Source organism: Myotis daubentonii, chromosome 6 (assembly GCF_963259705.1).
Source record: "Myotis daubentonii chromosome 6, mMyoDau2.1, whole genome shotgun sequence".
In the NCBI taxonomy this organism is placed as follows: Eukaryota; Metazoa; Chordata; class Mammalia; order Chiroptera; family Vespertilionidae; genus Myotis; species Myotis daubentonii.
In genome coordinates this window covers 54,841,215-54,985,393 of record NC_081845.1, presented here as the reverse complement: position 1 = coordinate 54,985,393, position 144,179 = coordinate 54,841,215, and the positions used below count along the sequence as shown (strand labels likewise).

The 144,179-nt window shown below is 40.9% G+C and overlaps 1 protein-coding gene across 1 annotated transcript; it reads left to right on the top strand.

The window, feature by feature from the left end:
• The first annotated feature begins 26,773 nt into the window (after positions 1–26,773).
• HTR1E (5-hydroxytryptamine receptor 1E) lies at positions 26,774–92,960 on the top strand. Its single transcript, XM_059699622.1, has 2 exons — positions 26,774–27,216; positions 91,372–92,960. The coding sequence occupies exon 2, from the start codon at positions 91,557–91,559 to the stop codon at positions 92,652–92,654; it is 1,098 nt and encodes a 365-aa protein (XP_059555605.1). The 5' UTR covers positions 26,774–27,216; positions 91,372–91,556; the 3' UTR covers positions 92,655–92,960.
• Positions 92,961–144,179: the final 51,219 nt, after the last annotated feature.

The window sequence follows — 144,179 nt, the reverse complement described above, 5'->3', positions numbered from 1 at the left end:
CATTAAAGGTCATCCCTGCATTAATTTGTTCTGTTACAGTGTAAGGTGCTTCAAGAATGCTTGAGGTTGGACTAATCATAGAAATACATATCAGGATTTCACAGAATGTCCTCCAGCCCTAAAAAGAAATAATAAGTTATATAAGCCTTTAATGAAAGTCTCACCAGAAAAAAATGTAATCAAGCTAATAATACCACATTCAGAATAATACCAGATTCAGTCATTGTTTAACACTGTTCAAGACAGACACAAGCAATCCCACCACTAGAGAGAGAGTCTCCACAGAGGTCTGCTAACATGTTATCACACTTCCTCATAGCTTAGTGGAAACATCCCAACCAGCCATTCTGTTATGACTACCTCTAGCACACCAGAGTTACCTGAGCAACATGAGGAGAAGAGCATTAGTCTACTCCAGTGATGGCAAACCTTTTGAGCTCGGCGTGTCAACATTTTGAAAAACCCTAACTTAACTCTGGTGCCGTGTCACATATAGAAATGTTTTGATATTTGCAACCATAGTAAAACAAAGATTTATATTTTTGATATTTATTTTATATATTTAAATGCCATTTAACAGAGAAAAATCAACCAAAAAAATGAGTTCGTGTGTCACCTCTGACACACGTGTCATAGGTTCGCCATCACTGGTCTACTCTAACAAAGGACCTCAAGCAACCCCAAAATACAGTGGCCTGAATAAAACCGAGGTTTCTTATTCTCTTGCAGAGCAGTCTGGATGTGATCAGCCTAGGCCTGGTGGAGCCCCCTCAACCATCCCTTACATATGATAGTAAGCACTGTTCCAGTCCTCACCCTTACCTAGTCAGCATCAGGGGAAAAGGTGTCTAGGACCTCTGTATTTCCTCAATTGCATGACTACAACCCTCAGGCCATTCAAAACAGTAGATTGGGAGGGAAAGCAATGCCCTTAATCAGACCCTTGCTATGGAGTTTCTCCCTGGTTTGGATATGGTATCTTAACAGGTTTATGAGAAAAACTCTGAGTGACAGATTTATCTTCATAAATTTTCAATTCTGTGAATTCCATATTTAACCTGCAGGTCATAGGCAGAGGGACTTTCCTTTAGCAGGTCTATATTCCTTTCCAGCTCTGCTTCCAAAACTGGCTAAATTTGTCTGCTTTCATCTCTCTTTTGCAAAAATAAGCAAGAAGAAGCCAATAAACATCAAACATTTTTTCATGTAGTTACCTATAGCCGTGGTCGGCAAACTGCGGCTCGCGAGCCACATGTGGCTCTTTGGCCCCTTGAGTGTGGCTCTTCCTAAGCCTTAGGAGTACCCTAATTAAGTTAATAACAATGTACCTACCTATATAGTTTAAGTTTAAAAAATTTGGCTCTCAAAAGAAATTTCAGTCGTTGTACTGTTGATATTTGGCTCTGTTGACTAATGAGTTTGTCGACCACTGCCATAGACTAACAGACTTAGTAAGCAAGTCTTCCAAGTTATTATAGACTAAATTTCACCAATTATTTTTCAACAGTCTACACTCAGCATCTTGAGAACCTGCAGTATTTGTTGCTGAAAACCTACTGTTGGACTGCTAAGCATAGTTTTATTTATTGTTATGTAGGACCTCGGTTCCGGGTATCATTTCCTGTATTAACTAGCTGTTAAAATAGAAGGCCCCAAAACAGAGTGGCTTACACTAAGAATGAAACTCATCACTGTCCTACAAGGCAGTCTACAGCTTGCATGGTGGCTTTCTCATTGGTTTCACATGGCCTTCAAGGTTGTTCCAGTTGTCACCATTTCCCAGCCAGCAGACAAGGGGGAAGAGACAACACAATACAACCAAAAGTATTCTTTAAAGAGGTGACCTAGAAATGACACACACTTCTGCTCATATCCCATTGGCTTAAACTTATTTCCATGGCCACAGCTCAATTCAAATGTGTTCTCTGTCTGGGTCACCACCTGTTCCACTAACACTGGCAGGAGAGGGATTATATTAGTAGAAAGAAACGAGAAACTGGTTAGTGAAGAGCAATCAGTAGTTTCTGCCACCTGGGCATTTCAGAATCCCAGCCCACTGTTACTCCACCATTTTGGTTCCTTGTTTAAACCTGGGTGTCTAAGATTCTGCAAAGCAAAGTATGCAATGTAGTATCTCAAATAGAAACCCAAAGATTCACCATTGATGAGTTTTCATAAATTACAAACCCCATGCATTACATATTCCCTGGTCAGCCTCCCATTCCCCATAATATTTCATATCCCATAAAAAGGAAGAAAGAATGAAGCAACGTAGCATGTAAGTCTATTGCTTCCATTTTAGAATGTTTGTACTTGAAAATTGCCTTTATTATCTTTTCCTTATGTTGAAATTCTGTGTCACACAGCACATTTGCAAGAGCACAGTCTGCAGATGGATCTGGGTTTTGGCAACCTTTCAGCCCAGATATTATCCTCCCCAAGTTCCACAAACACCAAAATTATGACTCATGAGAATATTGCTACTCAGAACACAGTCTGACAATGTGCTAGACAACATTCTAAGGTAAAATAGAAAGCAAGTTCCCTACTGGTTATAGTTCATTGCCCCTTAAGCCAGGTTCCCAGCATACCATTTGACCCTTTTTAATGCTATTTCAACACATTCTACATCCAGGACTACAATTCCATTCTCTATTTCTGATCAGTAATAATTTTATTTCCTAGATACATTGATACTGGGAAGAGCCTATCTTGGATAAGGGAGTCATGGAAGGTCCGCCAACAGCATAAGTTGTATATATGTTATTATGCATGAGATGCATATGCATTTAATAAAAGTGAGTCTGTCATTGAGAGACAATAATATCTGGTTTAATCAAGCAACCCTTGTTCTAGACCTCCAAGGAATGGGACAAACAATAAAAAACGATGACTCTAACTATGACTGAATTGTCCCCCAAACAGCAACCTCATTGGCCTTCCCTCAAACTCCTATAAATGCATTTCTAGTTCTCTTCAGTGGACTTCTTGAGAGCTGTAAGTTTAGGGGAATGGTGAGGTGATCTTGCCAGTTATTCTAAAAAAACTCCTTAAGTGGCAGCCACTGCAACAAGTATATTAAAGGAATATACTTGCTCTTGATTTCCTATTTTCTTTAATGAATCCCTATTTAGAAGGAAGAAACACACACAGCACATGTACCAGAAGACCAAATACGGACAACATAATTCTTTTTATCATATGGGTTGATAAATATACAACATACCTCATCTATGCATATAGCAGGTATAGCAGGTATTCTAAACCAGTCACAGCACCCTTTCTCACAAATGCCTGTAGTATCCTTGGAATCATTCATTATTCAAAACTTCAGGAAATTTTCATCAGTTAAAATTAGTCCCCAGAGTGAAACCTATTTAACATTCTGACATTTAAGTGCGTACACACACACGCGCGCACTGAAGTTTATGATCAAACCACATGTTAGTGGTAGATCTAGAACCAGGGTCCAGGATTCCTATTTCCTGAGACTAGTATTCTTTCTTCCACAAGGCATCGTGATGACTTATTAGTACATTAATGATATTTGTAATAGCTGGAAACACCTTTATTTGTCAAGGGGAAAATTATTACAAGAAAATTCAATCCATAGTTCCCTAGATGGCATTTAAGAAGATTCGTCCCATAAAATATACTTCTAAAAGTCCTTCTAAATGTTAAGAAGGTAAGGAGGTTGCTTTTAATTAAGTGCTTAATTTATACTTATTATAGATATTATGTCATTGAGCTAGATTTATACCAGAGTAGAGCTTTTTGTACTTTATAGTATATTCGTGGTTTCTTGTAGAGTTAAAGTTTGTCAATGTCAATTGTATAGGCCTTTTATAAAGGGTATAATGGTCAGTGTTCTGAGAAATTAAGAGACATAGATGGAATGTGCCCTTATCTTAGAGGATGGGTGTGGCTCAGTTGGTTGAAGCATCATCCCATACACCAAAATGTTGCAGGTTCCACTCCCACTTGGGGCATGTATGACAAGCAACTAATCAATGTTTTTCTCTCACATTGATGTTTCTCTCTCTCTCTCTCTCTCCCTCCCTCCCCCCACTTCCTCTCTCTAAAATCAATAAACATGGTCTTGGGTGAGAATGAAGTAAATAAACAAATGAATAAATAAAAGAGATTTGCAGAAGATTTTTACTTTATCATATATGTGTTATATGTAAATGTAAACAATTTTTTCCCACATAAGAAGAAAAGGAGTGTATTTTTCAATTGATTAGAACAAATAGGATTTATTCACTCATTTATTACTAGGCTTAGAAGATAGTGCACGTGTTTTTTTAAAACAATTATTTTTTCTTTTTTTATAATATATTTTTATTGATTTCAGAGAGGAAGAGAGAGATAGAAGCATCAGTGATAAGAGAGAATCATTGATTGGCTGCCTCTTGCACACCCCCTACTGGGGATCGAGTCCACAACCCGGGCATGTGCCCTTGACCAGAATTGAACCTAGGGCCCTTCAGGCCACAGGCCGATGCTCCATCCACTAAGCCAAACCAGCTAGGGTGAGTACACATCCTTTATTTAAACAAGTGAATTAATTTTATTATGACTGGAAAATCAAGTACAAAAGAATAAGCAGTAGAGAGAAGCCTGGACTAATTAACTGAGACTATGTCATGAAGGACCTTGTAATCGATCTCTAGGACTAATTCCTAAAGCAATGGAAGCCATCCGAGTTTTAATCTTCTTACATGATCAGATTTAAATTGTAAAATGCTCCCTCTGGTGGCAGTGTAGGGAATAGGTAGATTAAAGGGCAGCAAAACCCGAAATGCACTAGGGAAGATTGAAGTATTGTAGGAGAAAGATAATGTTGAGACGAAATGATAGTATTTGTAGCGGAAATAAGGAGAAGTGAAAAAATTCGTGACTGTAATTGTTGGAATCTCCCAGACTTGGGAATTTGTTGGATCTAGACAGAGGTATGGACATCAGTCACTGAACTGGGGAAGGAAAAGGCGAACAGGCTTGGACTAAAAGGCAAAAAGTCCAGATTGGGACATACAGAGACTGAGGCAGTTAGACACAGGCGCCTACAGCTCAGAAGGGAGGCAAGGCCAGACTTCGAAATGGAGGGTCTTTGGCGTTGACATGAGAGTTGAAGCTGTGGGAGTGAGTGTAGTGGAAGTGGGAAGACTTGTAATGGGGCGCAGGAGCTAAGAAAGGAACACCAACATTACAGGGGTGGTTCAGAACAGGAGCTTGCAATAGAGACTGAGAGAGATCACCAGAGACAAGGAAAAACTAGAGTAGGGTAGGGTTCTGGAAAGTAAGTCCAAAAGAGAGTATTAAAGGTGAAAAATGTTGCCAAATGAAAGTAAAAGGAAGGAAGGAAGGAAGGAAGGAAGGAAGGAAGGAAGGAAGGAAGGAAGGAAGGAAGGAAGGAAGGAAGGAGAGAAAAGAAAAGGAAGAGAATGGGGAAAAAAAGGACTAAGGCATGGGGCTGAATTTGAGGCAAAGTGTCTGCTGGTGAGAGGTTTCTCCCAGCATTGGTTACATGACAGAATGCTATGGCTTGAGAAGTAATGGAAGGTGAAAAAGAGAAGAAATTTGAGCCTGAGCAGGTGAAGAGAAAGGCAGTAGCTGGAAGGCCACAGGGGCTGTTGTTTTGGAGAGGTTGTTTTCATTAAATGTACTGCGGTGACAGTGGTTAATAACACTATATAAGTTTCAAGTATACAATTTTATAATATATCACCTGTATCATTTTCATTTGCAATTGCAACAAAAAGAAAAGATACCCAGGAATAAACTTAACAAAGGAGGTAAAGGACCGCTTCACTGAAAACTACAAGACATTGCTGAAAGAAATTGAGGAAGGCACACACACAGAAAAGGAAAGATGTTCTGTGTTCATGGATTGGAAGGATCAACATAGTTCAAAATGGCAATAAACAGATTTAAAGCAATATACAGATTTGGTGTAATCTCCATCAAAATCCCACTGGAGTGTTCTTTTAACATAAGGAGGATTTGGACAGTTTTTAAATGATAGGGAAAGCCTGGGCACAAGAGCAATGCTTTAAGATGTAAGAGATATTTTGCTGCCTGTGGATTCTCCTAAGATTTTTTATGGCTTCCCATCTTAACATTTAAGTCTTTACCCATTTTGAGTTTATTTTTGTGTATGGTGTAAGTTGGTGGTCTAGTCTCATTTTTTTGCAAGTATCTGTCCAATTTTCCCAACACCATTTATTGAAGAAACTATCTTGACTCCATTGTATGCTCTTGCCTCATTTGTCAAATATTAATTGAACATAATGGCTTGGGTCGATTTCTGGGTTCTCTGTTCTGTTCTATTGGTCTATATGTCTGTTCTTGTGCCAGTACCAGGCAGTTTTGAGAACAGTGGCTTTGTAATATAGCTTGATATCCGACATATGTCGTAGCAATATCTTTACCAGTACAGCTCCTAGGGCAATGGACACTGAGAAGAAAATAAACAAATGGGACTACATCAAAATAAAAAGCTTCTGCACAGAATAGAAACCTTCAAGAAAACAACAAGAAAGCCCACTGCACAGGAGAACATATTTGCCAGTTATAGCTGATAAGGATCTAATATCCAAAATTTATAGGGAACTCAAACATATTAACAAAAGGAACATAAAGAATCCAATCAAAAAATAAGCAAAGGACCTAAATAGACACTTTTCAAAAGTGGACATACAGAAGGTCAAGAGACATATGAAAACATGCTCAAAGTCACTAATTATCTGAGAGATGCAAATCAAAATGACAATGTGGTACCATCTCACACTTGTCTGAATGGCTATCATCAACAAACAACAAATGACAAGTGCTGGCAAGGATGTGGAGAAAAAGGAACCCTCCTGTACTGCTGGTGGGAATGCAGACTGATGCAGCCACTATGGAAGACAGTATGGAGTTTCCTCAAAAAGTTAAAAATGGAACACCCATTTGACCCAGTGATCCCACTTCTAGGAATCTATGCCAAGAAATCAGAAACACCAATCAGAAAGGATATATGCACCCCTATGTTCAGAGCAGCATAATTTACAATAGCTAAGATTTGGAAACAGCCTAAATGCCCATCAGCAAATGAGTGGATTAAAAACATGTGGTACATCTACACAATGGAATACTATGCTGCTGTGAAAAAGAAGGAACTCTTATCATTTACAACAGCATGGATGGACCTGGAGAGCATTATGCTAAGTGAAATAAGCCAGTCGGAGAAAGATAAATATCACATGATCTCACTCATTTTTGGACTATAATAAACAACATAAAATTATGAACAAAAATAGATCCAGAGACAGAGAAACATTGAACAGACCATTAAACCTCAGAGAGAAGGCTGGGGGAGGGCGGGGGGGGGGGAATGAGGGGAGGGAATTGGAGAGGGTTGGGGCGGGGAGGGGGATCAACCAAAGGACTTGTATGCATTCATATAAGCATCACTAATGAACACAGACACTAGGGTGGTGAGAGCATGTGCTGGGAGGTGGGAGTGCCAGGGAGAGGTCAATGGGGCTGGGGGGGGGGGGGGGGACAGATGTAATACTTTAAATAACAAAGAATTAAAGAAAAAAAAAAGATGTAAGAGAGACACTGTATATCAGAGTTGAGGTGTAAAGTGAAAGAGGAAACTTCGCCAAGCAGAGGTAGATGGATAAGCTTTAGAGAGCAGGAGGGACATTGTCACAGAAGGGAAGGTGGAAAGAGGGTGTAAGAATGGAGCAATGAGTTTGTAGTAGATTTACTCACAACAAATCTCTGTATCTGCGCAGAGTATTGAGAAGAGAGTAGGAGGAGCACATAGGAAAATTTGAGAAAAGTAGAGAATGTGGGAAACACCCATGTGAAAAATGGAAGAGAGCTGACTATGGAAAGGAAATGGAGTTGTTCTAATTTACCATTTTATTTGACACATAGTTAAAATCTAATTGAATTAAGTAATCATTAAGAATAGATGCCGAAACCGGTTTGGCTCAATGGATAGAGCGTCCGCCTACGGACTGAAAGGTCCGAGGTTCGATTCCGGTCAAGGGCATGTACCTGGGTTGCGGGCACATCTCCAGTGGGGAGTGTGTAGGAGGCAGCTGATTGATGTTTCTCTCTCATCGATGTTTCTAACTCTCTATCTCTCTCCCTTCCTCTCTGTAAAAACTCAATAAAAAATATATATATATAAAAAAAGAATAGATGAGAAACTGCTTAAGTAAATTTAAAGTACCCTAAATTAATTTTAAGTAATGATTGTAAGTGGTTTTAAAACAGTTGATCAACAAGTACACAGTACTTTACAAATATAAATTAATGAAAGAACAAGTATAAATCAGCATTTTACTTGAACATAGTTATTTTCCTATTTTTGCTCATTCTCCTAGAATTAGGAGAATGACAAGCCCCATAATAAGACATACATGTAAGAAGTATGGGTTCATTCTCATTTCAAATTACACTTGTTAATGTAAAAACATTCAAACCTGTAAAGAATTTTGTGAGGTTACTTAAGCCAAACTGTCCACAATTGCTGGGAAGCAGGATCTCAGCATATTGGGATAATGCTCCAGAGAATGGCAGTTTTTCACCTTGTTTTTTTGTTTGTTTGTTTATATATTACAATCAAAGGAGACATAAGTGGTTACATGAAATCCATTGGTGATAAGTTAGGGAGGTGGGAGAAAGCAAATCGGGGGAAACCTCTGGGATTAGATAAAAAGTAAAATGATAGACACATACCTCTTTTACTTAGGTGGGTACAGGATAGTTAACAGTCAACAATTAACTCAATAACAATGAGGGGATTTGTGGTATCTATCCTGGCACCCAGGGCATTAGGTTGTGGGGTCCAAAAAAAGAAAAGGAAGTTACAAGTTACCCAGACATTTCACAGGTATGTTATCTTAGATGCAAAAAGACAATAGGCTTGTAAAGGTAAAGATTGACCTTTGTCAGGGAAGATACCAGCCCAGGAGGTGACTACCCATAGTTAAAGTTTTCATTTCAGATCATTCTTTGTGGTTACTTTAGGTCTTTGAGTTTGCAAGACTGCTAAGCAGGCCTTCCCGAGCTTGTCAGGTTAGCATGTAGCCCCTCTTTCGTCCACACAATTAAGAAAGGTGTGAAAACATAATAGAATTAGAAGACCAGATGTCTAGATTCCCAATGATGAGGTCTAGAGAAATAGCATTCCCAGCTTTCTCAGCCTTATGCCCTCCAATTACCCAACAGATATCTGCTGAGCATCGACCCTGTGTCAGATGCCAGGCTAGGTGGTGGCACAACCTAAAGGGGATATCACTTATGCTTGCAAAATGTTCAGTCTCATGGTAAGTTCATGGCTCTTTCATCTCCATGTAATGTGGACTAAGCATATTTTGAGACTTTACCACAGTTTCCTCATTGTGTTTACTTATCCTCCCCCTCCCTCATCCCTTGTACTAGTATATGTAAGCATTGAAGATTCTTCTCCGGGGAATCTTATCAGCTCAAGAAAGAAAACCTAAAGATACCATCTAAATTTCCTGATGAAATGTCCCATTCAGGTCTCCCAGCAGTGAAGTGAACTATCAACAGACCATGCCCTCAGGCATATAGCTTCAATCAGCTATACAATGCCCCTCATTTAAATATGAGGAAAGATCCAAAGATCACCAGACATCTAAGAAGTGTGAGTGTGTGTGTGTGTGTGTGTGTGTGTGTGTGTTTTAGAAGAGGGGCTTCAAGAGAGTCAGGGAGAATTTTACCATTACAACTGAGGGGTACTTATACTATTTTATAAAATTGTCAACATATTTCTATCTGAAGATCCAATGAATACAGGCTCTACAACAGGGGTCAGCAAACTATAGCCCATGGGCCAAATCCAGCCTACCCACCCACAATTTTTATAAATAAACTAGAGATCCGGTGCATGAATTCATGCACCAGTGGGGTCCCTCAGTCTGGCCTGAGGGATTGGGCTGAAACAGGCTCTCCAACATCCCCTGAGGGGTCCTGGATTGTGAGAGGGCATAGGCTGGCCAAGGGACCCCACCAGTGCACAATCGGGGCCGGGAAGGAACACAGGAGGTTGGCCAGCTCGGGGAGGGACAGCGGGAGGGCTGCAGGGCATATCTGGCCCATTCAGCTCAGTCCCAATTGGCCAGACCCCTGCAGCAAGCTAACCTACTGGTTGGAGCATCTGCCCCCTGGTGGTCAGTGCACATCATAGCAACTGGTCAACCAGTTGACTGTCTGTCCCTGGTGGTCAGTGCACGTCATAGTGAGCAGTTGAGCAGCCTTTGCATATCATTTGCATATTACACTTTGATTGGTTGAATGGCCGACCAGCCAACAGGACACTTAGCATATTAAGCTTTTATTATATAGGATTTTTTATAGAAACACCACCATGCTCATCTTTACACATTATCTATGGCTTCATTCACACTACAATGGTAAAGTTGAGTAGTTGAGACGGAGACCATATGACCCACAATGCCTACGTAGCTACTATGAGGCCCTTTATAGGCAAAGTTTGTAGACCTCTCTTCTGCGAAATAGGTCATTTGAATAGTTCTTCAATCAATCATTTCTTTATTTTTTTTTTTTTTGGTGCTCACTATATGAAGGGAGAAACAAAGGTGATTAAGACATGGATTCCATCCTCAAGCAACTTACAATTTTATAAGAAAAATTATTTTAACTATATAGCCATATTAGGGAGTAGATAGTGATAAGTGCTATGTGGGGTGTAGATAGCATGCTATGGTTGTCAGATAGCATAGGAACTCAGGGAAGACCCCTAAAGTAGATGATATTTAAGTTAAAACTTAAAGATTAGATGTGTCTTTGAAATCCTTATCCCCTTTGAAGTGCTTTAGACAGTTACTTGAAATTTTTCATCCAAATGTTTAAAAAATAATAATCCTGTGTTTTAAAAATATCATATTTTAGCCCAGCTGGAGTGGCTCAATTATTGAGCCTCAACCTATGAACCAGGATGCTGCAGCTCTATTCCTAATCAGGGCACATGCTTAGTTGGGGCACATGCTCAATCCCCAGTGTGGGGCATGCAGGAGGCAGCTAACCAATGATTCTCTCTCATCATTGATGATTCTATCTCTCTCTCCCTACCTCTCTGAAATCAATTTAAAAATATATAAAAATATACCATCTTTTATACAAGTTCTTTTTATGTTTATTTAATTTCATTTCTATTTAATTCTTATTGTCAAAGACCTTGAAAAATTTGTCTAAGGAATCTGACAGTGAATTAACATAACTTTCTCTACAATACTGTGATTTGGGTAGGAATCATTTATTATGAAATACTGTCTGGCAGGGGAGAAGAAATGGTTAGGTCAAAGTAATTACAGCCAGGCTGTCTTCTAATCACAAGGTACCTTGACTATTTGACATGAATCTAATTTCATAAAACATGTCATTCATTATTGCTAGTATGAAAGAATATTTTTAAAAGAGCACTGTAGTTCTATAGCAACAGAAAACTAAAATCTTATTTTCAATGGTTCAGGTTTTAAATTATATTAGAAGCAGAGATAAACATCTTTTCTGAGCTGTACATACATGAGTAAGCTAAGGTTGTTCACCCATGTCTTGAATGATGGCTTGCTCCTTTCTTTTAAAACATACCAGCCAATGACTGCAAGCTTGTTGAGAGGGGAGTCCCAGCTCTCATCTTGAGATCCCCCTTCGAACATTCCCGCCACCACCTTGCTGGCTTCAAGCATTGACCACCACTCATAACCAACAACACAAAAGAAAAAAAAACACCCTGAAAATTCACCAAGACTTTAAAAGACTCTAGGACAGTGGTTCTCAACCTTAGCTGCACATTAGAATCACCTGGGATTCTTTTTAAAATTCTGATTTCTGGGCCTCATCCTCCGGAAATTCTGTTTCTTTGTTACTAATGTTGTGGCCCCACCCCATAACAAAGAAACAGAATTTCCGGAGGATGAGGCCCAGAAATCAGGATTTTAAAAAGATTCCCAAATGATTCTAATGTGCAGCCAAGGTTGAGAACCACTGCTCTAGGACAATAAAGGAAGTAAACACAGAGTATTACATAAAACTAAATAAATAACAGCTCACCAGGACTCTGAGGCACCTTGTCATCCTCATGAACTCCTGGAGAGAAAATGGGGCCATCATTCCCCCATTAAATCCCTTCACACCCGCTCTTTTTCCCTCCCCACTTCTAAGAGATACAATCATTTCACCATGAGAGAATTTCCTCACTATTGTGTCCAAGATGGATACAAATCAATGATTTTAAATTAAAATACTATTTGAAGAGTTATTTTGATATAGATGTCAATATTTGCCATTATTGCTGTGGTGTGATTCTGGAAAAGACAGTATTAAACAAGCTCAAAAAGTAAGTTATAACCTCAGAAACAAGATAATAATTAGGTGTGGGGTATCTGTCAAGGAATTATCATTAAATCAGTCATATTCACAACCAATTGTATGTAATTAAGGTCTGGTGTTGATGCAAAGTGTTACCCGCTGCATTTTTTCTTCTAAGTTGTATGATTGAGCCTCTCAGGCCAGCCATCTCTTCCTCTAATGTTTACAAATGGAATTCCAGAGAAATAATACTAGAGTTTCCCAGAGATAAGGGGTGGATGTGTCCACCCTGACAATGCCTTCTATGTTCATGTTCAAGACCTGGTAACATATATGTGTCAGGCTATACCATTGTAAAATTTGGAATCTTTAAAGATTAATGAGAAGATTCATGGATACAAAATCTTTGTTCTAATTCCAGCTTATTTTTAACCCATTTTTTTTCTTTCTTTACTTTTACTCAATAGATCTTTATTTTGAGTAACCAGCAGTGCTGCTATCTCTAATTCAAATCCAACATCCCAAGGTTCTTCCTTAACTTCTCCCATTCCATATTTGTAGTCCCCTTCTCCCACAATGAAAATTCTTGTTCTATCACCCCCCCCCATCTACATATTTACTCATTTGCTGTGTCCTACTACTCAAGCAAAATAGTTTGAGACATCGATATCACTAGCAACAGCAAACCTAAGAAGAGCTCAAGAGTGTTTTGTAATTGTTTTTGTCCTTTGGAATATATTCCTCTAACTATCTATGATCAAAACACTGTTGAAAAGTTTCTTGAATTCCTTTTTCTGTGTATGATGATATCAAGTTTATACATAATAAGGATGGATTGTATTTATATTCAGTTTTAGTATTTGCTTTTTAAATACTACATGAATATATGAAGTATTACAAAAGTCAGAACTATGTAAAAATAAATTCATAGAATCCTAGTTCCCAGTCCTATCCCTTCCTCAATTCTCACCTGCCTGCTATGGAACCACTTTCATTAGTTCCTAATTTGTCATTGCTGTGTTTCCTTTTTGAAAAACTAAGCAACAGCCCAAGCCTGCATGGCTCAGTGTGAGCGTTGACCTATGAACCAGGAGGTCATGGTTCAATTCCTGATCAGGGCATATGCCCAGGTTGCAGGCTCGATCCCCAGTGTGGGGTGTGCAGGAGGCAGCCAATCAATGATTCTCTCTCATCATTGATGTTTCTATCTCTCTAGCCTTCTCCCCTCCTCTCTGAAATCAATAAAAATATATTTTTAAAAAAAAGAAAAACTAAGCAACATGTGTGTGGGGTGGGGTCTCATATTTATTTATTCTTTATTACAAAAAGGGTAGTTTGCTCTACATACCCTTTTTGCACCTTCCTTTCTTTATTTCACAATATATCCTGGAATTCATTCTATATAGCTTTATAAAGATCTTGTCATTATTATGGTGTAAAATTACTACATTTTGTGGCTGTTCAACTAATCTAACAATGGATATTTAGGTTGTTTTCAATATTTTACTAATTCAAGTCATTTTGCCATGAATAGTGTGGGGCATTTTTATTTTGTATTTGTAAGATGTATCTTCAGAGGCTAACAAATATTTTAGTATTTGGCATAATAGATGGTTAAATGCTAGAGAAATAATTAGGATAGTGGGATAGTTTTCTACACAATATCCAATTTCTTCTACCTACTAATAGAATTCTGGTTTAATTATAGACCTCAACATGCCAGCTGGAAGACTATACTCCCTATTCCTGCTTCGGGAAGCAGACTCAACAGGGAGGAGATCCTTTCTGCCCTTCTGCTCCCTGCATTCTTTCTGTATAAAATTCAGACAAGATGTCTCGAACCCCAGCTGCCACTTTGTACCATGAGGTTACCTTAAAAAAGGTGAAATCTCAGTAGAAAGGATGGCATAGTGGACAAATTATAGACTGAATTCTGGTCCCAAATTGCCTGCCTCCAGACTTCTTTTACTTCTATATTGCTTGCGCTATGTATTTTGGGTTTTTCTTATAAGCAGCCAAATAAAATCTTAGTGATGCAGAACCTGGTACCTGAAAGTGTGGTGCTACTAAGAACTTAAGCCAACATATGTCAAGGCTTAGTGGAGGCAAAGCATCTGGGAAGCTGGCGATCCTTAGAATGAGGTAGCAAAACGCTTAAATACTTGCCTCTGTACTTTGGAAGAATGCCCATGTGCTGATCAAGACTTCAGTGTTCAGGGAAATGGTTGGGATATTCATAACAATTCATGTGTTGGCTCTTTCTCATCACTTTTAGCAGAACCTACAAGGGAAGAATAAACTCAGACCACAGCTATCAAGTCTGCAACCTGAGACTAAAAGAAACATAGGCTTAGCAAGGAAAGCATTCTCTGTCCGAGGTCTGCAGTTTAAGGTGAATGAGAGGCCTCTGGTTCAGAGCCTCTGAGCTGGAAGAGCAACCACTGCTTCAGTGTGTTCAACCAGAGCATCAGTAACAAGCATCTGTACAACGACAGCCTGAAAGGGACTTCAGATGGAAAGTGCATCTGCCGGTCATGACAAGACTGAAGATGTGACTTCCTGATGGAGCCATTATTTCAAATGTCCTCAAAACTTCAGCCTTGAAGTTGAGAGTGTTGAAGAGCACACCAAAGCCTAAGCTAAAGGATAGAACTCTTCAGGCTTTAGAATTATGTATCTACAGGAGAACGGTTATAGTGCTGAAGCAGCCCGGGGCTGTGACCATGAAAACTGTCCCCGGCTCCTTGACTTCTATCTTCCAGAGGAAAACCAGCTGCGACTAATGATCAAGTGTCTACCCTACGTCAGTTATCTCAGAAATGCTGCGAAGGAGGAAATCTGTTATTGGCTTTCTTCCTCCTAAGACCAGGAGGAGGTCAGGATGTCTAGCTGCTTGAATGAACTAACAACAAGTTCACTAAACCAGAACATTCTTCTGGCTGGGCCCTCCGGACCAATACACTGCTGACCAATGCAACGTTACCTCATAATCCCTGATACTTTTGGAGCCAAAAGACTTGAGTGCTGGTCTTCAACTCTTTTCAAGGGAAGGAAAAGTATCTTCAAAAGAAAGCATCTATGCCAAGGTTAAAGTCTGGTTTGCCTTTTTCAAATAAATCCCCTAGAATCTGAGATGAGATCACTGCAAGGCTCAATTGAAGAGATATCGCTTACAGAGTTCATGAAGGAGATAACCTTGAAGGATGGGTAGAATTTAAATTAACTGTGATTTATTTCAAGTGGGATACACAGGATGCACAAAGGGTTGGTATAGAGGAAGCTCAGCACCTGTCCAAAGAACAAGGGGCTGGCTCGGCTGAAGCTTCAGGCACAGGTAAAGGGATACATTTGGGCAGGGCGTTGAGTGCAAAGCTAAGACATTTGGACTTTGTCCCGTAAAAAACAATGGGTGATGTTTGCAAATAATTGTTTTTTTTTTGTATGAGTTATATAACAATGCCCAAAGTTAAATCCTGGGTTTAGGCCCATATCAAGCAGCACAAGTTCAACTAAGGAGAGTGAATAAGCAAAGTGGAATAAATCAGTGGCTAAGCTAGCAAGCCACTTCAGTGCTCACCAGCACTGGCTGCGATGGCAGGATGAACAAGGTCAGCTTTGCTTTTTTGGAAAACTCTTCCATTTGTATCTCTACAGAATCAGACTAGCCCGACTACATGATCCTTGCCAATAGAGACTTTTTAAATATTGGTTTGTTTGTTTGTTTGGTTAGTAGTAGGTCAGCATTCAAGTGCTTCTAGGAACATCAAGAGTCAGATCTATGACTTGTCCACCTAGATCAAAATCTGTTCATATGCATGGCCCAGTGGCTATTTATGAATATATTGAAAATGACTAACAAAATACAAGGGCAAAAGCTCTTCTAAGCTTCCTAAGCAACCTTGAATTTTTAGTATCAATTTGTATAGTACTCTGTAAAGTCTTACTTGAGATAAGATACAGAATATTGTCTTTATCTGGTCTCATTTATGTCCATCAGATTGTGTCACCTCAATCTGGCAATGTACTATGACTTATCTGAATTTTAGACGTGACACTGAAGTGTGGCATAATCTCGGGTGACTTAGAACCACCATTATACCCACATCAGTACAGGCATCTCGGCCTCATAACTGTCAGCTCCAGGTTATAAATTTTATCTACCAGTTCATGAAGCTGGGTCACAGAGAGGTAACACCAATCCTGGCTTTAAAAAAGGGTTAGAAGCAAAGATGGATTCAAGTGTAAAGAGAGTATTAAAAATAATGAGACAACAAAAAAGTATTATCAGTGCCTCTCTAAGCAATGGAATAAGTTATCCGAACATGACTGCAATAGGAGTATTACTGTTTATTACTTTATACCCCCCCTCCCCCTTCTCTCTGTTTATCTTCTACCTCTATCCTATTTGGTACAGTACACCCTTTGAAGTTATGCTTTGCCAAGGGCAAAGATAGTTTGTGTTGGTGCTTTTCTACCTCTAGAGAGAAAGCAACGGCGAGTGTCATTTGAAGGTAGACAGCATCAGATTTGTTCTGTGAGAGCCCTTGCACACTGCAGAGATTTGATAAAAACTTTAAAAATAGAAGAAACCTACTATCAGTGGTACCATCGAGCTCTATGTCCATGGTTATACTGAGAACAAAAATTCTAACTCCATGATTCCAGAGTTTGTGTCCCATAGATACATGAAAATCCTTCTGAACACAGGCATTGGATCGGCTTGCCCTAAGCTCATAAAGAAGGTGAGCATTCCCATTACCTTTTTTCCACCACAAAATAATACTTTCTATTTCTAAAAGCCATCAAATATAAATTAACTAGACATTTTCTTTTTAGTTTAAAGATTTTTCAAAAATGAGTCATTTTTCAAAATGAGTTCTCTACATTACAGGGCAGTGTCCCCCGTGGGTTAGCATACTGTGTTCATGTGGAGACAAAGACGACTGTCTGGTGCAGAAATTCAGAAGCTCTTACTGGGTTACCAGATGTTATGGGTTGAATTGTGTCCCCAGAAAAATAAGTTGAAGTCCCAATAACTTGTACCTATAAATATGATCTCATTCAGAGACAGGATCCTTGCGGACATAATACAGTTAAGATGAGGTTATTAGAGAGGACAGGGGTGGCACAGGCAGAGACTGGAGTGATGCAGCTGTAAGCCATGGGATGTCAGGGACTGGATTGCCCTCCACCGCCCGAAGCTAGGAAGAGACAAGGAAGAATTCTACTCAAAGTCTCAGATCAAACATCACCCTGCTTACGCCTTGATTTTGAACTTTCAGCCTAAAAAACTGTGGGGGAATAAATTTCAATTGTTTTAAGTCATCTAGTTTGTGGTACTCTGTTATAATACTCTAGGAAACAAGATTATATTGTGTTATAACAATGGCGGGAAGTGGGAATCAGGCTGAACTGGGAAACAACATGAAATTTGTTTCAGAAACCCTTGATTTGGATCTTGGTTTTGCCACAACTCTGCTACATGTATGTTATGATTAATATCATATGCTAACTTAAAATATTTTTACCTGAATTACAAAATGATTACTTTAATCCCTAAATAAATTGTAAAAGTATATAATTCTGTGCAAGTGGTTCAAGAATCAAGACTTGGGACTACTCTACTATTCTAAACTACTAGTATTACTCTGATATGCCCTAATAATTGATTGTATCACTTCAACACTTTTTAAAGAAATATGTTTCTTGATGTCACTGATTTTTTTTTAATTTCTGCTTTGCAAATGTGTTAAAACAGTGTTAAGTAAAGACACAAGTTTTAATAATCATAATGAAGAGAAACTAGAAAACACTCTGCATGTGTGTGAGCTATTGTTGTTGAAAATCTCATTCTGACACTAAGCTTGGCTTTGTAGACCACTGCTGTGGACTGAACTGTCCCCCTAAAATTCACATGTTAAATGTCACCGTTAAGGAGGTGATTAAGGTTAAATGAAGTCCAGAATGTGGAGCCCTGACAAAAGAGAAGAGACATCCTTACAAAAGAGAAGAGACATCAGGTTATCAGGTCTCTCTCTCTCTCTCTCTCTCTCTCTCTCTCTCTTTCTCTGTCTCTCTCTCTGTCTCTCTCTCTCTCTTTCCCTCCCTCCCTCCCTCCCTCCCCTTGGTCTTGGACTTTTCAGCTTCCAAAACCATGAGAAAATAACTTCCTTTTGTTTAAGCCAGCGGTGGGCAAACTACGGCCCGTGGGCCGGATCTGGCCCGTTTGAAATGAATAAAACTAAAAACAAAAAAGACTGTACCCTTTTATGTAATGATGTTTACTTTGAATTTATATGAGTTCACACAAACACTCCATCCATGCTTTTGTTCCGGCCCTCCGGTCCAGTTTAAGAACCCAATGTGGCCCTCGAGTCAAAAAGTTTGCCCAGCCCTGGTTAAGCCACCCAGTCTATGCTGCTTTTTTTTTTTTTATGGCAGCCTGAGCAGACAGACAAACACTGGATGTCTGGCAGGATGAAAGGAAGGCTGCTTAGTACGAACAGTTTGAGAAAACCTATTCTAAGACAAAATTACTTTCTTGAAAATACATTGTGTCTGAGTCTTTTAGCAATATTTTGGTTTTATTTTTAACACATTAAGGAGTCATTTGGGGAAGACTTGGCAAAACACAGATTTCTGGGCTACGGGCTCAGAGATTTTGATTCAGGAGGTCTGGGGCAGGGTCTGGGTCTCGTTGTTGTTATTTTCACATTCTCCAGATGATTCTGATGCACAGCCAAGCCTGGGAGCCTTTGTGCCACCTCAGAAAATATAGAAGTAATGAATGAAATGTCCTCTTCTCTCTAAACCTGCCTATCCCCCACCCACCTTTTTTCTTACTAAGAAAATGGGCTTAAATTAACCAGAGTGCTGAATTAGAATCAGTCGTAGAAATGTTCTGATGAACAAGAAACTCGTCACTCTCTGGTCCAACAATGAGATGGTGTGCACCCGAGCAAGACAAAACCCTCAGGAAGCCCCAGAATTCATGCTGCCTGCCCGACAGATCTGCGACGGACCTCTCGATACTGGTACTCAAAGGGCCTTCTGGATTAGTCTGTTTACTTTCTTTTCACTTTTGCATTTTAAAACCGTAGTTTTTGTCTCCCAGCCTAGAAACAAGTGAAAATGCCAACATCCTTTTCCCCTCTTGTACCTCATCTCTAATTAGTCACCAAATCCTATTGATTTTGCCTTTTTAAGTTTCTTTCACATTCTTCCCTATATCTCTCCACAGTATCTACCCACAACCTCTGGCATGTTTCCAATTCCTATGACTTCACATGTAATTATTGCAGTTGCTCTGGTTTCCATTGCTTACAGTCATGACCTTCTATGATCTAATCCAGATTAAGGCCCTTTGTATTCTTTGCAGCTTCAGGCAGGGTTTTTCTTCTTTCTGGCTTAACTTCCACAGCATAAACCAAGCCAGAAATGCATATCCCAGGGCCAGTCATGCTGAACTATTTTATTCTCTGAACATCTTATCTCATGATACAAATGAATTTCACACATTTCCTATTGTAAATTGCCATTCTGCTTGGAATGTGATTTCCCTAAAACTTGTCCAATCATACTCATCATTCCTTCCAGACCACCCTAAATGCTGCCTCCTCTGTGAAATGCTACAAATCTTCCCCTGTAGGGATAGCACGGAAAAGGTAATTTCTGTGAGTAACTCAAGTCTCTGAATAGGCCTGTTCTTGGTATGAAAAGAGTGCGGGAGGTAAAAACCAAGCTTTGAACTTGTGCCTCGGAAGCCTGGGATGTAAGCAGAGTCTGATGAGGCCTCGATCAAGGGAGAGGCTGGTGCCTGGAGTGAGTCAGCTCTGCAGACTTTGTCTCCTGCAGTACGGCAAGCAGTGAGGGGCAGGCTTGAACCATCTCCCAAGGGAGGGACCCTTTAAGCTGTAACCCTAGGGGCCTTACCACAAGGAGAGGAGGAGGGAAGGAGTTGGAAATTCACGGAGAGAAAGGTAAAATATTGCATTACTCCACAGTCAGCACTGCATTCATAATATCTGATATTCCTGGAGCTGAACATTTGAGAGGGGCTCTTGTAGAAAACCAGGCCTGTTTTCCTTCCAGGGACTCACTTTGGAAGGTACTTGTTGACAATATTTTCTAGAGAATGATGTAGCTAAATTTTGAAACTTTTTAAAAATACTAACCCTTTCTGAAAAGACTGTGGCCAACTCCCTCTGTATAGACACAGGGCACCCTTGGAATTCTCAAGCCGAGTCACCACCTGTGAATTCAAGAAGCCACTGGAACTGAAGTCGGTTTGGGGGCTCTGTCAGACATGCACTCTTTGCGTCCCAAACTCGAAGAAAAGCAATTGTCTCCTACATGCTTTTCCATCCTGTCTCAGGGTCTTTCTCCTCGATACAATCTCACTCTTTCAGTCTCCCATCACATCAGGCTTTGTATCGATCTTTAAGAAGGAAGCCAATGACAAAAGTACCAACGCTGGAGTCAGGAGAACTGGGATCTAATCCAGCCCTGCCTCTGACCAGATGTGTGACTTTAGAAAAGGTCATGTCCATCTTCCTTTTCTCAGGTGGTATCCTCATCTCTACAGAAATAAAGTATACTATATGTGAATGTCCAAGGTGTCTAAAATTCTCTGGAATCTGATCAATAAATTTATACCAAATTTATTATTTATATTGAGAGTGGAGAAACACCTCCATTTACCAGCGTGGCCTTGGATAAGTCAAATCATCTCTTCACTTCCCTAGGCTTCAATACTAGTGCCACATTGCCTGGTTTTCAACCCCCGTTTTGCTAGCTACTGGCTGCAAAGATTGCAGAACTTAACCTCTTGGAACCAGTATACCAGTCTAAAAGATGAGACTATATCCCCATAAGGTTGTTGCAAAGATTAAATGAATTAACACACACACATGTGTAGAGCACAAATAGTAAGAGCTCGATAAATGTCAGCTACTCTTACCATTCTTACTATCCTGATAAAATGAGCATAACAACCTGCTTTGAACTCTTCCCATGAGTCATGATAATGTAAGTCAAAGTGATTTGCAAATGTAAAAGTGCTACTTTAAGTTAAGGATTTATAGAAATGTTCAGCAACCGGTGACTGGATTTTTTAAAAGGTGCCGAATCCATACAATGGAAAACAATTCAGCTATTGATAGGAAGTACTGCTACAAGCTATGTGTGGAGGAACCCAAAGCCAGACACAAAATATTGCCTACTTACCCCCACCAATCTGCACATTTAAAGAGACCAAACGCAGATCAGCAGTTGCCTAGGACAGGGGGTGGGAGCAGGGGAGGAGGGCACCTCTTAGGGCAATGGAAACGCTTTACCACTGGATTGTGGTGCTGCCCCATCACTCTATAATTTAATAAACCACTGAACTGCCCACTCACAATGGGTGATGTTATGTTATATAAATTATACCTCAATAAAGGCATTTAAATAAGTAAATATAAAGGTAAAGGGTCATTATCACCTAATATGTTAATTGCAAAGCGTGTTTTAAAGAAACGCACAAATTATTTGAAGTTGCTAGGTTTTGTGAAAACAGTGAAAGTGCTTTGGAAGTTATGTCTTTCAAAGTAATACACAAAGTAAATAATATGACTAATAAAAAATAATACTGTGCGCATGTTAAGGATTCTGTGATTGGCCCACCACTACCCCTAACACATACACACCTTCACTACCAGACACTCCCACAGAAATCCCCCGCTTTGGTGAACTTGAGTCCCACAGCCTCCTCATTCCATAGCCAAGCTCTCCTGGAACTCCCTCAGCCCATCCCTGGAACTCACTGCCATAGAATAGACAAGAACAGGCTTTAGAGCCAGTCATGTGTTCAAACCTCACCTCAGCCACATACCACTCCATGTCTGGAGGCAAAGTGTTTACCCCTGAGGTCCTCCTTTTCCAGAGGGTGGGAGACAGGCATGAGGCAGAAAGATGAGCCCTACACTGAGCGAGCCTAGTCATATTCTAACACCTTTCCAAGCCCAGGTCAGCCCCAGTTCCTCCACAGAGGCTCCTCTGCTCCCCCAGCACTTTCATGTAGTAACTCATGAAAGTGCCTTCACTTCCCTTGACTTCGAGCGCCCGGAGGGCAGGGACCAGGTACACCTCTTTCGAACTCCGGGTTGGGGGTGTTCAAGAAATATTTAGTGAAAATGTGTCAACTGTTCCCACTTTTAACCGAGTGAGCTGTTTTTCACGATCACTTTCAATGAAGAATTGTGTCGAATTTGAGGGAGATCTGGCTGACTTCTGTCACCCGTTGATTGCCAGCTTCGACGGGGCTGATCTGGCTGGCTAGGCTGGTGTCCCCTTCCTCCCTCACTGCTGTGGGCTCGGCCGAAGAGGACAACCTTCCCCCATGGAGGAGAGGACCGTTCTCCAGGCAAAGGTATACTAGAGTAGCTGTTCCCCGGCCAACACCTCCAGACAAGCTCTCAGGAAATGTGTGAGGATGAGCCACCGTCCATACTTGTGCTGGCGGTTTTGTTCCATGCTAAATTGCTCCTGGCAGCCCTAGTCTGTCTTACTTCTTTTCTTATGTAAACAAATATTAACATGTGCCAACATGAAGAAATAGCCAGTTTGTGGCCACTGAATGGAGCTTTTTCTTAGTGCAAGGCCAACTGTTTCGTAATGGTTGGACCTTAATGACATGTTCTAATCAATTAAGTTAATCAACCTAGATTCATTATTTTGCTCCCTATATTCTGAGGTTGGTGAACACCATTAGCTAATAGAGTCAATAAGTAAATATTTTAAAGAGAAAATGTCTTTTTTCAAAGGTTTTGCTGATAACTGTTGTCAACTGAATAATATGCTCACAATATTTTGTCATTCCCAGGCCCATGTCTACAGCCAGTCCATAGCTAATATGTACTCTGAGCAAGATATAAGACTTTGCTATGTATCGTAAGCTACTGATATCTGGGGGTTATAATTTGTAACCATAGCATAACTTACTGACAGTGGACTAATGCAGAAAGCTACCTATAGACATTTCATAATCTCCCTCTGGCCTTTGTCACACCACAGACATAGAATGAAATTTGAAGCTCATTCTTTGAAAGCAACAGTAAAAGAGGTTTTTTAAAAAAATATGTCTTAGGGTTATTGCAATATCTGGTGGGATAACACATGGAGAGCACCTAGGATTGTGTGAGTTCCTCCCACCACAACTCCTTCCCTTCCCATTTTATTCCCACTTCCATGGTGGAGGTGGGAAACCACAGGCAAATGTCTACTAGGGTCTTGACTTTTTTCTGGACTGGTGATATGGACAGGTCATACACAGTCCCTACCTGATGAAGCTTCTAGACTAACTCTCCCATGAAATGCACCATATGCATGCTTATTTCCTCAGACACTAAAGTACGTTTCCAGTATCCAAATGGAAAGCTAGGAAATGTGATTAGGATGTGTCTTGGAGCTGGAGCCATGTTCATCATTTTCTTACTCCCCACCACTACCAACCACCCCTCCTCCTATACACACACTACGGGGCCCCCACCTCCAGCTGGTATTCCGTGACCCTCCTGACTGGCTTAGATTGCCCTCTTCTGTGCTTCCCATAGCACCCTGACCTCCCTCTTCTCCAAATCATTACTTTGGATTGGATTTACTAGTTTATGAATTGGTCTTTCCACTAGATCCTACAATCAGTAAAAGAAGAAGTTATATCTTCTTTATTGTATTCCTAGAAGCTGGTACAGGGTGGGTGTTAACCAACATTATTTGAATGAATGAATAAATTTGATCAATTAATTCCTTCGTAATGACTTTTGAGTTCTCACTGCAAGTTGATGAATTTGTTAGGCCATGTGCCTGGGGCTCCACTCAATCCTTATAGATGTTTTTTAATGGACAAGGAATTCTTCATTATGAAATTGGCATGTGATTTACATCTACCTACAATCTTAAAGCACTCATAGAGCCCCATGGAAATTCAAATGAACAAGCCACAAATTGAATTATCAGCTCCTAATTAAGCAGATGTTGACTTTCATTAATACTGGTAAAATATATCCCAGAAGTTAATTAATAGCTTGAGAAGGCAAGGTATTCTGAGGTATGTTCAGAAGAGTTTCCAAGTCTCATATATGCTTCTATAGTTGCTTACATTGCAATAACCAATGAGTTGGCAAGCTAATTTACTTAAAAAAGAACAGAATGAACTCAAATTTCCTTCATCTTTTGGAAGGACTCCAGAGTTGCCAGTGTCCTTACTTGCCCCTGAGATATTTAAAAACTTTGATCCTAGGAGGTTCTTTTTAAAGGTGAGGAGTGATTCTTGGTCTGTTGATTTTTATATAATATCTCTATCATCAAACACATTTCAAAATAATGACTTGGAAACAACATCTTTCTTTGGTAGGAAAACATCCTTCCAGCCCATCCTCCTGTTGGGTCCACTTAAGTCTTTTCTCTTTGTGTAGTAGGGTGAATAGAAGCAAATCACAATTCAAAACTACAGTTTACCAACCTTCCTTTCTCTTGATCAGCAAAATTTCCCTTCACGCCCACCACCCAGCCCCTGCTGATGCTGAGAGGCACTCCAGAAGGCAGTAAGAGGGCACATATGTTTGCTTTCTGAATTGAAGTAGGATTTCATTTGTTTTACAATTGCCAAGTTACCAAAAAAAGAGAGAAAGCCTTCTCAATTCAGTAATAAGGCTGCACACAAGAAAGGCAAGTGTGAGGCAGGAATTGGGGAACAACATGGGTTATCTACAGAGATTCCAGGGTCCTTTTAACCCAAAGATTGTAGCAGGCTGTCTACATAACGTATTGTTTGAATCAGATTTCCTATTTCATTTTATGGCTCCCCATCTCTTCTCTCCCATATGCCAAGGTTCTAGTTCAAATAATTTGAGTCCCCCAACCCCCCAAAAAATACCAGGGAATCTACCTACATAATACTTCAGTGTGCCCTGGCTGGTTTGGCTCAGTAGATAGAGTGCTGGCCTGCGAACTGAAGGGTCCCAGGTTCAATTCCAGGCAAGGGCGCATGCCTGGGTTGCGGGCTCAGTCCCCAGTGGGGGGCGTGCAGGAGGCAGCCGATCAATGATTTTCTCTCATCATTGATGTTTCTATCTCTCTCCCTCTCCCTTCCTCTCTGAAATCAATAAAAATAAAAATATTAAAAAAAACCAAAAACTTCAGGGTTTCAGAGCCGCCCAAGTTCCTGACAGGAAGTAACCAACGAGCCCTCCAGAAGCTCCCGTCAGCAGTACCAGGATTCTATATGAGGTCCCTCCCAAGCTACCTTCTCTGGCCTTCAGCAGGTGGAATAGGAGGAAGAGTAGGAAGCCCTCAGCCAACCTGAAATATCAGCCCCAACCACCCACCCCTTCTCCTTTTCTTCTCTGCTCTCTCCACCTCTCTGCCCCCTTATACTTTCCCCCTCCCTAATTTTCTCCATGTGTTCCTCATATCCTTCTTTTAGGAGCAGAAATAGAATATTGGGGACTAGCTATATTATCATTATAGAGGCTATAATGATAAGAAATATTAATTATGCTCTGTTAACCGTGATTGTTCTGTTCTGATTAGAGAAAGCACATTCTAACGTGTCTGGGAGCCCTATGCCCTGGGACATATGAACTAACAGAACGCAGTCCATCCTCCTTCGCGGAGAACTGCCTGTCATTATGGAAAGATTTGCAACCCCCAGCCCCTATTGCCTGTAATCTGGTCCTGGAGGCACCAGGAGGCACCCGCCCTCTCTGACCTCCCAGCCCGCATTGCCTGTAACCTGTAACCATTATACCCTGCCTACTTTCTCATGACTGTAATTCTCACTTTCCCACGTAATCTTTGCCCTTCTACCCAATATAAGCAGCTAGCAGATGGGGAGGGGCAGAGCAGACTTTTGTGGATGACCTGCTGCTCTCCCATACAGCCAGCATTGTTGGTATAACCGCTCAAGTATGATTCAGCCCTGTCTCTGCTTAATTGGCTCAAGTAGTAACAGGCAGCTCAGACCCCTTGGTTGTCTGGTTACACTTCTTCCCTTCCCTCTCCTTAAGCATCCATTGGAAGTTAACTGTAATTCCCTCCCCCCGCTCCCCCCCCCCCCCCCCCCAGAGTAGAGAGAGGGTTTGCCTGGAGGAGCTGCAAAGGCAAAGTCCAAACCTGCCAGCTCCTCTCTCCCCACTCCCCTCTCCCCCTTCTCCCCTCCTCAGGCTGGCCCCAGAAGAGGCAAAGGAGTCTGCCTCTCCTTGCACTAACTGGCCCTTATTCTGCCTGAGCCACAGCGAACAGTGGGCTCCAGAGGTGTGACCCTTTGTCCACACCTCCAAACCCCGGCCAGGTTTATAGCGTGGACAGCGCTGCCCTCTAGCGTCTCCAACCCGGAGCCCTGAGGGCGCCATCAGCTCCAGAATTTCTCGTTCACAGTCCAGGCAGGACCTGAGCTGCTCCGAGCTGCGACCTCCAGGTCTCCTCCACCACCGCCGCCTCCCTGAACCCGGCTCACCTTTTCATCACGCCCGCCCCTTCTCCGCTCCGTGGTGCGCGGGGCGGCGGCAGCCCGTGCGCTGATTTAATAGCCGGCGCGCGCGGCTGCTCCTCTTCCCCGCGCGCGCCTCCCGCAGCCGGGCGCCCGGACTTGGCGGAGCGCAGCGCCCGCCGCCCCGTGCGCCCCGCTCGCTCCGTCTGGCCGCAGCCCAGGGGCACCGGCGCGGGCACAGGACGCTGGAGGGGACAGTACCCCGGGACTCAGCGTACCCCACCGCCGGGTGTTGCAAGAAAAAGGAGCGAGTTCCGAGAGAGGCGCCGGGAGCCAGCGGGACGCCCCAGTTCTCCCAGTCGACGCGGCTGCTCGCACCGTCCGTCCACCAGGTGAGGGGCGCGCGCCCGACCCCGCCGACCTCGGCTTCCCTGCTCTCCCACACCCCCCACCCCAGACCAGGGGCTCGCGGTCTGCCCGGGGTATTTTTGCTCTCAGGCACACAGGCGACGGGATTGGGGCAGGGGTCGGGGAACTATGGGGGTCGCCTGGGCATGGTGCCTGCCCCCTGGGCCTCTTAATAAGGAACGCATTTCTCGGTCAAGCTTCCCACCCCCCCCCAAACCGTGGGAACTTGAATGTCGACATTGTATATAACTGTGGTTTATGAATTTTATCCTGCTTCCTTGAGAAAGGAGTTGAAGAGGCTTAAAAATGAAATCAACGGGAAAGGGGTTCCAGGAGGAAAAACTTGAGTGGAAATCACGCGGAGGAGGGTGGGCGGGGTGGCTGTGCTTTGGAAACCTCTGGGGGAGGAGGCGATTTCAAAGCCAACGCTCATGGTAACCTCTGATTGGCAAAGATGGCAGGGCTGCTCCAGCCCCCGCACAATAATGGTGTGCTTAGTCCTGCAAAGAAAACACTCTGGTGGGGAAGTGACGGGGCTGACTCGTTTCCTTCAGTTACAAAATAAAGCTTGGGAGTGCACGTGAAGAAGGGAAGTTTTGTCTTAAGCGATTTCCACTCGGGGAAATACTGCAAGGTGGGAGACTACTCCCTTCCTAGTGAAAGCGAAAGGGAATGGAGGCTAAATGGAAGTGGGTTCTGCCATCAGGGGATCATAGATGGTTTTGCATTCTTCAAATAGACTTTGTATGTTTCTGCCTGCGCCCAGTTTTGGAGAGGACCTTCTTTTCAACCCAGCCCTGCTTGTCCTTGGGTTAGAAGGATGAGGTCGAGGGTGTCAGCCTCCCAGGGAGCCCTTCCTAACCTTCCTCAGTGTCCTTCCCCGCCTCCTGCACCAAATCTGAGTCCCGCGGGGAATAATAGATGGACAAACGGGTTGGAGGAGGGTGTTTGCCCCCAATTATTCGGAGTTCTCCTACCATTCTTCTTTTACCCTTAGCTCCAAGCAGTATATCCTCCCGCTCTGAACTTGACATTGCTCCAGAATACATATTTGCCAATAGTTACACTTTCAGACGTGACCTTAAACACCAGGGTGGACTTGTGAGACTGGGGCTTTCCTGCGTTAACCTTGATCCTGGTGCAGCAAGTAAGGGCCGGGGTCTGACTCCCTGTGCTGCCATTTCCATGGGGAGCATCTTTGAAATCACTTTGAAATACATATTTCAAATAAAAGAAGAGATTATGAGCCAGCCTTTCTCTTGTGGGTGCACTTGTATTCCTGCTGAATTAAATGACATGACCCTGTCTTCCACAAATAAACGAGTGGAGGCATTTGAGGCCCACTTAGCAATTTCAGAAAGTATGCCTGCCTGTCTTTTTCCTCCCTTCACAACTTTAGCCCCCAGACAACAGATCTCTGAAGATGAAGTGGGCCACCTAAGTGGGATTCAGCTCCGTTTCTGTATCATGTTTAAAGCCAAGTATGTTACTTGTTTCTGAAATGGCATAGCACCCCCACAACGAATCATTTTGCTGCCGAGAGGTGGGAGAAGTGCTTTTGCTCAGGTATTTCATCACTAGTAGAGAGCTATCCAGAGAAACTCCTTCAAACCCTGATTCATCATTGTTGATAGAACTTAACGATTATGTCATCATCACCCGATATGGACTGTTGAAGCCCAAGGATTGCTGTATAAATTGAGACTTGTGATGCTAGAGCTGGAAGGGAGCTCAAAAACTAATGCAGTCAAGACTGGTCCTCAGCAAATTGGTATAATCATGCCTACATATCCCTTTAAGTGGTCATTGTTTCTCTCAGGAAGATTTCCAGGGATGAAGACTTCACAGATGGTTATTATATCAGAAAGCATTCAAATTAACCATTTATTACCACCAGCTGGCAAGTTTTAAATGCTACAGAAATCGACATCACAAGCGTAGTAAACTCAAGTTTTCATTCTTTTCTCTTCTCCTGCCGTTAACAGCGGCTTTACAGAGTTCTCTTCCTAGACCAAGTGCTTCTGGGGATCCTCCTGGACACACCAGTCCCTTGGGCATGTGTTGAGATGGGAGTCATAGCCTCCCTTGCATCTCACCCTGATATCACCTTTGCTAGCGATTGTGGTATCTATTCCAAACATTTGCTCCCATTTCTTTTTATTGAAGCCCGGTCAGCATTGATCATGTAAATGAATTTCTTTGGAGGAAAATCACCACGTGAGGATTTCTCAGAGAGGGTAATTAGGAAGAAACAACATCCAGGACACATCTCTAGCCCAGGTGGCACTGGAGTATGTTCCCACTCCCTGCTGCTTGATGAGGTTATTATTAGAGAGCCAAGTGAGATGCATCACTAGCAGCACCCCATCCCCACCTGCTCAGGCTCCTCTCTGTCAACATATTCCACCACCACCACCACCACCACCACCACCACCACCACCACCAAAGCTTCAGATTTAAAGTGGATCCCTTTTCAGGAACCTCAGGCCCTGGCACGTTAGGTCATCGTCTCATTATTCAAACATCCTGTTCCCTACTTCTCACCTTTACACTCAGGTCAGTTATTTTTCCATGTTTCTGTGGTCCTTCTTGGAATTTTATTTCTATGCTACCATTTAAAACATCTAAATCTACTACTTTAATATGGGAAGGCCTTCCCTCTATTTCTATTGGCTCATTTACATAAAAAGCTTGAGGCTGCTCAAGAGGTGAATTTCAACCAAGTAGGGATTTATTATTCATACCATATGTTATCAAGGCCATCTTTCAGGACAGAGGTGAATCTGGACATCTCATGCCTTAGGCTTCTTTCTTCTCTGCCTCCCATATGTTTATGCATGTGAAGTTATATGAAAATAAACTCCAGGGAAACACAGACGATGAGTATGCTAAATGGGGGAGGGGAGGATGGATGGACAGGGAAGAGAAAAGAGGGCAATGGAGCAGTGGGCAGTGGGCCGCTGACTTCTTTGTTTTCTCCTCCCTGAGTCATTTTCTGGAACCAGCATTGTGGGCCCTAAAGCTTGGGGCCCAGGTGAGTCAGCTTACCAAAGTGCATCTTCCTGGGAATAAAAGGGTGTTCATCAGTATCCAATCTACTTTTTATGACTTGGTATACCTTTCCACTTTTTGGAATTAAGAGACTGAGAGCAAGAATTTATAAAGATCATTCAGTCCATATTCCTGGATCACAACAAATTGGTAAAATCCTTGAGAATTCTAATACAGTTTAATTCTAATTTTATTAGTTCTTTTTTGGGGGGGGAAGGGGGTCTCACCCACTATGGATTACTAATCACCTGGTTCACTGTGGTCCTTGTCCTAACAGGTGTCAGTACTGTTTTTCATGATTGTATTCCCCTAAGACATGTGAAATGAAAAATCTATAGCCTACATAAAAATCTATGTATAATAGGTTCATTGTTAGAGCTCTCTCCTGTTGGTCAGTTCTCAACGCATTCAGTTGTAGGATTAGGAAGACAAACTCCTTTAGAAGAACCTGTGAAAACCCAATCTGGATCATTTTAAACTGCAAATTATATGAGGAATGAGTATCTCAAGATTTTGGTTATCAGTACAGACCAGATGGAAGGTCTTTATGAAAATCTAACATGAGAAGAAAATAATTTTTATAGCAAAAAGATAAAATTTTGAAAAATAGAAACCATTAGCAGCAGCAGCTTAAACTCCCAGATCCTTCTATGACCCATCTACCTAAAATGCCCAAGTAAAGCAAAAACAGACCCCTTAGCTGCAGCTGCTCTTTAACCCCCTTATCAGATAATCGGCTGGCATGTCCTGATATTTCCATGGGATTTGGGAAGGATCTGACTTGAGGTTAAAGTAGGGTTTTGTTGGGACAGTTCCCCCAAGAAAGTCAAATCTGTGTCAAGCTTTGTATTCTTGGGAATCAAAGACAAGCCAGAGAATCGTTGAGAAGTAAACTGCACCAAATGGATAGTGAGATTAAAAAGCAATACCTTCTCAAAAGTGCCTTCCGCTATGATACCCTAATGATGTTCAGAGTTATCGTAAGTCCATTCATCTGCACAGGGAGGAGGGGGACAGGAGGAAGGAACTAACATATGAGGAGTGTCTGCTGTGCTTCAGGACCTGTGGTAAGAACTGCACATGTACTCTTTTATTTAATCCCCACAAAAGCACTGCAGGGTAAGTATTATCAGCCCCACAACTTATTGATTCATTAAAACCCTGTATTTTTCATCCAAACTCCTGACCTGCCATCCTTTTCAGGGAGCTACTAACAAGCCAGAGTGAGTGAAGTGAGGGCACACAAAGGCTTTAGCTAAAGAAAAGGTTTAAGAAGTGAGCTGCTCACCATAGCTAAGATTTGGAAATAACCTAAGTGCCCATCAGCAGATGAGTGGATTAGAAAACTGTGGTACATATACACAATGGAATACTATGCAGTGGTAAAAAAAAAAAAAAAAAAAAAAGAACTCTTGCCTTTTGCAACAGCATGGATGGAACTGGAGAGCATTATGCTAAGTGAAATAAGCCAGTCAGAGAAAGATAAATACCACATGATCTCACTCATTTGTGGATTATAGAGAACAACATAGACTGATGAAAAGGGACAGATCCAAAGACTGAGAAACAGCGATCAGGCTCTCAATCCCCAGAAGGAAAGTAGGGGAGGGCGGGGGTAAGGGGAAGAGATCAACTGAAGGACTTGTATACATGTATATAAGCCAAACCAATGGACATGGACAACAGGGGGATGGGAGCATGAGTGTGCTGGGCGGGGGGTGGGGGGGAAGTTGGGGGTTAATGGGGGGGATGAGGACACATTTGTAATACCTTAACTAATAATAAAAAAAAAAACAGTGTGGCACTAAAAAAAAAAAAAAAAGAAGTGAGCTGCTCATAGAGGAGATCCTGTGAATTTGGACTTTACCCTGAAAACCTCCAGGAATCATTTTAAAATGTATATATTAAGAACAACGTACATACAGGAAAATGTGCAAATCAGAAGTGTTAAGCTCAGCAACTTTTCCAAAATTGAGCACACCAGCAAGATAAGAAATGGAACATCCCCACTACACAAGCTCCCTTCCTGTCCCCACCCAGTCAGGACTGCATCCTCCTCCCTAGATGTCACCATGACCTGCCTTTCAACATCCTAGACTATTTTGAGTTTTTTAATGACATAAGTTGTACAGGATGATCTCTTTTGTGATTTAGCTCAATGTTCTACTCATAAGATTCATTTATGTGTATGGTTTGGCCAGTAGCTCATTCATTCGTTGTTGTTGTAATATGGCGTTGTATTGTACAAAGGTGCCACTGTTTCATTATCCATTCTGCTATTGATGGATATTTGAGGTGTTTCCAGGTTTCTGCTATAATAAATAATGCTTCATTATAGTATTTTAAGCTGTTAAAATAATAAGTATTCCCAAAATAATTAGTTTGGTGTTATAGAGAGCTCACCCTGGCTGCAATATGGAGTGGAAGGGAATGGGTCTGGAGGAGGCAGGTACCATGAGAGCCCAAACTAGGCAATAGCAGTAGACATGGAGAGAGGGAAATGGAAACAAGATGAACTGAGGCTGTAGGGGAAGAAGGAAAGGATGACATGCAGAGAGTAAATGGATGCAAGGAGTGAAGGAAAGTATGGAATGCAGGACAATTCCCAGGTTTCTAGACCTGGTAAATAATGTTTTCTTTCACCAAAAACAGAACAGGAAAATGAATAAGGACATATTTGTTGGATCTCAGAAGATTAAAAGAGCCTGGCCAGTGTGGCTCAGTGGTTGAGTGTCAACCTATGAAACAGGAGGTCAGGGTTCGATTCCCAGTCACGGCACATGCCCAGGTTGCAGGCTCTATCCTCAGTAGGGGGCATGCAGGAGGCAGCCAATCAATTATTCTCTCTCATCATTGATGTTTCTAGCTCCCTTTCCCTTCCTCTCTTTGAAATCAATAAAAAAAATTTTTATTAAAAAAAGGAGGTTAGCCCTAACCGGTTTGGCTCAGTGGATAGAGCGTCGGCCTGCAGACTCAAGGGTCCCAGGTTCGATTCTGGTCAAGGGCATGTACCTTGGTTGCAGGCACATCCCCAGTAGGGAGTGTGCAGGAGGCAGCTGATCGATGTTTCTCTCTCATTGATGTTTCTGACTCTCTATCCTTCTCCCTTCCTCTCTGTAAAAAATCAATCAAATATATTTTTTTAAAAAAAGGAGGTTAAAAGAATTGCCCAAGATGACTCCAAATCTGTGTTTCTGTTGCAAAGCACGTTGTTTCTCCCGTTTCCCACCATGCCCCTTTCTCCTGCAACAGCACCCTCACACCCCCAATTTGTAATGGGTAGTCACCTAAGAAGGAACAACAACTACTACTTCACATTTCCTGAACTGTCAACCTATGAATCATTTGCTTTTCCTTTCAATTTTGTCTCCTTTTAGCAACATAATCACAAGAAAAGAAGGAGATGATGATGAATCAGCTAAAACTTTTTTTTTTTTTCACCTTTTAAGACTACAAGACAGAATTCAGGACAAGAGACTGGAAATAAAGGAAATAGCATGTAGACGGCCTTGTGCTGTTCTGGTTGGTTGGTCAGGAGGACAGACCCAGTTAACAAACGTGCAGGGAGGCAGGTTCCAACACTTCTGGAAGGACTGTCTACACCAGTGGTTCTCAACCTGTGGGTCGTGACCCCTTTGGGGGTCGAACGACCCTTTCACAGGGGTTGCCTAAGACCATTGGAAAACACATATATAATTACATATTGTTTTTGTGATTAATCACTATACTTTAATTATGTTCAATTTGTAACAATGAAATTGGGGGTCACCACAACATGAGGAACTGTATTAAAGGGTCGCGGTATTGGGAAGGCTGAGAACCACTGGTCTACACTCTCCGAAAATGCCCTTAGGCTGCCTGGGAGGTGTGGCCTCGGCGTCACTGGGAAGTGCAGTGTCTTTGGGGGCACGTCACAGGTTGGGTTCTCCTTACTCTGAGAGAAACATACTCCACAGTGGGACTTACTGTGCAGGATGTTTATTAGGGAATGCCCTTGGGAGCCACACTGGAGGAAGGGAAGGAGGCAGGATTGGTCAGAGGGAGAAGCTGAGCTGCAAAGTGGACCCAGCAACAGGCTCAGCCAACCCCATGGTGGTGGTGGTGGTGGTGGTGGTGGTGGTGGTGGTGGTGGTGGTGGTGTGTGTGTGTCTGAGTTAAAATAATGCAGCAGAGTTGTCCCAAACTAGGTCAGAAAGATCGGGCTTTTCAACTGCTTCCCGCATCAGGAAGTGAATGCAGGCTGCGCGTGACTGTCATGATCTTGGGGGAGGCACTTCTCTGCCACTGAGGACATCCTTAAAGGGCGGACAGTTGAAGGCTATCTTGACCCAATCCCAGAAGCTGGGCTACAAGCCCTTTCTTTCTTCTTTATTTTGTTACATGTACTTTTTTTAAATTATTAAATGTATTGGAATGATTTTGGCTAGCAAGGTTATATAGGTTTCAAGTGTACAATTGCCCTTTTTTGAGGAAAGATCTGGGTAGCATGTCTGTTCCATCCCAGGACATTTTTATATGGATTTCAACGGCAGAGGACTAAACCAGGTAACTTTCCAGGCTCCTTCCAACTCTGAGATCTGCATTGACTTATTTCATTATACCACGGTTTCTAAGCCATTGAGAATTTACAAATTGTTATAAGTAATTTGCCTTTCATCTCTCCTCCCTTCCATTTCAGCGAGTGACTATACCACTCAAAGTGGATGGGTGGCAAGATCCCTGATAATAAACATGCGTGGCTCCTTGATGCAGAATTTCTCATATGAAGGTAGAGAGGGTACACTGCCAACTGTCTTCAGAAGGAATTTTTAGATGATCATAAAGGGACCGTATGTGTCTCTGTGTTGGTAATGCCTGTATTTAATGCTTTAAAAAGAGTTTACTTTAAACTGCTCCATTATGATTGGGCCTGCACTACAACTGAAATATAACTGAAAAACTGCTCATAAAAAAAACCTCTCCTTACTATCTCAGCCTATTCGACTCAGTAACACAGTGCCCTGCAAAGGGATTTTGTGCTGTACACTTTTGACAAAGGACTGGCTGATACTTGTCAACCTGAAGGACCTCTCAGCAGATTCCGCTGGGAAACCCTGTTCTCACAGCAGACACAGCAGCCCCTGAACTGGAGACTCTGCCTCTGACCTTGGGATTCATTCCATCTTTGCCTTCAATTCTGGGGGTGCTACTCCAGCTCCCCCACAACTGCATTTAGTGGATTCCTACCAAGAGCCACACCACAAAATTTTAATGGCTGATCCCAGCTCCATTCTTGAGCACTGTTTGCTTTTTCTCCCATAGTTTGGTCTTCTTTCAAAAATAGTGTTAGCGTCTGCAAAACATTGTTATAAAAGAAACATGGTCTTTTAAGAAAATGTCACTGGTTTGGGGGGCCTTGTTGTGTTAGTTTTCTGTAATTTTTACTTCAATTCTTCAATTTGCTTCTATTGGTTGTAATCTTATGCTCCCCTCACTTTGTTCTTATCACCTAAAGTAAATTCTTTAATTGTTCTGTGCCTCAGCTCTGCCATCTCTAAAATGTGAGTGATAATTTCTGCCTTGTAGACATACTATGAGGAATAAAGAAAAGGTAGTGCAACATAGGCTGTGAGAAAATGTTTGTATTATTACAATTATTATCTTTATCATTATTCTTGTGTGGTGGAAATAACGTGAATCTAGGTGAAGAATGTGATGCTGGCCTTGCAGAAAATAGAGAGATGGGTCCAGGCTGAGTTCCACTGCCCTGAACCCTATCGGCAGGAACTTTATTATTATTATCATTATTATTATTATTATTATTATTATTATTTTAAATTTTATTGTTTAAGGTATTACAAATAGTAGTACATATGTCTCTTCTCCCCCCCAACCCCCACCCACTGACCTCCCTCCGGCCTCCCCTACCCCTTGCCACTTGCCCTCGTCCTCTCACCCCCAGTGTCTTGCGTCTGTTGGTTGTGCTTATATGCGTGCATACAAGTCCTTCGGTTGATCTCTTACCCCTCCAAGCCTCCCCTACCTTCCCGCTGTAGTTTGACAGTCTGTCCGATGCTTCTTTGCCTCTGGCTATTTTTGTTCAACAGTTTGTAATGGTCTTTATTATCCATACATGAGTGAGATCATGTGGAATTTACCTTTCACTGACTGGCTTATTTCACTTAGCATAATGCTCTCCAGTTCCATCCATGCTGTTGAAAATGGTAAGAATTCTTTCTTTTTTACAGCAGTGTAGTATTCCATTGTGTAAATGTACCACAGTTTTCTAATCCATTCATCTGGCAGGAACTTTTCTCTTTTATTTGCTAAATGTTGCCTCTGATCAGGTATGTTCTCAAGCCCCAGAGAATGCCCCTGAGTGCTACTTTCTCCAACCACTGACTCTACACACGGGATTTATTCACATCCCTCCTTTATAGATGCAGGAGAAGAAACCAAGTGGAGTTCCAATTGCTCTGCACCCAAAAAGTCACAATTTCTGCATGCTCGGGAGTGGTGCCTCTCAATCCTTTGTGTGCAGAAGAAACACCTGGAAAGCATGCTGCACCTTAGGTTCCTGGTCCTCACCCACTAAGCTGATTGTCAGTAGGGTAGTGTGAGGCCAAGAATTTACATTGTTCACGAGCTCCTAGGTAATGCTGATGCTGCTAGCCTGCAAACCACATTGTGGGGGGCACAGAGCTGCGGGGGTCAGCATGACATACAAAACTTGACTGGGTCAAGGCAGCCTTCATGGGGAAAGCAAACTGCCTTTAAAAGTGAGCAAGAATTCACATCGATAAGCCAATCAGTGCTCCTCTCAAAGGCTGTCAGAAGCTTATAACATTCAATAGATAGTCATATTTTAAAAAAACTAGCAAACCTGAAATAGAAGAAATAAATTTCTTAATAAACTAGAAATTTCTTAATAAACTATAAAAACTAAAAAAATGTATACACACAATGTCTATAGATTCAATTACATTTTGAAAATGAAATGTATTTTATTTCATTTATTAATTATTAATTATTTAATAATTAATCGGACAGACTGTCAAACTACAGCGGGAAGGTAGGGGAGGGTTGGAGGGGTAAGAGATCAACTGAAGGACTTGTATGCACGCATATAAGCACAACCAACAGACGCAAGACACTGGGGGCGAGGGGACGAGGGCAAGTGGCAAGGGCTAGGGGAGGCCGGAGGGAGGTCAGTGGGTGGGGGGGGTGGGGGAGAAGAGACATATATACTACTATTTGTAATACCTTAAACAATAAAATTTAAAATAATAATAATAACACTGCCTTTATAATTATTTAATTAATAATAATAATAATAACACTGCCTTTATAATTATTTAAAGTATGTGTACATTTCTGGGACACCCTGTAGAACAGAACAGTTTTTCACAGTAAGAACATCTTTCTGAAACAATAGCTAACATCATGCTTATTGGTAAAGTACTATAAAGATGAAATAACCACCATTATTTAACACTCCTCTGAATGTTTTGATCAATGCACTAGACAGAAAGCAAACAAAAAAGAAGGAAAGGTAACAAAAAGAAGAGAAAAAAAGAAAAGGAAAGAAAAGAAAGGTGTTAAAAATTTATACATTTTGGTCAGGCTGTATTATTATTATTTACAGATTATGGAAGGGATCATTGAGACTTGCCTCTCTTTTTTTTTGTAATTTATCTTTATTGTTGAAAGTATTACAGATGTCCCTCCCCCTGCCCCCTGCCCCCTTCCACCTAGCATCCCATCCCCATCACCACTCCCAGGCCTTCACCACACTATTATCTGTGTCCATGGGTTATGCATATAGGCCTATAAATTCTTTGGTTAATCTCTCCCCGCTCACCCACCCCCACCTTCCCTCTGAGATTCCTCAGTCTGTTCCATGCTTCTATATCTCTGCATCTATTCCTAAGGCTGCCTACCACAATATGATGACATATGAGAAGCTGTTCGATGAGGGCTCAATTTAGTATCAGCTGCTGATAGTATTACCTCATAGTACTGTTCTTAGACTGGAATTAGATAATCTGGGTAACAGGAATCTGTAAAAGATAAATTTTCATGCAAAGCCAAGATTTTATTGTTGCTAAATCTAATGCCAAATTGCAAATGGTAATACAAGAACAGCAAACCGAAGATGAAGAGATCTGAGTTGTATACCTTGCTCTGTGTGTGACCTTGGAAAAACCATGGATTTGTTTCATGCCTTAGTTCTCTCCTAAGAGCAATGATGATAACAGCCTTTCCAGGATAAAATGAGCTAGTGGCACATAAAATTATGCTGAAACCTAAAAATTAAATGGTGATGATGATGATGATGATAATGATGGCAACAATAATAATCATATATTTCAGCTACTGCTTCTTGTTCCTTTGTTGACAATTGAACTAAACAGATGTGATTTTTATGTTTTTAAATATTTGTATCAAATTCTGCTACTTCCGGTTTTTACAGTAATTTCCTATGGCTCAATAGTAACCTTGCATTGCACATCAGATATGTTGTCCTGAAAAGTGGATGAAAATAGAATTTTTTGGAAACTAAACCATAATTAAAATGCACAGAGGGAGTTTCCATATATTTAGTGGAATTTTAAAATTCATGTGAGATAATGTAATTAGCATTTTTCTGATATAAATCATTATCTTTAATTATCTTGAATTTTCTGACATATCAAGTGCTCTAGAATTGAGCACACCTGTGCAAATATTCTTCTAGTATATAATCAAGCCTTACAGTTATTAAAGAACTCACAGAACAACCTTTTGAAGTAGGCAAATATAACCAACTCTTGGTTATCTCAAAGAATGTTTTATGTTTGATTCTTGTTTTATCTACATTTCTCACTCTACTCTGACACAAATTTAACAAGTAAAGTTCAAAATCCTCTGTTCAACTACTTTAAGGTTTTTCCCCCTGATTATAAATGAATTACATATTCGTTGTAGAAAATATAGAAAAGTATATAGAATTGAATTAAAATTACTCAAAACCCTGCCACCAAGAGAGAGCTACTATACTTAGATGTATTTCTGATCCCCACTCCCACAGTGCTGTTCATCTATATGGGCAGAAAATAGATCCTTCTTTTTAAATAAAATTAGAAGCATACTAAGTATTTTTTATCCAATTAACCTTTTTCAATTAACATTATAGCTTCAATATTTTTACATATAATTAAAATATTCTTTAAAAACATTACTTCTAGCCCTGGCCAGTGTGGCTCAGTTAGTTGGGCATCCTCCCATACACCAAAAGGATCCTGGTTTGGTTCCCACTCAGGGCACATGCCTGGGGTTGCTGGCTAGATCCCCTTAGTGGGCATACAGGAGGCAGCCAATTGATGTTTCCTTCCACATCAATATTCTCTCTCTCTCTCTCCCTCTCTCTCTCTCTCTCTCCCTCTCCCTTTGTCTCTCTCTAAAAATAAAAAATAATCAAAATAAATTTTTAAAACTTAGTTCTAATAAGTATATAATATTGTGAGGATATACCATGATTTATTTAACCAATTATTACTATTGCACTTTTAGGTTGTCACCATTTTTTTCATACAGCATTAGAAAATTATAGTGTCAAAGGAAATTTTTTACATAAGTCTTTGTCCTTCATTATTCCAATTATTTTAATAAAAATTCATTAGCAAAGGAGTTCTTGAAGTCTCTAGGGGAAATTGAAGTTTGGTAATTTAAGTGTGGATAGACTTGATATACACATCATAGCCTTTTCTTCCCCCTTCCCTCCCTTCCTTCATTTAGCAAAAATGTATAGGTTTTTAGTGCTGGAAATTGCTAAAGCAACAATCTAATTAGGGTGACCATCTGTCATTTTTTGCCTATCTAGCATCCATCCCCCTTCTGTGGCAATAATGCCCTGACTTTCCTTAAGGAGCCACACCTCTTCACTCTCAATCTATATGGTTCAGGTCAAATTGAATATACAGTTTGCTCCAATAGTTACAATGTAAACAAGACCAATCACAGCACCTTGTTCTCCCAGCCACTGTGGTTGGTTCAGTGATCCAGGTCAGACCAATCAGAATCACTGAAACTCAGTTTAGGGTCCGACAAGGCCCTATACCAACACTGGCTTTGGAGATTTGAGGATGTATTCCTGGAACTGCTGGGACCTGGTGTATGGGCAGGGCCTCCTATAGATAAAAGCTTACATGGAGGAAGATTCTTTTTGTTTTTAAATTGATTTCGAGAGAGAGGGAGAATTGAACCTACCACCTTTTGGTCTACAGGATAATGCTCCAACCAGCAGAGCCACCCAACCAGGGCAGAGAAAGATTCTTTTTTTTTTTAATATATTTTTTATTGATTTTCTACAGAGAGGAAGGGAAAGGGATAGAGAGTTAGAAACATCAATGAGAGAGAAACATCCATCAGCTGCCTCCTGCACACCCCCTACTGGGGATGTGCCCACAACCAAGGTACATGACCTTGACCGGAATCGAACCTGGGACCCTTCAGTCTGCAGGCCGATGCTCTATCCACCCAGCCAAACCGGTTAGGGCCAGAGAAAGATTCTTTTTTTTTTTTAATATATTTTATTGATCTTTCACAGAGAGGAAGGGAAAGGGATAGAGAGTTAGAAACATCAATGAGAGAGAAACATCGATCAGCTGCCTCCTGCACACCCCCTACTGGGGATGTGCCTGCAACCAAGGTACATGCCCTTGGCCGGAATTGAACCCAGGACCCTTCAGTCTGCAGGACAACGCTCTATCCACTGAGCCAAGAGAAAGATTCTTGATTGCACTGTTTGAATCTCTAGACCCACTGGTGCCTGATTTAGCATGAACATTGAAGTTTCCCAAGCAAATACATTCTCTTCTTTTGCAAAAGCCAATTTAAGAGGATTTCTGCCTTTGTGTTTGAAAAGATCATTATTAATCCAATGATCTTCCATTCTCAAATGATGAAAATGAGTTATGATTAAGATAGTGTAGGGAAGGCCTGGGGCAGGGGGCGGGGGCAGGCTAGAGGGGGTGATTGGGGTGGGGGGGGATATATGTAATACTTTCAACAATAAAGAATTTTTTTAAAAACAAAAGGTAGTGTAGGTACATACTTTAAAACTTTGAGTCGTGGTTAAAACAGATCTGGGGCTGAACCCTAGTCCCATCACTCATGTCACGTGGCCTTTCCCTACCTCAGCTTCCTTACCTCTACAATGAGGAGAATGCTAATACTTACCTCAAAAGAAGGGTTAGATAACTTAATATGTGAAAAGTGCTTAGAGCAGTGTCTCGCACCTCCTAGGCGTTATATAAGTGTGTCCCTGATGCCACCATTGTTATTTTAAAGGCAAAAAATGAAACACAGGAGGGTGAATTTCGCTCATGCAGAGATTTACTGGCCAAGCTAAAATTCAAACTTATGTCTCCTCTCTTCTCTGCTCAGTGGGCCTTTTCAACACTTAACCATGTCAGCGTCTTTATGACAGAGACTTAAGCATTAAGCTTTGAGAGGGTTTCTGTCCATATATCTGTATATTTCTGTCAAAAGCATTTGAGGGATGTCTAGAGCCCACTAAATAGGTGTATGTTACTAGCAGTGACTAGATCCTATTGTTAGGACTGCAGGTTATAACTTATAACAATATCTCTTATTATAATACAGTTAAATTTATTGTTAACGTTATTTATTTTACTTTTTAATCCTCACCTGAGGATATTTATTTTTCCATTGGTTTTCAGACAGAGTGGGAGGGAGGGATGGGGAGGAGAGAGAGAGAGAGAGACATGGACATGGACATGAGACACCTTGATTGGTTGCCTCCTGCACACACACCGACTGGGATCAGGGAATGAACCCGCAACTGAGGTACGAGGTACGTGCCCTTGACTTGGAATCAAACCTGCAACTCTCTGATTTATGGGCTGATGCTCTAACTACTGAGCAACTCGCCAGGGTGTTAACTTTATTTTTAATTAAAATATATTTTATAATTTTTATAAATACAAGTGACTGAAAAACAAATACTTGGTACCTTTCCCAGCTATTTTAAATAAAATATACCTCCCCACTAAACCAGTTGCTCTTGCGGAATGCTTAAATCATTCAGCATTCAGTTAGTGATCTCCCATTAGCTACTGAGCACTGGGTAGACGTGTTTGCTGGGGAGGCAGCTGGTCTCTCCCAAATGGAAATCAGATTTCATTGCGTCTGGTCAGAGAGAACGTGGCATATGGCAAATGAATACACAGCTGCCTGGTAAATTTTTCCACTGAGAATTAGTCTAATACCTAAATGCACATTGAATAAAACAGTATCTAAATAAGAATATTATATTTGAATTCCTCATCACTGTTAAAGAGTCAGGTCATTCCCTTCAATTATAACAAAGTCGCACTATCTAACTTTAAAAAGTACATGTTACCTAGTATTTAATGCCATACTATTCAGGCCCAGCCGGCCTTTTAAATTCTATTGTTAAGTAATTTCAGGCAGTGCAGCTTATTAAAGCTTTCTGTAAGGCCTTGGAGAGTTCTGATAGAAATGGAGGACATGGAAGAATGATAGTGTGGTGGGAAGGTCCATGGCTTTAGCAGGGGTGGGCAAACTTTTTGACTCAAGGGCCACAATGGGTTCTTAAACTGGACCGGAGGGCCGGAACAAAAGCTCTCCTCCATGGATGGAGTGTTTGTGTGAACTCATATAAATTCAAAGTAAACATCATTACATAAAAGGGTACGTTTTTTTGGGGGTTTTTTTAGTTTCATTCATTTCAAACGGGCTGGATCCGGCCCATGGGCCGTAGTTTGCCCACGGCTGGCTTAGAGCTTTGGAAAGTCAGATCAACATTCAAGTATATCCCTGCCATGTCTTGGCTGCCTGGAACAGAGCAAGTTGCTTATCTACCTCTGCCTTAGTTTCCACATGTGTAAAATGGTAGTAATAACATCATGCAATGATGATGATAATACAAACCTCATAAGATGATTGGAATAAAAATGGGAAACTGCATACAGTGCTGTTAGCATAGCACCTGCTGCATAATCACACAAAAATAACGAGAGCTGCTTTGTCATTGATTCTAGAGTTTTGCTGAGTTATCTTTGTCGCCATGGGAAATTATCAAACTTTTCTGGGCCTCAGTTTTGTCAACCTCACCAGTAACTTGTATCAGATACTGTATAGAATACCTTTTAGGCTTCAAATGCTTTGACAATGCCCACAGGTGTTGGAGTATACCAAAAATCTGTAACGGAGTCCAAGTTGGGAGAATTTCTTAAACCTGTTGTTTCACAGTGAAATTGAGCTGCATTCATTCTCCAAGACTGATCAGTCTTCCCGGGTAAAACAGCAAGGTTCATCCATTCGTGACTTTGCATCCAGCCGGTGCTCCGAGTTCTCAGCACTGGTTCGCGGAGGAAAGTTCAGTGCTTTCCTGCAGAACTGCCCTCGTCATGATGCCTTTGCTAGTATTATTGACATTTTTTCAGATTCTGAAATGAAGCTTTATCATAATCAAAGGGCCTCCTGATGTTGAAAACTCAGACAAAAGAAACCAATTCACATATGAACTTGGTGCCTGAGGAGCGCTAACATGGATTTTCTCTCCCAACTCTTTCGTTGGATACACTGTCTCTGTGTCTACACTGACCAAGCTAACCTGAAAATCTCCTTAGTGGCTTTTAACTTTGTACTTCACCAAAACAGGCTTGGAAGTATTTATGTTTTTCTTTTCATAAAGAGCTTTAACTTTTTTTGCCTAGACTCCAAAGTAAGAAATTAAATAGCATGCTTTCAGCCTACACTCTGAAAGCCTCCAGATATCATCATTAAATCTAAATTGATAACTATTTTTTTCCTTAAAAGATGCAACTTTTAAAACTAGTGTCATTTCCTAGGCGAATAATTATAGTGATATTCATATGGGCACTCTAGGGAAAAAGATGGGCTAGAGGAGCTCTAGCTGTTAAGCAGATTTTAAACTAATAATAATGACCCTCTTGTAGCAGTTATGTGTTAGCTGATGTTTATACTCACTTTTCAAAACAGAATTGTAGAACGATAAAGGATATATTCAAAACTCAGTTCATCAGAAGAATAAACAATAGGTATGTCTATTTAAATATATCCTGTGAGACTGAGAAAAATCTTTTTCTTCTAATAATATAAATGGAATTTTAGCGGCACACCATATCTTTGTTCCCCAGATTGACTACTGGCCTAAGTACACCAGAAAATAAAATAGAAACTGGATACAGCCAAGCACTGGCAATTATACTTTTATTTGATTGTTAGGAAACTCATAGCTGTCTTTTTGTTATGTGAATTTTTCTTAGGTGAGGCTCTCTTGATTACAAGAAACACATTCCCATTTTTGAATTAGCCTAATCTGAAGGGAATTTATTAGAACGTGCTAAGACATTTGATTAGAGAGAGACATTTGACAAGAGCCAGAGCGAGCTGCTAGGCAGTTATCAAGAACCTGGAACCCAGTGTGGATATGTCTCCCTTTCTCTCCTCCCTCTCTTTCCTACCTCCTCCCCACCCCTCCCTTCCCCTCTTATCCTCTCTCTGAATTAGCTTCCAATGCTTCTGCATGCCCATGGCCAAATGCAGGTGTTCCAAGCTCCTCAGTTTAGATGTCCAGATTCAAACAACTCAGCATCTCTTACTCACAGTTTCAAAGTTTTAGAAAAGAGACTGATTGGCCCAGTTATAGTTAGGTGCCTACCCCTGGTCCAATCAACAGTGTCCAGGATGTGAGATTTTGGAACCCAAACATGGTGACTGAGAATCTAGTCCCAGCAAGATGGGAACGGTGTGCAGAAAGAAAATAAAGAGGATATGGATTATAGGTATACTCCCCCAAAAGTTGTCTATTCTTCCTTTTGACACACACACACACACACACACACACAACCTCTCTTTCCATTTATTAAGAGCTCTCTCTGCTATACATGATTCAACCATGTTACATTAAACTACACTCTCACCCCCGTCTTTCTAAAGGGAGTTAATCCAGTCACTCATATCTGGCAGCTGAAACAAAAAATGCTGTCAATGGGCACCTCTTCTCAAAGTGAACAATTTCCCAATTAGTCCATTTTTTTCTCTAGATCACACTCCATTTTGTTCAGACAACACCCCTTTCCATCCTGCAATGCAGTGGTTAAATGGGAACATTCGCTTACAAAACCACAAACACTCCCACTTAGAAAAAGGAGCAAAAAACAAAAATCCTTTCTGTAGCACCATACATTGGCTACCAGAGCAGAGAATAAATTGCATTCCACAGGGCAAGGACTGCAAAGTGAAGAGTATAACATATTTTGTGAGCATCCACTGGTATTATGGTGGGTGGGTTCCTTGTTTAATCAACTGTTTCTTCATAACATGATGCAAGTGAGCATATTCTCTCTCTGTGCCACCTTACTGACTCAGCCCATCAGTTCCCCCTTCTCTCTGTCGCTCTGTTAATTGTAGCCTTCTCTGTTGACACAATTTCTCTCTCAGTCAAGATTCTTGGATTGCAAGTAAAAGCATATACCCAAAATTTAATGACATAAAACAGCACCCTTTATTTAACTCAGTTTTGGAGATAAGCTGGGTCATGTTTCTGCTCTGGTCCAGTCCAGCTGCTCTCTGCTGAGATTGCTCTGCACTCAGCTGGCAGGCCACTTGCAAGCAGGATCATCTAGTGTGTTCTCATATTTCTGGGGTTGGCAGGCTGTCTGTTAGTGTAGAGGGAGCAGGTGGGCATGTGGTTCTCAACATCCAGACGCTAGACAAGGTGTTTTCAGTTGTGGCTGCTGAGAGCCCCCCCTGTGGCAGGGGATGCTGTGGGATCCTTCTCAGAGGCACGTTCTGTCACGGCATGTATTGACAAAGCCTGTGTGTGAAAAAGACAAGTAAGTGCTCTATTACCAACTCGGTAGCAGGCAAGTGCAACAAAAATTGAAGACAAGCTTGTCATTTTTTTATTCCTTCTGAATCCAAAGCACCTGTAAAAATCGTCTTTTAGAAGGTTTGTAAACAATATTTAATGGGAGTCAAATTTGGTCTGCAGCATTTTTTTAGTCTTATTTTTTTAATATTTTTTACTTGATGTTTCTCCCTTATCTTGGGAGCATCCGTAATGACAGAAATAGTTCAGGGCACCATCACAGGATGCATCTGGAAAATGAGTGCAGCATAAACCAGAGCCACTGGGCTCTCTGCTTCCTGATAGTAAGCTTGGCTTTTCAGGAGCTTCCCTGAGCCCATTGTCTTACGATCTCGCCACACTTTCCTAATACTTCCCGGAGGTCCGGCCAACCACTCTTGTTGGGGCAAATGATATCTCTTGCTGGCCCCACCACTTCTTTCTTACAGAGTGATTGCAAGGGAACATGGGCCCCATGCATCTTACCTTCCCATCTGCACTTGCCAATCATGTGGCCTCAAGCAGAGCCTCCTCTCTGTCATCATGACCCCTGCAAAATTGAGATTTAAGTTGTCTGCTCTTGCTGATACTCCAAATGTTGCTTATCAAGATCAAATGAGACCACACCTATATGTGGTAGCTCCTTGAAACCAGCAGAATGTTCTGTAAAGAGATGGAACTCCTGTCACAGACACTTGGTAGTCAGATCAGTTGTGAAAGGTCATTTTATGCCCAGTGTCAGAGTGCAGAAGTAAAATCCCACCTTGGAAATGTAGGTGACCACACATGGAATTTTTGCTCTGCCACCCTAGCTTGCTGCTGCTCCTTGCAGTACCTTGGGGGCTTTTCCTCTTAGCCTTCCTACTCAGGTTGGGACAGTTGAATAAGCCCATCAGAAAAAGGTTGAAGGCATGAGAACTTAACAAAATTTAGCTCTCCCAGAAAAAGCCTCCAGAATGTCTGCCTGTGGGTTCAGTGATGACCTGTCACACTGTTCTGGTTTAGAAGCCCTCTGGCCCACCCACCTTCCGATATCTCTTCCATAGTTTTCTCCTAAGTTTATCATTATTGTTTCCTCTGATTTCCTTTGAACTCTTAGCAGATAATGCTTTCCCATCTTTGAAATCACTTCCAAATGTCAAGAGCACTCAAAATTGTAAAATGCTAGAACACCCAACCTTCAAATTATATTCTGAATGTAGTACCTTTTCCTATTATTTTTAATTCTAACACTTGAAATTTTTCCCTATTCCAACATTTTATTTTGATGTGTCAAATCTACAGAAAAACTGAAACACTAGGAAGATGAGCATGGGTATATTCTTCTAGTTGATAATTGTTAACATTTCCCCACATTTATTTGCCTTCTGACTCTCTCTCTCTCTCCTTCTCTCTCTCTCTCTCTCTCTCTCTCTCTCTCTCTCTATATATATATATATATATATATATATATATATATATATATATTACATACAAACACACCCACCCAAAATAAGCATAATTAAATTGTGCTTATTCATATATGTCTATGTGTACACATATATGTATAGGTTGAATTATTTGAAGTCACAATATATTCTGCGCTCATTTTGGATTTTCTCTACACTAATTTGTGGGTTTTTTTAATCTTTATTGAAAGTATTACACATGTCCTCTTTTTTCCCCTATTGACTCCTTCTAGCCACCCCCTCCCTGCCCAAGCCTTCACTACCCTATTGTCTGTGTCCATGGGTTATGCATATATGCATACAAGTTATTTGGTTGATCTCTTCCCAATTTGTAACCATCCATTTCTCCAAGGAGTACTGTTTTCTTTTGATGGGGAATAGTACTTAGAAACCACAATCTGAGCTCTAGGTATACTTGTTACCAAAGTTTCATTGCTTCTAGGCCTTCTCATTGAACAGAACTAGGAAAACAATTTTATATTGTGAGCTTATATTAATGTTTCAAATTCAAATCTAGCTCCCAGGGTTCTTTCTCACCACCTCATTCATATCTGTGTCTCCCTTCTTTTACAGTGAGAACTCTTGTTTCCAACTATATTACTCTATTTACTAATGTATTCTATCCTGCTGTATACACAAAATGGTTTCAGAATTACCCCACCAGTACCACTGCTAGCAGTAAAGCTTCTGAGTAAGGTCAGGATTTCTTTGCAGTTCTTTTTTCCCCTTAGAATATTTATCACTTAGTATTATATAGTATGTGTCACTGTACAGGTGGGGCAAAAGCAGGTTTATAGTTGTGAGTATGTGAAGCAGAGTTTATTCTTGTATTATCATTTATTAATTATTGTATTATTTTCCATACAAACAACTGTAAACCCACTTTTTCCCCACCCTGTATTATCAGTGTAATTAGAAACATTTGTTTCTATTTATACCCTATCTTATAATTTGCTTTTTTTCAGTCATTATTTTTTGAAGACATAAAATATTTACAAGTTCCAAGGTCAGAATATATTCTTAAAAGTACACTAAGAGAAGTAAATTTGCCTACTCTTCTTACCTCATTCACACTCTCCATAGGTCACCATTTACATTAGTTTCTGGTTTATCTTTCTTGTGTTTCTTTTTTGTAAACTGGATATACATTTCCCTTTTCTCTTACGAAAAATGTAGCATAGAAGATATATTCTTTTATACCGTGTCTTTTTTTTTTGTTGCTTATCAGTATATCTTGGAAATAGTTCCATGTCAGTTCAAAGAGATCTTTCTCTTGATTATTTTTCATGACTACATAGTACTCGGTTTTGTGGATGAACCATAGTTTATTCAACCGGTAGCACATACGAGAGCTTTAAAGTTGTTTCTAGCATTTCACTTTTAAAATAATATTGCAGTTCTTAATGTTGGGCTCTTAATATTTTTATAGGTAAATTCATACAAGTAGGATTACTAAGATGAGGGTTAAACATACTTGTATAGTGAATTCCTAGAAATTGAATTGCTAAGTCAGAATGTAAATCTATATGTAGGTTTGTTCGATATTGTTTAATGCCCTATCAGCAGTGTGGGAGAGTGGTGTTTTCTCTAAACTTTGCCCAATAGAGTATATTGTCAATTTTTTAATATTTTTGCCATCTGCTAGGTAAGAAATTATATTTCAATGCAGCTTTTTTTTTTTTTTGCTTTTCTCTAATTATGAGTAAATTTGAACATGTTTTCACACATTTAAAGGTCATCTATATATCTTTTCTATAAACTGTCAATTCACATCTTTGGCCCATTTTTTATATTGGGTTTGAGTCTTTTTTTACTTAATTTTAAGAGCTCTTTTTATATTATATAAATTAGACCTCTATCTTCAATACATGCCACAAATATTTTCTCTGTGTGTATGTCTGTGTTTTGCCATGTAACTTTTTTAATATAATCAAGTTTATTAATATTTTCTTTTATTGCATATGGATTCTGAAGTAACATTATAAAGGCTTTGCCCTGGCCTACAAAGGAGTTGACCTATATTTTCTTCTGATCTTTTATAGATACATTTTTACATGTAGAACTCTGATTAATTTAGCATTCTGGTATGGATCTAATTTTATCTTTTTTCAAATTGCTATCCAGTTGTCCCAACATTTATTTATAAGTCCATCATTTTCCCAGTGATTTTAGATGCCACTTTTATTATATTCAAAATTTTAATTTGCACTTGAGTCTATTTGGGGAGTTTTCATTCTGTTCCATTGGGCTCTCTGTCTATTCAAGCACTAATAAAAATGTGATGGCTTTTCAACTGGGTTTATATAACAGCCACTTCTTCTGTAATTGGTGCTTGTAAGGGCTACAGGGAGAGGATCCCATCAGGCCCAGTATCTCACAATTTAAACACTTGGAAAAGGATTTGTGGTGGACAGACCTTAAGGTGATTCCCTGTGAATTTGCCTTCTGTACTCTCCTCTCCTTGAATGTGAGACCTGGGACTTAATTTTAACGACTAAAATATTGGTAAAGAGATGTCATTCCCTTACAATATATAAGACTGAGTCTTGCTAGTGGACTAACTCTCCTGCTGGATTTGAAGAAGCAACAGTTATGTGGTGAACTAGAGAGTGAGCACATAGCAGAGAATGGAAGAGTGTGTGTTGGGGGGGTGGGGGGGGGGCGGAGGGGGGTTCTAGGAACTGAGGCAGCCTCTGGCCAACAGTCAGCAAAACCAAACAAACAAACAAAAAACTGAAGCTCTGGAGTCTCTCCTCATTGTGGGCTTTAAAGAAGCAGGCTGCTCTGGAGAGCATTATGCTAAGTGAAATAAGCCAGTCAGAGAAAGATAAATACCACATGATCTCACTCATTTGTGGATTATAGAGAACAACATAGACTGATGAAAAGGGACAGATCCAAAGACTGAGAAACAGCGATCAGGCTATCAATCCCCAGAAGGAAAGTAGGGGAGGGCGGGGGTAAGGGGAAGAGATCAACCGAAGGACTTGTATACATGTATATAAGCCAAACCAATGGACATGGACAACAGGGGGATGGGAGCATGAGTGTGCGGGGTGGGGGGAGGGGGGAGGTTGGGGGTTAATGGGGGGGGATGAGGACACATTTGTAATACCTTAACTAATAATAAAAAAAAATCAAAAAACATAAAACAAACAAACAAAATAAATAAATAAATAAATAAATAAATAAATAAATAAATAAATAAATAAATAAAAATAAAAAGTTCAATGTTGGTAGCCTGCAGTAAGGCAGACACCAACTTCTTTAATTAAAAACCTTCAATGTAAAAGTTTCCATGCATGCTAATCAAACAGAACCACACAGTTAGTCTTAGTCCACAAGAGATGAACTTGGTCATCCCATGTATGATGTGTCCTTCTGGATCTATGAACTAGAACATAAACATTTCAGAACCTAAACATAATGAAAATGCTTCTTTATGTTTTTGAATGACTTCCAGAAAAACAAAAAAAATAAAAAACAAAACAAAAAAAAAAGAAGCAGGCTGCTATGAATCCTACAGCTACAAGGAAACTAATTTTGTTCATCACTTGAGGAAGCTTGAAAGTGGGTTTTCCTGCACTTCAGTCAGTGATGAGAATGCAGCCCTGACAGACAGACAGACACAATTGTAGCTTTATCAACCCTAAGCAAAGGCCTCGGCTAGGTCATGCTCAGACTCCTGATCAGAGTAACTATAGTATCTATATATATAAAGAGCCAGGGTCCGTAACATCCAAAACGACTGAATGGATGACCAAACGCCAGAAGTCAGTCCTGCAGTGGTGACCCAGCACTGACTGCCGTAGCTGCGGACACCGAGACCCAGCACTGACTGCCATGGGGGCTGCAGATCAAGCCTGGAGAGAGGCCCAGAGAGAGAAGCAGGGTCTGATCTGCAGCCTCCGTGGCAGCTGTTGATCAGCCCTTGCCTCTCTCTTTCTCTCCAGGCCTCGCCAGCAGCTGCGGGGGCTGCTGATCAGCCCCACCTCTCTGATCAGGCCTGGAGATAGGCCCAGAAGTGCTGACTGGCATGGAAACCGACCAATCAGGACCAAATCTGGTTGAACTGCAAGGAGCCAATGGCTGCCTAGGAAACAGAGCTTTTGACACTGACGGGCATAGAAACTGACCAGTCAGAACCTAATCTGGGTGAACTGTGAAGGCAGAACCTCAGGTGGGGGCTGAGGAGGGGTTTTAAGGGCAACAGCTGTTTGGTGTAAGATGTAAGAAAGTGGTTCAATTTTTTAATGACCGGTTTGGCAGTATAATGCATATGGCTGGCTATCAGTCCAGATATAGGGATTATGTGTTTTTGCCTGCCAAGAGCATCTCCTCCTGCTGAAAAAGGCTTCCTCCCCCCCCCCCCCCCCATTTAAGCAATCCTATCCTATATAATCTATCTATACTACTAAAAGGGTAATGTGCTAATTAAACCGGGTCGACCAGACATCTTCCAGATGTCCAGCTTACTTCCAGACAAAGCCATGGTGGTGGAGGCCAAGGCAGAGGCAGTTAGGGGCAATCAGGCCAGCAGGGAGGGCAGTTGGGGGCGAGATCAGGCCGGCAGTTGGGGGCAACCAGGCTGGCAGGGGAGGGCAGTTGGGGGCAAGATCAGGCCAGCAAGGGAGAGCAGTTGGGGGTGAGATTAGGCTGGCAAGGGAGGGCAGTTAGGGGTGATCAGGCAGGCAGGCAGAGGGGTTAGGGGCAATCAGGCAGGCAGGCAGAGGCAGTTAGGGGCAATCAGGCAGGCAGGCAGGTGAGCGGTTAGGAGCCAGCAGTCCCAGATTGTGCGAGGGATATCCAACTGCCAGCAGCTGGACATCCCCTAAGGAGTCCCTGATTGGAGAGGGTGCAGGGTGGGCTGAGGGGACCCCCCTCCCCCATGCATGAATTTCGTGCACCAGGCCACTAGTAAGATAATAAACATGTATGGCTTTAGGCTGCTAAGCCTGTGGTAGTTTATCACACAACAATGAACAACTAGTACAGTGTTCAATCTTAAATCTAAAATAACATTTAAAATAATAGAATCCTAAATGTGTATGTGTGTGCGTAGGCTTGAGTGAGAGAACGTCTGTGAGACAAAGAAAATGAAATGCATTAAAAAACTAAATACATTTATAAAGCATTTTTGTTTGTTTTTAATCTATTTTTATTGATTTCAGAGAGAAAGGAAGGGGGAGAGATAGAAACATCAGTGATAAAAGAGAATCATTGATCAGCTGCCTCCTGCATGCCCCCTCCCCGCCCCCCCCTCCCCCCCCCCCCGGAGATCGAACCCAAAATGCAAGCATGTGCCCTGACCAGGAATCGAACCAAAACCTCCTGGGTCATAGGTCGATGCTCAACCACTGAGCCATATTGGCTGGGCTAAAGCAGGTCTTTTAAATAGAAAGAGCTGGGATATGGACTGCTTGCTCGCCCTGTGGCCTTGTACTACACATTATATACACTTTTTGTTGAATTTTCTTTGTGGAAATAAGAATCGAACAAACCAATAAACAAAAACCTGACTTTATAGTCTTCTAACATGACCACATAATGTGCTGGGCACATTCATGTACCTTGATCATCGGATTCTCATAAGCTCAGAGGCTGGAGGCCCGGGGCAGAGCTGCTGCTGCCGCTGGAGCCCGAAGGCCGTCAGCGGGCAGAGTGTCCTCTTCCTCAGGGGACCTCCGTCTCTTCTCTCTCCAGGTCTTCACCTGCGTGAACGAGGCCACGTCATTGAGGGTGATCTGCTTTACACAGTCTGCTGCTTCATTTGTTAACTCATCTAAAAAAATGAGTTACAGAAACAGACTGACTAGTGTTTGGCCAAATATCTGGGTGCCATGGCCCAGCCAAGTTAATGATGCAGACAGAGCGTCCACAGGTGCAGGTGGGCTAGAGGTTCCTGTGGTGAAAAGATGAAAAACAAGGGCATGAGTGAGGAAGAAGGGGCAACGTTTATGTGAATTCCTGGCAGGTTTTGAATCTCTCTTGACCCTCTCATGCAGTGATTAGAAAGAGAATCGGGAGGTAGAGCCAAGTTCGGCAGTGGGAGCCCTAGCTTTCCAGGCTCACCTCAGCCACGAGCCAAGATAAAACTGTTGACGGAGACCCAAGAGCTCTGAATCCCCAGCTTTGTCTGCAGGGACCCTCTTCCCAGTGTCACTATATTCTTGAGTACTAGTGAGGAAGGCAGCCAATGCACTGATAAGTAAATTGAAGTGTCAACTGTCTCAACAAGCAAACTGAAGTGGCACACTGGAAAAGATAAGATTTGGTAGGCAAGTTTGAAAAGCTTATATTTGGGGTTTCCATTATTCCAGCTGGTGACCTTTAGTCTTTTTGACTCAACTCGGGCAGATGTTCTGTTACCACAGGTGTTCCTCAGGCTCTGTTGAGATGCAGGTGGCCAGAGGGTCGGTCAGGGACAGCCAGGCCAGGAAAGTGGGGGCCTCTGCAAGGGAGGCTGGACTGGGCCTTAGAGGAACAGAATTCCAACAGGTTTAACACCTCTCTGAGTAATTTGGGACAAGTCACTTGATCTTTAAGCCTCAGTTTCCTCTCTGATTCGCTCCCAGCCCTACAATTTCATGGGATATCTAATCTCAGACGCTCGACTGGCCATAAGGGCCCCAAGCCCCTCGCTTCATGCTGAAAGCTAACCCTCTGTGCCTTCTCATATCCGCTACTGCTGCTTTGATTGTCTTTCTACCACTTGAGTAATTTAAACACCCATATTTTAAAACATTTATTTTTCCCACAATGGTGAGTCAGAATGCAGGTTCTGAATTGCTTTACACATAAACTGCATGTTTATCTAATTATAAATAGAAAATAATACTGTGCCAGTGATAAAAATGAAGCTAGAAACTATCAAGAGAATCTGGTCATATTTCCAGATCCTATTATATTCTTTAATAGTTTAGTTTCAAATCAGTTTCCAATACCTGGGGAGTCGGTTTTTCTGTTTTAATATTCTTGTTGCTCACTCGATTCAGGAAATCTCTTGTTGCTATGGAAGTCGACTGGGTTTTTGCATCTGTTTTAAAATTCTCTCTTCATGCCTTTACAATTAAAAGTCAGACCTAATTACAATGCGAAATGAGTGAATGCATGGTCACGTGTGAAATAAAAGAGAATACTTTTTCTAAGTTTATTATTCTACCAGACATTAACTCTTTCCCATTCTTTCACATCCCACGTAGATGCAACCAAAGTGTGACTAAAATCAATTATATGAGTTTAATTTGCCCAAACTCGGGGTAAATTTTTATTACTCTTTTCCTGAGCATCTGGTTATTCTAATTAATGTTCTTCTCCTTATCAGCGGATTTAATGATTCACTTCCCTGCCCAGCTTTTGCCAAGTGCGTCAGAGCACAATTGGTAGCCAGACGTGTCTCCATGGCTGTTAAGAAGCTCTGACCCTGGATGAAGAAACAGCAGTGTGCTGAGCAGAAGAGGGATGAGGTCATGGCTTTGAGCAGTGACCGTGACCTTTATAGTACCTTGGGGTTTTGTAATGTACCCACACACACACAAAATATAGGATGTCCCCCATAAAAAGTATAGGCACACTTTGAATAATTATAAAGGCGGTGTTTATTAAAATGCATTTCATTTTCAAAATTAAGCTATCAGCTGTTAAAGTGTGTATACCTTTTTTGGGACACCCTATATATGCATCACTGTATATATTCTTGTCAGTAACAAGTGGCGAGTGAAGACGAGGCATATTCCACATTTTTAAACTAGGCGAAATTCAGCTCCTTTGTAGAGCTTCATCTGAATAGCCCTTTCAATCAGAGTGCTCTAATTACTCCACATTCCCTTAGCACTCCGCTACTTATGACTCTGCTGTCATAGCAAAGGCTGACATCTACAGCCGGGAAGTTCAGTAGGAAATGCATGAACGGGTGGTACAAGATCAAGCCCCAGGCATACATGGTCATGACTGGTATTGAGGGAAATGTCAGACTGCTAAAAAACATGTGAATATGATGTAAATGCCAGAACGAGACACATTACATATAAAACGGTGTGTGTGGCGCCTACCTGCGGAGGGTGTGAACATGTCCCTCGGTAGGTTTCTGTACTCCTTCCCGAAGGTGCATTCTGGGTCCATGACTCAGCCTCATACACGATCTGCCAACACTAAAAATGAGTGGGAAAACAGATGAATGGACATGAATACATCTATGTGGAAGGGTACTACCACCATCAAAAACTGTACAGAGGCTAACATCGGTCATGAAGAAAGAATATGTTGGCAACCCATGCCCTGTGCTTCTATTTTGCCTTAAATTCCCAAAGCTAATCTTCCAAGTAAGAATGGCCTTCCTGGGAGCGTTTTCCCCATAGACCAGGACCTTTTACTTGTCCACAGAGAATGAGCAAAAGAAGGAGTATAGAGCAGGTGAGAGTCTGTTTGCACATTAAGAAATTCTTAGTGGAAAATACCAACAACATATTTCACAGACCTAGAACGAACTCTCCAAAAATTCATCTGGAATAAAAAACGACCCCCAATAGCTGCAGCAATCCTGAGAAAGAACAAAGTAGGTGGGATCTCAATACCAGATATCAAGATGTATTACAAAGCCACTGTTCTCAAAACTGCCTGGTACTGGCACAAGAACAGACATATAGATCAATGGAATAGAATAGAGAGCCCAGAAATCAGCCCCAACCAATACACTCAATTAATATTTGACAAAGGAGGCAAGAACATACAATGGAGTCAAGAAAGTCTCTTCAATAAATGGTGTTGGGAAAATTGGACAGATACATACAAGAAAATGAAACTAGACCACCAACTTACACCATACACAAAAATAAACTCAAAATGGATAAAGGACTTAAATATACGACAGGAAACCATACAAATACTAGAAGAATCCAAAGGCAACAAAATCTCAGACATATGCCGAAGCAATTTCTTCACCGATACAGATCCTAGGGCATTGGAAACTAAAGAGAAAATAAACAAATGGGGCTACATCAAAATAAAAAGTTTCTGCACAGCAAAAGAAACCACCAACAAAACAACAAGAAAGCCCACTGCATGGGAGAACATATTTGCCAATGCTATCACTGATAAGGGTTTAACCTCCAACATTTATAGGGAACTCATACAACTCAACAAAAGGAAGATAAACAATCCAATCAAAAAATGGGCAAAGGACCTAAATAGACACCTTTCAAAAGAGGACACATTCAGAAAGCCAAGAGACATATGAAAACATGCTCAAAGTCGCTAATCATCCGAGAGATGCAAATCAAAACAACAATGAGGTACCATCTCACACCTGTCAGAATGGCTATCATCAACAAATGAACAAACGACAAGTGCTGGAGAGGATGTGGAGAAAAAGGAACACTTGTGCACTGCTGGTGGGAATGCAGACTGGTGCAGCCACTATGGAAGACAGTATGGAGTTTCCTCAAAAAACTAAAAATGGAACTCCCATTTGACCCTGTGATCCCACTTCTAGGAATATATCCCAAGAAACCAGAAACACCAATCAGAAAGGATATATGCACCCCTATGTTCATAGCAGCACAATTCACCATAGCTAAGATCTGGAAACAGCCTAAGTGCCCATCTGTAGATGAATGGATTAGAAAACGGTGGTACATCTACACGATGGAATACTATGCTGCTGTAAAAAAGAAGGAACTCTTACCATTTGCAACGGCATGGATGGAACTGGAGAGCATTATGCTAAGTGAAATAAGCCATTCAATGAAGGAAAAATACCACATGATCTCACTCACTCATGGACAATAGAGACCATTATAAACTTTTGAACAATAATAGATACAGAGGCAGAGCTGCCTCGAACAGACTGTCAAACTACAGCAGGAAGGCCGGGGAGGGTAGGGGGGCTGGAGGGGGTGGGGTAAGAGATCAACCGAAGGACTTGTATGCATGCATATAAGCATAACCAATGGACATAAGACACTGCGGGGTAGGGGAGGCCAGGGGATTGTCAAGGGCGGGGGAAAAAAAAGGAGACATATGTAATACTCTTTGTAATACTTTAAGCAATAAAAAACAAACAACAGCAAAAAGGAATTCTTAGTGGTAAACGATGAAACGGTTTGTAAAATGTGGCTGTGTGGTCTCCAAACCTGGATCACATAAGGAAAAAATTAAAGAACTATTTGCCTGAAGTTGCCTGGTCTGAAATGACAGGAATGGGATGCAAATTATGTTAACTAACTGTGAGACTGCTCAGACACAGATATGCCGAGATTAATACAACCATTTATCCTATAAAGGCTTGCTGAGCACCCATTCTATGCCAAACATTATGCCGGCATTGCAAACACAAGGAACGGGCTCTTGTCAAGTCCCTCATAGCCTTAGGGGTGAAACAAATGAACAAGCAACAGTTGCTGTGCAGTCCAGGGCATAATTCTAGACAATCCTAGAAGAGACGTGTGCACTGGGGGCGTGGGATACAGAGGAGAGGCACCTGACCTGGGCAATGCATGCTAGGGGTGGTTTTCTGACAATACCCAGCCCTCCAGCTCTAAAAGCCAAATTGTCGCGTGACAATGAAGAAAGCTGCTAAACTCGTCTGTAGGAATAAACTATATGCATTAGAACAGTGTCTCGGGGTGGTGCACTAATAGCCAGACACAACAAAAATCAATTTACAAGTTACAACTATTTGTAAAATCCATGCATGTTGCCCATACAATACTGTGCATATGAATAGATGCAGGTTTATACTATAACTATATTCAGTAATAAATATGCATAAGTATGTGGTGTAAGTCATAAACACAAGAATCACATTCAGCATTGCAAGATGCTCTGAGTGGGAGAGACACAGGGAGATGTGAGGAGGGTCATAAGCTCGTTTTGGGATATAGCAGAACTGTTTGCAGGATTTAAATTATTTCTTCCTATCTCTGCCTTTTCCTTTTTTCCACGCATGGGTAGTTAGATTGGTCTAAGTTAAATGAGCACATGGTCTGATTGCACTGTATTACTTTGACTTCTCTTTAGAACAGTAGTAAGTTACAATTTTAAAAAATGTCTTTGAAATAGCTTAACAAATTCTCTTAAAATAGTGATTCACAGTATTGAAAAAATAATAAAAAAGCAGTCAAATAAACCTTCACAAATAACTGATATGTATTAATTTTAGTGTCCTTAGATTTTTAATGATCTACAATTATGAATAATTATTCATTAGTAGACATTATAACTCCCACAAAAAATAACAATTGACAAGTTAAGTTAATAAAGGAAATCAATATAGTACCACTAAAGAAATTACATAAAAGAGACATCCTTAGAGACATATTCTCTGAATTTACTTTGCTTCATCCACTTCCAGATTGTGTTGTTCAGGCAGTTGCTTTACAACTAAATCTGCTCAATTAATATCACCTTCTGCCTTGTTTCTGTTGCTTCTGTAGGTCAGTTTCCCCTTCGCTGCACCCACTCCCTACCGCATATGCAGCTTTCCAGACCAGTCCTGACTTGAGGGACTCAGGACTGTGGGCCCCCTCCCTTTCACTTTATACTTGAGGAGAGTGAAGCCTGGAATAGTTGACCAAGTTGCTCAGGACCACACATGAGCCGCAGAGCTGGGCCTGGAACCCGAGGCTCTTTATTCATTTATTCCTTCAGGAAGCACTTATTGAGCATTTTCTATGTTCCAGCCACTGGGGATTCAAAGATGAATAGGAAACACTCTTACTGATAAGGAACTCACAGTCCTATGGGAAGTACAGTCACAAAAGCAGATAATAGAGCTGGAGAGAAGTGCTTCAGTGTGGTCAGGCAGTATGGGAGCTGGAAGAGAGCTACTCACTCCCTCGTTGGGAACTCAGGAAGGAGATGACATGTGTTCCTGCTGAGTTCTGAATGCTGAGGAGGAGTTTGCCAGGCAGAGGAAGGGCATTCCAGGTACGATGACCAATACAGTCAGTCCCCCTGATCTCTGATTTTGCTTTCTGGGTTACAGTATCCGTGGTCAACTGCTCTCGGAAAATATTAAATAGAAAATTTCAGAAATAAACAACTCCTAAGTTTTAAAGTCCTTGCCTTTCTGTGTACCGTGATGAAATCTCACACAGCCTGCTCCATCCCGCCTAGGATGGGAATCGTCCACCCTGTACACGCTGCCTACTTGAACTTAGTAGCGTCTTAGTATCAGGTCAGCCGTCATACTATTGCAGTGCTTGTGTTCAAGTCACCCTTATTTAACTTACTAACAGCTCCAAAGTGCCGGAATGTGATGCTGGCAATTCAGATATGCCCAAGAGAAACCAGAAAGTACTTTCTTTAAATGAAAAGGTGAGTACATTTTGAGAGAGAGAGACCACAGTCATATAACTTTTATCACAGTATATTGCTATAATTGTTCTATTTTATTATTAGGTATTGTTAATCTTTTACTGTGCCTAATTTATAAATTAAACTTTATCATAGGTATTGTATAAATGAAAAAAAAACATAGTATATGTAGGACTCAGTACTATTTGCAGTTTCAGGCGTCCACTGGGGATCTAGGAACATACCCCCATGGATAAGGGGGGGACTATGGTAGATGTGAAGGCTTGCAGATATGAATGTGCATTTTCTTTACACTGGGATTTCTGAAACGCAGCTCCACAGATGTATTCTTAAAGGACCTAGAGAATTTTTACCTTTTTAAAGGATTAATATTGTATTCAAGCTTAATGAACAGATATCGTTCTTCATACCCACAGGCAAATAAAATGTGCCTCTTTTTTGGAGGAACATGGAGCTTCTGAATTGGGGAGGCCCTCCGAGGTAACTGAACTCGCCCCCTTGCCCACAGTTGCCATGGCTGAGGAGTGACACAGCAGAGTGAGCAGGAGCACTGGGAAACCAGGGCCCCAGTTAAAGAGCAGGGAAAATTAAAGGTTAACATTAGGTGGTTCGTCCCTGTGACGACGCCCTTCCCCCGTGGCAGATCACAGAATATAAGAGCAAAGGGAAGGGGAAAACGGCAAACAGGAGGGCTATGCCCTCTAGCCAGCCTATCACAGTGATAACAAGGTATTTGGAAGAAGAGAAGACATTTCAAAAGGGCACCATTATAAATGCCACCAAGGAGGAACTGGGAAGTTGCGGTTTAAATCATTGGTTCTGTGCCAGTTCTCCTTTTTATGTAACTATCAGTTCTCACTGTGAGTTATTGCACCTTCATTTAGTTAAGAATATGTTTTAAAATGGCTTGATAAAATGTGTGATTCAATAGAGGAAAAGCATTATCAAATGGTGCAGTGATCCATAAATAGCGATGATTATGATTATTATTTAACCTTCGTTAAACACCCACCGTGAGCTAAGCAATGTACTCAACTTTGGGAAGATGTGGTTCCTCCTTTGACAAGCAAAGATTAAATATACAGAAGAGGAGAAAGCTTAGGTCTATGGAGGATCGGGGAAACGTATGTTTTTACTCCAACTTGTCCTTGCTTTGCTTGTCAAATTGGCGTCGTTCAAGACATTACACTAGTACTCCTGACAGTTATTCCTTACTGCTGGTCAGTGCTTTATACTTTACAGAGGGTTTTATATACATATCTCGTTAGATAACTTAGCATACAGTCTCTGGAAGATGTGAATGTTAAAGAGAGATCATTTTATTTCAGGAGACCAAAACCATGGGAGGAGTCAGCTGGCCTATCGGAGCATCAAAGGGGCGCTGCACTTTGAGGAAGGAGAGAGATTTCTCAGATAGGCAGCACAGGCACAAAATTATGGCACTTCCCACCTCTGCCTTTCAGCCACTAGCTTCCCTCCCTAGCGCGGGTGATTGTAACCAATTTCTTCTGTATCCTTCCAGAGGATACAGTACACACACTAGCTACAGTTTACACAGGTGGTGTCATACTCTATGCATTGTTGTGTACCCCACTTCTTTCTCTGAGGATATACTTTGGAGATTATTTCATGCTGCATTATTATTTTTAGTGGTTGGATCATATTTCCCTCATTTTCATTTGGTGCTATGGTTTTTATTTGTAAATTATTAATCTATCTGGTTGCATCATATTTCAGGCATAAATATACCATAATTTATTTAACGAACCTACTCTTTAAAAATATTTAGGGTTTTTTTTTGTTGTTTGTTTCTTTGTTTTTACCAACTTCTATTATTACAGTGATAAATGACTTAATAAATAACCTTGTAGAAACAACTCTGCAAATATAATATGCAAAGCCTCCCCTCGGGAGTTCATCCAACCAGGAGTTTGATCACTCACTATGACATGCACTGACCACCAGGGAGGTGGCGTAGAACAAAGGAAGGCCCTGGCCCACAGGCAGCCTGCGAAGGGAGGCCCTAGCTGGCAGCTGGCAGCCACTAGGGACCCTGCCCTTACACGAATTTTGTGTACTAGGCCTCTAGTTTCCTATAAGTGGATTTGCTGGGCCAAAGTGCACATGACTTGGTCATTTTGATAGCTGATGCCAAGCTCCCTTCTGGAAAATCTGTATTGATTGAAATTCCAGCAGAAATGTATTGCAGTACCTATTTCCCCACTGTCACTAACACAATGTGTTATCGAAATTTTTGATGTTTGATAGACTGATTAAGTGAAAAACAGGATCTTGTGGTAGTTTCATTTGCCTTCCTTCTAATTATGAGACTGAGCATTTTTTCATAATTTATAAAGCAGTATTTTTATATCTTGACTCTTTAGATCCTCTCTCAGTTTTTCTTTTGGGGTAGCTATTCTTTTTCTGATTGATTTAGGAGAACTCTTTTAATATTAATAAAATTAGTCCTTAGGTAATCTACATTGCATATACAGAGTGTCCAAAAAAATGTAGACACACTTTAACAGCTGATAGCTCAATTTTGAAAATGAAATGTAGTTTAGTAAACACTGCCTTTATGTATACATTTTGGGGGGACACCCTATATTTTTTCTAGTATGTCATTTGTCTTTTGGCTTTGTTAATGATATTTGCCTTACACAATTGTCTGGTTTATTAAATTATTGAATTCATTAATCTTAAGTGATTTTTTTCATATTTATGAAGCTCTTTGTTAATACAAGATTATTTCTAAAAGAAATTCCCTCATTTTCATTTGGTACTATGGTTTTTATTAGCAATTATTGATCTACCTGATATTTATTTTGTGTGAGGTAAGAATCTAACTTTGGGTTTTATCTTGATGGATACTAAGTGGCCCAACTCCATTCATGAATAATTCACTTTTCCCCCACAATATGAAGTGCCACCTCTGTCATATATTAAGTACCCTTATAGAAAGTAGTGCTTTGTTAAAGCCATTATTCAGTTTAGGGATCTAGAAATTCCCCTGGGCCAATTCACCAGAGCTGATGCTAGATACAACCTACTAAATCCAAGTAGATGTGTGTGACAAGTAACCCAGAAAAAGTAACATGTAGGAAACGGGCAGAGTGCCTTGCTAAAGTAAGACAGCAAATAGGAACCGAGAAAAGTTAAGATAAAAATATGAGGGAAAACATAGGAAAGATTTCAAAACAAATGCTTTAGTGGTTCAGAAGGTGATGGGAAGGGACCTATTCCAGTTGCTCTCATGATAAAGTCCAAATTCCAGCATGCGAACTCCAGGACCTCTCTGATCTGGCCTTGTTTACCTCTCCTGCCCAGGGGTGGGTTATCTCCTACTTGTCTTTAGGTTCCAGCCTGAGCATTATTCGCTGGGGCTACTTCCCTGATCTGGCCAAGAGTGAGTAAGGAACTCTTCCTCTGCGTCTCTGCAGGACTCTGTACAGTATAGAGTCTAATAGTCTAGTTTCATACGCTCCCAGCTTCTATTTCTCTTTCTCCTAGTAACTCAGTTTCTCTCCAGGGACTGCCCCTTCGCTTAAATAAACTTCTGCGAGTCTGGTGCCGTTGACTCCACCCAGAGGTCCTACACGAGATCAAAAGCAAAGCCACTTAGCACCACTCCTTCTCCAAGCCTCAGTGATTAGTTCAGGAATGGTGTGTGCCCTGGGACAGCGAACAGGACACAGTGAAGCTTGGGCTGGGGATCCTGAATGACAGCTCACACCAGAAATCATCTTACAACACAAGGATGCAGAATGGACCAAAATTGAAGGAGCAGAGGAGAAATGGAGAGAGAGAGAGAACATCACCTGAAGCCCTGGGTCAAATCTGAAACTAATCTTCCCCTGAACTGTTTAATGTTATGTGAGCTAACACATTCTCTATTTTTTCTCAAGTCACTTTAAATTGGATTTCCTGTCACTCCCAAGGGCAACTTCTTAAAAGCTCCTAAAGGTTAAGCTTCTTAAGGGCAGAGACTGTATCTTAATGCTATTGTATTCCTGGCACACGCCCGGAGCACAGCAGCACTGATTAATTACACAGGGGGAAAAAAAGAATAAGCAATCTGATAAAGTTCTTTTATTTAGATCCTAAAATAACAATTGCTTCCATGTATTGATAACCTGCTTGCAAAAGATCACCGAGCGAGCTGATGGCAGAGCTGGGTTCAAATTCAGGACTCATCTGGGTCAAATCCTTGTTTTTCTCATCCGTGAAATGGTAACTATAATTCCTACTTTGAGGTTCAATATAAAAGTAATGATAATAGGGCCTGGGGCACAGCTCTCCAGCCGGCCACTGGCCCCCAGTACTGGAAGGCCCAGTCCATGTGCGTGGGAACCCACCCACGGTGGAACCTGTGACGTTCCAGGTGCTGACCTAGTGTTACTGCAGCACCACCAGGCTGGAGTTCATGGAAGGGGGTGCAGGCTTGGGGTGGGGGTTGCAAGAGGCCAGGCCCAGGTCCCGGCTGGCTGCAATGCCCTGGAAGATGCCACTGAGCTCTGGGAGCTGATGGCTTGAAACCAGGCAGCGAATCAGCACCAGCTATGGCAGGAGGTGCGGGAGCAGGAGCAGCCATAGGCTGAGGAAAGGGCACAGGCCAAGAAGAGGGCTGGTCAGACCCGTGAGGGGCAGGCCAGGGCACACACAACTCAAAGGGCTAGAGGTGCTACAGTTGCTGGAGGAGGAGAAAAATTTCTTCACCTGAGGCCCCTGGAGCCAAGAATCAGAAAAGCACTGGACTCTCTGAAGAGCTACAAATGGATCATCACCATGGAGGGGCTGGTGGTCAAGCCAAAGCACAGGAGCTCCTGGGGACCATCTGTGGTAGAATTAGGCCAGCTGGGCCTGATCTGGACGGAAGCAATTGGTGCTTCTTATGAGGAAGGATCAGCCTCTCAGAGCAGCCCTCACACGCTGGGTCCTGCACCCACCACTCGGTCAGAAACTTTCCCACTCGGTGTCCTGTTCTGCCCACATGGGCAACTCTCAGCACCATGCCAGACCCTTGGGTGGTTTCCATTCACAGAGGAGCAGAGTGGGCCATGGTCCCCTCTGGAACCCAGGTCATCTCCTAAGTGTCATGGAGGGTAGTGGGTGGCAAATACAGCCCATAAGCCAAATCTAACCTGCTGCCTGTTTTTTTTGTTTTTCTAAATAAGCTTTATTGGAACACACACACACACACAATAATAATAATAATAATAAGTACAACTAACAAATACTTATCCTTAAAACTGATTATTTAGCCCCTTTCTCCTGCCCTTCAGAATCTTGTGGATTATAAAAACCACATAGAACTCTCTCAACTCGCTATGAGAGTTTACTCTGATTTTTACAAATAGAATTATGTTTTTATTTTGCTTCCAATTGTCTCTGCTAATGAGCGAAGGCAAAGTAGTGGATAATCTGAAGTTATTTATAAGTGTTTGGGAACCCTGTTCTATAATGTGCTCAGCAGTAAATTTTTCTTTCTAATTGTATTTTGCCTACAGTGGCACCAAAATGAGTGTGGATTGTCTGAGCATATGTTGATTGAGTGATAAAGATTATTATTGTGCTGGACAGGAACAGAAACCATATTAAAGTGTTTTAAAATTTCACTTCATGTAATCCTCAAAGCAGATAATCCATGAAGCAGAGTGATTAATGTCAGCAGAATATAAGGAATTTGTGTATTCTACTGCATCATTATTTTACTACTAGAGGCCCAGTGCATGAAAATTCGTGCACTCGGCGGGGTGTGGGGGGTCCCTCAGCCCGGCCTGTGCCCTCTCACAGTCCAGGAGCCCTCAGGGGATGTCTGACTGCCGGCTGAGGCCCGTTCTCCAGCGGACATCCTTAGCACTGCCATGGAGTCAGGAGAGGTTCCTGCCACCACTGCTGTGCTCGCCAGCCATGAGCCCAGCTTCTGGCTGAGCGGCACTCCTCCTGCATTGAGCATCTGCCCCCTGGTGGTCAGTGCATGTCATAGTGACCAGGGGTTCCACTGTTTGGTCAATTTGCATATTAACCTTTTATTATATAGGATAGCATTATAACTTTTATTATACAATGATTAAAAACAATCTTGCCCAGCCAGTGTTACTCAGTGGTTGAGCATTGACCCATGAACCAGGAGGTCACAGTTCAAGTCCTAGGACAGGGTACATGTCTGGGTTGCTGGCTGGATCCCCAGTAGAATGCGTGCAGGAGGCAGCCAATCAATGATTGTCATCGTTGATGTTTTTATCTCTCCCTCTCCCTTTCTCACTGAAATCAATTAAAAAGAAAAAAAACAACAACCTGATCTCCTTTAGTTAGTGAAAATTTCATTAGCTATAAAATTTTATACCACTTGAATAATCTCATGTTTCAATTACCATCATCTTAAAATAGTGTGATGGCTAAAGCATTATTCATTCTGTTCATAAGTTAATGCTGTTTAAATTATTAGTAAAATGTATTCAATTTTTTTCATGCATTTTTCCACCCTTTATATTTTCTGCTATGCAGGGTTTAAAGGCCAAGCAGAATATTTAAAGATATACTTTGAGCATTAAAAAAAAAAAAAGTTGGTGAAGTGACCAACTTTTCCAAGGTTCTGGTACCCCTTTTTATGGGGAGTGGTGGTTGTGTATTACTTTTGTAGGGCAGTTTTCCAATATTTCCTGGAATATTTAACATTTGACTCAATTACATTTTGAGGAGTCATATTTAGAAAATAATTAAAAGGCCCTGGGCAGTTTTGCACAGTGGTTAGAGCATTGGCCCAAGTACCGAAGGATCACTTGAGATTCCAAGTCAAGGGCATGTACCTTGGTTGTAGGTTCCATCGCCGGCCTGGTGGTAGGGGCACGTGTGGGAGGCAACCAATCCATGTGTCTCTCTCACATCAATGTTTCTTTCTCTTGCTCTCTCCCTCTCGCCCTATCCTTCTGCTCTCTCTAAAAAAAAAGAAAAAAAATCAATGGAAAAAATATCCTTGAGAGAGGATAAAAAAAGAATGGGACTTAGAAGCCAAAGTCTGAGCCTTAGGAGTTCTTATTGCTTTTGGAGTGTCCCTGATGCCAGGACAACTCAGTGGACAGAGATTAGTCTTCTTGGGGGAGGGGGAATTATATATACATATATCCACACACTGACATCTATAATTTAAAAGATATCTACTTATATGAAAACAAGTGTTCACACATAAATCTTCCAACTCTATTGAGTTTATTCCAGTTTTTTCCCTTTCCATATTTGTAATTCCTTGTCCAACAGTGAGAAACCTGGCTCCCATGAACCTTAATATAGTTACTTATTTAAGCACTTCCCCCTATTTATAACCAGTCTCATATCTTTGAAACTACCCACTCTCCCACATAGATGTCCTTCTCATGCCACTCAGACCATTACCATACACTGATGTCCTCCCCACCCTGTTCAGTTACTGAAATTCCATGCCAAGGCACCCTCCCCATATGTAAACATTGTCTGACTCCTCCATGCAAGGCTGCTGATGCCCTGTGGGTGCCCTCTTCATGCTGCTTAGGCCCTGGTACCCCACCCCAGGCCATTCTACACGTGTACCCTTCTCACTCCACTCGACTGCCCCATACATGGGCACCCTCTTCATTTACAAATAATAAAAAGTAATAATATAAGGAAAAGAGATACTGGTAGAATATTGAGTCTTAGGGACAGTCTACTATCTTAAAGCCCTTGGCCAGACCATGACTTTATTAGAATATTTGAAACATATGCAAGGAAGAGGGATTCCTTCTTTTCTACCCACCAGACCAGTCACCAGTGTAATCATTGTTTAAAAGAGAAAGCTTATTAATTTTTCACTATTAAATGTCACATTGTACACACACTCAGTCTCCTTCACCATGAGAGTTTCCTCACTCTCACTCATTCCTCTGTGGTTCAAAAATTGGCAAAAGAACATGAAATTGTTAATATACTAATGGAAAACACTGCCTATTACCTTTGATGGAAAGATTCTTCTGATGCAACAAGAATCATGGCAGCAACAAAGGGAATACAAGAAAGATATTATGGAAGACAGGGAGAAGAGATGAGGGAATAAGAAAGTGAAAAGGTGGGAATGGAGACGTAGCAAGGAGAGAGATGCAAAGAGGAGGCCTAGGAAAGAAAGACAGAAGGAGGCTAAACGGGAGGAATGTGACGAGAGAGTGGTCAAGGGCATTCGGGAGAGTCTGACACCAAATCTGATGGAAACGGTTTGGTGGCTAACCCTACACTCAGTCCCAAAGCAGTGCTGCTGTCAAAATGAACATAGATGTGTGTGTGTGGGGGGGGGGGGGAGATATAAGATCACTGATATGTCTAAGTAAGTAATGGAGAAACTGTTACTTCATATGCTTCCTTTAACACACAACTGAATAAAACTGACATCCAAAAGCCTGGCACAGCCAACCTCTACATTTTGTCTACATATTTGCTTACTGACACCTTTAAATAATCCCTTTTTTGAGAGTCACATTTGGAAACCACACAGGCATCAACATCGGCAAAATAATGAGAAGGTCCTGGCTGACCAAAACTTTAATAAGGAAAAATGCTGCTATTACATGTATAAATGGAACACCGGCAACTCTTAACATGACATCTAATTTTACTGCTTTGATAAAGAATGAAACTACATATCCTGTAACTCATGATTCCAGTGTTTCAGAATCAATCCCCTACCAACCATCCGGAAAGATGCCTTGCCTAATGCCATGGTCTTGTCAAAGCCAGGGTATTAAACCATTGCCTTTTAAACAGTTTTGGTTCAAAATATGTAACAGAATGTGTGAAGTTCTTTTCTACTACACCTAAGATTGCTGGATTTCCCAAAAGTATTCTTGAAACATCATAGAACTTAAGGCAAAAGTTTTAGAGAAAAAGAGTAACTTGATTGTTAATTCATAGTTTGCTTTAAGTCACAGGTATTTTTTATCTAAGGTAAATCTTTCCACATACTTCCTATGGGTGCGATTATAAATTCTACTGAAAATATCAGTAGAAAACGTTCCCTTCCCAGCATCCATTTCTTTCTTCCTTACTCATAGAGCCCTGGTTTTGTTTGGAGACCCTGCCGGAAGCCAATTCCAGCATGTCATAATTTCAAGAGTTTCATCAAAAGGTTGATGGAACTTGGGGACTCAACAGGGTTGCGTCACACATGTAGTCACCTGTTGGGAATGGCTGAGGGCATCTCCCCAAACCTGAAAAGGGATGATTGTTGGCTGCCAGACAGCTCAGGGCATCTTAATCTACATGTTATTGCCTCCTACTGGCCAAACACCTGAACAGCCCTAAGCTAATTCCCCCATTCTGACAATGCTTGTGTATACCCTTTGAAGTGTATATCTCTGCCTCGCCTCAGGACAAATTGTGTTAATAAAAAGCATGAGGTCCTGAGACTCGGAGAACTTAGAACTTAGATCTTAGTTTCCTTTAAGCTAAGCTCCTCTGACCCCCAAATGCCTTTCAAAATTATGCTCCGTCTCTGGACTCCTATTTAATCTACGCACAGCCTTCTCCAGATTTCCTGAACCCTTCTTAATGCTGGGACAAGAACCCCGGCAGACCCCTCCTCAAATGTCTGAGGGAAAACAACCTCATAATCAAGTTGTCCCTGCAGTCAGCACTGCCTCTTGTAAATAGAGAAGTTACGTGGCCTACATTGGCTCAGTTATACTTGAGGGAAAGTTTTCTCTCTCTTTTAGGATGTGAACAGGAATGTATGTTGGATCAGATAGTGCTGGGGAGTGTCATGCTACCATAAGAGAAGCCAGCCTGAATTCAGCACGGTCACACTGAGGAAAGCAGAGCAAAAGTATAGGGGAAATCTGGATCTGTGATGACATTATTGACTTACTGAGTCAACCACCTTCCAAATCTAACTGTTCTTCTGGACTCTAGTATGTGAGATAATAAACATCTTCACTGTTTCATTCTTCATTACACTGGGCTTTTGAATTTGCAGCCAGAAGCATCCAGGTTGGTCAAACCATGTCCAAGCTCCAGTCCGAAAGCTGAGATTGTAGGCAGACATCCAGGCCAAGCTCGCAATGCTGGGAAAAGTGCTTTTTTACAGGTTAGAGCCAAGCGTTCCAAAGGCTTCCCCGTGTCCCTGCAGAAAGAAATGTGAAAACAGTCGGAAACACTGGAGACTTCTTCTGCAGATTCCTTCTGTTTTGACCACTTTAAAATACCCATTACCCTATTCTAGCATAGAGAGAGAAACAATGATGCCAGCTTTGCAAAGGTAAACTCATTGATTCTAGGACAAAGGAAACGATGCTACATAATTCAACCCAAAAGAGTTTTGGAAAATTCTGACAATCTTTGACAAAACACCTTTGAGTCACAGTTTTTAGCACCAGTTGCCATTAAAAATGTCAAAGTCAATTTGTTTCCTAAGATAATTTTCAAGATGCTATGTCAACCTTTTATTCAAGTTTAACATCAGATGCCTTAATATGGGCAGAGTTAATGTTTATATTACTTTGTAGGAGGCGCTTTTTTTTTTGCATTTGCACAAATTATATTTATTTCAATTATTTCTAGAAAGTCACCATTATGTTTTACATGTTTTTTCCTGAATAAATTATTCTGTAGTCAAAAATCAATGTCCAATTTAGAAAAGTAAATCCTATACAAAAATTTTTTATGTATATGTTTTTACATACTTTTCTGGGGAGAAAATTTTTATTTTCATCTCATTCACAAAGAAATCATGACTCAAAAGCTAAGAATGTTGCTGGGAACTGAGTAATAACTGTAGGTGGTCAGAGAAATTACCATGAAAGGGAAAAGAGATCCAAGGAATCAAGGAAGATGTATTTAAAGAGCTCAGGCATGGACAGATATAAGGGAGAATGGCAAAGTGGTAATATATGTAACTGAGTCTATTATAGTCTGGTGGGAAGCAAGTGCATAAGAAACCACTGAAGCCTTTACTGTATTTAATGAAAACTAACTGCAGTGCATGTAGTAATTAGGCGCATGCCTAATGGATCAAAGTCCTGGATGGAAACTCAAGGCACAATCAAAAAGGATAGCTGAAGAGATTTTTATGAAAGCAATATTTACAAAGGAGTGGGTAGGATTAAGGGAAATCACAGGGGCATGAAGGATCCTAGGACTGACAACAGTAACAGCCACTGCTCTCACTCCCAAGCCTGAAGAGGCTAGAGGAGGAAGTTTTCCCAGAAGCTAGGCGTGTGAGAGCCATAGCTGTAGGACCAGGGCACCCGGCAGGAGCTATGACCTTAGGAAGAGGGATGCTGAAACTGCAGCCTGAAAAGGAGACCAGAACATAAGTGCCCCAACATCACTCTTTCCACATCCCCTGACCGTCACTGTCAGAGCCTCTCGTTGACCAAAACCACACAATGGGCAAGGGAGCTGGATTGTCCTGTCTGAAGAGGACAATCCCTTTTGACCCCAAATAGGGCCAAAGTTAGAGAAAGACTGACCGGAAACAGACACCACCCAACACAGACATTGCCCAAATAACAGCACAAAAGGGACTCTCATTAAAATATAGAGAGCCCTGGCCAGTGGCTCAGTTGGTTGGAGCATCGTCCTGTACACCAAAAGGTGGTGGATTCGATTCCCAGTCAGAACACATACCTAGGTTGTGGGTTGGATCCCCAGTTGGAACACCTATGGGAGACAATGGGCTGATGTTTCTCTCTCACATCGATGTTTCTCTCTCACTCTCTCACTCTCTTCCTTCCTCTCTATAATAATAAAATATTATTATTATTATTATAAAAATATATTCTTGGGTGAGGATTAAAAAAAGGAGATAGCCATAGCCGGTTTGGCTCAGTGGATAGAGTGTCTGCCTGTGGACCCAAGGGTCCCAGGTTTGATTCTGGCCAAGGGCACATGCCTGGGTTGCGGGCTCGATCCCCAATAGGGGGCATGCAGGAGGCAGCCGATCAATGATTCTCTCATTGATGTTTCTATCTCTCCCTCTTTCTCTCTGAAATCAATAAAAATATATATTTTTTAAAAGCAGTGTCTTCCCATAAATAAAATTTTAAAAAGGGAAATATTTGGTTCCCAGCAGCTTTGTTACTGAGAGGTATGTTTTAGAATCCTTTCGATTTTGTTAATGTTAGTTTTAGTCCTCATACTTCATGCTGACAACATTTTGAATATAAACAAATAACTATTTCATAAACATTAACTTTCTGACAGTAAAGCCAATCCTTTTTCCCTCAGACAAAAGTCCTCTTCTAGTTCCATAATCCTGGCAGTACTTTATCAGTGTCAAAGAGCAGAGTGTTTATGTAAATGAGGTAATTTGCTTTGATTCTATCTCCAACCATCCTAGCTCACATTACATTCCCATTTGTCTTTTGAGTTGCTATGAGCATATATTGCATCTGTGAGTGTGGGTAGATGAGTGCAAATAAATGTGTGTAGAGATCCGAAATGCCACCACATTCACGTCTGTGTCTTCAGACTGATTGCGTAGGTTGTCTGGTGCCATGGAAAGCATTCTAGACGTTATGTCTGGAGGCATTGGTTCTGATCTGACTTTTCATTAATAAGCTGCCGGACTCGGGCAAGCCTCCTCAGTGCTTCAGCTTCTTTTATTTCCATAAAACGGGTCAAGGCAACAAAGGCTCTGAAGTCACCTCCAGCTTTCGAATCTTGTGGTTCTCTGCATGCCCCTAATTATCATACCTACCAAGAACCATCAGTTTGGCTGCCTATTGGCTGCTTTAGCCTGAAAGGGCTTTTAGCTAATGTGGAGAATGCTAAATACTCTATTTTAAATTAAAACATTTCCTTTTTTTAATTTTATTTATGGGAAGACACTGCTTTTTAAAATATATATTTTTATTGATTTCAGAGAGGAAGAGGGAGAGAGAGAGAGAAAAACATCATTGAGAGAGAATCATTGATTGGCTGCCTCCTGCACACCCCCTACTGGGGATCGAGCCCGCAACCCAGGAATGTGCCCTTGACCGGAATCAAACCTAGGACCCTTCAGTTCACAGGTAGACACTTCATCCACTGAGCCAAACCGGCTAGGGCTATCTCCTTTTTTTTTTTTTTTTTTTTTTTTTTTAGATAAAGAAACCAGCAGATGACATTAAAATGCAGCAAATCCCCCATGCCTTTTTGAGAGTCTAACACTTATAGCCTCTCAGGAACCTTGGCATTTCCCCGAACTGCATAAATTATGTTTACCGTTTCACATGTAAATATTTACATGCCTCAGTAGTGACTCTACAAAGCTATGAGGAACGAGGAGGATAACTTGTGCCCTAGAGTAGAGCTGAACTTGGTCATTCCGCTGCACTGAAGAAACTCTCCTGATAGCCTTAGTATCGTCTTGTGTCCTAGAACAAAGGAAGGAGTGTGCGCAGCCACTTCTGGGGTTGAAATAGTCTATGCAAGCTGTCACCCGGTGCTTGTACAACATTCCTGCATGGTATGAAAAACTGCCTATGTGTTTAATACCTACTACCCACTATATTCAGTGTATTACACTCATTTGTTAATTCTCACAACTGTCCTTTGATATTAAGTCAAATTTAATGGTCTCAGATAAGTCAAATAACTTAACCAAAGATAATAGCTAGTAAGTGATAGAACCAGGATTTGAACCTAAGATTCTACAGCTGATGCCTTTGTACTTGTTACCTAGTGTCTCCAGCAAAACTCATCAGACATATCCACTACATCTCAAATAGTTTATTTGTTTTCCGTAGAAAATGAAGCTTTCTGCCTAATTTTGCTTTCCCCTTGGTCGATGCCTCAATACCCTGAGCCCCTCCACATGTCCCTGTAATACCCACCATTCCATCAGGAATTAGAACTAGATGGCCACACACGTCAGCGATCTCAACTAACAGGGGTGACTGACACCTCGAAGAGGCTTGTCTTTAGGCAATAAAAGCCCTATTTCTTGCCCTGGCAGGTGTGGCTCAGTTGGTTGGGCTTCGTCCAGTGCACCGAAAGGTTGCTGGTTTATCTTTTTTTTTTTTAAGGCTCTTATTTCTTTTCTCTCTTCTTAATTATAGACATTTTCCCCATAAATATCTACCTCTTCTCTCCTTCCACAATTAACCGACTGTCCAAATAACCTATTCCTTACTTCAGTTCTCTCTAGAAAACATCTCCCCTCTAAATGTGCTTTAGAAAGTTTACACCTTCACTGGTCTTGGAGAACACAGAAAGATTGGAGGCACTGTCCCAGACCACCCCCCTTCTGTCGTAGGTTGGGTCTCCTGGGAACAGACTGAGATGGAGAACTGTGTGCAGAAGCTTGGTTGGGGAATCCTCTCAGGGGATTCACCTGCAAGGATATGAGGAAAGGACTGAGTTGAGGCAGGACCCAGGGATGGATCAGCTCTAAAGAGGGGTCTGGGGTGAGCAGCATAGCATGCACTGCACTCTGTCCCACTGGTGGGCCTCATTTGTGTCTTCAGTTTAATTCCCTGTTCCTCCCCCAGCTTTAAGGTTATGAAAACTGGTGTGGAATCTGACTGCGCAGAATTTAAAAGCACCTGAGCTCTTTCTCCTGGGAAACTAAACAGAACAAAGAAAGATTATGAAATATCAAAGTTCTAAAAATACTAGGACGAAATTGGGTAATTTGAATGAAAGCCAGTCAAATCTATGTGGAATATAGCATATTACTGACTCATTATCAGGCCACATAATTTAATTATAGTCTACTTACTATGCAATTTTCACACCCTAAACCTTTTAGTATCAAGTCTGTATTATGTGATTAAGAGAAAGGAGGGAGGGAGGGAGGGAGGGAGGGAAAGAGAGAGGGAGACAGAGAGAGAGAGGTGCCATGTAAGAAAAGCTTAAATAAGGATGGCAGAATGCATTGCAAATTCAGAAACATTTTTAATATGTAAAAGAAATGGTGGAAATTCACCTTTTGTTTTCTATAAATAAGCTTGGTTTGATCTTAAACTATTAGTAAGAATATCCTTCCCTTTCATCTTTCTTCAACTTGAGCCATTTACAATTTGTAACACAGAGAACCATTTTCAGATCTAACTTAACATGTAACTCTTTGTTGCTTCAATTGAACTTAGCAACACCTAGAAAGAAAATTCTTTCCTAAGAAATAATTAATTTCTACAAAGGTTGATTTGAGAGTTGCTAAGTTTAGGAACATGCATGTCATTATTACTAGGTTCTTCAGGTCAAACTTTAAAGATATTCATTCAAAATATATATCCATACCTCAATTTCTAAGATAGGAGGTTTTAGTTACTGAATTTTGTTAGGGAAAATGTAAAGCTCTCACTTAAACGTATTGAATCAAACACGTCAGTGGTTATTATTTATTTTGAAAACAATTATCTATTTTTGTCTTAATAGGAGATTGCAGTTGACCCTGTACAACATAGGAACTGGGGACACCAACCCACTACATAGTCAAAGATCTATGTATAGCTTTTGACTCATCAAAAACTTAACAACTGTTAACCAGAAGCCTTATCGATAACAATTGATTAACACATGTTTTGTATGTTATATGTGTTAGTCACTTATTTTTACATAAAGTGAGCTAGAGAAAAAATGTTATTAAGAAATTCATTAAGGAAGAAAAGACATATTTACAGTATTTATTGAAAAAACTCCACATATAAGTGGATCCACACAATTCAAACCCATGTTGTTCAAGGGTAAACTATAACAATAAATATGCAAATAATGCTGTTAAGTTAATTTGATTAAATAAATTAATAACTCAAAAACTCTCCAAATAAAGAATGAAGGGTGCCCTGCCCGTGTGGCTCAGTAGTTGACCTATGAACCAGGAGGTCACGGTTTGATCCCCAGTAGGGAGCATGCAGGAAGCAGCTGATCGTTGGTTCTCATCATTGACGTTTCTATCCCTCTCTCTCTCTCCTTTCCTCTCTGAAATCAATTTTTTAAAAAGAATAAAGAGTACATATGGCCCTGACCGGTTTGGCTCAGTGGATAGAGTGTCAGCCTGCAGGCTGAAGGGTCCTGGGTTTGATTTCGGTCAAGGGCATGTACCTTGGTTGCGGGCACATCCCCAGGAGCGGGTGTGCAGGAGGCAGCTGATCGATGTTTCTAGCTCTCTATCCCTCTCCCTTCTTCTCTGTAAAAAATCAATAAAATATTTTTTTAAAGTACGTATGTGTATACATTTAAAACATTTCCCATAATTTATAGTGGCCTAGACATTACATAAAACAAATTGTCAAGTCTGTCTCTAACAAAAATCACAATTAATATTTCATTTTAAATAAATTTGCTAGGAACAGGATAGCAACTTGTGGGGCGCAAAGTTTCTTATCTGTTTTACTTACACCATCTCCCCATCAAGTGGAACAGTAACTGGCACAAAGTAGGTGCTCACTAAATATGTGTTGGATTAATAAATTAGGACAAGGTCAGTGAGGACTATAACTAAAACCAAGAAATGATCCTGGTCATTCAACAAATGTACTTTGTCTTAGAAAGAGAACCAGCAAGTATTTAAAACAAAGTTCAATCCAGGTTGGGTTAACAATGAGACAGTCTATTGATATCTGTCCAAATTCTATTCACAATTTTGGGTTCTTACATAAATGTTCTGAAATCTTTTAAAATAGCACAACAGGCATAATAAGCCCAGAACCATGACAGCTTTGTTTCAATAGAGAGTTAAGAGATGGTCTGTTTGTGAAATGTCTTTACCATGAATTATTCATGCTGGGAAATCAACAAAACACTTACTAATTCAGCTGTAATGCTTAACTGTGTTATTTGACCAAGAGATTGAAATGAACCTGAAGAACTCAAGAGAGACAAGAGAACTTGGCAGAGAATAGCACTCCACGTAATCACATGAAGCCCATAAATATTACATAGCTAGATTAATGCTTGGGACAGTCTTGTGATTCAGGTAGTAGTACTGAATCATGATGGAAGTTTGAGAATACTAATCACAACCTTTTGCAATTTAATCAATTGAAAATAATAATAGCAATAATCATAATAATTCTAGCTAGCACCTAAATAGCATTTATTTATATGCCAAGTACTATCTACAGGCTTTCACATCTGTTAACTCCTTTACTCCTGACAATAATCACAAGTGTCCAAATAGGAGTCAAGTCATCTACTTCATTAAAGTGGGTTAGCAAATTCAGTTTCTACCTGATACAAAACTTGAACTTTTTGTCCTGCTCTCCTGAGCTGAAGATAACCAAGGAATGACCACCTGGACCTTGCCACCCATTGCCATTCTGGAAAGCTGGGACAGAGGCTTGAGGTCCGACAGGAACAGGCTGGTGTGCTCTGGGGTCTTGTACTGACAAAGCCTGAATGCGGGAGCTCCAGGCCTCACTTAGGCCCTGGCTTGTCTCTGAGCTGAGGGAATGGAGCAGGTGTGAGTGTCAAGAGTGTCCCAGTTTCACTGATGGCTCACAAGTTGTCAGTGGGTGGAAAATTGTTACCAAAAATGATGCTTCTGTCTTCCGGGAAGTAATGTAGAAACCCCCTTCCCCTTATGAGTCCAGGAAACTACAGGGGAAAATGTGAGTGGGTCAGTCCATCCTACTCCCAATGTCTCCAACAGCCAAATGAGGACCAGGTAGGCTTCGTACCTCTTTCAAGGTCAAAGAACTGGCGGGTAGCAAAGGCAGGTCTTGAGTCCCCGTGCTCTGACTGCAGCCCACATCATACTCAAGCTACCTGCGCTGGAGACCTTCCTCTCAGACCAGCTTCCTGAAAGCTGACACTTCAAAACTCTTGAAACACTTCTCAAAATGCTTTCATGCCTTAACTGGATTCTTTTTCCCATTTCTTGCCACATGTGCTGAAAACATATCATTCGAACCATTTCTTCCCAAGCCAAGTTACGGGATGGAGCGAACACCAAAATAGAAAAGAGTAAAAGATTGTAATTGTACCTCAGCTCACATCAGCGTACTTAAAATTTGAGTTTGACTCTGGTGCATTCCCATTATTTAATAAGTACTTATTATTTTGAATAACAGGGTAAAACATCTTCAGTTTATAGTTGCCAGTTGTGCCCAAAGCACTAGTGTTTTGCTTTGGTGAATATCAGAATCGGGAGCAGATGCTACATTATTCTCCTATTTGTACTTTTTATTGGTCTTCACTCAGCAAATATTCCGATATAAAACTGCCTATTGCTTTATTTTCCACTAAAGATATACACATAGTTAATATGTGCTCATTCATGTAGTTTTCACTTTACTGTTTATTAACAGGCTCAAATTGCAGAGTATGAATAAATTTGGCTGCACATCACCAGTCTTATCAGTCTACTGCAGTTAGAGGAAGTCTCTCCTCTAATTTATGTTGTGGGTTTTTTAATGACTAGCTTGAATGATTCACTGTACTGTATTTCTTTAGAGTTCTTTTGAACAATTTCACTATGGGAATTTAGAGTTTAGTTTCTAACCTCTCATGTAGGCTCTGCTGTCTTCAGTTATTCTCCCACCAATAAACTCTTCAATTGCAATTATAGAAAGAACTTCTGTGACTTATTATAGTGGAACTTGAGGTGTGGGGTAGAATGGGAATTAAGAAGATTCCAGAGTCCTACCAATTCCGGACACTGTTAGTGTGTCTTTGAGATTGGGGACTTTTGTTTCTGCTGTAATGCTTCTTGATCAAGTAAAAAAAAAAAAAAAAAAAATGAAAAATGTTAGGTAGCTTCAATATCTCATATAATCATGAGAAAAAATCACTTTAGTTTTGAAGAAACTAGTAATTACTTCAAATAAGGACATCCATCTCATCTATTATTTCCTGCGGACAGATTTTTCTGAGTACCCCTTGAGATGTTACTTGTTTTTTGTTTGTTTGTTTCACTATTTGTTGTGATGGTTCCAGGGTCCAATTTAAGTATGTAATATTTGTTTTCCAAATCAACAAATGTTGTTCCCACTAATCCCCCTAAAGCCAGAGCATCCTTTCAGCTTACCTATCTCAATTTTGTTTTCTAATGAGTCTGGTTAGTTTTATAGTTGTATTCATTATTAGATTCATATAGTTCTGAATAATTTCATTGCCCACGAAAATGTAACCAGAGTATAGTAAAAACTAAATAATCATCAAAGAAATGCACTTCAATAATATGAAAATGTTTCACATCAATTCTTTTCCTATTTCTGACTAAATAAACCCACCTATCTCACTAAGCAAGTATACTTTTAAATTGCCAGTGCACTTTATATGTACTGGCCAGTCAGACGGTTGGATGGACGGATGGACGGATGGATGGATAGTCAGTCACTTAGCCTTTTATATATATAGATATGCATAAACCATGGACAGACAATAGTGCAGTGAAGGCCTAGGGACAGGGTGGGAGCAGGTTGGAGGAGGTCAGTGAGGGGGAGAAGGGGACACCTATAATACTTTCAACAATAAAGATAAAATTTTTTAAAAAGGAAAACACAGGGACACTACATTAAGCACTTAATTTTTTGAATTGTTATTTATTTTATTTTGTTTTATTTTAGAGAGAGAGAGAGAGGGAGGGAGGGAGGGAGGGAGGGAGGGAGGGAGAGAAACATCAACTTGTTGTTCCACTTATTTATGCATTTATTGGTTGATTCTTGTGTGTGCCCTGACCGAACATCAAACCCGCAACCTTGGCAGATTGGGATGATGCTCTAACCAGCTGAACTACCCAGCCAGGGCCTTAACTACAATTCGTTACAGGTTAGAGTAACCCTAAGTACTGTAACAAAAATCCCTGAAATGTCAGTAGCTTGAACAACAGAATTTCATTTCTCGCTCAGATAAAGGTCCGGCTGGGGAACTGATTGACAGCTCGCTCTCCCCTACATGGTGATTTCAGACAGACTCCTTGTCTTTTGGCCCTGCCATTCAAGGCCTCATAATGAAAGAAGAAAGCATGGGGGGGAAACACCTCTGCTTCTTTAAAGCCATGGCCCAGAAGTAACACCCATCGCTTTTGCTCATATTTCATTGATGAAAAATGACAAAATCATAGCAATTTATTAACACCTGTTTTGTTCTAGATACTGTGTTAATGATAAAAGACAGCACATGTGAAGTGACAATAATTAACTGCAATTTATTCACTTAATCATTCAACAAATGCTTATTGAACATTGATTGTGTGCCACTTCCTGGGCTGGAACTAAGGAACCAAGGATAATGCTTTCACTCCAGTGTATGAGACAGGCCTACAGGCCTGGAGGTGTTTAAGGGTTCCAATGTAGGAGCCCCAAACATAGAGGCTTCTCTGTCTCTTTTTTTCTCTAAAGAAAACTTCTGAGACAATTTGATCTTTGACATGTCCCGAAAAGGCATTAAAATGGTAATCAAAAGAAATGTAAGACCTTTGTGGGACTTCTTTATACATACTTAAATTGTTTAGAATTTTTCATTACCTGTAGAAGGAACATCAAAACATTTTTAGAATGCCTGAGGCCTTTGAAGTCTCGACTTGGTCTTAGATCTTTAAAAAAAATACCTAAAGGAATGTCAGAAAAGACCTCACAAATGGGATAGGCTTTGGGTGCCTTGGAAAAAGAGTAGGGTTCAAAGGAGGAGAGGAAATGAGGGAAGGTGTGTGAGGTCAAAGGACTTGAATTGGGCTAGTCAGTAGACAGGGTCAGGCTATAATTACGGCCAGGAATGATCAGTTGTCATGGGGGGAGCAGGATCCTCACTCAGGCTATGAGTTAGACAAATCAGGTCTGTCTTCCCTGGTGAACTGTGAGCACCTCAAGGGCAAGGACCATAGTCATCCTTTAACTCCAATTGTAAGTGCCTACCCAGGTTGGAAGAATTGAATGAAATTGAGTGTGTGCATTCACTTCTTATAAATTCTATGGTGAACGATACAACAAGGGGTACCTTTTGACTTCAAAACCCGTGTGTTGTTGGGTTGGGATGGAAGGACGGTGAACACTCTTATCAGATGGGCTTGGAATGCTTCTGACTTTTATCACAAATGAAATTTCTTCTCTGTACATTTCTCCTTCTGCCAGCCCCACTTACTTTGTGTGATAAATATGGAATCTTTTTCTCCACATAGTCTTTACCCCAGAAAATTGCCATTATCTATCCAACAAATGCCTATTGAACACGTTTATTCCTAAACATCTAAAGAATTGGAAAAACTGTTAGTTAAAATTTATTGTGGCATTTATCACATTTTGTAGAACAAATTCTGATAATGTTTACAATTTCCAGTGTCTGGACGGCTGCTACTTACTGTTTGTGCTGTTGTAGAAAGGAGAAAAGTTATATCACCACCTTGTTGTGCTTCTCAGAAACTAGAAAAAAGTGGCATGGAGGTCACAATCCTATCAGTTTTCTGATAAGAGCTTGAATTCACAAGTATGGTGATTAGAAGAATTTGGTTTTCTCTAGGTAGAACTGAGATTGAAATTAGACTGAATCAAAATGTTGGTCCTCACAATCTTTGCTGCCATTTGGAAGGACAATGATTTTTTTTTTAATTCTAGGGAAGTAAAAATTCTTAGCTTTTCAGGCACCAATCTAGGCCCGTTACTCGTTATTGACCACTAATAAGTCATAAGTGTCTTCTGCTGAGTCTAGATATCACCTCTGAATCAGCCCAGCACTCCTGGAGCCGGGACCATGAGTCAGAGTTTATATGCGATGAAATTATTTGCTTTTCCTATTATATCTGAAGTACTTCACCTGTAGCAATTTAAGAAGGCAAAAATGAATATAATCCTATAATATTTACAGAAATATCAGTACCCTTTAAGATTCTGATTAGTGCTACTAATCCCTATAGACTCTTTCAACACTGCTGGAAACTAGTGAAATCTAATTAACTATATCCTGGAAGGGACTGGTGGATAATAGCTTAGCAACTAAAAAAGCTCATCAGAGATAAAAATAAACTTTAAAAGTCCTCTTAGTGCCCTTAATAATCATAATATTGAGGAAGGAAAAAAGAAAAGGAGGCAAAAATTGACAAAATAAATATTGTAAATTTGGAAGTCAGACAATATAACTATAGGAAAGTCAAACCACATTTACTTTTTGAAGCAAGACAGTCAAATACAAATAAACAAACAAATATAGGACCAAAAAAAAGCAAGTACATAGGGTGCATACCCATAGCAAAAATCACTTGCCTTTTCCACAGAAATCTCACGCTGAGCATATATGCAGTTTTAGAAAATTCAACACATCATTTTGTGCAACCCCTGGTACATGAAATGAGACTTGAAATGTACCTAGCCAGTTTTGCTCAGTGGATAGAGCGTTGGCCTTCAGACTGAAGGGTCCCAGGTTTGATTCTGGTCAAGGGCACAGCTTGAGAAGCAAGAGATAGTGTTTAGAAAAAGGCAGATACCTGCAAACCTCCCTTTGTAGGACATACTTTCAGAGGCAGCTGGTGCTGTGCCAAGTGATCTAAGATAACAATGCTTCCCCAGGTGGAAGCACAGTATGCAACCTTAGCCCTGAAGTCAGCTTAAATGCTCATTCCACTGGGTCTGCCACAAAGGCACATTACACTGCAGATTTCAAAGAAAAATCTATGCACACACAGGAAGGTGCCTAGATCTCCTCTGAGGAATTGAGTACTTTAGTTGTGTCATTAAGCTGAGTTTTTTTTTAAAAAAAGTTATTTCATTTTTTTAAAAAAAAATTTACTAATACAACCTCAAGCACCAGCTAGCTTAAACGACAGGTACTTCATAAAGTTCATTTTTTATTATTCTCGGCTGAAAAGCAAATAACACTTCTACAGGTGCCCTTCATATTGAAAGGCTTTATTTGCCTGCAATAGACTCTCTATTGACTAAAACCTTATCTGTACTTCACAAGACGGATTGTTTTTCCCATCACCTTTCAAAGAGATGTAGCCTGTCCCCAGGGGACAAAGGAAAACAGACTCATAAAAGAGATGGTGCAACAGGAGCTGATCGATGGCCAAAGCTGGAACAATTTGAGCAATAAACAAGTACTGTGGTCTTGGATTATAACCCAAAGAATAAAATATATGTCCCTGGGTCCATACTGACATAAATAGATAATATAAATCGAAATCAACAGCACTTTTCTAACGGTAATTTCTCAAAACTAGCAGCTACTACCCCCTTGGGACTGAATCATAAATGTATGTGCATATAAATATAAATTATTGAAAGTAACTAAGTGGTGAAGAGACAAATCCCTTACAAAAGAATTCTAAATCATATATGTACATATTTCCCCCTCCAGGAGGTGGAGCTTAACCCCCCACCCTTGAAGGTGGGCTAGCCTTATTGACTCACCTCAAAAAAACCCAGTTGGGAAAGGGAAAATAGAATCCTGGCAAACACTCCCTTAACCGAGTGACGAAGGTTAACACCTCCATCGATGTTGTAGATGTCATGTACTCCTGATGGGATGTAATGAAAAGGGCCCTTTACCTCCACGGGATTCTTTCCTAGAAACCCATACCCCAGTCTAATCATGAGAAAAACATCAGACAAACCAAGATGGGTGAAATTCTACAGGATACCTGGCCAGTAATCCTCAAGACCATTAAGGACATGAAAAACGAGCAAAGATTGAGAAATCGTCACAGACCAAAAGCCACTGAGAAGATATAATAACTAATTACAATGTGGATTCCATGGATTGAAACAGAGAGAGGACATTAATGGAAAAACTAGTCAAATCCAAAGATAGTCTGGAATTTAGTAATGAATCAATACAGCTTTCTTAGTTTTGATAAATGTACTATGATCATGTAATAAATTAACAATGGATGAAATAGGTGAGGGGTATACAGAACTCCCTATTTGTCTTTATAAGGTTTCTATAAATCTAAAATTATACCAAAATTTAAAAGTTTATACTACAAATTTATCTTATTGTATGCTCCTGCCTGGAGCATGGCAGGATTTTATAGCTAATGAATTGCCAAACCCAAGAAGCACAGTTAAAGGGTTTAGAAATCTAAATGAGTTCAACAGCCAGGGGTGGAGTGGCAACAACAGACTGTAGAATGAAAGAAAAAGCAATGTTTGTTCTTCACTGAACAAACTAAGTATTATTTGTATAGTAGTCTGAGAAGCAGAATATGTTCTGATCATAACAAAAATTGAGGCCCTCCTCTTTAGGTCAGAAAAATTGATAAGGTAAAAGCCCAAACCAACATGTTGACCAGAGTACACAGAAACACAACTGTGTGTTGGCTATCCAAAAAGGACTATGTTTAATGGTAGAAAAGACTCAAATGAAAAATATGTTTTAGACAAATTCCTCAAATTATCTTTATGAGTTATTTAAGATCTACACTAATAAAAGAGAAACATGCAAATTGGTATCACTCCACTATGCCCATCAGCCAATCAGAGGGACTATGCAAATTAACCCAACAAAGATGGCGGTTAATTTGCATACACAGGCACTGAGCGAAGACTGAAGGCTCTGGCCAGAATGAAGACTGAAGACTGAAGACTGAAGACTGAAGAGGCTTGGCTTCTCCACTGCGTCCTGACCAAAGACCTGGGTCCCGGGTGCCCGAGGAAAACCAGTGCCAGCAGCCAGGGGAAGGTAGGCCTATTGCGCGAATCTTCATGTAGCAGGCTTCTAGTATTATTATACTATCCAACCTTTATATTATCATCACCAAAGTAGTAAAATCACTTGGCCAATAAATTGTATCAAGTTCATGCCCCCCAGTCCTCTAAATTACCTTCTATTTCCCCTCAGGCATTTAACTCTGAAGATTTCATTCCCTACCCAACCTCTCTACTCCGTCCATCACACCTACAGATCCCGTGGCCTCATTAAAGAATTCTCAACCACCTTCTTGCATTTGGCACCTTTTCTGGATTTGTCTTCTAAATAATCTCTTCAAAATGACATTTTGAATGAATGGAGCTGATTTATGAGTAAGGGGGTATGTATCTGCTTTCCACATAAGCTTTATGTCAATAAGGGGAACTACCTGTATAACTTGCCCTTTTTCTTCTCATCTTTGCTTAGAAACATACAATTGTGTTTCCAAAAGATCCAAAGAAAACATGGGCATAATTTGTGTCATATGTTCTAAAAGTCTAATTCACAAGACAACTACAAATGTTTACTAAGGAACTATGTCAAGTGGGCTGACAAGTGCATAATATTTTGATCAATATATATTGGGTTTGCATTACATTTCATCACTCTTACCATTGAAGAATAAATTTTAAAGGTCTAGATTAGACATTCAAAGACTCAAACACAAGTAAATACTCCTTAGTTCAATATGGAGATAAAATATCCATTGGTATGTCAACACATGAGCATGCTCAGCAAACAATAGATTGAACACATGTTTATTGAGTACTTAAGTGTCAGGAAATGTGCAAGTACTTTGGCAAGTGCTATCTCATTTTATTCTCTCTAAAATACGTAAGGTAGGTAAAATTATCTTCATTTTTTCAAATTGTGAGACCAAACCTCCAAAGATTGATCACCCAAAGGATAATTGATGTGTTACTTAAATAAAATAACATTAGCTGCTTTCACTGACAAACTCCAAAATATTAGTGCTTTAATAAAATAAAATGTTACTTCTCACTTATATCACTATCTAATACAAACCAGAAGGGGACCCATGACACTTCCATCCCACCCAACTGATGAATAGAGATTGAGCATAAGGATGGTACATTAGAAGTTTTTGTAGACAAGGCCTGAAAGTGCCACATACCACTTCTGCTTACATTCCATTCCCCCAAAATGACACCTGTTCTGTTAATAGGGAAAAACTAAATGTTTTCTCCCCAAGATAAAATGTAAGATAAAGATGTCTACTCTCACTACTGATAATCAACATAGTACTGGAAGGTCTAGCTACTTCAATAAGGCAAGAGAAGGCATACTGATGAGAGAGAAGAAATAAGTGTTCCAATTTGCAAATGACATGATCATCTATGTAAAAAAACTCCAAGAATCTACCCCAAAAGTCCTATAATTAATAAGTGAATTAAACAAAGTTGCATAACATGAGATCAACACACAAAATCAATTACACTTCTATATTATAAAAATAAACATGTGGAAACTGAAATTAAAAACACGATGCCATTTACATTCACTCCAAAGAAATTCAAATATTTAGGTATAAATCTAACATAACATGTGCAGAAGTTTATGCTAGAGGTTATAAAATACTAAGGACATAAAAAGAAACTTGAAGAGAAAATAAAAAGATGATAGAATTAAAACCAAGCATATCAATAATTACATTAAGTTTAAATGATCAAAGTATCGTAATGAAAAGGAAGAGAATGTCAGGTCAGATAAAATGCAAGACCCAACTAGAAGCTGTCTATAAGACATAGATAGGCTAAAAGTAGAAGGATAGAAAAAATATATACCATACAAAAAAATATTTATGAAGGCTAGGAAGTGAATTTAACAAACAATTAGATAAAATTAGTAATATGAGGGCAAGCTGTCACTCCTGAAATAACAAAAAAAGAAGTTGGCACATATTGGAGATTTCATCTAAAAATGATTTAAAGAACTTTGGGAAAAATGAAAACAACCAAAGAAGGGATAAAAGAATATGGTGAATTATTAATAGTTACTGAAAACCATAATATCATACAAAATAAACATCAGAATATTGTAAGGGACAAATGGACACATTACATAATGATGTAATGGTCAATTCATCAAGAAGACACAATTCTAAATGAGTATGTATCTAATAACAAGTCTTCAAAATACATTATTCAAAAACTAAGAGAACTTGCCTGGCCGGCGTGGCTCAGGGTTTGATTTCTGGTCAGGACACATGTTTTGATTATGGTAGCTCTGTAGTTTAATTTGAAGTTAGATAACATGAGACCTCCAGCTTCTTTCTTTTTCTCAGAATTTGTTTGGTTATTTGGAGTCTTTTGTGGTTACATACAAATCTGATGCTTTCTCTTTCTATTTCTTTAAAAAATGACATTGGAATTTTGATGGGAATTGCATTAAATTTGTAAATTGATTTGGGTAATATGGCCATTTTAACTATGTTGATTCTTCTAATCCATGAGCATGGAATATTTTTCCATTTTGTTGTTACTTTTTCAATCTCTTTTAATAATCCTTTGTAATTTTCAGTATATAGGTCTTTCATGATTTTTGTTAACTTTATTCCTAGGTATTTTATTCTTTTGGTAGTAATTACAAAAGGAATTGTTCGTTTTTTTCATTTTGAGAAATGTTTTTACATGTGGACTTCTGTCCAGAATATATAAACATCTCCTTAAACTATATGTACTCTGTTTGAACTTTACAATGATAACGTTTTTCTATTAGTATGAATATAATAAACTCATAACAACCACATTATGTCCCAATCACAATTTAAATAAATGAATATGAAAATAAGAATAAAGAACCCACACTCTAATATCTCCTTTACATCTTCCTTTGCTCCCACTGAAGATCAAATTGAGAAACATTCTACTATCCACCCTTCCTTTGCTTGGACAGACAAAAAAAAATATTTATGAAGGCTGAGGAATTTAACAAACAATTAGAGAGATAAAATTAGTAATATGAGGGCAAGCTGTCACTCCTGAAATAACAAAAAAAAAAGAAGTTGGCACATATTGGAGATTTTGTCTAAAAATGATTTAAAGAACTTTGGGCAAAATGAAAACAACCAAAGAAGGGATAAAAGAATATGGTGAATTATTAATAGTTACTGAAAACCAATAGAAGGCTAGATAAGATAGTGAAATTAAAAATAAGTTGAGTCCTGGCTGGCATGACTCAGTGGATGGACCATTGGCCCACAAACCAAAGGGTCACAGGTTTAATTCCCAGTCAAGAGCATGTACTTGGGTTTGATCCCAGCCCTGGTAAGGCACGTGCAGGAGACAACCAATCTCTCTCTCTCTTTCTCTCTCTCTCTCTCTCTGTTTTTCCCCTCCCTCCCTTCCACTCTCTCAAAAAATATCCTCAGGTGAAGATTTTCACGAACAAAATAAAAAAAATGAGTTGATTGTGCTCATGGCCTCCCTCATCTCTCTGATGCTATGACCGTCACTGGGACAGTATCACCAGAGGCTCTGGAGTATCTTGGCTAATGGGAGCAGCATGCACTAACTATTTGGTTTAGAGTGATTCTCTCCTACTCATTTTTTGATGAAAAATCATTGAAATATGGTTTTGGACTACACTGCTATTTTCCATGTCATAATTAGAGCAGAAACTGAAAGTCACAAACCTCCAAGAAGTTCCTGCATCAACTCCGGATAGGCTGTGTCTGTTTTAACTATGATTATTGCAGTTAATTTTCCATTCTGATGGACTAATAAAAGTTTGCTGTGTTTTTGTTAACATTTGTATTGGTTCTGCAGAATGTGTCTTGAGTTAAGTGTTAATATAGTCCCTCCTCCCCTACTACATGAAAAGCTAAAGAGATTTAAGAGATTTTCAGGGACTATTTAACCAGCACTGTTCTAATTAGAAATCATACTACCTCCTAAGGACTTGGTAGTGATTATAACCATGTGTCATTTCCTTAAGAAGGTTAAAAGGAAGCCAAGATAATTGAGGTTAGATAATTTTTTTAATATGGCTGTTTCTTTGGCCTCTTCACTACCCCCAATATGATCCCTTAAATTACTCAAGAAACCCTACTTACTTGGGGTCCCCAGGCCCCACTGACTGACTACCAGCCTCCTCTGTTACTGCTTTCCTGCTTCCTCTTTTACATTTCACTGCAAAAATGCTCTTTGTCCCAATGTAAAGGATATGGAGTGCAACAGAAAGAAACTAGTAAATAGCCTAGGTAAAAAAGACAGTCTTAACAATGAAAACAACCTGCACCCCGTATCTCCTCCACAGTTACTACCTTATTTTTCTGCTCCCCTTATCAGCAAAACTCATAATTTGCTCTTATTCACTCTCTATTTCCTCTCCTCCCACTCTTCCCTGAAACTACATTCAGCCTTTGATCACGCTCTCTTATTTGATACACTTTCTTCACATGGAATGGAGTGACCCGCCATCATTCTCTTCCACCTCAGGAGCTATTCTTTGCTTTGCGGGTCCATCCTTACCTACCTGACCTTTAAGCAGTGAAGAGCTCCAAGGCCCAGTTCAATCTATCTCACCCCACCATGCAAAGAATGTGTCATTATGAAATAAAAGATGGCAAGCTGGATGTGTGCAGAAGTTTGGGGGACTGACAGCACAAGGGTACAAAACTTAACTCCTACTCTGCAAGGCTTGGGCACAAAATTAACCAAGAAGCCACATTAAAGAACTAACAAAGTCAATCTAGAGGCAGTTAAAAAGATGAATCAGGCATACATCCTACCCTCCAGAAATGTATAGTCTGCTGAGGGGGAAATGAAAAATAGTTACAAAATAGGGACAAAATGGTGTCATCAGAGAAATGATAATTAGAAGTTATGAGAGCTCAGAAAAATAGAGCAGCTTTTAAAAGTTCTACGAAGCTGAGTTATTTCTGATTATTTTTACTGCATGCTTTCAAAATAATTACATTTCTTAATTGCCTCTATTATCAAATAGAAATTTCTAAAGTTTTCTGTCCCTTATTCATGCTGTTCTCTACACTCAGTCTTACAGGCTCAGTTGGAAAGCCTTTCAATTGAGAACTATTCATCCCAGCAAACCTCAAGAACCCAAGAGAAACATAACTATAGATTAATATTTACAGAGAAAAAAAACTTTATTTAATTTTATTAAAGAGAAAGAGGTCAAAATTGAGAAATAAACATATGGGACACAGGGGAAAACAGGGAGAGGTTGCCCCAACAGCTTGCAGCTGGCAGTTGTCTCAACTGCAATCAGAAGCCAGGTCTGTCTGACTCCAGAGCCCATATTTTTTCTATGTGTAAGCCTGGTCTCAAACATAAATGCACATATAAACTGATTATAAAAGGAGGGCAAGGTACCAGTGAGAAAAACAAAACACATCCAATTTACAAGAAAAGGGGGATTGTTGGTAGAGCAAGTCCCTTGGAAGAACTAGAGAAACACAAGGCATCCAAAAGAGGGTACATCCGCAGAAAACACTGTAAAAGCATAATGGAAACAGAGGCAGAATGTTTCTCTTTTAACTGCAGAAAGACAGAAACTGTCTTTAAAAAAATGCCCTATTTTGGGTCTTTAGTGAAGTCATTATTGTTTTCTTTCTATTTCTATATCTAAAGGATAAATAACACATATCTCCCCTCTTTTCACTTAGGCTAGAGATTTTTTATTCCTGCTCCGTGACTTCTCGTCCCCACTTCACCCAAAGAACCTCACCACTTTCACTCCCATTCACACACCCCTCACCTGCTCCTGCCCTCATCTTTTCCTGAAATCATTGTGTCTGTTAGTCCTAATCTACATCAATCTTAAAAATGATTAAACACCCTCTTGGGATGGGCTCTCACCTGGCCCCCAATTTCCAAATTAAAAAAAAAAATGATGAAACACCAATTTTTCTTCAGTTTTCATGGACCTAAACCCATAGAGTCTAATCAAATTATTTGATTGGTGTTCTGACCAGCAGCCACTAGCTGTGAATATCTCTATGTGGGTTTTGATTGTCTTGTGAATATACATTTATATTTAACTTTACTTTTTAAAAATCCCTTACAGTTATGCATTCAGTGAGTGTCACTATCTCATTGACTACCCAACTTAATCACAGCTATCCAAAAAATAGAGATGGATGGATGGATGGATGGATGGATGGATGGATGGATGGATGGATAGATAGATAGATAGATAGATAGATAGATAGATAGATAGATAGATAGATAGATAATAGAAATATGACAGAAATATTCACCAAAACTCAACACATTTTTTAAATGCAGAGATCTTCAAGCTTCGCGATGGTTCTGATTCACAGTCGGTTTACTGTATTACTCTGAGAACAATTTGCCACGAACATCAAAGTAACCCGATAAGCTTTTTTCTCTCTTTTCTCCATAGAAGTGCACAGTCAGATATATAAAATGTCAGAAATAATTAGACAAAATCGAGCAATCCCACTGAGGCACTAAAATCTCTCTGGAGTTGAATATTTGCTATGAAACTATAAAATCTGGTTTGAAGAATACTTATTGCAAACAAATATAATTTTTCAATGCAATGATCCCAAATAAGCATGATATAATGTGAACGTATTTTTTCAAATGTAAAAGAAAGCCTTTTATATATAAATGTGTACTGTGTATAAAAGAATAAATATAAATGAGAAAGAAAATCAGGTGGAAAACAGACTTAAATTTGGTAATGTCTTTATCAGGAAGAGTTTGGGTACTTAAAAAAAGTATCCTTTGAGGAATAGTGTAAAGATGAAGTTTACATTCAGAGAGGGAAAAGAAAGTTATGTCAAAATTGTGTAAACATGTTATTAATACCAACATATTATCACATATTACAGGAAAAACAATATGGCTTTTTCATTCATTAACCAGGAGCATACTATTTTCCAGGACCCCTCCATTCAGAAGAGATGCTGTGGTGCTTTCCTTTACCCACCCAAAATGGAACCCAGGAGACCACATAGCTGAAGAAATTACAACCTCCCCACAAATGAGGGACGTTCAAGTCTGAGTAGCTTCCAGCTGAAGGAAGATAACCAACAGCTCCTCCACAGGGCTGACTGGAACGGGGAAACATGAACATCACTAACTGTACCGCAGAAGCCAGTGTGGCTGGGAGAGCCAAGACCATCACCGAGAAGATGCTCATCTCCATGACTCTGGTCATCATCACCACCCTGACCATGTTGCTAAACTTGGCCGTGATCATGGCCATCTGCACCACCAAGAAGCTCCACCAGCCTGCCAACTACCTGATCTGTTCTCTGGCCGTGACAGACCTCCTGGTGGCAGTGCTAGTCATGCCCTTGAGCATCATGTACATTGTCATGGACAGCTGGAAGCTAGGGTACTTCATCTGCGAGGTGTGGCTGAGTGTGGACATGACCTGCTGCACCTGCTCCATCCTCCATCTCTGTGTGATTGCCCTGGACAGGTACTGGGCCATCACCAATGCTGTTGAGTATGCCAGGAAGAGGACCGCCAAGAGGGCAGGACTGATGATCCTCACTGTCTGGACGATCTCCATCTTCATCTCCATGCCCCCCCTGTTCTGGAGGAGCCACCGCCAACTCAGCCCGCCCCCCAGTCAGTGCACCATCCAGCATGACCATGTCATCTACACCATTTACTCCACTCTTGGGGCATTTTATATCCCCTTGACTTTGATACTGATTCTCTATTACCGGATTTACCACGCAGCCAAGAGCCTTTACCAGAAAAGAGGGTCAAGCCGGCACTTAAGCAACAGAAGCACAGACAGCCAAAATTCATTTGCGAGTTGTAAACTTACACAGACTTTCTGTGTGTCTGACTTCTCCACCTCAGACCCTACCACAGAGTTTGAAAAGTTCCACACCTCCATCAGGATCCCTCCCTTTGACAATGATCTAGATCACCCGGGAGAGCGCCAGCAGATCTCTAGTACCAGGGAGCGCAAGGCAGCGCGCATCCTAGGACTGATTTTGGGTGCATTCATTTTGTCATGGCTTCCATTTTTCATCAAAGAGTTGATTGTAGGTCTGAGCATCTATACCGTGTCTTCTGAAGTGGCCGATTTTTTCACATGGCTTGGTTATGTTAATTCTCTGATCAACCCTCTGCTCTACACTAGTTTTAATGAAGACTTTAAGCTGGCTTTTAAAAAGCTCATTAGGTGCCGAGAACATACTTAGATTGTAAAAAACCAAAAGGCATGAATTTGACCAGCCTCCTGAGTGGACGGGGTTAATTCTTGAACATTGTTGGTTCAGAGAGTTTGTAAGTATGTGTGGTCTTGTTTTTTTGTTTGTTCTGTTCTGTTTGAGGCTTGTTATTTGGTGTGCTGTTTTCTACTTCCGGTCCTGTTTGTGGTACATAATTTCAAATAAACATTATCCTACAAAAACAGATATTTCATAAAAGTAGTAATAAAGTGAACTAATAAATACTTTTTATTAGCCATTTCAGTGAACCCTGCAATTAAAGAATGTCAAAATAAATCTTTATTTGCAGAATTTCTTATTACTTATAAATCAAATTTCTGATAACTGGTCCTCGTGTGGCATTAAATCCTAGGTTATCGCTCCAAATGCTTACAGATTCCAAGGAGGATTGCATGACTACACAAAGCACACAAAAGGGGTGTGCTGCCATCTACTGCTTGCAGACGTGAGCCAAAACCTTTCACTGTGACTACATAGCTCACTCCTTTCAAGCATAAATAGTACAGATAGCATGCCTTTTCAGTCCCTGGTTATATAAGCTTCATCATTCTCTAAAAAGAACCTAGAATGAATAATTTCCTAGGTCTTTGATTATGAATATAAAACACAAGCAAATAAGAAATAATCTAAATCTATGTTAGTCAGTGTGTTGCTATATTGCCTGAAAGACACATGGGGTCTCCTCCCATTCTGAGTGTCCCAGCTAAGCCTCAAATACATTCTCTCACTCCAGCAGGATTAAGGTGAGAGTACATGTCAAATTTGGGGAACTGAATGGGGTTCAGTGTTTAAATGAGGGGATATATTATCTGAAGGACTTTATTGGAGAATGTTACTAACGCAATTGTGCAATTGAAAAAGAAAACTAAAAGTTGAAAATTTATGTTATAAACAAAAGCCACCCACCAGGAAACAAGTGTGGGATTGTGTCTCCTAGAATCTCCACGGCATCCATGCCAGGAGGCTGGTTGGGGGGACATGTGGCCACACTGTGGCCTGACTCAGCCTCCCCTGGCCTGTAGTGACCACTCTAAGTCATGTGGAGGAGCTCATCACTAAATCAGAGTGATAACAGAGAGGACTGAAAGTTTGTAAATTCTTGTATATGCCTAAGAAAATGACTATTCTAAACCTCTGCTCCTTGTCTTTCACCCACAGCCTCTCCTTATCTCTTCAGTCTCCACAGATCATCCTTTTACTTTGTTTGCCAAGAACACATTAATTTGCCCCTTCCACCTCCACCTCCACATTTTAGCCCTTAACTCTATCCCCCTCCCAACCCTTCTTTTTTCTTTTCTTTTTTTCTAATCCTCACCTGAGGATATTTTTCCATTGATTTTTAGAGAGAGTGGAAGAGAGGAGGAGAGACAGAGAGAGAGAAACATTGATGTGAGAGAGACACATTGATTGGTTGCCTCCTGCACACGCCCCAATCAGGGCCAGGGATTAAGCCTGCCACCAAGTACATGCCCTTGATCAGAATCAAACCTGGGACCCTTTAGTCCACAGGCCAATGCTCTATCTACTGAGCCAAACCGGCTAGAGCCCACCCCTTCTTCTTTAATCTCACATATTAATTTGCTCAAGCCTCTTGGACACTAGAGTAAACTTCCTGTGGCCCTTGCACACTGCCAGATAACATCTTCCTGGAACAGTGATTCTCAGAGTGGCATCTCCAGACCAGCAGCCTCAGCACCATCTGGGAACTTGATCAAAATGCAAAATCCAGGGCCCCTCGAAGACCTATTCGGTCAGAAGTTCTGAGTGGGGAGCCCACCAATCTCTGTTTTAACAAACCCTCCAGGAGATTCTTGTGCATGCCAAAGTTTAAGAATCACTATCCTAGAGCGTGCCATGGATTTTTAACTGCTGTACTCAAAATCATCTACTATTTTCCCATCAGTATAAAATAAATTTAGATTTCTTAGTATAATATTCAAGGCTTCTTAACTATGTGGCCTCAAACTACCTTTCTAAAATTATATTTTACCACCTCAAACTCCAGAAAAGTCTGGATAATTCCTTGTTTCCTGAGCTCCCCTAATATTTTTTCCCACTGCTTTTCAGAAACCTGTCCCTGTGCCTCCCATCTTCTTCCACAAATTCTTCATCATGTAGTTCAAATGCAATCTCTCTGGCAAGTCTTCCTGAGCCCCTGCTTCCTTCTCTGGAAGTTCTCTCTCCAAGCTCTCTGCCCCCATAGAACTCACCTGTATCTCTATGACTGTAGCCAACCGATCTTGTAGTGCATTTGTTTGTGTATTTCTGCTTGTTTGTGAGTTTCTTCAGGACAGGAACTATGTCTGTTTCAACTTTGTATCCCTCAGGACTCCTACTGTGTTTTACACACAGCAGGCACTCAATAAATATTTATTAATGTGATTGAAATTATGTCCCTGGAAGAGAAAAATGTAAATGTGCCATCTTCTCTCAGTGAGAAAACCAAACTTCTAAAATCTCATGATGCAATGCTGATTTCCTTTTTCCTCAAATTCCCAGCCACTTGAAAAAAAAAAAAAAAAAGCTAACATATGCTTTCACATGGAAAGGAAATGGAACTTTCCATTGAATGTAAATGAATGTCCTTTATTAGTTAAGATTCAGGTTAAGCTGCTCTTAAAGACAAGACCCCCAAACATAATAGCACAGACCAGATAGCTTCTGTCTCTCACATGATGGTCAAGAAATAGGAGGGAAGCCAGAGTGAATAGGAGGCTGTACTATTGTGAATAGGAGGCCAGGGTCTCATGTTCCTTCCATCTGTGGTTCTGCCTTTCCCTCGGGGCTTGGCCTCACCTGCATGGCCAAAGCTGACTCCCCATCACACCCACACTCCAGTCCATAGGCAGGAAGAGAGCAGACAATTTCCTTCTAAAGAAGTCATACACACCACTTCTACTTGCATTCCATTGACAATAACTTGGTCATCAGACCACACCAAGTAGTACGAGAGAATAGGAGAGTAATGATCTAGCTGGGCAGTCATGTGCCTTGCTAAAAATGAGAACCTTATAATACAAGGAAGAAGAAGAGGATGGATACAAGGGGACAATGGGCAGTCTCTGCCACAAGGGAATATGGGTTTCTGTATGTGCGGCTCTAATATTACTGGGCAAGTCAAATGGCTTCCCAGCTCATGGTGATCTATGTATAAGGATGTTGAGACTTAAATTACTGGTGAATTGACTGAGGTTGTGCATTAGCTGAAAATCCAGTGTTTATCATGACCATAATATTTATAATATCTAGAAATTATATGAGGAACTCACTTGCTTCCTCATCATCTTCCACATAATATCTTGGCAATGATAAGAGTTTTTAAATTTTAAACGTCTAAGTAAATAAAAAGCAAAAGGGAGATGCATAACTAATTTTTACTTACAACTCATTTCCAATTTACTAGATAAGTCCCAATCAAAGGCATTTCTCTCACACCTACCTCTGCCATTCACTAAGAAGAATCTCTATATATTTCCTGTATAAATCAACCCCATTGAAAAAAATCTGTTGTTTGATTTACTTATTTAACCAATAGGGCTATGCTAGCTACTATTGATCACTCTTGCCCCTTTACATGAAAGCTTGAGTGAAGTAACAGAACCTTCTATGTCTGTTTTTCCAGTGTAAACATTAACAGATTAAAAGTAAACTCCAGAGGTGAAATTTTAATCACCTCCATTAACTAATAAATTAGGACTTCCTGGTTTGTGTACTTAGTGAAATTCTTGGACATAAGTCACACCCTTGTAGACCTGGTAGATACTTTGATTTTAACTGGTAGCAATAAGAACCCCTATTAGCATATCTGCTTTGGATACTGTATAGGCCTCCTATACCTAATGAACTTCAGTTTGCAAACTGATAATTATATACAAGGCAAGTTTGAGAGTGAGATCCAACAACTGTGCTGGTTACTAGCACAAGGCATTTTAGTTTCAACTATCACATTGGTCTTAGTCTGCTAATGTGTGTTGGCTGTGTTTGCTTTATCTTTAAGGTCTTCTACAAACAACAAATTTTAACTTTGTTACAGACAGTATTTACAAATGTAGTGAGAGCATCAGAAAAGTTAGTGAAAAGAAGCATATGACTACAATAAAAGTACAAGTAAAGGTAATTTTTTATTAAAAGAGCTGAGAAAATGACAACCATTGTATATAAGAACATGTTCACATTTGGTTTGGTTTTCAAGGGCCACCATATGCTACATATGAAAAAGCGCTCTGCCTAAATTGTCTATAATAATAACAGTGTAATATGCAAACAACCGAACGGCTGAACAGTGGGACAACCATCCAGACAACCACGCTTTGACACCCACTGGCGCCAGGCCAGCCAAGGCGGGTGCGATGCGATTGGTCAGGGGCCCAGCCATCGCTCTATGATCGCCCCGTAGAGGCAGGCCCAGGCCACCGGCCAGCAGGGGGCTCCATAATTGCCCCAAAGAGGGAGGCCCAGGCTACCCTGCAGCGGCTGCAGGGGGTAGCCTGGGCCTCCCTCTGCAGGGATGATCCATCCTGGAGCCCTGGATGGATGGGCGGGGGCCTACCTCTTAGAGGCAATCGATTGCAGGGCTCCCAGACTGAGAGAGGGCACAGGCCAGGCTGAGCCCCCCGCCCCCGGCAGTGCATGAATTTCATGCACCAGGCCTCTAGTAGACTATAATCAACTGGAAATAGGGAAAAGTGACTAATGAGTTGGGAAAAGTCTGATCATTAAACAGTGTTTGGGAATATGTGTGGGCATGTTTAGTTATCCCAACAGAGAACACTAATAGCATTTTGTGGTAGGAGACCAGGAGGCTAAATCCTGCAATAAAAAAGAAGTCAGGCCCACTCAATCAAAAATCGCACTACCCCAAATGCCAATATGACTCCCTACTAAGAAACTCAGGAGCCTCAGCATCAACATGGGATGCTCAAAGCCGAATGTTAATTCAGGTGTCAGCTAGGGGTGATTTGAGAACTCAAAGTCTGAACATGGTGAAAGTGCTACTTATGAACTGTGATTATAAGCCGTGAGGGTTTTAAGTCTCAAGGACGATTTGAATCTACCCAATATCAAAGTGAGAGGCCAACAAATACAGGCACCACATTGGTTAAAGAATTTCCCAGGACATTAGCAGAGATCATTAACAAAAGGGGCTCAGGAAGTGTCTATCAGCCAGGAGGAATGCATGCATGGCAGTGATGCTTCAGAAGATTGCCTTATATACTTATTGGATGGAAAGGCCTGAGTCTCACCTAAGTCACCCCAGACTTAGAATTAAAGGGCAATCTCCAGCACCTGTCAGTAGGAGGAGGGTATATTTCAAATGGTTGAAAGAAATTGGATGTTCCTTGCACCCTTAAATTATTAGGGAACCTCCTGTCTCCCCATAAATCCTACCCTGGAGAATACACAGCAGGTTTCAGCCTCACCCCCGCCACATACACACACACACACACACACACACACACACACACAAACAGTATGAAATTATTTCACTCAGAACAGATGAGAATCACTCTGAAGGGAGAATTGTTTCAGGAAAATATTGTAATATACCTGGAAGCTCTTAGAACCTAGTATAAAGGGTGATGCAGAATGGCATTCAATTTACATGATGTATGTCTGTTGGACTCCATTGGAAAGAACATACTGATTACAGACTTTAGGAGCAGAACTATGTAGTGGATAAGGAGGGTACCTTCTCATTTGGTAGTGAAGTTGTCAAATATTTTAAAATTTTTACATGAAAGAGAGGCATAAGGACAGTGATGACACAAAAGAAACAGCCAAAGAAGTTAAAAGATAGCATCAGCAGAGTTTTAGGTCATCAAAAAAATGTTGATTACCCACATGCCATGAGCTTGAGTGGATTATAAAAGGTTTTAGTTGAAAAAGAGGTATAAGAACAATGATATGAAGAAAGCAAGAACACAGCAATAAAAAGAGGAGAGGTTGGGAGCTAACATTGGGAATGGTTTGGGATCCACAAACACAAATTAAGCATCTGCCATGAGTTTGGCATTATATCAGGCACTGGGATCTCTGTAAGGGGAAAAGGGGGAGGGAAGGGGACAGATACTCCAGGTGAAAAACTATGAGACCCAGGTCTTCAGAGCAGATTTGTAGAAAGCTGATTATATTTATTTTCTATTTGGATAAACTTTGTTTTTGCTTAAGAGGGTGAGGATCAAGGAGGCAGAGGAGAGCGTCTTGCACATGTGCACCTTAGGGGAATGAAGGTGATACCAGAAACTCAGAAGAATGAGGGAGATGGACAGTTCTTCAAAGAAAATGTAAAAACAACATGGGCACAAGAAATAAGGTCATATGGACACATTTTTCCAGTTTGTATGATATCAACCATCATCAAGGGATGATTTAAGAAAAACTAATTTGAACACATCCAAAGGAATGATGATGGCAACAGTTCTCTAAGGGAAATTTAGACTTATAAGCAGCCTAATAATAATAATAAGCAGACCGGGGACCCCAAGTGGCTCTGGTTTGTGGTTAAGCACTCAATTTAACAAGGGATTGGTAAATGAATAAACTAATTACTCAGGTAAGTGATCAAGCCTGCGTTCGATGTTGGTGGCAAAGGAGAACAACTTGGCAACATAACACAAGTATTTACATAAGTCAGTAAGAAAGATGCTAATAAAATATGGATTCAAAGATATGAAGTACTTTATGAAAAGCTGAGGCGGCAAGCTAAATCAGGGCCATCCTTTCTTTCTGTACTTCTGGGGAAGAGGCAGAAAAGAGATGCTTTACTAGTATAGAGAACACTAAGAACAACAATAATGCAAATGGTGTTGACATATAAACCTCTGAAAACATCCAAAGGAATGATGATGTTGCAGCATGGAGTTTTTTACCTGACAACTTTACCTGATTATTTCTTATTTATCAGTTTTTCATTAATTAAAAACTAAGGCCTGACTTCGCCTTCTAATCATTCATGTGTACAAAGAAACAAAAACAATGCTTTCAACTCCAGTAAGGACAGCAGAAGAGAGGATATGAGCACAAGAAAGCCAAGGACAAGAGGATATGAAGATATCAGCCTCATTGGTGATACTTAGGAGAAATCATGATCAGCGTTTCCAAAATATATCTGTATGGAAGAGATCTTGCCTTAGAATGGCTTCCTGACCACAAACTCCTCCTTCTAAATGAGTTCCAAGGCAGCTCCTGCTGAAAAAAGCAGCTCTAGGTGGTTAAGTATAATCCACCATGTAGCACCATGTGACACCATCTCTCACGCGTGCGCGCAGCGGACACAGACACACACACACACACACACACACACACACACACACACACACACCAGCCTCCCCTACCATAGCTGATTGGTGATTGGCTGAGGCAGTTGGACATATGGCCCAAGAGCAGCCAGATCTATAGGCTGGGCATGTGCTATGAGGTACAAAAGCTCCCCCCAGAAAGAAGGTGATTAGTTGCAATGATGCATTCTTACCACTCAGGAATTTAAACAACAAATACGTGAAAAGACATTCCATCGCCAGTGGAAGCAGCCGTAGAAAGGTAAGCAAAGTGAGGCTGAAACAAAAAGAGCAGCCGGCCTGGGCCCATGGCAAAGCAGAAGAATGAATTCTGCTGCTGAGAAACTGACAGTGTCGCCGGTCCTCTGGTACCGCCTCTTACAGTCCCATACGGTCTTCTGCTTCCCCACTATGCTCCAGATCCTTGAGGTTTAGCCGTAAGAATATTCCAGAAATTCATTTCTCCCTTATTCTATCAGTTATTATTACAATCAACCACCACCACTTGAAGTAACCCGCATTGTTCTTTCTTCCAACCAAAGGAGCCCTACCACCCAGAGCCCCTAGGTGTCTGAGCTGTGAGCGTCTGGGACAGGCACACCGGCTCCATCTGGACAGTAAGTGCTGTTGGACCAGATTCAAATCTTTTCATTTCCACGGACCTTTCTAGTGTGGAAATGTACATAGTTTCCATTACTCCCTGATACCCTTTTGTTCCCTTCACGAAACTGAATTTCTCCGTTTAGTTTTTACCCCATAGATTTCAATTCTGTCATAGATTGTTTGTTGTGGTGGTTTGGAGGTTATTGTTATTTATTTTTTCTTGGGAGTGGAAAGGAGGGGGAAGGGCATGGGGGGCAGGGAGTGACAGTGGGCAGAGAGATCAAAGTACTGTCTTAGTTTGTTTAGGATGCTATAACAAAAAATACCATACACTTGTTGGCTTATAAACAGCAGAAATTTATTTCTCACAGTTCGGAGGCTAGAAGTCTAAGATCAGGTTGCCAGCCTGGTTAGTTCTGGTGAGAGCCCTCTTCTGGGTGCAGACCACGGACTTCTCCTTGAATTCTCACAAGGAAGCAAGCTCCCTTGTGACTCTCAGAAGGTCACTAACCCCACTCATGAGGACTGCATCATCATGACTTCAAGTAATCATTGTTACCTCCCAAAGGCCCCACCTCCCAATACCATTGCATTTGGAGGAGAGGGTTTCAATAGATGAATTTGGGGGAGATGCAGATGCAACATTCAATCCATGACAAGCACTAACAAGCATTTCTAAATGGCTTGTGAACCAGGTTTTCCCAGTTCCACTTGCAGCCTCTCTGGATGCTTTGAGGGCTTTGGGGAGCAAAGTCGTGACATTAACAACCACTATGTACTTTGCCAGGCTTAGCTCAGTCACAACCATCCTGGGGATAGAATTATTTCCTTTAGTCCTATAAAAATGTTTTAGATCTGCATATACTCCCGAAAGTAGGCACATTTCCAGTGAGATGAGCTTTTTCTTAATAGAAACAAATAGTAAAAATGAGTAAAATAGAGCAGGGGGGGTGGAATTTACTAAAAAAAAAATAATTTGAAGATGAAGTTCATTTAATCAACAAACATTTCTTAACATCTGTATGTGAAGATTTGCAACATATTGTGTTGTGAGTCAGACAGACCCCCAGCCCTTACGAAAAATATGGTCTATCGGAAGAGAAAGCCAAGTAAACAAGTAAGTGATTGAAATAAAGTGTGATACATTGCGTAACAGAGCACAATGTGTACAATGTGCTATGTAAGCGCAGAAGAAGAAACACACAGTTCTGTGGGGGATGGGAAAGGAGCCTTCACTGAAAATTTGAACTAGAACATGCTAGAAGAGTTCACTAAGCTGACAATTTATTCAGATAAACGGCATGGACAAAGGCCTGGAGATGCAGAGATCCAAATGGTGTTCGGGGAATGAGAAGTGGTCTGTGGCGGCCAGAGTGTGGGGTGGGAAGGAGAATGGCAGGTGTGGAGGCTGGCTGGGCAGGCACAACTGTGAAGGGTTAAACGCCTCACTGAGGACATTGGCTCTTATCCTGAGACAGCAAAAAATTGCCCAAGGATTTCACCAAAGGAGAACATGACCAGATCTGCAGTTCTGGAAGCATCCTTGAATCAAAGAGGGTGGGAAAATGAAGTCCAGGAAGACAGGTGTTGGAATAAGCCAGAGAGCAAGAAGGGAGAGTAGGTACTAGGGAAGAAAAGGAAAGTGAGGGGAAAGAGAGGGTGGGGAGATTTTAGATTTTAGAGATAAAAATGGAGGGAAGACAAATCAGTTGATTTAACTGGAATAGGACCTTTTAAAATTGAAAGACAGCAAAGTTTCAGACTGCCAGGGGGAACATGGAGTAATTTCAGCAGCAGATCATAAATTCCCAATTTGAGAATATAGTAGACAGCAAGAGTCTTGGACAAATAATCCAATGCTTTTTCTATGTTGGAGACTGTCTACCCCTGTTAACCACAGTCAACTGGACAGAAAATCTCTTCTAGGAAATTACAATAGGATCAGAGGTGCTCATTCCACACTTGATTTGTCTCCACAGTTAGCAATACTCTTTCATGGAGCCCTTCTAAACACATTTGTTACTTAACAACTTGGTTAAGCAAACAGCCCTTACTCCAGCAGATACCCATTCATGTATCATTCAACAAATATTTACTATGTGCCAGGAATTACACTTGATCGTAGATATTCAGTGGTAAACGAGACAATACAGATTCCTTGCCTAACTGAAATTTCAGTCTAATGAGACAGAGAGATCATTTAAAGAAGGATTTTCAATACAGTGTGTTAAAGGCAGAAAAGAACAGCATTTCTCATACTTCTGATTTGGTAGGTCTGGAGTGAGACCTGAGATTATGCATTTCTAATAAGTTCCCAGGTGATGTTGATGTTCCTGGTCTAGGGACCACACTCTGCATGACATAGGATCACATAACTCAGTCTAGGGAATTATCACCCAAACCCATTTAAAGAGAAATGGGACTTCCTCGGAGAGACTGAAAAGAATACTGAACATGGAATAAGACAAACTAGACTTACATATCCATTCCAAAATTATTGAGTGACACTTGGAAAAGTTGTTTAATCTCTTGGAGCCTCCGCTTCTCTATCCATAAAATCAGGAGTGAAAATATTTACTTCTCAGATTGTTGTGAGACTTAAGTGACATAATACTCAAAAAAGGTGATTTGGTGAACTGCAAAACTGGGAGTTGGGCGTAGAGAGAGGATTGGAGGGGATAGGAAGTGAAGTCAGAAAAATCTCTGAAACTGCATAAGATAATGCAATGCAATAAGGGTTCTGTTTTGATGAAAAATGCTAAGCAGTCAGACACACCATGTGCAACAACTGAATGGCACGTTTAATACAAGTTCTGCTTTGATCTAGGGAGCCCCCCAGTGGCTGATTTGCAGGACGCATCTACAGTCTCCTGTGTGCAGGGGTGAACAGACTCATCTGTCACATCAACACTAATAAAAGAGAAAAATGGTAATTGGCGTACGAGCTACCCTTTTCATTGGCTAATCAGGGCTATATGCAAATTAACTGCCAACAAGATGGCGGTTAATTTACATATGTAGGCACAATGCAGGGAGGCGAAAGGGAAAGCAGGAAGAAGCCCCCTGCCACTGACAGTGATCGGAAACCCAGGGGGGAGCTAAGAGCTGGGGGGCAGGGCAAAGGCGGCCCTGGGGCTGCCTTTGCCCTGCCCCCCAGCCATGATCGGAGAACCAGGTGCCTTTTCCGCCCTGGCCAGTGATAGCAGGAAGTAGGGGTGGAGCCAGCGATGGGAGCTGGGCACGGTCGAAGCTGGCAGTCCCGGGAGCTAGGGGTCCCTTGCCTGGGCCTAAAGCGAAGCCCACGATCATGGGGCCGCTGCAACTGCGGGTCCCCGCTGCCCGGGCCGGACGCCTAGGCCAGAGGCGTCAGGCCTGGGCAAGGGGCCGATCCTGCGATTGGAGGGTGATGGGGGTCAACGCCTGAGGGCTCCCAGTATGTGAGAGGGGACAGGATGGGCTGAGGGACACTCCCCCCCACACACACACCCAGTGCACGAATTTCGTGCACCGGGCCCCTAGTTATAATATAAGGAAAAAAGACTGTGGAGAATATTTCCTCAGTCTTCCACATTTAAGAGATGATAAGACTAAGGCACTAAGAGGCTGTGTATACATATTTAGAAAGTTAGAAATCACACTATTTATTTTGAAATTTAGCACCTTCTATTTTTTCCTAGGAATGTCAAAATTCAACAATTTCCATGTCAACATAAGCAAGAGCTACTCTTATTTTCGAAAATATATAACTAAGGCATGTATATAATTACTGAGATCCAAAATGATCACTCAGCAGTATAACCCTGGGGACCCCAATTCTTAGTCCCAGACTTCTCTTTTGCTTCCTACCTGCCTCCCTTATTCTACCTGTCCCTCACATCCCCAGCCCAATGTCAGCATTCATTTTTAGGACTGCCCTCACAAACTATCTCAGACTGGGTGGCTTAAAAAACAGGAATGTGTTTCCTCACAGTCCTGGAGCCTGAAAGTCCAAGGTCAAGATGTCAGCAAATTTAGTTTCTCCTGCGGCTTCTCTCCGTACTTGCCTTCTTGCTGTGTCCTCATATGGTCTTTCCCTGGTGTCTCTCTGTGCGTCCAAATTTCCTCTGCTTATAAGGACATGGTCAAGTTGGATTAGGGTCCATCCTAATCACCTCATATTAACTTAACCACCTCTTTAACGGCCCTATCACCAAATAAAGTCACAGTCTGAAGTAGTGGGGCTTGGTGCTTCAACATATGAACCTTGAGGGGAGCCCAATTTAACCCATAACACCAATGAGTACCTAATAGACTGTGCAGGGAGCAAGACCTCATGCCCACGTGTGATTGAGGATCCCTGCGCGGATGTTCTGCCGGTAGGGTGAGCCCCTCCTATCTGCCCGTGGAAGCTGAGGTTCTGATTGTTGCTTGACTCTACCAGCACTTCTTCCTTGAACACAGAATATGATCAACCTCGGTAACAGACCTTTACATTGGTTCCTCTGGTCTCCTGGCTGGGTCTCCCGCTGAATCACGGGTTCATCTTCCTCCTTGTCTACATGCTTCCAAAGTACTACTACTGCTTATAATAATAATTTTAAATGTCACTGAGTTCTAGTCCTTTTTCAAGCACCACAAGTGCTTCTCATGCATAATTCTCATTATAATGCTGTCAATTTGGTGCAAAATAGATGCTCAGTAATTGTATAAATAAATTAATAAATGAAGATTATAATTGTCCTTGTTTTATAGATAAAAAGTGTCAGCTCATAAAAGTTAAGCAGCTTGCTCACGGTCCCATAGCCAGTAAGGGTCAGAGCTAGGGCTCAGGGCTTTCTCATGCCAAAGCTCATGTTCTTCACCGTGCCTCATGCACTGCATTGCCCTGTCCACACCCCAAGTTATAACAGCGAAGCCATCTACTGCCTTGTCTCTCTTATGACTCATCCCTGAACATTAGCCCATGCCTCAAAGAGATGGGACAAGTACAAATTCTTCAGTGATATTCAAAATCAAAATTCAAATGCTCGACAGACACATTTACATAGACTGAGGTAATAAATACATTCAAAATTGAAAACACTTTGCTGCTGGTGGCAGTTTTAAAAGATAGTCCCATCTTGAGGCAGAATATATGTCCTCTGTCTTTGAATCTAGATGGGTTTGTGATTGCCGAAACCAAAAGAGTGGGACAAACGTGTACTCTGACTTCCTAGGCCAGGTCAGAAACGACCATCAGTTTTCTACCTAGGCCTGCTGGTACGCTCACTCTGCAGGAAGTCAGCTGCCACGGAAGAAATCTGCCTTCCCTGAGACTACTAGGCTGAGAGCTCAGCCCGGTGCTCCAGGTGGCAGCCTCAGATGAGCTTCCAGCTGACAGCCAGTGTCAACGGCTATGAGAGTGAGCCACTGTACGTCCAGGAGTCTCGAGCCTTCAGATGACTGCAGCCCTAGCTGACATCCAATAGCAAATGTGTGAGACACCTCAAGCAAAAACTGCTGCCCCAACCCTTCTTGCAGTATTTGCCCATAAAATTGTAAGCAAATAAAGTGACTGTTTTGACCTAATACATGGGGTAATTTCTAATGCAGCAATAGTAACCAGAACATTACTCCACTCAATTTTAGTATCTCTCGTTACCCTGAGTTCCTGACCTTATCTCAGTCTGCTAAACATGGGAAAGCTCTAGCAATCACATTTATTCATGACTTAGATGTTTGTAAGATACGTTTCTTACAAAGGCACATAGAAAACAGGAAACTCATGAAACTGAAACACAAGTGTGCAGACACACTTCGTAAAATTTAGGCTGACTCACTTTTACTTCTTTTTGTTGTTGTTGTTAAACTTCACTCAATGATATTCTTTCCCATTGATTTTTAGAGAGAACGGAAGAGAGGAAGGGGGGGGGAGAGAGAGAGAGGCGTGAGAGGGACACATCATTTGGCTGCCTCCAGAAGGTGCCCCAGTTGGGGCCAGGGATCAAACCTGCAACCCAAGTATGTGCCCCTTGACCAGAAATCGAACCTGAGACCCTTCGGTGTGTGGGCTGAGCTCTGATCACTGAGCAACGCCAGCCAGGGCTCCTTTTTTACTTCTTAAGAAGAAATAAATGTTGCTGTTTGGAATGAATGCTCAGAAACATAAATGAACTCAGGGCTTTGTACTCCAGAAAAATATGAAAGAGAGCCCTATTCTCAGGTCACTGTCCTTTCCCAAACTATATGGACCATTGAAGGTGTCTTATTCCACAGTCATTATATTTTCCTGGTAGCATTCTGCTATGGGGCTTCTAAGGTAACACAAGGTTTCCAGTCTTAGGAGAGTGCCCACCAAGGTGCCCATCCAAGATCCTACCATCTCTTAAATGCTACATACAAGTAGGACACAGTGCCGCCACCTGCATGGCAGGTTCAGGACGACTTGCAGGAGGGCCGACAACACACAATGAATACACTATACAAGAAATATGAATTTTGAAGGCATTGAGGGACCAAGTAGAAAACTCTTTCATGAAGAGGAACCAGGAGTCCGGGTCCAGCCTCCTTTTTATTCAGTTTGGTTACACATTTGCACTTTAGCAATGCATAGAGGCAGATCACAGGTAAAGTTTGGTGAACAATGTAAAGATATCAGGTCAGGAAATTGCCTCGAGCCATCGCAATCACAGCAGGAACAAAGTTGTGCTGACTTCAGCCCTGCTGAGATTAAGGTCCATTGGCTTTCCAACATCTCTTTTCCACTTTCGTGCTAATGCTGCTATGCTTTGGCCTCACCACTGCTGGGAACACCCACGTCTGTGTGCTCACAGTCTCAGGAAATTCAGCTCTTGAAGGTTGGTACTTTTCCTACTTCTCCTCAAAACAAAAGACTCTACTCACAATTCAGAAGTCTATCCTGATTGCCTTGAAGGTCCTCAACCTTTAATACTTAAAACCTCTCTCCATGTGGTCTCCAGGTACCAGTATTGGTGGAAATTTCTTCATTGATCTCTGACCCACACAGATCGCATGCACACAACCATTACAACTGTTTTTACTTCTTTTCCTGATGCCACAGAAATTCCAGGGTTTAAATATACAACTAGTCCTCCATAGCAAGGAGTACACCCAGTGCACAGCTCTTGGTTCCTAATATTCTCTAATAAAGGGAATTTGGGCTCCTTATGGAAGCCCATATGGCTGATTCTAGGGCTGGACCGGGGAACATACAAGACGAGCCTGAAGCATCTTGTAGTTCTAGAACGCAAAGATCTGCTCAAAAAGCGCAATGATGGGAGTATGTCAAAGAGATACAGGAGCCAACTGACAACTCTCAATGGCCAAAGCTGGAACAATTTTAGCAACAAAATAAATAATGCAGTATTACATTATAGTCCAAAAATAAAATAAATATCCGTGACTCCAAAATGATATAAATAATTGAATAAATAAGTAAATGAGATAGAATAGAAAAGCTCTCACACAGAATTCCAAATAGTCAATGATGAGCATAACGCCCCATCGCTTAAGTGTGGGCTGGGTATAGTGACTTCCTGCCTAAGAGTACAGTGCGGAAAGGGGGACAAAAGAGTAACTGTACCAGTGAAGAAACCTGACAGACACTCCCCCAGCGGATGCTCAAGGGTTAACATCAACAGTGACAAGTCATAATGATAGCACGTACCCTTAATATGATGCGATGAGAATAGCATTTTACCTCTGTGGTCTCCCTCCCAAAACCCATAACCCCAGTCTAATTAGGGAGATCGAAATTTAATGACATTCTACAATATTCCTCAAACCTGTCAAAGTCATCAGAAATAAATAAAGTCTGAGAAACTGTCACATTCAAGAAAGGCCTAAGGAGACATGATGGATGACTAAATGTAATGTGGTATTAGGATGGAATCTTGGGACAGGAAAAACATAGGTTAAAAACTAAGGAAATCTGAATAAAACATTGACTTTAGTTAATGTATCATTAGCATTACATGCACTATATATACACTAGTTGTGACAAATGTATCATACTTATGTAAAATAGTAGCAGTAGAAGAAACAGGATACAGAGTAGGTGAGAACTATCTGTACTATCTTTGCAACTCTTCTGTGGATCTAAAAATATTCTAAAATAAAAAATTTACTTTAAAAGAATTTTTAAAAACCTGTTACTGTTCTATCAAATTTTTACTGTTACTTATAAAAATGTGGGTGCATTTCATTCATTCATTTATGTGTATCTCATTGTAAGCCCAATTAACAATCTCATTATCTTAGATGTGGCACTAAATAAACCCCAAATCGATGCTGCACTATTAATGTGAATGCTTTGCCAAGTTGTACTCTCTTATATGTTCCCTGCAGTTTGGCACTTCGTGTACATATCCTGTAAGAGCTTTCAGACTAAGTGCCTAAAAGAATGTGTGGTGTAAGTATTATCTATCTTTAACTGACCCCAGTCTCTCATGCTTTATAATGACCTGGGGCTTGGTGGACCTCAAAAACTGTGTGTTTAATTTAATAAAATAGCCTGTGGGAAGGGGGGGGGGAGGGGGAGAAGAAGCAGACTTGTGTTAGTCTGCCTGGTGCAGCCACGGGAGAGGTTAACCCCTGCCCTCTGAGGTGGAGAGTGCGGATACTGGGACCTGTTCTTATCTGGAAAATCTGAATGTTAGAGGCTGAGTGGAGTGGCATTTGACTGAGGGGGCAGGAGAAAAGGCTCGCACTTGCACCCATGGTGGGCCCAGGGAGTGTGTTTCCAAAGGGCTGGAGTGGGCACAGGAGAAGAGAGTCAGCCTGAGCGACTTCTGAGGGGCCCTGCCCACAGCGCTCTGCTGGAGGGACAAGGCGAGCCCCACGGAAAGAGACAGCAAGGCACAGCCAAGAGCAGGCATTCCAGGGCTCAGCCAGGGAACGACAAGCCCACTTCAGGGAGTGGTTGAAGGCTCTGACCAGGGAGCAGGAGGGATGTCTGAAAGATCCGTGAAATGCTCCATGAGAGAAAAACCAACATTTGGGCATGAGTCACACAGAGAACACCAATTTCAGGTTACAGTCGGGCAAGGTGAGGCCGAATTGCTTCTGTCCCAAATGACCAGAACTGCTCTTGAAAAGTAGTAACTTTCCTACTAAAATAATTTTTTAAAAAACTAGGTGTCTTAATAGATTTTTAGATTAATAGATTTAAATTAATAGATTTTTTTTTTCCCATGCCAAAGAAATAAAAAACAGGTAGCATTCTAGGAGGAAAGAGTGGAGACATTATTATTATAATTATTATTCATCCAGTGGGAAAAATACAGTTTCAGGCAGGTCAGCTTTAACCTTAGAATCACACAAATTGGTTTGGAAGGGAATGGAAACCCAAAAGAGTTGTAGGATACATAGGTGAGAATCACCTTTCAAAATCATATTGATTCTGCCTGGAAACCAACCATTATGCAAACAGACATTGTAACGGCAGGTTTGTGCAAGATAAAGAGCTTGTTGGCATAGTATCAAATAATGCCCATCAACCAAATGGAAATCTACTTGCTATGCAAGTAGCTGTGTCAGTCCCAGCTACCGTCAAGAAATCAGTCACTTGCCAACTTCAATTAGAGCCCGTGAATCAATACTCTGCTTTAAGAAGCATAATTACTCCCATCAGCACAAAAGTGCAGATTTCCTCAGGGAAATTACCTCATGAATTTCTCATCCGTGGCCACAATTTACAGTAGTCCTTGCCAAGGTATTGTGAAGAAATTTCCCCCTGACACTTGACAGCTATATGGACATAATGATGACAAAGTCAAGATCTGGGATCTCCCACTCTTTATAGTAATTCTAACAGAACCTGCAACCCTACGTACTTCCCATGCCTACAACTCAGTATGAACAACAAGGCAAATTAGGCAGCTGTAGGCCACGGCCCACGTGCCCGAATGTTCTTCATTTTGAGGGTCACTACCTGTATTAATTTGCTAGGGGATGAAGCACAATAGTCCCTTTACCCAAGTGGCCATGTCCCAAACCCCCAGCCGAGGCCTGAAACTGCGATTAGTACTGAGCCCTCCATAAACGGTGCTTTTTCCTATGCATGCATACCTGCGGTAAAGTTTAAACTACTCTAGTATTATTAAGTAAAAGAAGGGCTACCTGAACACAAGCGCTGCGACGCCAGGGCAGTCTGATCGCTAGATGGCTGCTAAGGGACTGATGGGCAGGGAGGATGTGCTGGACAAAGGGGGGATTCACATCCCAGGCAGACAGAGTGGGAACGAGAATTTCACCACACTACTCAGAACAGCACACAACTTAAAACTTGTGAATTGTTTATTTCTGGGATTTTTATTTTTATATTTTCAAAATGCTGTTGGCCCAAAGTAACTGAAACCCCAGAAATCAAAACTGCAGATAAGGGTAGGCCACTATGTCACAGACTGGGTGGCTTAAATAACAGGAATTTATCTTCTCCCCGTTCTGGAGGCTAGAAGTCCCAGATCAACATGTCAGAAAACTCCATTTCTGCTGAGATCTCTCTCCCTGGCTTGTGGATGGCCACCTTCTCATGGTGACCTCAATGGCCTTTCCTCTGTACTCACACTGAGAGAGCTCTCAGGTGTCTCTTCCTCTCCTTATAATGACACCAACCCTGTTAGATTAAGGCCCCACCCTTATGACCTTACTTAACCTTAATTACCCCCCTAAAGGGCCTGTCTCCAAATAGTGTTACACTGGGGTTAAGATTTTAACATATGATTTTATCTGGGGGGTGGGGATAGGGAGGGCACAATTCCGTCTATAACACTACCTTTTCTACAATAACAGCACCCTAATTAATGCTAAGACTGTCAGAGATAGGCATGCAGAATTGAATTCTGTTCTCTAGCTCTTCAGAGGTCTAGGAGAACTATTCAACATATGTAATGCTTTATTGATTCAGATACCACTAATTTGGAATTGGTGCTGTTTCACTAAAGAATCTGTACCATATAGGTAAAAGGAATTACTGAGGCAATTGCAAGTATTAATAAGATTGCAGAAAAATTGGGAAGCCAACAGAGAATAAATTGTAACTTCTGCCATTGCTATGTAAGTAATGAGCTGGTTTCTAATTCCCCTCATCTGGTCATAAAAGCACAGTCTCTCCCTTCAAGCACTCACTGCCTATCCTCAGCCAAATAACTATAAAGTCAGTGTTCTAATCTTAAAAATATTTTTTCCAAATATTCCTGAATCCTTAATGTATAGAAATCACATCCAAGATTCTATTTGGATAGTCAAGGCCCTCCTTAATCCAGCCCTATTTATGTACCCACCACTGGCTCCCATTTCTCCCCAGTATGACCCCCTATTCCATCGGCCACTCTTCCTGTGGCCCCTGGGCATCCCTGGCAGTTATCCCTGGCTTGCCCCGTCTGTCCTTAGTGCCTAAGGACCTCACACATTGGAGAGGACTCTCACAAAGCAGAATCTATACATTGCAGATGTAGCCCTTGCTCAGGACTCCCATAGCCAGGATTTCGGGTCTCAGTTCCTTAATCACTCTCATTTTGAGGACTCCCACTTCCTCTAAGTCCCAGCTGCTGGAGGAAAGGATGGTTTTCCTACTCATTTTGAAGGAGTTGCTCTTCTCTTAATTTCAAGCTCCACTTTCCCCACTCCCGCTACACAGGACAGCTTTTCTTCCTACTTAATTTTCATAAGCGGGTCTTATAACGGACTGAAAATTCCTTCAAGTCGGGCAACGTTGACTTTTACTGTTTTTTAAACATCCAAAGAGTTCAACAAAGTGTGGAAACATCATTCGATAAATATTTTTCTCTCTAAAGTGGCTTGAGGTCAGACCTTTCACTACTTCAAACCCATCTTCTTAACTGATGGTAATTACGGAGGCAGTGCTGCAGCTGGCATTTTATTCATCCTGACATCACAACCGATACTGGACCAACAAGTATGTGATAGCAAGGAGAAACACGAAAGAGCTTTGCAAATTGACAAACTCCGTAGAAGAGGTGGAAAGGGTCACTGAGCAGTAGTCAAAGGAAGAGTCACTGAGGAACGTTTTACTGTAGGAAAAAAAAAAAAAAAAAAGCTCTTAAGATTAGCTTTTTAGCCCTAGCCGGTTTGGCTCAGTGGAGAGCGTCAGCCTACAGACTGAAGTTCCCAGGTTCGATTCCCGTCAAGGGCACAGGCCCAGGTTGCGGGCTTGATCCCGAGTAGGGGGCATGCAGGAGGCAGCCAATCAGCGATTCTCTCTCATCATTGATATTTCTATCTCTCTCTGCCTCTCCCTTCCTCTCTGAAATCAATAAAAATATATTTAAAAAAATAAAAAGATTGGGGTTTTTCTGGACTGTGAGAGGTTTCATTTTATAATTTGAATAACAGGTCACACTTGTATAGAAAAATTATGCCTTATTTTTTCAGCTCATCTTCTTCAGAATCTCTTACAATCAAATAATGAACACCTTGAGGAAATTTTGTATGTGCTTAGTTCCTTCTCTTGTTATTGAAGGAACACTTACAATAAAGATCCTGATTCCAGTTTTGATGTTTGCATGTGGAAAGCTTTTAGGACTCACCCTTCTCTCCTCCCTAACCTTTCACCTTGGAAAGCTGATGAGATAGTCCAGGTGCTCCATCCTTGGGTGCAGGGGGGAAGTTCCAATCAAGCAAGCTTTAATTAGTGTCAGCCGCCTCCCACCAACAGCACGCAGGAACCACCATGAACTCACAAGCTAGTTCCTTTTTCCTGGGCTCGCAGTCATTTTGGGACCTACTCTGAGATCTACCCTACTCTTCCCCAAAAACATCATCATGTGAGTAATAAACTTTTTCATACGCTTCTGATACCAAAAAAAAAAGTTTTACTTGAAATACTAAGTGGAGAAACAATTGGTGCTAATTACTGATAATCAGAACAAAATTAATTTCTTTCCTTAAAACAAAATTAATTCAAACCTTTTTAATTTTCTGAAGTATTAAAGTAATATTTTGGGTACAGTGGGCTAAAGTAGAATGGGAGCGGGATAGTGATTGAATTTTTTTCATTTGAATCCTATCATCTGAGCAGATTAGGCAGTGATGAAAATTGCCTTTTAGCTCTGAATCAGCAATTCTCAACCCTTTAGAATTGCAGTCTCTTATTTTAGCTGCCCTTACAACTACCACCCCACTTAAAGTCATCTATCTATGGTATAATTATATACACACTTAGAACGTATAAGCTAAAAATACATATTTTACTAAAATTCTAGACACAAAAGGATTGGATGGATTTCACTGAATTGCCTAAGACAGTGGTCGACAAACCGCGGCTCACGAGCCACATACGGCTCTTTTGGCCTTTTGAGTGTGGCTCTTCCACAAAATACCACGTGCGGGCGAGCACATACAGTGCGAAGTTGACTTAAAACTTTAAGTAAAGTTTATTAAGTTAATTTTAGGGAACGTTGTGGAGTGAAAGAAGATGTAGATCGAGGATTGAGAAAGGTATGTTGAGATGGTTTGGACATACAGAGAGGATGAACGAAAGGAGATAGACGAAACAAGTATACAAGACGAGTGTGGATGGGAGAGTTGGAAGGGGTCGACCTCAGCGAACGTACCTCAATCAGATTGAGGACGTTTTTAGCAAAGGCCAGCTTAGGAGTACCCTAATTAAGTTAATAACAATGTACCTACCTATATAGTTTAAGTTTAAAAAAATTGGCTCTCAAAAGAAATTTCAGTCATTGTACTATTGATATTTGGCTCTGTTGACTAAGGAGTTTGCCAACCACTGGCCAAAGATAACTATGCTAGAACCTAAACAGAGATTCTCAACACTTTCTAATACAAACTGGATAACTCCAAGCAGAGAGAGCTCGAAACCCCCTCTGACAGAATTCCATGTAGTCTGATAATCCAAACAGCATTCTCAAAAGTTTTGGGGCAAAGTATTTATTTTAGCTGAACATACCTATTATTTGACATTAAGCCTACCTTTGACTCATCTCCAAACATTTTTTAAATGATAGCTTTTAGTTTGTGCCAAATTATACAACAGGTTTCCCATTTAGTTCAAGTTTGATCTTACTTAGTAAACCATATGCACTAAGTTGGAAAACTGGCTACACATGATTCCTCTCACTTTACTCATATCCCGCCCCCCCCCCCTTTTCATGTAAGCTTGGATGACCTCAAACTTGACTCTGAGGTTGGCCTTGGGATGTGCTTTGACCAATGAGATGTCAGCAAACCTGATGCAAGCAAAGGCTTGAAAATCACTTGTGTATTGAGGCTTCCTCTCATGCCACTACCACCACCACCGTGTAAAGAAACCCAAACAAGACTATTATATAATAAAAGTCATGTGGTCCAGTCAGCCCTACCACCCAAGCCAAGAACCACCCCAACTCCAAAAGCAGACCTGACTACAGATACATGAGACCAAGCTTAAGCCAGGAAAATCGCCTAGCACATTCCAACTACCCCTGCAAAGAAGTATGAGCTAAATAAATGGGTGCTGATTTAAACCACTAAGTTGTGTAGTGGTTCATTATTCCGTACAAGCTAATTGACACACCATGAGATTTCAAATAATAGCCTACTATTCCCCTCACCCCTTGAATTCAACTCTTATGATCCCTTGTTTAAATTGGTCATTGCTAGATCTTTTAATTTTTCCTAAGCACAAGGGGATTATGGGATTGCTGACTAGAACCCAATTCAGAGATTAAAGAGATTGTCTCATACATGAGAGTCTGGAAATGCAAAAGATTTCACCAGTTTGTTTTCACTAATATTCAGCTAGTGTATTCCAAATGGCTGAAATACAAGCACCAAAGTCCACCATCTTTTACTTGTAAAGTTATTTGAAATCTAGTGAAACAATGAAAGCTTTCCAGTAGAAAGAGATTTTTTCTTTGTTTTGTTAAATACACCAAGCAGATGGCATACTATAGGCAAAGAAAAAAAAGAACATTCAAATTTCAGAAATTTGACAGTTTTGTGGGTTAACCCTGAATCAAAGCCTCTCCGCCACCCCTCACCAAATATGTCTTGTTTTTGTACTAGAGATTTCCAAAACTGAAGGAAGAGGGAATCATAAAATAAGTTGTAGCACATACATCCAAAATAAATTATTCATTTATGTCACAGATAAAAATTATCTTGGTTTAATGGTATTATAGTTATAACTAAAGTCCCAGTGCACAAAAGATATGCACTGGTGAGGTCCCTAGGCCTGGCCGGTGATCAGAGCCGATCTGTGGGGTGACCGGCAGGGCGATCAGGGGGCTCCCCTGCTGGCACCCACATTGGCTGGCCTAAAGCCTGAGGGCTTGGGACAGCTCCTGTGTTCAGCATCTGCCCCCTGGTGGTCAGTGAGCATCATAGCAACCGGTCAAATGGCCGACCAGTCGATCAGTCTCTTAGGCTTTTATATATATAGATGATGTTGTTGTTTTTTTTAATTTTGCACCTTGATGGTGATTCTTGTTTAACATTTGGTTATTTAAATAGTTTTCCCCCCAAATTTTTCCAAGCTGAAATTCTCCTTCATACCAAAACTTACACTGAATTATTCTTCTCGTCAGCCAATGAGGAGGCAAATAGACAACTTACATGGAATCTCATCACAAGCAAATATGCAGGGGAGAATCCTTGTCACATTTCAAAGTCTTCAGGCAGTGTTATTATTTCTCGAGTTTTCTGTCCTGCCTCTTTTATGCTCATTTCATTTGGGGGAATTAAAAGATAAAAGGGCTTTAATATTTGCAGTGGAATCTTGAATGAGATACTGGACCTCTCCTTCTCTGAAGGCTGTTTTTCCACCAGCGTTTCAGAAATTCTGCTCACGTGATGCCAAAATGAACAGAAGGAAGAAACGTCCCCTTTAAATGCAGCTGTCTGGTAGGCAGGTCAGTTACACCAGGGAAGCTTCTGACCACACGGCAGCCATTTGTAGAATAAAAACCAACATTCTCAAGTTGAACAGACCAAAATCTTTATATTAAAAGAGTAGTGACTTTTCTTGTGCATTGGATGAGGAAATTTTCCCGAGGAAAAAATAGAAGAAATACGTAAGGACATAACTCAATAAAAAATGAAAAATGGATTCCTCTCTCCCCATTTTCTAATGATTAAATATTCTTTAACAGCTCATTACATCCCGGGGGGAACAGACTAAAATTAATTTCATAATTATTAGACATGGATACTGACACACAAGGAAGTTGGTGGAAATTATACTCTAGCTTTTCTGCAGTTAAAACACCCTAACTTCCTGTCAGTTAGCGAACTGGGTGCTACGTGATCACAGGCTTGAGTTCACATTGTGAAAATAAGTAATCCAATGAACCTCCTTCATGAGAGAAGATCTTTCAGGGCCAAAGAACTAAGAGAAGGCCAGGTCTGTTCAATCTGGGATTTCTGTGGTTTCCTATTACATAAATGTGAACTCAATCCCTCAAGACTCTTACCAAGTAATGAATAATTATATTCATTATAGCCCCTTTTTTTCTGAATCCAGTAATAATTAGGTCGACAGAAAAGCAACTCTGTTGGACTTTCTTTTTGGTGGGTGTGGCTTTATTTTGGCAGATATAACCTCTTCCAAACTTTTTACAGCTGCTGATACAGTATTATGTCTTAACCGGTACAAACAACCCTGGGAGAAAGATGAGAAAATTGAGGTTAAGGAGCAAAGACAACTTGCTCATGATCACACAGCTTATAAATCAGGGGTCCTTAAACTTTTTAAACAGGGAGCCAGTTCACTGTCCCTCAGATCGTTGGAGAGCCGGACTATAGTTAAAAAAAAAAAACTATGAACAAATTCCTATGCACACTGCACATATCTTATTTTGAAGTAAAAAAACAAAACGGGAACAAATACAATATTTGTATTTGCATGTGGCCCGCGGGCCGTAGTTTGAGGACCCCTGTTATAAATAATAAGACAGGATTTGGACCAAAGAAGGGTTTTTCCACTGGCATGTTCTTAACCATTACCTTCCTCTTAACAAAGGAGGTAGCAATGAGGAAACTAAAAGACCATGGGTTTTGTGGCTGTAACTCACATTTAACTAGTTTGCTTGCTCCATAAAGAGAGACTAAAACAGTTGATGTACTCTGTGAGCAAACACTATTAGGCCTGACCCTCAGTAATAGTTTCCTTAGGTCCCCTCAGTCACTGAGCTTCCACACACCTAATCAATGCAACCATATGTCAGCTGGGTTTATTGCATGTGAAAAGTACTCAGGAACAAACAGAAAAAAATTGATATGTTTCCAGGAGCAAGGAAGAGATTATTGATCATGATACATGAGAATTCACTCAGGCGCTTTGCTGTAGTTGAGTGGGAGAGAGAAATGGAAAAACAGGTTAGTGAAATAGAGCTCCTATAAAGAGGTGATATTCTCCACGCTTTGGACAAACTTGATTTATGAGTATATATTTGTGTCACAGAGCTTGCCACCCAGCAACCACACAAAACCATCTACACTTACCTAGTAACTGCTCAGACTAACTTAATTCTCCTGCTTTCAAAGGTAATAACAAGAGGTGCAAAGGAAAACATGGGGAATTGACAGAAATTACAGGGAGGTGGGATCTTTGCCAATGCTGAACTTGGCATTCTGGCAAAGCTTACTCTCATTAGACAAGATCCTATCTATAGGCTATTTTCCAGGATAATTTTGAATATACTATTATTTTAATAATCAGAGCTTATAAATTAATTAAGTAAATAAATTTAAGCCTGTCCTGTTCATGGAATTTTGTACGAAGTCTTCATGACAATATCCTAGCCCATCCATTCCCTCTCAGCATCCTTTACCAGCTCCTCTGACTCTGCCCGCATCTTATAGTTGGGAGCTCTGGAAGTCTCCCAGTCACCTTCCTTCTCCTCTCTCCCTGTTCTCTTGGCTTCCACCATCATGTCTGTGGAGTTGATTCTGAATCTGTATCACCAGCTCAAATGTCCCTCTTTGTTTTTCCCCTCATTGTGTTTGCATCTTTTCTTATCAATGTGTTTACTCAAAGCCATTAGAATGGCCTAGACTTGTTTTGTTGTTGTTCTTTGAATATGCCAGGAAAATTCCCACCTCTAGGCCTTTGTATCTGCCCTTCTCTGCTTGGAGCACTATTTCCCTTCATATGCATGGTTTACATCCTCAGCTCTTTCACATCTTTCTCTAATGTCAATGAGATCTTCCTGACCACACTCTTTAAAACTGCAACACACACTACCCCAGACCCCTGTATTTCCTGCCTTATAATTCTCCATAGCACTTATCACCTGTATAACAAAGGTTTTACTTATTTATCTTGTTTACTGTATTGTCTATTTCTCCATGCAAGCTCCTGAGGGCAGGAATTTTCTCTGATTTTTTGAATTCTACATCCTGGTCACCTAAATCATAACTGACACAAAATAGCCACTCAATTATTACCTGTTGAATGGAATAAATGAAGGAGTGTGTGAATGATTGCCCCACTGGCACCTCACATAAAACTCCTTATCTTCCACGAATCTGCTCCTCCTCTTTCCTATAGTTGTTAGTAGCATCTGCTTCTTCCCACTCATTCAGACCAAAAATTTCATGTACTTCCAACAAAACTTCCCTTCATCCCTTTGTCAACTGTCAAATTATTTTAAGTCATTTCAAAATCCCACTCATCCACCTCTTCCTACCTAGTCCATTTCTATTTCTTCAGCCCTGGTCCAGGATCTCATCACCTCTCATGTCTATCACAGAGATTGCTGTATAAGTTTAAACCTTGCTTACCTCCACCTTCAGCATCCCCTCTATTCTTCAATTCATCTCAAAGACTAACCTAGACTGAGGTTCCTAAAATACATGAGTCAGATCATATTATGTCCCTGTTCTAAATCCTTATCATAGAATACAGGGCTGTCCATGACCTGATCTCAAACAACCCTGCAATTGTTGCCTGTCCACATGCTCTGTACCCACACACATTGGACAGCTCCCCATATCCCAAAGCCATGGGGTACCATTATGATTCCAAGGTTTGTTTGTGTTGTTCCATCAGCCGTCCCGGCCAGTCCAGCCATCAATGCTTCTAAAGCATTCCCTGGTCTCTCACTCTCCTTCATCTCCCACCCACTTTGTTAAATACCTCCGTTTTAGCATTTACCCATTTAATTTAAATGTTAAGTGGTTGTCTCTCACCTCAAGCCAAAATATTCTTAAGAACTGGCCATGGGCATCATTTATTTTTATACAAATCATAGTGCCTAGTCCAATGTTTGGCATACAATAGGCACTAAGGAAACAAGGATGATTGCTGAATGAAATGTGAGTACATACTGAAAATCCCATGTAGAATGACAGTCAGAACTCTCAAATGAGATTTATAAAAAAGGCATCTGTTTAATTAGGGCATAGATTACAGGACCACTAAGGAAGGCCTACTGCATGTTCCCAGTAAGTCAGCACAGCCTATTAGTGTTGGTCTCTATTACATGCAACAGGTGAGTTTCCCCAGCCCCACTCCCAGTTCTGGGCTAGGCAACTACCAATATATAGAATCATCCTATATAATAAAAGCCTAATATGCAAATCAACCAAATGGCAGAATAACGGGGGAATGACCAGTCGCTATGACATGCACTGACCACTAGGAGTCAGACACTCAATGCAGGAGCTACCCCCAGCCTGCAGGCCCCATGCCAACCAAAGTGGGTGCCAGCAGGGTCCCCGATCGCCACACCAGTCACCCTGCAAATGGGCCCTGATCATCGATTTGCATATTAGGCCTAGGGACCCTACCCATGAACGAATTTAGTGCACCGGGCCTCTAGTTACTTATATAAGTAAATCAAAATAAAGAAAAGAGGCAGGAAATTGGTGGGAGGAGAGAAAAGGTGTGGGAGGAACAACTTTATATAGTCCATCTCACTTTGTTTTATCACATTTGATGTCATTTTATTTCACTTTTAGAAGTAAATCTATAGAAATGTGCATAAGTGCACAAATGTGACTGTATCAACATACTTTCATTTTACCTTAATGTTTTTTCTTCTTTGCTTATTAACTCCCCATTCCTCATTTACTCCCCTTTTTGCCTTAGGTATCCCCTATTAACAATCTAGCCCACCATGTCTTCTTTCTCATATAAGCATATGAGGAACCTATCAATCATATACACACTTGGGAGTTTGTAATTGTTTGTTTTATAAAAACTGGATAATTTTACACACTCTTGGGCATCTTGCTTTTCTCAGGTTACCTCATGAAACTGAACTGGAATAGGCATATCTAGCTCATTCTTCATAATGACTGCATAAAATTCCTCAATCTGGCTATTGCATAATGGGCATGCATTATGCTTCTCGAGTTTCTCTACTAATCAACCATGCTACAGTAAACATGATTGCATGGATATTTTAAGTAGTAGTGCTTTTATTTATAAAGGATAGACTCTCTGGAGTGAAATTTCTGGGTCCATTTATATGTATTGTGCTTATAATATGTGTTTATCATTTTATATTTATAATTTTTATATTGTTACCAGATGTTATATTACCAAAAGGCTATAGCAATGCATATTTTTACCTTTACTGAATGGTAGAAACCTTTGCCCTGTGTCTCCACCAGCAATAGGTGTTATTGTGCTTTTAATTTCATCTGTCTGAGTAATTAAATGATATCTTGGTGTTAACTTTCATTTGCATGTCTGGATCACTAGTGATTTTGAGAGTCTTTCCATGTTTGCTACCTATCTGAATTTTCTCTCCTGTGAATTCTTTGTTTGTGATTTTTAATTACATCTCTACTAGGGTATTTGACAACTTGTTTTAATTTATAAGAGATCTTTGAGGATTATAAATATTAGCCCTCTGTTTTCTCTCTGTATTCCAAATATTTTCCCAAATATTTCATTTGCATTTTGACCTAGTTTATAGCACCTTTTGCCATATTTATATATTCAAATATTCTATCTTTTCTTTAATGGTTTCTAGATTTCCAGTCATGGGGAAGATGTGTCCAGCCCCTAGATCTTTCACATAGTCGCCTAGATTAGTTCCCACAAAATATGAATATTTTCACATTAAATTTTTAATCCATTTGAAAATTTTTGTTTTGATTTAAGATGAGGATGAAAGTGGAAGTACCATTTATGAAATAATTCATCCTCTCTCACTGAATTGATATATCTACCAGCAAAGGAAAACAGAAAAGGCAGCTAGTGAGGTAGGAGAAAAATCAGAAGAGTGTGGTATCTTGGAAGCTAAATGAAGGAGTGTTTCTAGAATAAGGAAATGATCAACTGCCAGATGCTACTGATACAGTAATTTAGAATTGCCCCGGGATTTAAGAACATAGATATCATTGGTGGCCTCAAGAGGAGAAGCTCTGGTCATGTGGATGGTGTTAAGAGAAGGTTTAAAAATACAAATAGCACAGACTTGTGGATAGCATCTAAAGTAGGAAGTGATAAAGCTATTAAAATTGGAGTTATAGTTACACTTGGATTGTCAACTATGATTTTGTTTTTTTATATCAATTATTTTAATTATCAATTAGCAATCGATAAAAAAGACATCATCTCATATTAAACACTATTGGTTCTCAGTAGATGTTTGTTGAGTAAGTAGGTATGAATTTTACATTCTAACACTTTCTAGCAAGGGCTGTCCTTATTGAATGAACATACTAGCAATATGACATGAGTCAAGAATACCAATGGTCCCTTAAACTAACAACTTATCTTTTATAATGGTTCTTCAAGATCTCAATTGATGACTATGCTAAATGATGAAATAAGATAATACTAATTCTAGTCCAGAACCCTAACTCCCACTTAAATAACGTTTGCAAGTTCCTAGTTAGGCAGAGAAGGGGGAAAATATGTTATCAATGGCAGATGGCACTACTATATGACATTTATTCAAAGAACTAACTGGTTTTTTTGTGTGTTTTTTGTGATTCCTGGTAATTGTGTGTTTTTTTTTATTAGTTAAGGTATTACAAATGTGTCCTCATCCCCCCCATTAACCCCCAACCTCCCCCCCACACACAAACTCATGCTCCCATCCCCCTGTTGTCCATGTCCATTGGTTTGGCTTATATACATGTATACAAGTCCTTCGGTTGATCTCTTCCCCTTACCCCCGCCCTCCCCTACTTTCCTTCTGAGGATTGATAGCCTGATCACTGTTTCTCAGTCTTTGGGTCTGTCCCTTTTCATCAGTCTATGTTGTTCTCTATAATCCACAAATGAGTGAGATCATGTGGTATTTATCTTTCTCTGACTGGCTTATTTCACTTAGCATAATGCTCTCCAGTTCCATCCATGCTGTTGCAAAAGGCAAGAGTTCCTTTTTTTTTACCACAGCATAGTATTCCATTGTGTATATGTACCACAGTTTTCTAATCCACTCATCTGCTGATGAGCACCTAGGCTGTTTCCAAATCTTAGCTATGGTGAATTTTGCTGCTATGAACATAGGGGTGCATATATCCTTTCTGATTGGTGTTTCTGGTTTCTTGGGATATATTCCTAGTAGTGGGATCACTGGGTCAAATGGGAGTTCCATTTTTAGTCTTCTGAGGTAGCTCCATACTGTTCTCCACAGTGGCTGCACCAGTCTGCATTCCCACCAGCAGTGCAGAAGGGTTCCTTTTTCTCCACATCCTCTCCAACACTTGTTGTTTGTTGATTTGTAGATGATAGCCATTCTGACAGGTGTGAGATGATAACGCATTGTCGTTTTGATTTGCATCTCTCGTATAATTAGTGACTTTGAGCAGGTTTTCATATGTCTTTCGGCCTTCTGTATGTCCTCTTTCGAACTAACTGTTTTTTTAAAACTCAGTTTTAAAATTTGATTTATATATTTAAAAAGAGCAGTAGCAGGAGGAATAATAACCCAGGGAAATAATGCAGTCCATATATACCAGGTTTTGGTAGAAAGTGTCTTTGTGTGAGAATTGCATGCTAGATGGAGATCAAATATGAAGGAAAAAAGCAGAAGAAAATATTGTAAGAGATAATGTTTGTAGTTCCACTCCAGTGGATTCTGTGAACAAAGAAACAATTGTGAATTCCCTTGAAGTATTTCATGCCTCAAGCTTTTATGAAAGGTGTATATTCCTTTTTCAAAAAGTAGAATGATGTTCATTGCAGGTATACAACATACTGATTTTATATATGTATGCATTGAAAAATGATTATCACAATAAGTCTAATTAATACCCATCATGATACATAGTTATAATTTTTCTTGATATGAGAACTTTTAAGAAATTTTTCAAATACACAAAAGAGTATTAACTAGCCGAAACCGGTTTGGCTCAGTGGATAGAGCGTCGGCCTGCGGACTGAAGGGGCCCGGGTTCGATTCCGGTCAAGGGCATGTACCTGGGTTGCAGGCACATCCCCGGTGGGGGATGTGCAGGAGGCGGCTGATCGATGTTTCTCTCTCATCGATGTTTCTGACTTTCTGTCTCTCTCCCTTCCTCTCTGTAAAAAATCAATAAAATATATTTTTTTAAAAAAAAGAGTATTTACTATAGTCATCATACTGCACATTATATCCCCAACTTACTTTCCTATAACTGGGTAACTGGGTGCTTATACCTTTTGACCACTTTCACCCATTTCATCCACCCTTCACCCTCCCCCCCCCTGCCCAATCCAGCAACTATTAATCTGTTCTTTGTGTATCAATGAGGTTTTTTTTAATATTTCACATATAAATGAGATCATACTTTATTTGCATTTGTCTGTCTGATTTATTTCACTTAGCATAATGCCCTCAAGTTTCATTCATTTTGTTGCAAATGGCAGGATACCCTTCTTTTTATGACTGAATAATATATCATTGTATATACATCACATTTCAGCCATAGATGGACACTGAGGTTTCTATGTCTTGGTTATTGTAAATAACACTACAATGAACATGGGGGTGCAGATATCTTTTTGAGTTAGTGTTTTCATTTCCTTTGGATAAATGCCCAGAAGTGGAATTGCTGGATCATATGGTAGTTCTACTTTTAATTTTCTGAGGAACCTTCACACTGTTTTCCATAGTGGCTGTACCAATTTACATTCTCACCAACAGTGTAAAGTAAACTATTGATATGTTATTCTACTCAGTTTTCAGCTAATATATCATATAGGTATTGTTTTAAAAATGTCTCTCAAACAACTAATAATAATGATGATAAGTTTAACGGACATATGTACTCATTCTGAAAGTACAGAAAGCTTATGAAATGTCAAAAATGTTTTTTGTTCTTTTTCTCTCTATATTTACTTCGAATATTTTCTAATGAAGATAAATTACTTCTTTAATTTTTAAGGGTCAAGTTTGTAGAAATGTTCATGCCTAGAAGAGAAATGGTCATTAGCCAGACTTAGGGTGCTTCAACCGAAAGATTAATTTACAAGTGTCTCACCCAGTGTTCCCATGTTACGTACGAAAAGACTGAGGTAGAGAATGGGTATATTCATTTTGCTAGTAATAATCTGAATGCACAGATCATGCAACCAATGGTTCTCAAACATGGCTGATTTAAAGGATAATAAAAATGCCTGACTGGACTCTACCCCAGACCAACTGAGTTAGAATCAGTACCAGAAGTTTCAGGTTCTCCACACTACCTCTAAAGAATCTAAGAAAAATAAGAGAGAATGAAAAGACCATTATGTTAAAAATAAAATCAACAGAAACTTTAATAAGCACCTATGTATAAATTTTTTTCCCTAAACATATGCTTTTTGTATATGTGTGATCCAGATCACTTCAAAATACATCTTGTCAATACAAATGCTGTATCTGTCTCTTATACTAAGGGTACACGTGCTCCTTCTCTGCACCCTTTATATAAATTCACATTGCAGACTCTTAACATATAATAAGAGTAACTAATATTTATTGAAGTCTTACTAGGTCCAGATATTGTTCACATATTTTACTCATTTAATTATCTCAACCCTATGAGGTAGGAATGACCATGCCTCTTGTTTTACGTGGGGACACTGAAGCTCAGGGATTTAGATAACTTTGCCTACAAGTTACCAAACAAATTAAGTGGGCGAGCCTGGAGTTCAACTCACTGAGCTCCAGAATCGGTGCCCTTACACTGCACACTTCTGAGTAAATAGTGTTTAAACTTTATCAAGTCCAAGGAGTTAACTGGTTGCCGATTTCTTCATAGTAAATCAATAGCTGGGCTCCCGAAGAAGAGGGGGGGCAACGAGGACATAAGGGAGAAAGAGGACTGTGCAAAATAGTACGTGGAATAGAAACTAAGTTGTTTACGTGGTCTCTCCTGAGCTTTAAGGTGTGACTTCAAGTCATCTTTTAACTCCCCAGCCAACATCTTACTTATTCTGTACAGGTGGAGTGTGGTTGAATCATTGTGTGTCTACTGCTTGATTACATTTACATGTATTCAAAATAAAAGGGGAAGTATTCCCAGGTTCCAGTGTCTATCAATAAACAAACAAGAATAACAAACCTATGTTCTATAACTATTTTAGCCTTAGTTCCCTCTTTAGCACAGTGAGGTTTTCCGTTTCCTCCACAGGGATTTGGAGATTTATAGTAGCCCCAAGAGCTACATTTTCTGTTCCAACCAGAACTTGCTTTGAACACAGAAAGGAGGCAATGGCATTCTAAGAAACATCAGTGACCAAGGACCCCTATGATATTTCCTTACTGTTACTTCTCTGTATTAGTCGACCACTTAAGCTGAAAATGGTGACTCAAAAAGAAAGTGGGAGAAAAAAAGTATTGCATAGTTCTTTTCATTTCAGTCCTTCCTTATTCATCAGTAAATGAAGATAGGAAGTGTTGGTAGATGTTTTTCCAAAAGTGAAAGAAGTAAAGTTGAATTCGTTTTATGAAATGTTTCCACTGTACCAAAGAGAAGCAAATATATATATATGCTTGAGTGAAGTACAAAATACAAATTGTGTAATTTCAGTGATTCAACATACTAGATAAATGCTCTTACACTTAAAAACTGGCATCACACAGCATGAAGATGAATGATAATATTCATGACAATTTAAAATTTTAATTTTTCTTTACTTAGAATGACATTAAGTAGCAAATGAAAATCACTATAATAACTGAAGCAAGAGATTGTGGAAGCAAGAAAAAAGCTTCATATTTTTTCCTGCTTTTTAAAAATAGGGTCCTCAAATTTTCATTTTGTACTAGGTCCTGCAAATTATGTAGCTTGCTGTATGATTGCATAAAAAGCTTGTGTGGCAAACAAAGGTCAGAATTAGAGGAACATACAACTAATCTAATAAAAGAGAAGCATGCAGATTGACTGCACCTCTGCTATGCCCCAAGCCACGCCCACCAGCCGATCAGAGCTACTATATACAAATTAACCCAACCAAGATGGCGGCCGGCAGCCATGGAGCTGGAGCAAACAGGAGGCTTGGTTGCCCCGGTGATAGAGGAAGCCAAGTTTCCCGCCTGCCCTGGCTGGCTGTGGCCTCCACTCAAGGCAACAAAGTTTCAATTATAGAAGATAAATAAATCCCAGATACCTGCTCCCAGCCAGCCTCCACTGGAAGCATGGGTGGCTGGGGGCCGTGGCCAGCGTACAAACAGCCCTCAGCCCCTCACCCAGGATAGCCACACCCTCATGGGGTGAGAGTCCCCGCTGGGGGGCTTGGCCAGCCTGAAAACAACCCTCAGCCACTCACCCAGGCTGGCCAGGCACCCCAGTGGGGACCCCCACCCTGAAGGGGCTGTGGCCAGTCTGAAAACGGCCCTCAGCCCCTCACCCAGGCTAGCCAGGCACCCCAGCGGGACCCCCACCCTGATCCGAGACACCCTTCAGGGAAAACTAGCCGCCCCCCACCCATGCACCAGGCCTCTATCCTATATAATAAAAGGGTAATATGCAATTGACCATAACAGCAGAACGACTGGGAATGACTGGTCACTATGACACACACTAACCACCAGGGGGCAGACGCTCCATGCAGGAGCTGCCTCCTGGTGGTCAGTGCACTCCCACAGGGGGAGCTCTGCTCAGCCACAAGCCAGGCTGACAGCTGCCAGTACAGCGGTGGTGGTGGGAGCCTCTCCCGCCTCCTCAGCAGCGCTAAGGATGTCCAACTGCAGCTTAGGCCTGCTCCCTGCTGGTAAGTGGACATCCCCCAAGGGCTCCCGGGCTGCCAGAGGGATGTCTGATTGCCAGCTTAGGCCCAATCCCCCGGGGAGTGGGCCTAAGCCACCAGGTGGTCATCCCCTGAGGGGTCCCAGACTGCGAGAGGGCACAGGCCGGGCTGAGGGACCCCCCCACTCCGAGTGCACAAATTTTTGTGCACTGGGCCTCTAGTCTATATATATAAAAGGCTAATATGCTAAGTGTCCAACCATCCAATCGATTGCTATTACATGCACTGACCACCAGGGGGCAGACACTCAATGCAGGAGCTGCTGAGCTGCAGTGACTTGGCAGCGGTGGTTCTCAGGTGACCCACCCCAAAACTAGAGAGGAGGGAGCCAGATTCCTCATGGGACCATGCCATCTTCGGCCATGGGTTATGTTGTTGCTGGGGCACTGTCAACCCTGCATGTGGTTTACTGCACACTTGAGTATGTGTTCCACTCCCTGTACAACTGCAACTTTGCAGAGTGCCCTCTCACATGCCAGGACCCCGCAGTGGTTCTCAACCTTCCTAATGCCGCGACCCTTTAATACAGTTCCTCATGTTGTGGTGACCCCCAACCATAAAATTATTTTCATTGCTACTTCATAACTGTAATTTTGCTATAGTTATGAATCATAATTTAAATATCTGATATGCAGGATGTATTTTCAGGGGTCGCAACCCACAGGTTGAGAACCGCTGCTTTAGGGGCTATCAGAGAGCTGGTTTTAGCCTGATCCCCGCAGGCCAGGCCGAGGGACCCTGGAGGGACCCCGCTCACACTGCAGACTCCACAGCGTGTCCAGCCTGTCTTGCCCAGTCCCACCCCTCCAGCCACCTTCTAATTAATTTCCTTTCAATGTGCATGAATCCGTGCACTGGGTCACTAGTGTATTATATCTGTGGAAGGTGGGAAGAAGGAGGGAGAGACTTGAGTCAGAACAGAGCACCTGGCAATCTGGTTGCAAGGGGAGTAGAGGGGCTTTCTATATCAATGAGAAAATATCAGCTTTCAGAATCAAATACAGTTGACCTCTGAACAATGCAAGAGTTAAGGGCATTGAGTTTCGTGTAGTGGAAATAAAAAAAAAATTGAAAATCCATGTATAACTTTTTACCCCCAAAAAATGTAACTACAGTTGGCCTTTGGTTCCAGCCCCCACTCCACTCCCTAGAAGATATCAAAGTCTGTGGATGCTCGAGTCTCTGATCTAAAATGCATATGGTCAGCCCTCTGCATCCACAGATTTCCAAACTTCAGTCTTGGATCCAAGGTTGGTTGAATCCATGGAATCGACACCTGGGGAGATAGGAGGACCAACTGTATATTTATTGGGGGGAAATCTGCATATAAGTAGACCCGCACAGCTCAAACCCATGTTGTCCAGGGTCAACTGTATATAGATATAAGGACCACCATCCCTGCATCCCTTTTTTCCTGTGGCACCAGTGCCTGAGATGTGATATGATTTTTGTGTTACTAGTGGCTGGGGCAGGGACCCTGGAGGGACCCTGCTCACTCCACAGACGCCAGGGAGGGGTAATTCAGATGTTTCCCCTTGCCTTCCCTATACGAATCCAGGACCTAACTGGGAGTCAGGCAGGGGAGGTGGGGGAAGATTGGGTAGGAAGAGTGTCAGACAGCAGTGTAGTTCTAAGAAATCTCAGCTAGGCTGGTGGTAGGCCTTGAACTAAAATTCTGTCTCAGAACAGTCCCCAGTCCTACAGTTCTTGCACCTACACTGCACTGAGTCTTTGGCTGGGAGCAACTCAGGATGAGGGATGTGGGGCGTGGCCTAGTGTAAACCCACCCTAGATCCAAAGGTGCTGCAGCAGGGGCTGTCAATCAGCCGCACTCCTCCTGGCAGATTCTCTGGAAGGATAATGAGCTGAGCCCCTCCATGGCGGCCACAGGGAAGAAATGGGGTATGTGTTCTAAGACATACATAAAAGAATATTTGTAGCGCAGTGTTTATAATAACCCCAAACTAGAAACAACACAGGAGTCCATCGGCAGGAGCATGAATGAATACTCAGTGGCACGGGCATACAGCGAAAAGCTTTTCAGCAGTGAATGCGCTACAGCTACGGTGCATCGACATGGATGAAACTCAAACATTGTTGGGACCAAAAAAAGGAAGTTGCAGAAGAATAATGACATACAGTGTTTCGTGTATCAAGTTCAAGTACGGGCAAAATTAAATTACATATTCTTTTTTTAAAAATGTATTTTATTGATTTTTTACAGAGAGGAAGGGAGAAGGATAGAGAGTTAGAAACATCGATGAGAGAGAAACATCCATCAGCTGCCTCCTGCACATCCCCCACTGGGGATGTCGCAACCAAGGTACATGCCCTTGAGCGGAATCGAACCTAGGACCCTTGAATCCGCAGGCTGACGCTCTATCCACTGAGCCAAGCCGGTCAGGGCAAATTACATATTCTTAATGATATGTACATGGATGGTGAAAACTTAAAGACAATCAAACCATTAACACAAGCATAAGGATAATAATTACCTCTGGGAGAAGAGAGGAGAATCTTAGAGGTCTTCTAAGGGACTGGTAGCACTATTTCTTTACCTGACAAATGGGTTCAGGCATGGGGGTTCATTTTAATATTGTTCTTTGGCTGTACTCATATGTTTTATAGACTTCTTCCCTATACATGATGTATTTTACAATGAAAATGTTTAAGATGACCATTTCATTAGACACGTAAAAGACATTTGTTTTTTTTAAAAATCCTTTCAGCAAGCCGGATATAGGAAGAAACTTCTTCACTCCAATAAAAGCTAGCAAACAGAAACATGCATTAGTCAACACAAGTAAGAGCAGAAATTTAACTGCATCCCCATTAGAGTCAGGAGAGGGGCAAGGATGCACTGTCATGGCCAGTCTTGGTCTGTAAATAAAGTTGAAAACATTTAACTCACTGATGAATGGTTGGTACTTTGTTATTATCCATTTATTATGTTGACAAAAGATAGACTGACATTACCATCACAATGTGACTTTGTCATATTCCCAGGAACAATTATGAATATGCAGTTCCAACTTCCTTTTATAATGAATTAATTACACCAACAATATTAATTGTTTTGAACTGAGCTGTTGTGGGCTTGTAATCCTATTTCTCTGCTTCTTTTGAAAATGAGTTACCTGTTAGAGACTCATGCCCTCAAAAGATGAGTCAATGAGGCAATTTGGAACAGTGAAAAGAGTGCAACCTTGAAGTCAGCCAGGTGTGTCTTCACATCCAAGTTGGGTATGACCTGGCGCATGTCACTTAACGAGAGCCCTGATCCACAAAATTCATGCAAGAGTAGGCCTTCCTTCCCTCCCACCGGCAGGCACCCGAGACCCGGGCTTCCCTCACAACCCTGGCTTCGTCCGGAAGGTCGTCCAGAAGGACATCCAGTCTAATTAGCATATTATGCTTTTATTATTATAGATGCCTCCATTCTTCTGTTCGATATCTTTAAAAATGAGGATAATAATTCCTGTTTTGCATAAATGCCATGAACCTTCAAAATAACACATGTCAAGGGGCCTAACCAAGGCCTAGATGTAAAAGATGATCCAACGGTGTAGTTGTGATTACTTTTTTAATTTCACGATAGCCAGCTAAACTCCTGAAATCACTCCCTAAAATGCCGAGTAAGGGTCCTGAACAGAATCTACTGTACTGCCACCACACTTATTACCTCTGTCCTATTCAACATGTTTATCAATAGCTTGAGACATGCATGAAATTTCCAATGACATAAAGCTGGACCAGATGATAAAACATTTCAGTGGTCCCCAACGTCAATGGAACCAAAACCAACAAGGTGAAATTTGATGAGTAAAAAGAAGAGCCTGTGCTTGATCTTTCTGACATTTGCACTTGACACTGGACTAAGCACCAAGTCTAAAAAGAATCATGTGGCTTTGAGGTTGATATGTGCTAACAGTTTGTGAGAGGCCTAACAAATACAAATTTAGGTTACCTGACAAGATAGGCATCAGAGAAAAACTGATGTGGCAGGCCCCAGCTGCAATAAACAGAGCAGGTAGCTCTCTCCTCATTAGAATCCCATTACCCTTCCCAGAGATCTTCACAAAGTGATGGTTATAACATACAGACTTGGATCACACTGATATCAATCCAATTTTCTTTTTTAAAAAATATATTTTTATTGATTTCAGAGAGGAAGGGAGAGGGAGAGAGAGATAGAAACATCAATGATGAGCCCTGACTGGTTTGGCTCAGTGGATAGAGCGTCGGCCTGGAGACTGAAGGGCCCCAGGTTCGATTCCCGTCAAGGGCATGTACCTGGGTTGCGGGCGCATTCCCAGTGGGGAGTGTGCAGGAGGCAGCTGATCGATGTTTCTCTCTCATCGATGTTTCTAACTCTCTATCCCTCTCCCTTCCTCTCTGTAAAAAATCAATAAAATATATTTTTTTTAAAAAAAGAAAAGAAACATCAATGATGAGAGAGAATCATTGATCGGCTGCCTCCTGCACACCCCCTACTCGGGGATCAAGCCTGCCATCCCAGCATGTGCCCTTAACTGAAATCGAACCTGGGACCCTTCAGTCCACAGGCTGAAGCTCTATCCACTGAGCCAAACCAGCTAGGGCTCAATCCAATCTTCAAACTGCTAAAATGTCTATTTCAATAATAGCCCAAGGGAGTAGGAATTACAAACCATCACAAAAACTTGGTTTGGTTTTGTTTTAATTTTATTTAACACATGGCAGCAACAATGTAATAAAATGGCACAAAATAACCGAAGGAACAAAAGCAAGAAGAAAGAAAAGGTCCAGATTACAATCATGGTTATAGTAATGGCTTAATCCTGCTTTGGAAGCACCCGTTTCTCTAATTCAGTTGAAAGAAAATCATCAATTGCTTCTGTTGTTTTCTCCCATCTCCAAATTCTTTTCTTTTTTTTTTTAAGTTTTTGACTACACATTGCCACTGGGTGGTGCTCAAAGTCCACAAAATATCTGGAACTACAAAAAGCAAGTAAATAAAAGCAGGCGGCCACTGACTGGTTTTCAGACACACGCACAAAACATTTAAAATATTTTCTCTTGTAGTGATGTACAAAGAAGCACAAACGTGGAAATAAAGGAAGTGGTCATCTTTAAAAAGAAAAAGAAAAAAATCTCTGCAACTGGGAAAAAAACCCAGCAGCAAAACCAGCCAGCAAGGAAAGAGGTTGCTGAAGCAGTTTCAGAGATCAATATTGTGCAATCTCCTTTAGCTGGGGGTGTAATTGGCCGCTTACAATAATGACAGAATTGAGGTCATTGCCCAAAGGTTTGTTGGTGGTTTGTTGTTGTTTTTTCGGTTGCACAAAGGCGCTTGCCTCTTCTGCAGCTGTCTTCTGCATGTGTGCACGGTGTGGATGTAGGAATCTTATGTGTTAAACATGTTTCTACAAAGAAGCCAGAGGCTGCCCTTGAGGTCCAGACGGTCTGTCTGGCTCCAGAACTCTCCCCTTGGGAAAAACAAATACAAAATGCCACTCAGACAGCCACATATTGCACTGTTTTAGATAAGGCAACTTGCACTTTCCCCTTGTCAAACTCCTGAAAGGACGGGCTGCAGAGCAGAGGGGGGAAGAATAATGAGCTTTTCATTATCTATAGAGCATGCACTGAAGGGTCCTTTGACAAAGAGAAGATGGAAATCCGGTGTGTCTTGACTGGCTCTAGCATTTTCTTTTGTAACTATGCTAACGTTTTTCCAGTTTTCAGTATCTTTTTATGGTGCTGGTTTACCTAATACATGTCTAACAAGATATAGTTAGGTAATAACAAAATAGCTGGTGGTGCTAAGTCATTAAAAAATTGCTGACACTTAAAATAATGAGACTTTATTACATGGCAGGTGCTGAGCAATCTGCCTCCTCGCGCCCTTGACTACTCACAGCAATCCTGTGAGGAAGGGATTATTATTATCTCCACTTTGCAAGTATGGAAATGAAGCCTGGGCAGGGTTAATCAACCTATGCGAGTGTACACAGCTAGGAGAGGGCAGTGCCTGGCTCAGATGCATCTCTGCGCCAAAGTGCATGCTCTTCGTTTTCTGTGCGAGCCACATCCCGCCTGGTTCAGGGTTCGGGATTTGGAGAAGGGCCACACACAAATGACAGAGACAAGACAAGAAATAATAATTTGGAAATATTGGGGGCCAGATGGGAAGCCCAATGCAAGGGGAAGGACTTCTACTGGGGCCCAGGCCTTGCCAACATTTTATTCATTTTTGGATACACATCTAGCCCTTAGTCAGGCAGGCAATTCCGGTAACAAACAGACTATCTTAAAGGTCAGTAAATATTAGCAAAGATTTACTCTGAGACTATTTGGTCAGGAAATTACTTGAGCTACCATTGTCTCGACTAAACAATCAGTGCATAGTTCTGGCCCTTGCCAGGGCTCAAGGTTCACCAGCGTTCCGGGCTCCTTGTTTACACTTCTCTGATAGTGAAGACAGTGGGTAGCTTCCAACAATTTTCTGTATGCACGGTTCACTGAGATTTCAGGATGTCCTAGTTAAGAACTCATCCTGAGGGAAGGTGTCTTGGTTATGAGCTACCTGGCTGACCCTTCCCCACGCCCCACAGAGCAGCACTATGATCTGAGGATTAAGGAACTCCCTGGCTTCCCAAAGGGAGTTCTCACCCCAGTTAGCTCAGTATCCCCCCTGCATCCAGTGAAGAGACTAATCAGACAATCTTGATTCTGCTGACCTTCATTGCCATCCCATGGCAGTCACTGGAAAGCACCCCAAATCTAGCTGTAAGGCTTGTTACTTAACCTCATTTGTGATTTTCAATCTTTGAAATAACAATACCTCTCTCATAGGTTGTCGTGTGAATTAAACAAGTTACTATATATAAGGCTTCTAATGCCTGGCACACTGTAGGAAGCAATAAGTGTTGACTCTTGTCACTACCAGTAAGCCGGCATCTCTCCAGATTTGCAGCCCCTTTTCTAATCACAGCCTCTTTACCTGCCTCCTCTCTCCACATATGACTCCTGGTCTACCATGAAAGCGTCTTCACTTCCACGTCCCAACCTCTCCAAAGAATCTTGCAGCTGGCTGTGGACTAGTGCCACTAAAATGCCATCCAGTTTATGATATGCTCCATATTTTCTTAAAAAAAATCATGACTCTCCATTATCTAGAAACTAAAGTTTTATACTTAGTCTAAAATCCAAGGCAGCCGGTTAGCTCAGTTGGTTAGAGCGTGGTGCTAAAATCCAATGCTTTACATAATCTGCTTTCCACCAGTCTTTCTGAGTTTTTCTCCCCATTCTTGCCTTATTCCAGTCATATCTCATGACCGTACCATGCTTTTGTACACACCATTTCACATGCCTTTATGCCCACCCTCACGTGTCAAAGGGTGGCATCATGTACAACATAGGTTAAATTCTACTTTCCCCCATCCTGAAGTAATTTTTCAAGTAGGAATTCCCACAGATTGTTTTGGCGGGGGAAGGGTATACTCAGGCATTTCTCTGCACTGCACTTATTTACTTGTTTTATTGTTATTTTACTCTTGTTTTATGGCAGATTATAAGCAGACTGAGGTCAGGAACTATTTATTTGTTTTTTTATATTCTTATTGATTTTTTTATAGAGAGGAAGGGAGAGGGATAGAGAGTTAGAAACATCAATGAGAGAGAAACATCGATCAGCTGCCTCCTGCACACCCCCTCATGGGGATGTGCCCGCAGCCAAGGTATATGCCCTTGACCGGAATCAAACCTGGGACCCTTCATGGGCCAGCGCTCTATCCACTGAGCCAAACCGGTTAGGGCAGGGACTGTTTAAATTGTGTATATTAATTTCTGTGGCTTGTATATGGGAAGCACTGAAGGAACTTTCCCCCAGGACAAAGCTGGAGAGAATGCCTCATCCCGGCTAACAGGGGTCTGTCGTGATCCGGAGAGCCTGAATACTTAAATGGAAGCTTCTAAGAAGGTGTGTGTGAAGTACTTGTCCTTCTGGATTTCCTAAGGTAGCTAAGTATGGTTGACACCAAGCACCAAACAGATCGATTTTTCCTGCAGGCTCTAGCTAACAAAACACTCCAGCAACCTCTGAGCTTGTAATGGAGACTGCCAGTACTGAGAAATGTTAGAAATGATCAAAGAAGGACATATAGTATTTTTTTTTAGTGGTTTTAACATTCTTGAATAAGGAGCTTTTCTTTAGGTATCAGCAACCTCTAGCCAAAGTGTTTGTAAAATGAAACATGTGCTTGCTTTAATTTGCATGCTCTCCCAGAGGTCTGATTTTGATCTTCCAAATACTCATTACTCTGAAGCAAACATAGCAAGGGAACCCATGTCCTGGGGTTGTTTTTGTTTGTCTGTTTGTTTGTTTGTTTGTTAATATCTCACAGTGTCTGTGTTGGTCAAGTCTGGGTAGGCAAGACTACAGTGACCAATCCAACAATCTCAGAGGTTCAATGGAACAAAGTTAATTTTTCACTTATGCCACATGACCATTGCAGATGGGGTGCCCTGCTACACATAGTCAGGGACCCAGGCTCATAGAGGCACCATCATCTGGAAAATCACTCTGTAATAGTCCCTGTGGAAGGCAAAGAAAATTCACACCAGCTCAGATGTGACAAGCCAGTTTCACTCACAGCTCATTGGCCAGGAGTGGTCACATGGCTCTACCTACCTGTGAGGGGAGAATGTACATACTCTTGGTGAGCGTTCCTGTGTTTACCCAAAATGTCTCGGACACACTGCTCTGCATTTTTCCTCTAATGGATATTACTGTCGGTTGCTTCTGGAAAGCAATAGTAAACTCAATAATGTAGTTAAATGCCACACAGGGGAAAATAGAGCATCCAAGCAGATGACTTCAGTATGTTTAATTCCTGGATCAGGAAATTAAATTTCTTCTAAGCCCCATTAATATCTGTCTCTTTGAGTTGAATTAATTAATCATCTAGGCCTTCTTTTATATTTTTATTAATAGAATGATTATACAATGGGACTAAGTAAAACATATTCTCTTTACCTTCTCAGTATAGGAAGGTCAAACAATAAACACTTGGATGTGTTAGGTCAAGAGTAAAGTTAAAAACTTAGCATTTTCATTTGTGCTGTGATTTCATGATGTTGTTATTTGTGGTGGTGGTGATTTTTTAGTACCTGTGTCCTAAGAGAAAGAACGTGCATTAATAAGAACTCTATAACCAGCTTTCTTTGCATAAAAATGTGAAGTGATATGACAAATGAACCTATCAGGGAATTCCTCTAATTTGAGTGAAGCCAAAACTCCAGGGACTAAAGACAATAGTTATAACTGCTATCTCTTGGTGATGCTCAAGATGTTTATCCAAGAGACTTAAGGAAGAAGAAATGAAAAATATAGAACTTTGAAGCAGTGTTTTGAAATTAACAATGCTTTAAATTTTCAGTCTGGTAGTTATAAGTCCAGTAATCATAATATCGACTTTCTTGTTATCTTTGCAAACAGTGGTGTGGAATACAATGCTGCTTTAGGCCCAGGTTATTTTGCCCTGTTTTACATTTCAAAGTTTTGAGGCACAAGACATGCAAAGCAGGCCCTAAGAATGGCAACTCAGAATCCATTTTAAAGTGGCTCCATTTTTATTTTATTTTTATTTTTTTTACAGGAGGAAGAGGGCAAGAATGTCCAAGAGACAAAAACAATAGAATTTGGCAAATAGACAGGTCAATAATGAATAGAAAGAAACTCAATACCGCCGGGGGAAGGTCAATGGGGAAAAAAAGGAGACATATGTACTACTATGTGTAATACTTTACACAATAAAAAAAAGAAAGAAAGAAAGAAAGAAATTCAATACCTAGGGGATGAAGAAATCAGATAAAAGGGGATTTTTGTTAACTATTTCATATTTTTAATTGACTTTTAGAGAGAGAAGGAGGAAGAGGGAGAGAGAAATATCAATCAGTTGCCTCCTGCACACCCCCCACGGGGGATTGAGCCCACAACCCTGCATAGCCCCAACTGGCTAGGGCTTAACTTTATTTTGAAATAATTTTAGGCTTGCAGAAAAGTAGCAAAAATAGAACGGAGCGTTACCATATACCCTTCACTCAGCTCCCCCTAATGTCAACGTCTTGAAAAACCATGGTACAATTATCAAAACCAAGAAATTAACATTGGTACAATATTATTAACTAAAGTACAGATTTTATTTGGATTTCACCAGTTTTTCCACTAATGTTCTTTTTCTGCTCTGGGATCCCATCCAAGAATCCCACTTTGCATTTAGTTGTTATGCCTCCTTAGTTTCCTCCCATCTGTGACAGCGCCTCCCCTTTCCTTGTCTTTCATGACTGATGCTTTTAAAGAGTACTGGCCAGTTATTTTGTAGATTGTCCCTCAGTTCGGGTTTTTCTGATGCCTTCTCATACTTAGATTGAGGTCACGCATTTTGGGTCCTTCTTAGCAAACCATATTGAGGGGCTTATGATGTTGATAACACCTTATTACTTGATCACTCGGTTCAGGCAGTACCTGCCAGCCTTCTCCACTGTGAACTTTTCCCTTGGTAATAAATATATTGAAGAAGATACTTTTTGACTCTGAAAATATCTTGTTTCTCCTCAAATTTCTGCCTACTTTTAATCTTAACATCCAACAGTGGACCTGCCCACAACAATGATTGCTCAGTTTGTGATTTTCCTCCTTCCATGTTTATTATTGGAATTTTTCTGTAAGGTAGTGCTGTCTCATCTCCTCATTTACATATATACTTCCGTATTTATATCAGTATGGATTCATAGATATTTGTCTTAGGGTAATAACCCATTATTATTGTTATTTATTTGGTTGTTCACATTGTTTCAGCTTGGGCCACTGCGAGTTTTCAGATTGGTTCCTGTGCTTTTCAACATGCCTCTCTCAGGGTGAGTTTCTAATTTAGAGACTTGATTTCACATTTTAAAATAAACCAGCCTTGTGGAAAGATTATCCTGCAGTGCTCAACTCTGATAAAACTCCTCCTCCATTTCTTTCTCAGACCTTGAAACAGACTGATTGGGAGCTTTGCGTAACGTCAAAGGCTGCCATAAAGTACACAGTATGATTTTAATTATCTACTGCCATCTCACAAGTGGGTATGAGGGTGGGTGAGAGAGCAAGCAAAGGGGCCACCTGGGGCTACAGTGGGTCTGTCTGGGGAGCCAGGAGAGTTTCAGAGATTTTAAGATCCCTGGTGTGGGGTAAGCATCAGCCTTTAAGAAGGTCTCCCTCACACTCAACTTTCACCACAAATTACTGCTCCCCATTTTTGTGCTGAAATTTGTCATGCTAAATGGTAAACGTATATTATTTCTATCTGAAATATAATCAAAGATTTATTAAGGTTCTGATATCTGGAATAAAAGTGCCTAAATACTTCAAACGTTGATGCAACTGGCTGCTGCCCATAGGAAAGTTGTGCAAGTGGTAATTGAATTTTTTCAAAGCACATCATATCAGGGTCATTTGCACACGCTGTAATTCTACTCAGATGGGGTGGAATTCTTTGAGAGAGAAGTTCGTGGAGTGCCCAGTAAAAGACCTGCCCAACTTTCCTCTCTCAACCACGCCTTTGCCTTCTTTTTGTCCTCTTCCCTCCATGTTCCTGAGGGCGTAGGGAGGGCCAACTAAGGCAGCAAAAGGGTCCAGCTGAAAACCCCCTCATTAAATTATCAGCAAACAGTGTATAGACAGGTGGAGGAAAACGATGTCTTTCAAAGGTCAGGAGTCACTGTCTTGCTTTAGTTTTCCTCTGCAATAAACAAGACCCAGAGCTCTCTGAAACCTTAATAGCAAATTATTTTTACCACCCTGTCCAAATTCGGCTCTCAATTTCAAGTAAAGAGACACGTGAGTAAATGAGCCATAGACATGAAAAAAATATTTAGTGACCCTTCTCCCAACCATAGGAGAGAAAATGGACTTTGCAAAATCAACTATAAATAGCATTAGTAAATATCTGTATGTTCACTGTGTAAAGCAATGAAGACAGCACACTGAAAGAAGGTAATGTTAACGGCTGTCACACATCTTAATCTAGTAATAACAGATTACTATTTCCATCCTTAGCTGGCTAAACATTTTTCAGTGCCTCCCTTTCCTGATGTTCAGTAGAGGCTTTTGTGTATGATGTATGTTGTTATAAGGTGGCAACCAGTTCCTCCTCTTCTCCTTCTCCTTCTCCTTCTCCTTCTCCTTCTCCTTCTCCTTCTCCTTCTCCTTCTCCTTCTTCTTCTAATCTAGTTCTCTATCCCACTGTTTTCCAACCTTCCATGTCATGGCACATAGGCAAAAAAAATGGGGTAAACTGGAGGGTATTTGGGGATGCCTTTATGAGGCTTGGCTTTACAAAAGAATAGTTATGAGCAAAATACAAAGTATCAGATTTATGTAAAATGTTCAAGTAAAATATTTCCCAATATTTCAATGGGAAGTTTGAGCTTTTTGTCAGGTTTTATGATGGAAATGGCAACATGAAATTCATCATCAAGACTTTTATGACAGCCTCTTCAAATTCTTGACAGTCACTACCAGCAAAAAGAAAAAAATAAAGTGCAATATAGGTAATAAAGAATTCTTGAAACAATTATTTCGTAACCACTCAAACTTTTTAATAGTTTAAATTATATTTAAAGGACTTAATGGCTTTTCTTTTTATTTCATTGACAAATGCCATGTTGAAATTCATATAACAATGTGAATGGATTTTGAGCTTGACCTTAGCTTATCAAATCTTTCTAAGTGATGTTGAAACTGTAATTTGCTGAGTGCCCGTGCATTAGAGTTGTCCCCCTGCCGCTAATTAGATGCCACTAAAAGGGCACATCAGAGGCAAATGAATGGAAGGATCCCATCAATATGAAGACAAATGTACTCGGTCAGGTAGGCCCTGGTACCAGGCGTCCCTGGAAAAGCACACACACTCCCCTACCTCATCCATTAACCCCTCAAAAAGCTCCATGTGACGCTGTCCACTAGGGGCAGCAGTGCCTCTGCAGCTGACGATAGAGGATTTGACATTGGAGAGCCTCTGTCTGGCCCGCCACGCTCAAGCTTCGCGACGCTGTGGTGAGCACTGGTGTCCTCAGCCTCAGGAGCCACAGGGTGCACCCAGAGCCCACTCTGCCCAGGCAAATGAATCTCTTCCATGTCAGAGAGTGGTGGTACCAGAGACGTACAGTCACCATGATTTAGGCAGTTAAATTCTCTCCCTAATACCCAAGGTTAAGGCTTTAGTTCCTTCCACCATAACTTCAACCCAGTGTATCGGCTAACAACTCCTTGGACACAGCCCATCCCACTTCCTTCAACTTCTCAAAGCTACAGTGCATTTCTAGGTCAGACCCAGGTTTTCTTTCTTCCTCTTCCTTTGTCCCTCTGAAGCTGTCTTGGGCAAACCACTACTTCTGCTCTGCCTCCCACTTCCCCTCCATTTCCCAGCCGACCCCTGATACTGGCTTGTTCTAATTTCCCCCAGCATGAGCTGTAATTGAGAAAAGGGTGTGTGGAAGGGAATTTACACATGCTGAAATTCTGCTTACTGACAACTTAGTCAAGAGTCAGTTACTGTTCACAGACAATTTACGATAGAGAGACTATAATTCAAACACACTTTCTGATCAAGAGCATTTGGAGAAAATTGATAGTTTTTTGGGCTTTCCACTCTCCTATCCTACTTTCTGAAAATATTAGTGGTAAAGGCTTTAAAACAGCAGAACGTCTTTGTGAGAAACATTCTTGCAAATTTTTAATTATGTGCCAGGCTTTTGGGTTCTTCTTCAGAGGCTCTACGCTGACCCCCATTTTCCTCACTCTCTTCCCAAAACCTGGGCTTTCAAGTCCTTCCGACAGGAAAATCCTGGAAGTCGGGTTCAATAGGAAAGTGCTTTTCAGAGTATGTGCTCTTCCTGGGTTCAGAAGCAGAATTCATTAAAAAAAAACATCCAACAGTTAGTTTCTTTTTATGTCTCCTGTTTTGAAGCTTGATGCAATAATTAACTTCTCTCTTTGCTCCAAGGAAACTCAGACCCAGCTTCCGTTCTTTGTGAAAACAGTATTTCATATTTACAATTCCATATGCTATCCAGTTTTGAATAGGAGAATATGAAAATCCTACTTGGTTCTCAGAACAGAGACATCTCTATTGTGTTTCTCCTGATTCAGCTTAAAAAGAACGTGTCTGAAGGAGGCGTTGAGTAAATCAAAAGGAGCTGTGAAGGTGAAGCTGAAGCCTGAGCTGCCAGACAAAAACATCAGTGAACAATTAATTCACAATTTAGGCTTCATTTATTTTAATATGATGGCTTCTCACCCTGGGCAAAGCCCCAAGAGAGCCCTCCTATTCAGTATCCAGGAAGAACTAAGTTATTTGCCTTGAGAAGAAACTGGAATTTAAAAGAAGCAGCACAAAAAATAAAAATAATAGAAATAAATTTAAAAAAATAAAAGAAGCAGCACAAAGCTGGAGATAGTGGAGACCCAGGGTTCCACATGGTCTCGGTCCCTGTACAGCCAAAGCTTTTTATTCCTCCATTTATTAAATTGTCAGATGGGGATGGTGCCACCTGCCCTGCCTTGAGGTCCGCAAGGGGCTGATGGAGACTATGACACATTAGGCACAGAAAGCTCTGAGAAAGTAAAAGTGCTGTACTCATACCAGGTGGCTTGGTGTCCATTAAATTTTTTGCCAGTTCAGTGGGCCTCTCTGAATTTCTTGAGGTTTGTGGTCCTAACCAACTTCTTCAGGTCAGCTTCATGGGCATTTACACGTGGATTCTTTGGTTTTATCTTCCTTTTGGGACCAGTTTATGAGCAGCTTATCTAGTTTCCCCATAGATGGCAAAAGCAACACAGAACTATTTGGGGCAATATTTTCTCCAGCAGCCTCCCAGCAGTATAAGAATAATTAAGATATCGATATTTGGAATCTTCAATGTCAACTAAGATTCTTGCCAATTTAAGATATGATCTCTCCAAATCGCAACAGTGGTCTTATTAGGATGATGAGATTATGGGCAGGGCTGTCATGTAAGATTGCACAGTTTGCATATTACACAAAGGTGCCCTGCCAAGGGTTAAGGACCGATGGATACCCACTTTTCTGTGCCATTTCATCATGAAGCACTTACTCCAGGTGCATTGCCCAGAGAGGGCATCTTTTTCCATTTGCACAAAAGCTTCATATAAGCTAGAGTCCTGACTGGGTGATTACTTAGACCAGTGATGGCGAGCCTATGGCACGCGTGTCAGAGGTGACATGCGAACTCATTTTTTGGGTTGATTTTTCTTTGTTAAATGGCATTTAAATATATAAAATAAATATCAAAAATATAACTCTTTGTTTTACTATGGTTGCAAATATCAAAAAATTTCTATATGTGACACGGCACCAGAGTTAAGTTAGGGTTTTTCAAAATGCTGACATGCCGAGCTCAAAAGGTTCGCCATCACTGACTTAGACTCTGACAGTCATGGGCGGGGGAGGTGGAAGCAAGGAGAGTCAAGGCTTTCTTTTTCTGCTTCAGTCTAGGTCAGCCTCCTCTGAGGCTACAGACTCCTCCAGCAGCCCTGCTAGCCTCTCCATCTTCTCTCTTGCACATTTTCCTTCTGCTCAAGGAAAGTTTTATACCCTCCTCATTCTTCTTTCTCTTCCCTGTCCTCTCTCTCTCCCTCATATTTTCCTGCCCTTTCCTCTCACTCCCAGGACACAGGCTGAGGCACAGGAGCCCTCCCTGTTTTATTGACCTCCTCCTTGGGCCCCCGTCATCAGTGACATCCTTATGATCACTTAGGAGTTTCTCGTCATGGTCAATTCTTGACACAATTACAAAATAGCAGAAGTCTTGCTTCTGGTCTATCCTTTTACAATGCCAGGCTCCCTCTCTTTCTGGTAACCAGGATCCAGGACCCCCAGTGCAGACAGACTAGTGGTCTGTTAACTTACCTTGTGGTATGAATGGCCAAGTGTGTTGCCTCAGTCAGATGTGTTGCTATTTTACTGGAAGGTGCTTGAAATAGCATATTTTAGCTATAAGGAAGGAATCTCAAACAGGAGAATTTCATGCAGCCCTCCGGCTGAGGCAAATGATAGAACATTTTCTGAAAGAAGCACCCCTCAAACATGTGCTGGCTCTACCTCTATTACTTCTTTCAGGCATTTTTCATAGATAGACTTGAAGCAAAATTCTCAGCCTCCATATCTGCCTCTCTTCACTGCTTATATGCCGGGAGCCGGTCCATGCTTGCTGTTTCAAGGGACCTGGCATATATGGCATACTGTTCTTAATATGTTTGCTCACCTTCTTGGCACTATGTGTCTTAACCAAGGTCTCTGAGAAAGGTTGTTTCCCCAAGTAGGGATTTTCCCCTGAAGTTAGGGAGGGAATAAAACCCCTCAACTAAGTGCCAGGCGGGTAATTAATCACTTTAACTACGAACAATCATGCTTAAGCTACATAATCTTTACTCCCTGGAATGGAGAT

Bases quoted from the DNA above. Each gene is read 5' to 3' on its own strand.
- HTR1E (XM_059699622.1), top strand. From the start codon at position 91,557: ATGAACATCACTAACTGTACCGCAGAAGCCAGTGTGGCTGGGAGAGCC.